This window comes from Drosophila ficusphila, unplaced genomic scaffold (genome assembly GCF_018152265.1).
Source record: "Drosophila ficusphila isolate 14025-0441.05 unplaced genomic scaffold, ASM1815226v1 contig_636, whole genome shotgun sequence".
NCBI classification, from domain to species: domain Eukaryota; kingdom Metazoa; phylum Arthropoda; class Insecta; order Diptera; family Drosophilidae; genus Drosophila; species Drosophila ficusphila.
Window position 1 is genome coordinate 1,531,564 of NW_025064569.1, and position 136,106 is coordinate 1,667,669.

A 136,106-nucleotide genomic window follows, 5' to 3' on the forward strand; every position below is an offset into this window, starting at 1 on the left:
TTTTGATCTTTCCTATGACAGCTATATAATAAAGTTATACGACTTTGATAAAATTTAATGCGAAATTCAGTAGTAGTTAGAACAAGTTAGAAAAAACAGTTTTAAAAAATGTAAATATTTTAAGAGCTTTAAAAGCTTTTAAAGCTGTGAGATTTAAGAATTGTTCTTTGTGTATGCACAAGATTATACGATAAAAAGGTGAATTCAATGCCACAAAAACCTACCACTTACCACACTTACCACTCATTCGTGAAGTTTTCGCCGACGCGATCGCAACGGAGAAAAGCTGCAGAAGGTTTCTAAAAATTGCTTTAACTAACATTTTAAAAGTGTCAAAGTGACTGTCGTCTTCTGATAAGTTTTAAAAATTGTGCGTGTGCAGACTAATTTTATTGAAGATCATTTTTCATGTACGTATAAACTCATATATACGTATGAACTTTTTCCTTAGTCTCTGAATGCAATCTGGTTTGATCCGGGCAATATCCCTTTTTTCCCCACTGCGCAATTGCACCAACAGCACCTTTGCGCCAGCGCACAATGGGACATTTGATAACTTTTTTGGCCGAAACCGTTTTTTAAAAGTTGTTCAATTTATTTTAATCGTCTTGGGTAGGATAACAATAATCTACAATAACCTACAAAGAGATTCAAGACCTCTTCATTTTAAAACTTGGTTTAATGTTGTGTAAAGTATTCAATTCTAATTATGCTCAGTAAATAAAAAAGTGCACTTTTGCACTAGGATAACAATTTTTTTTTTTACATATTTAGTTTTTCAATTCTTGTCAGAAAACCAAAGAACAATTTTTTTTATACATTTTTTAAATTAAAATTTAATTTTAAATCTTAAAAAAGGACAAAGACCCGCACATTTTACATAAAAAGTGTCCTTTTTTATTATTTACTGAAATTTAAAAACAGATTCCAAAATGCTGTTTAGTTTTGAAGTTATTATTCAATGCCACAAAAAGTGGTCGTTCGTCCCATTGTTCAGCGCCGTTGTGTTTTGTTTTGCCTTTGTGTCTCTTCTTGTTTCCCGTAACAATGCGTACATATGTGTGTGTGCATCGTGTGGTGGATATACTTACTCTCGCAAAAAGTACTCTGCTTTCCGTATCTGGATTGAAACTCAGAAAAAGGGCATTATCGAAGGGTTGATAGGGTCACACATGCAGCGATCCACTGCTTGTACAAATCGGCTAAGTATCTTCTTTGCAAAAATGTGATAGCAGTTTTTAACGCAGAATACATACATACATGCATATGCATATGAGCAAAAAAAAAACTAAAAACAAGAAAGGAAGCCCTTGCAGTCATCAAATATATCGATCAAAATGCATAAAGGCTAAACAACATCGAAGCTTTGACAATTTTTCTATAAATTTTCCATATTTTCGACTATTGTTCCTATGGCAGCTATATGAAATGTATATAAAATTAAAATCGTAATTCAAGAGTAGTTAGAAAACTCTATAATCCAAAAATTATGCTTGTCTGATGAAAAACAACCATGTTATAATTTTATTTCCGCTATTTCGATATAGATTTTTCTGTCTCTCCTATGGCAGCGATATGGTAACGTTGTCGGATTTTAATCGATTTTAATCTCGATTCAAGGGTTATTAAAAAACATCATATTTTGAAAATCATGTTCGTGGGATTAAAAGCAAGGCGTTATAATTTTTTTTCATTATTTATACACATATTTTTCGATCTTTTGTATGGTAGCTACATATATGATAGACATATCCACCACTTACAGTGGCTCACAGCTTAAAGTATGCAGTGCATACTTTTAACTTTAAACGCCCATAGCGGTAAAACTATAAGGAATATTGGAATAAACAAGGTGCCAAATGAAAGATTAACTTATTTAGAATAACGTTACAAAATCATTTATTTTCAAAAACGGCTTAAACACAAAAAAAAACTTTAAAAATGAAAAATACAGCTTATATTCAGCTCACAGCTTATTTTATGCAGTCTCAAAAATGTTCAAAAAATAAGGAAAAAACTCAAAAATATAACGTTTTTAATATTTGGTATGGTAACCATTGTTGTCAACGACATCTTTCAGCCTTTTCGGCATTGATTCAACCAATTTTTGGGTGACTTCTGACGAGATCTTTCCCCACTCCTTCATTAGGGCATCTTTTAAATCATTTTTGTTAAAAATATGGTAATTTCTAATATTATTATCCAAAATGGCCCATAAATTTTCAATAACGTTGAGGTCCGGTGACTGAGCCGGCGTATCCACAACGTGAGGGCAATTGTACAGCAACCACATCCGCACAATTCCAGCCTTGTGCTTTGGATCATTATCCTGATAAAAGCGGAAATTGTCTTTTATTCCAAGATCCTCGGCACTTTGGACCAAATTGTCCTTTAATATTTGAAGGTATGCTTTTTTATCCATTGTCGATTCAATAAAAGTCAGTTTTCCAGGGCCAGGAGCTGACATACAGGCCCAAACCATCACGCTGCCACCGCCGTGCTTTACCGTTGCCTTCAGGTTCTTTGGTTCAAGCTCTGTATTGGGCTTCCGCCATACATAAGCGTTACCGTCTGATCCAAATATATTCAATTTGGATTCGTCTGCAAATATCACTCTTTTCCAGAAGTCGGGGGTCGGCGGAAGCCCAATACAGAGCTTGAACCAAAGAACCTGAAGGCAACGGTAAAGCACGGCGGTGGCAGCGTGATGGTTTGGGCCTGTATGTCAGCTCCTGGCCCTGGAAAACTGACTTTTATTGAATCGACAATGGATAAAAAAGCATACCTTCAAATATTAAAGGACAATTTGGTCCAAAGTGCCGAGGATCTTGGAATAAAAGACAATTTCCGCTTTTATCAGGATAATGATCCAAAGCACAAGGCTGGAATTGTGCGGATGTGGTTGCTGTACAATTGCCCTCACGTTGTGGATACGCCGGCTCAGTCACCGGACCTCAACGTTATTGAAAATTTATGGGCCATTTTGGATAATAATATTAGAAATTACCATATTTTTAACAAAAATGATTTAAAAGATGCCCTAATGAAGGAGTGGGGAAAGATCTCGTCAGAAGTCACCCAAAAATTGGTTGAATCAATGCCGAAAAGGCTGAAAGATGTCGTTGACAACAATGGTTACCATACCAAATATTAAAAACGTTATATTTTTGAGTTTTTTCCTTATTTTTTGAACATTTTTGAGACTGCATAAAATAAGCTGTGAGCTGAATATAAGCTGTATTTTTCATTTTTAAAGTTTTTTTTTGTGTTTAAGCCGTTTTTGAAAATAAATGATTTTGTAACGTTATTCTAAATAAGTTAATCTTTCATTTGGCACCTTGTTTATTCCAATATTCCTTATAGTTTTACCGCTATGGGCGTTTAAAGTTAAAAGTATGCACTGCATACTTTAAGCTGTGAGCCACTGTATTTACAAATGCTTCACAATACATTTTGTATAAGGTTTTTTTTATTTTAACTGGTCAAAAATTTGCTTGAGTTCAATAAGCAATGGAAAGTACTTGTTTAGTTACCCTCCTTATTAACAATATACAACCAGTTACACCCTTTTGGTGTTTGTTGCACAATTTCGGTTATAACAGATACAAAACTTTGAATATTTTAACTAAAGAACATAATAAGAATTAGTCATCTGAAATGTTATAAAACTAGAAAGGAAGCTAGTTTTGGTGAGCTGAAGTTTAAATACTAATTAGTAATTACAAATCTATGGTAACAATAGTTGTACAGTCGAATCCCGATAATTCGTACCCCGCTAAATCGAAAATCGCGATAATTCGTAAAAAATTCTGTTCCCTTGAAAAAAAACTCGTTAATTCGTAAAAATTCCATACATTTTGGTCCCCTCGTTAATACGTAGTACTTATTTGACGCAACGCAAAGAATATTGAGCCTCTTATAAATCGTAATTTTGTTTCGTAACCTCTTATAAATCGTAATGCGATGCGAAATTTTTTGTAGTTAAAGCACAGTTAGATTTTGTAGACAGCTATGCCGCCTTTATGTCGCTATGCATTATGAATTTTGTGTTTCTCTCGCTGTTATAATTTTATGTTATTGTTTAATTTTCCTTTAATTTGAAAAACGTACATATGAATGTACATACTTATAATGTTTGTTTAATTTTAATAAAGTTAAATACATATGTAAACAGGATGTGAAATGTAAAAACCCCGTTTATTCGACTCTTTCATTTTTGAGCCCCGTTAAATAGAAATTTCGATAAATCGAATTCCCGTCTAATTCGTAAAAAAAGTGATCGCCTTGCCATTTCGAATTATCGGGACTCGACTGTACTTTAAGTAAGTCCGTACATACAACGTTAGTAATAGGGTATGCTGTATAGTAATTTTTGAGTAATATCGATTTTTTTTTTTTTTCATTGCTTTTGGTATTTTAGTGTTCCTATTATAGTCACAAATTGCTAAATTTCTAATTTAATGTATGAATGTGCAACAAGGTTTTCGTAAATTTATCCGTTTTATCAATAGCAAATATTTGATTTTTTCTTCAAATTTTAACCAAATTTAATCCTAATGAAAGAATACATAAAAATTCTGAAAATCATTTAGTTTTTTAAATATTTTTTTATTTACAGGGCTCTTGTGTTCGTTTAAATACTTATAAATTCTGTAACTGTTTTTACAATCACCCACAAAAAGGAAGTTAAAAATGGTGAACACTACTGTTAACAAAGAAGGTAAGTTTTTTTTCCAACTCCGATGTGTAACCTCTTGCAGAGGGTACTATGATTTCCATCATAAGTTTGCAACTCCGCGAAGGAGACCCCTCCGGCTCCATAAAGTATATAAGTTTTTGATCAACATCAAGAAAATATGTATAATTAAATGAATGAATAAAAGTTAAATATAGAGTTTCCAATTTTTGTTTATTAATTAAGCCCGGTAATCGTTAAAAGCATGTAACAGATAAAGGGAATTACTTGATAATGATAAACAGAGAGATCATTTATTCATTTCTATTTATGCATATTTGTCCCTTTGTATGAACGTCAAAGTCTTGGAAAATATATTTGTTTAAAAATATTTTGTATTTGTATTAAAATTAAATCCCTCACTAGAAATTAAAAAACCTTTTTGGGCTTTAATACAGTTTGTTTCATTTGGATTGATCGCTCGTAGCGAAGACAAAAATCGTTGAAAGCTAAAATTTTTTTTTAAGTTATAATCTCTGTTCTATTGGGATTCTAAAATGCAGTTACATTTTTTCATTATTGCTTTCCCCACTTTTTTATTTGAGTTTTTGCACTGCTGCATGGTTTTTTGCATGCTGAAAATCGAATGTTTAACTTTGTTTTTTGGAGCCCTTTATAATTTTTTTTATAGTTTTCATTATCTGCCAATAAATTGTGTACAACATTTCCCGATTTTTTTTTATTTTCGTGGCGATTTGGCTCACATTAAGGCCTGAGTCCAAATATGCATCAATTTTCCCCCATCCATTTTCCCATCTTTATCCTGGAGTGCCGATCCAAGGCCTATTTTAGTTTCATTTGATCAATAATAGCATCAGATTGAAATTAAAATTGAAATTGAAATATTACTTCGTTGTCTTTGATCATATCGACTTGATTTCTTCCATATGGTGCTTTTTAACTACTATCGAATTTCGAATTAAATTTTATCATAATTGGAAAACTATATCATATAGCTGCCATGGGAAAGATCGAAAAATCGATATAGAATTAACGGAAATTAACGGAAAAAATGATTAAATCATTGCTTTATATGAACAATCGTCGGAAAATATAGAAACTTCATAGAAAAAAAATCAATAGACAATCGGAGACACCTAACACCCTATAAAGGATATTTGTTCTTCATCAGCATCACGATCTGAACCGAAATACGTCTGTCCTCCTGTCTGTTTCTATGTAAACTATTCTCTCAGTTATAAAGTTTAACGCCGATTTGAGGTCTTTAAACCAGATTTAGATTGAAATTTTCAACGCCTACTTTTACTAGCCTCGACTCTGCTGCCTGTGTGGACTTTTTAAGATCTTAAAAAGTTATCGGGTAACGGTTATCTGATAGCAAAAACACTCATAAACACTTTATTCCGAATAGTCGTATAGCTGACATACACAAAACTAACAAAATGAGAAAATTCGAAAACTATAAATTACGTTGTGAGTCATGCTTAATCTTCAAGGGTATATGGACTTTAGTTCAAATTGTTCTTATGTGTACGCAGAAAAAGCATTTAATGTACACAAGTTCATGAACTAATTGCGTTACTGCACGAGTTTTGTTAAACGTTACAGCTAACTATGCCTGCACTCACAAACAAATACTGACAGGGAAGACCTACATATAAGCATTCAATAAAAGTCAGTTGTTGCCACGCTCACAACAGTGCAGTACTGGAAAATCGTTATCATTATATATAATTCTATATAGTGGAAGAGAAAGGCTAGAAAAGGAGGAGGCATAATACTATGTACGCGAATACTTTTCGCAAAAGTTTATTGAACCGGAAGTTGTGTGGTGGTTCCGCCTGTGAAATGCGGCAACAATGCGAGCTCCCAGGACAAGGAGAAATTCCGGCCCAACACTCTGGTCATGTGTCTCGTGAATCCGGCATGTCGTCATATTTCATTTATTTTTCAGAATTTCAGAAATGTTTAAAGCTTAAGCCCAAGTTAAAGACACTGCCTTAAGACAATGTTTTTCAATTCATGTGCCGAAGGAGTCTGTGCTTGCGTTTTTGGGGGTTGGAACGTTGTCGTTCGTCAGTAGAAAGCCTCGTTTATTGCTCTCTCCTGCACTTGAGAATACCCCTTGAGGGCATGTAATTGTTTTTTAAGTGATGCAAATCAGAGCTGTAAAAAGCAAGCTTGTAAAATGGAGTTTTCGCTCTTCGTTTAATGAAAGGTCTTTTAACCGTGGGCGGTTTGGTTTTGATTTAAAGGAAACAAGAATAGGTGTAGGCGTTGGAAAATATTTTAATTCAAAATTCTTAGTTCGCTATCGGTTTGTTAACAAACTTATTTGGTTAAGGAAAAAATGCATTGAAGATCCAACTTTTTCAGTCTGCGTGCAAATTGATAAATTGTTGAGAACCCAGGTAGAAAAAAAGGCTTGCCTCCCCATAAGGCGCGTATGTATACAACAATTGATTACCATTATCAGATCATTCGACCTCTATTTTTATGCCTGTCCGTCCTGAAAAATGTGGAGATCTCGGAAACAACGAAAGCTAGATATTGGTATCAAATGTGCAGATTGTGGTTTGCACGAAGCGCACAATAATAATATTATTATTTTATGATCACACATAACCGATATCTATGCGAATAGAAAAGCGAGCAGACAGGAAGACAAAATTGTTTCATACCTTTTTAAAATATAAACGTTTTTGTTATGTCTTCAAAAAATAGTTTCCTTTACACATTTTTCAACACCACAGATTCGAATATTGTGCTGAAATCGTATAGTATTATAAATCGATTTAATAAATATTTTATATTATTTTCTTATGCTGCAAAAGAAAATAATTGTTAGTGCAAGAGTGTTAAATGTTGTTCTTTATTTTTAGTTGGCTGGGAGCGCTGGTAACTATAGGGGGAAAACACTTATTCTAGATTTGGATTGCATATTTTTGGGGTTGTTTTAGCTGCAAGTGTGTTGTGTACCATCAAAAGAAGCTCCAAAAAAGACAGGCTCGAATATCGTAAACATCTACAGTGTTTATTTTGATTCTTTAAAAGTCTAGTTTTTGTTGCGTTGCTTTCAAATGTAAATGGACAGAAGGCGTACTTACGTCCATTCAGTTTAAAAAACTATAAAAATATAATTTCTAAACTTCTAAACTATAATTTCTAAACTTACTACATTCAAGCAAAAAAGGAAATAAAAGTCATACCCAGAAAATAAAATCATAATGTCAATGTCGAAAAAATTGACAACGTGAATTTATACCGCATTTATATGGTATTTAATTTAAAGTGTGAATAGGACCACCAGACGAGTCGATCTTGACATTTCTGTCTCTCAGTTGATATGGATAGAAATCAGTTTCAAAGATAATAAAGCGTTTTGGTTTAATGATTTTGATTTGAGTGATAAATACGGAGGAATATGTCCGTTCAAATATAGCTACGCCTATTGAACATACATAAACCCTGTTCTTCGCAAGGAGATTTTTCGATTATATGGTTATAGTCTTTCGTTTTTAATTGAATGGCTATTTAAAGCTTAAATAGGCAAACAAATCTTTTTCTTCATTTGATTGTTAAACTTGCAAAAAGGTTATGTTGTTTAAATTAAAAAATATGTCGCTTTTTAATACGATAAAAATTGTTAGTTTTAATTTTATTATTTTCCCGTGTGTTGTCAATTTTATTATAAAGAAAAAAATCAAATCTCAAATGTTTTTTTCTTTTCCTTATTGTACGAATAAAATATACTCCGTTACTGTACGATTAAAGAGAATAAAAAGTTTTAATAATTTATAGGATGTTTTAGGTTTAGGAAGTATAGTAAAACCCAACCACCAGTTTTCCATGTGATGTTTGTCGTATACAACCCTGTTCTATACACCATTTCTATGGGGCACGTGACGCATTACGCGCAAAATGTCCTCCACCGTGCATGGGGCTCACACATCATTATTAATACATAATACACACTTCAGTTTAAGAGCGGAGTAGGAAAGAAGAATGTGAGAGAAGTATGTTAAATTCAACTCCCAAATGGGAGTCGAACATAGTCACTCAGGGATAAGCTAAAAAATAAATAATGTAAGTACAAACTTTATTTACGACAACTTTTGAATCTCGACTGGACAATGTTAAAGTAGGCGTGTCACTTAGCTTGAAACTTCTGTCGCTGCGTATTCACTACAAGAATCTACATGATTTATTCTAATATTCTAGCTCATAGAGTTTTTTTTATTAAAATGATTGTAAGACAAAGTATTTGGACGGCACCACTTCGCTGTTTGTGAGCATAAAAATGGGCGTGACACAAATATTCTTGCTTACGAGTAATAAGAAGTTACATTTTTAATCTTTTATAATTTCCGAGAATTTGACGTTCATACGGACGGACAGACAGACATACATAGATCGACTCGTCCAATGAGTCTGATCAGAAATACAGACTAAAGAAGTTGGGTCCAAAAAAATTTTGTATTTGAAATCTAAAAATTGGAATGGTTAACTGTTAGAGCGGTTAGAAAATCTTTGCCCCCTTTAGGCAATTTGTAAAACAAGAAAGGAAGCTAGCTTCAGCAAGCCGAAGCTTATATACCCTTGGATTTATCAAATATGTCAAACAAAACACATAAAGGATAAAAAACATCGAAGCTATGACGATTTTTCTATTAATTTTCCATATTTTCGACTATTTTTCATATGACAGCTATATGATTTAATTGTCCGATTTTTATGAAATTTTTTTCTCGATTCAGGGTATTTGAAAAACTCGATGCTCAAAAAATAATGCTCATAGGATTAAAAACAACGACGTTATAATTTATTTTTCCAGTATTTATATACATATATATTTTTTGATCTTTCCTATGGCAGCTATATGATAGAGTTATCCGATTTTGATATTATTTAATCCGAAATTCATTAGTACTTAGAAAACGCCATCTGGACGAAATCAAGTCGATCTGATGAAAAACAACGGCATGAGAACGGCATTTTAAAGGCCAAAAAAAGGGCCATGTTTGATCTTTTTTTGCGGCGAAATGAGTAAGTTTATTTTATTGAGCTTAATTACATGTTAATGTTTAACTTTTGAAGAGTATTAGAATTATTATTAAAAATATTAAGAAATAAGCCTGTGGCGGTTAATCTTCCGAAGCGCCTTAAGAAAAAGTTGTTTTGCGGTGAACATCATATGGCGTTAACGGATCATCTTAAAAATAAAATGTGATATGCGTTGTAAAGATAATGAATTTCCCGAGGTAATCAGGAAGAGTTTTTTTTTAAATTTATTTTTTTGTCTATTTTTGGGAGCACTTGAAAGTGAAAAGTGCGATTTTAGCTTAAAAAATCGCTGTTAATTTATTTTTTAAAAATAGAAAAAAATTTAAAATTAAAAAAACTCTTCCTGATTACCTGCGTATTTATATTGAGAATTTGTGTTAAAAATTTGAAAAGGATCGGTTCAGTGGATTTTGAGTTCTAATGTTCACCGACTTTCAAAATAACGTCTTCGGCAAAATCGATTCAAAGTATTTTTATACCCTTGCAGAGAAAAAGGGTATTATAATTTCAGTCAGAAGTTTGCAACGCAGTGAAGGAGACACCTAAGACCCCATAAAGTATATATATTCTTGATCAGCATCACGAGCAGAATCGAAATATGTATGTACGTCTGTCCGTCTGTCCGTCTGTCCGTCTGTCCGTTTCCGCGCAAACTAGTCTCTCACTTTTAAAGCTATCGTGCTGAAACTTTCCCAAAAGTTGTGTAGTTGTTGCACGCAGTATATAAGTCGGAACGGGCCGGATCGGCCGACTATATCGGATAGCTCCAATACAAGAGAATGAAATAAAAAATTCTCACTCTATTGTTTTTCATCAGATCGACTTGAATTCTTCAAGATGGCGTTTTCTAACTGTTATTGAATTTCGGATTAAATTTGATCAAAATCGGATAACTCTATCATATAGCTGCCATAGAAGGGATCGAAAATTATATATAGAATTAATGGAAATAAATTGATAACATCGTTGTTTTTCATCAGACAAGTATGATTTTTGGAATATAGAGTGTTCTTACGACTCTTGAATTACGAGTTAAATTTGATCAAAATCGGACAACTATATCGTATAGCTCTCATATGATCTATAGTCAAAAATATGGAAAATGAATAAAAAAATCGTCTTAGCTTCGATGTTGTCTAGCCTTTATGCGTTTTGTTCGACATATTTGATGACTGCAAGGGTATATAAGCTTCGGCTTGCCGAAGCTAGCTTCCTTTCTTGTTATACGTGAAAATACGTCCAAATACGGTTGGTTAAAACGCTGTAACTCTGTTAGTTTGACTTTAATTGACTCAAAATTTTTACACAATGTTCTCGACATATTGATCATTCAGAAAAAAAAAAAAAAAAATTGTAAAAAAAAGTTTTTTAAAACCTTACCCCCCCTTAAAACATCTTACTGTGTCCATTGCACTGTATGTACAGTGACATAAATGAGCTTTTCTCTTTTTCTTGCGAAAAGAGGATCAATAATGCCGGAAATACATTAGAAGCCGTCGATTCCTTTTTCAAGATTAATGCTCTTGAAAAGTATATAGTCTGCAGTCATTTCTGTTTTTAAAGGGGTGCCTAGCGAAGCTTTCTTAAAAGTGGGCGCATGTCGCTTTTTTCTACGAAGGGTAAAATCAATAGCTAGCATATGCAGAAGAAAGTATACAATGGCTGCCACACCCAATATTGAATTAACGCTGGAAGAACAAGACCAAGAAGTCGCCTTAAAGCCACTCCAACTTTCGCCAGACACTTCATCTCTTTGATGGCTTTTATTGTTGGCCACCGCAGTGATGCCTTACGTTAAAGTACCAATCCCGAATATATGCTGCCCCGGAAAACAGCAACTTTGGCTTCCTTTAACGACTTTCTTGTTCTAAATCCTTGCCAAAAACCATGCATCCAAAAGTGAGTGCAGTTATATAATTCTGATACTAAGAATTGCCTATTAATGTGCTGAATGCACATTGGCAATATGTCTAGTAATGTAAATACCTCCAGAATATTGTTCTGTGTACTCAGTGCGGTCTTAAAATCAAATTGAAAATTCAATCAACAACTCGTAAAGAGCAAAATGTGCTAAATAAAAAAATTTTTTAAGCGTTTAATTGTACTTAATATTTTTACGCAATGTACTGCCGTGAAAAATTGTAAAGTTTTCAAAGCTCTCTTACTTAATTTGGTGGTGGTGATTTTAAAACTACAGAAGATAAAGTAATGAGGACCTGAGGGAACCTGAGAAGAATTCGGACTCAAAAACCTCCACGGGTTTAAGAAATACGGAGTAACGAAATATGTTGGTCCGAAAAGAGTAATAGACAGTGGCGGATTTACCATATAGGCAACATAGGCAGCTGCCTAGGGCGGCAAATTTTTAGGGGCGGCAAATTTTTAGGGGCGGCAAATTTTTAGGGGCGGCAAATTTCGACTGTTAACACTACATAAAATACTACTTTTTAATAGACACAAAAAATTTTTACTCTACGGTCTTCAACTTTAACATATTGTTCAATATATGTACTTCTTTTCGCTGCCGCGAACACGCGGAAATTCAAACGCACAATCATTATAACCGAAAATTACCGTGCGTTTGAATTTCCCGCGCGTTCGCGGCAGCCATCGAGTAGTTCGAGTAGTTCGACCTTTGCTGAAAAAAGCCAAATTTCAATGTGGAAATTCATGCAACCGTGTAACACAAGGTCAATAAAACAATGATATAAAGGTAAAAATTAGGCTGCAGTCTAGGGCGGCAAAATCAAAACTGCCTAGGGCGGCAAATTGTCTTAATCCGCCCCTGGTAATAGAGTTTGAAGTTCAATATAAAATTGCCAAATGGTACTATATGTATATGGTGGGTCTCTGGTTGGCTAAAGGACTTGGACCTGTAATGTGCCATAAACATGCAATTGAACCTTAACCGCTGCTCAGCTCAGCTGTTCATTTTGCAAGGCCTGTCGCCTGCAGGGGAGGGAAATCGATTGATGGAGGCTAGTTGCACGGCGCTGAGGGTTGTAGGTTTTATTTAGCAACGACAAGCAACGACGAGACTACAAATAGGACGAGGCTGGCGACGACGGCGACAGTTGTTATTACAAACATTTTAGTTTCGCCTTTTCGGGGAGGCTAGGAGAGCGGGGGTGGCCGGCACGAAGAGAAGGCCCTGTGAGTCATGCATTGAGGTAAAAGCAAAATAAGTCGACGACAGACACCGAATCCTGTAAAACTAAGCGATTTCTTAGAATGTTTTTTTCGGAAAACTGCAATTGCCATTTTCGAAATGCAAGTCAGTTTTTAAACGTTTGCTCTTAAAATGTTATAACTAGATTTAGGAGAAGTAATTTATATACTCTTGAAGAGGGTATTATATTACTATTTACCATATCTTTTATATTATTAATTAATTATAAAGTAAGTCAAGTCTTTCTGATTTACGCAAACTAGGTTCTAGATTTTAAATTATTTCTGTGAAAAGTTAGCAAAAGTCTTATAATTTTTGGAAATAATATAATATACCTACATATATTATTAGAATATAAAATTTTATATTAATTCCATAGAATATCAGAAAAATAATGGAAATCAATTATTATGTTGTTGTTTTTTATTTATTATTGTTTTTGTAGCGCCTCTTAAATTATAAGTTTAACATAATATACATATGTTTATAAATTACAACAAATTTATAAAAGTTTTGTCAAACTTACATATTGTTAAACATTCATGCGTTTAGCTTGACTTTTACCCTTTTTTTTTAATAATACTAAATCAATACGAAAATTAATAAAAAATTCGTCAAAATCGAGTGAAACTTCACAGTGTGCATGGTTTTTTATTTATTTCAGGTGAGTAATTTTTGCATTGGCGCAATTGTGGTGTCTCTGTTTTTGGGAAAATGTTTGTAAAATATAGCAGTGTCACCAATATTTGTAAGCAAAAATATTTTTTGATTTGGGACAAAACCGACATTCTTAATATTGGAATAATTTTTACTCGAATTTTTTAAATTCGGTAATCGTTAAATTTTTGTTGATATTATTTTATTGAAAAAAAAGTCAAATAAAACAAAAAATGTTAAAAAATAACTAAAATTAAGTTCTGCATGAGATTCAGTTATATTGATTAAAACCATTTTAGAATATATCAAATTGGCCTCATTAGGTTTAATCTTGATCAGCATCACCATCGAAGTCGATCTAGGTCAGTCTTTCTGGTTGTAAATAAGCAAACTAGTCTATACTTTTTGAAGCAATAAGAAAATGAATCGAAAAATGAAATAATTGAAGAGAAATCATACAGTAAACTTTATTGCTAATCTGAAAATATGACTAAAATCTAAATCCCCTTCTTGTTTAAATTCATTTTTTTGCACAAACTAGAGTAGGGGTTATTTTGGAGATAAATAAGAACATTTGTTAAGTAAAGTGTAGCTTTTCTTTAATGCTTTTTATTTTATTTTATTATGATATTTTCGCGTGTGAGTGCGAAGGCTAGACGCCCCAACACTTGACCTCTTGTTAGAAATGGTGATTCATCCGTCGCGATAGTTCCGCTGGCGCCGTTCTGCTGTTTGATTTGCCGCTCTATATTTTTGCCGGCCTCTTCGTGAACTGGCTGACCACCTAACCTAAGTAGTTTTTAATCAACGATGGGCTTATGCCGATAACTGTGATGGCAGTTTTACTCTTTCAACTGATACTTTAAGTAAAGAGGAGCAAGCGTTTAAGGTAGTTGATTAATGTGATGGAAGCTCATTTATAAAAACAAAGCCCTACATTTTCTAATCGAAATTCAAAAATTCCCCAATTTCGGGGAAACATTCACAAAAAAAAACTAAATATATACACAGGAAAATACCTGCCTAACCAAAGAAAAATGTAAATTTGTAAAAAAAAATAACATTTTTCAAAAAATAAGAATTTGAGTTTAAGAAAGTCTTTTCAAAAATCCGCTATTTTGCCTTTGTTTGTAATATTATATCTTAAGAATAAAGTCTACTCAGCAATATGCACCTTGATTTACTATTTCTGATGACTTCAGAATAATCTTCTGAAGCAGTACACTACTTTTGCGAAGACCCCATTTAGACATTAAAAATTATAAATAAATTAATACAAAATTTGTTTTTTTAAATTATTATGTATTGCATGTTAATAAGGTTTGCATTTTTGACAAATTTAAAAAAAACTTTTGCTGCCCATAGTGCAGACAGCGAACGGAAGCCGACTGGTTTTTGAGTCATCGGTTGATTTGGTTCTTCCTCGTATTCTCTGTTTCCTTCCTCCCAACAGCCCTGTACGATTTTTTTTCTTTCTCTTGCGCATTTTTCGACATTTCGATCGAATTTCGAACGCCTTGTCGTAATTCTTCGATGACATTGCCAGCGTCCTGCGTTCATCCGATCAAAAGTATGTTAGCACACCAAATTCACCACAACCGCATGATTGCAGTATTTTGATAATTTTTACCTCCTCTTCGGAAAGATAAAGTTTTTATTATTTGGAATTTAGCAGATTACTTCTGGTATTCTGGTTTGTTGTGTGACGTTCATGAGAACAAGGCGTCTAGAAAGACTAAACCAGCACCTCAAAAAAACTTTAAAGCCATATATCTAGCAAACCATTAGAGCTAATATAAAAATTCAAATAAAGGTTGGTAGTGTGACATAAAATTTTTTTTCCATTTTTTTTTTTTAGAATTTTTTAAATATTTAATAAGATTTGTTAGAAAACTATTAAAAAAAAATAAATAAAAAAAATTATATAAATTACGAATTCCGTTAATAAATGCAAGAGAACCTTATTTTTTTGCCTGCCATAGGACGCATCTTGAAAATGTTAAAACAAATTATTAACAACAGTGTTTCGACTATCAAATCATAAAATCACTTTCAATAGGCGTGGCAACCTTTTCAAATTTAATTTCGTAAAACGCCATTCGTGTAAAAGTGAGCGGGGTATAAAAATGATGTTTTCTTTTAGTTCTCGGGATCTTGACTTTCACATGGAAGGTTAAATACATTTTAACAAATATAGTTGTACGAAAAATAATCAGATACGCCGATTTATACGAGGTATTCAATATTTATGTTTGTATTTATTTGACACAATTATTATTTTTGGTTGCTCTTCGTCATGTTATGATGATAGATTTTGATGAAATACAAAGTGAACCGAATAGGTTTAATAAAAGTAAAGAGAAGAAATTTTTTTTTAAAGAAAATTATTATAGAAATTTGCTTTCCTGCTGTTGTGTCCAAAAATGAAATGTTATTGTTTAGCTTTTGGTTAAAAGTGGTATTCGACCGGAATACATTCTGTAACATGCCGGTTTTCCGAATGCACTTATGCGACTCATCGCGCCTGCTTCCGCTCTCCCAGTCGATTGCTCTCACCTCATCGCTTTCAACGCCTCGCGATTTCCCACTGCGCAGGCTTCGGATTTCGAAATTCGAAATTGATTCGGTCGATGTTTCGAAAGCTTAGAACGAGGCCCAATTCGATGATAAAATCAAGTTTTTCAGAAACAAAAAACGTATTAAGATTAAAAGTAAGGTCCGGCTAAACTGTAGAGTGGTTCTGCCAGAGTCAAGCACTGCAACCCCCACAACAACCACTCTCCACTCTCCAACAACCACTCTCTCCGACTCTCTTTGGTCTGTTTCGCGCTTCCGACTTGAGGGTGCTGCCACCGCCCCCGCCAGCCCCCAAAGGTTCCATGTCCTTTTGTATATGCATTTTCCTGGCCTTTCCACGACGCCGACGCCAACTCCGACTTCGCCGCCACACTGGCGCCAACGAAAACTGCTCGACAGTCGTTCGCCTGCTGCTGAAAAATTAACTTCGGCATAATTTAGTTAGTCTTTGTCTTTCGCTGCGCTCGCTACGGTTCGCCTCTACCTTGTCTCGCTTTCAAAGGATTCAATTTATCGGCGCAGCAACCGTAACAAAAACAACAGCCTACGCCGCGAAAATCAAATACGGGTTTCCTTGCACACTTTCCAGCAGAGCTGCTGAGTTGCTTTGCAGTTTCGTAGAGAATCGAGTTTAGAACAGCAGCAAGTGGTTCCGTTCCTGCCTCTTACAAAAATCGAAGTCGCCGTGCCGCAAATCGATTTCTCGGTCTGGCAACCAAACGCCCGAAAGCCCGAACCCAAATAAAGTACACCGGCAACAAGCAGTCCACACATATCCCAGCAATCCACTACCAGGTCTTCACTTGTCTCAAAGAAACCCGAAACGAACCCATCATGCTGATTGGATTAGTACGAGACTCGGTGATGCAGTGCTTCTGCCACACGTGCCGAGCACCCGGAATTCTGCCAGCGGGTAAGAGCCATGCTCACTTTAACTGTTCTGCTAATGAGCGGAACCCCACAAGCGTAACTTGGTAACTGTTTGACCCAACTGGCTGGCACAGCGTATGTCGGAGTTTGAGATTTGAGCACATACTCCCGTGATCCCTTCAAGGATGACGGTATCTGGGAAAATAAATATTTTCACCTATTTGGGTTACATATATTACACATGCCAATCGAATGATGAGAAATAGGCATATATAGTATATAGTTATGCGGAGATAAGCCTTAGGTTTGCAGAACAATTTACGAAAGTTGTAGTTCTAAGTACATGAGTACTGACGAGTGTTTTTCTTATCATCAATAGTTCCTTGTCCTTGCTTTTTGCTTTTGTTTGACCGCATATATCCTTTGCGCCCTTACCGAATTGAGTAAGGTACCATATAAGTCGGTAGAAAAGGACTGAGGAAAGGAATTAGCAGGCTAAAGGAAGTGAATACAGACGGCAAAACGCCAACGGCGCCAGTCAGCCGGCGAGCAGTGAGTCATCAGCCGATGGTCGAGCTGGAACTTAATTTCAGCAGTACATACTTTCTCAAAGGACTTGCCTGGTACATTTAGTTGCAGTTGAATGTCTATATTACGCGATTAGTTCAACAACGCGCTGATTTTTATATTTATTTTTATTCTATTGGGATATTAACACGCAGTAAATGCCGCAAACAACGGCAAACACTCTTACACAGCGAAGTGATTGCGCAATATGCACACGGACTACCGAGCACAAGGGAAACGACGACAAAGGACGGCACTTATTGATTTATTGACGGAGCCGGGTCTTCCATGAGAAAAAAAAAGTGGAAACGGCCATGTATGGAGGGACTGCTGACGACATGCGAAATTACCTATTGCTACGGGTGGGGAATGTTCACTGCCAATGAAAGCGATTAAGGTGCTTGGCACATAGCAATCCTTATGGTTGTCATTACGGATCTTCGTGTGGCCTGGGGTAAATCTAGTATAAACTTTCGTAAGAGGATGTGCGAGGTGTACGGTCCAATGCCGTAACTCATACCGGTATTTAACTATTAATACCAACGAATACGAACTGAATATATTTTAAAGGGGTTCACTTTTTTCTCAAATTAATAAAAGAACACAAGGACACATTGTACATATGTAACTAGTTCTAACTTGACAGCTTTGGGAGGCAACTCTGATTCATTTTTTGGCTTTTCTTTTCAGTTTATTTTGCAGCTAACTAACTAATATTTGCAACTAAGAGCCTAGATTATCAGATACCCACTACTAAGATGATGATTTCAATGGGATCAAGAATATATTTTGTATCTTTTATGTCTTTTAACATACCCTTGTGATTTAACATGATTTTACATGATTTAACCATTTTTAAATTATAAATAAACATAAACAAAAAAGGGCTTACTTCTTTTACCATCTTATTGTTCTTGTAGTTCTGCAAAATTTTAAAAAAGAGTCATTATTATTCTGAAATCTTAAAGCAACATTTTATCTTCGGTTGTGCTAATGGTTAGCTCTATCAGGAACCAGCCGCATTTTTCATTGTTATTCAGCTATGTAGTGGGCCTCTTAGCTTCGTTTGTTTGCATTCGGCTCACGTAACAGACGCCTATATTAAATTACTCAACTTTCATTTCATTATTTTGTTCCGAGATGTCCGCAGAATAACTTCGTCAAAAAATGCTTTCGTTCAGTCATTCCTCGAAAGCATTATAGAAACTGTCATTTAATTAGATTATAGCTCCATTAACAATTAGTATATTATATTATAGTATTATATATTATTTTATTATTATATTATTATTGTTTTTGTAAGATGATCCGTTAACGACCTATGATGTTCAACGCAAAACAACTTTTTCTTAAGGCGCTTCGAAAGATTAACAACCACAGGCTTATTTCAAAATATTTTTTAATAATTTTTTTTTAATACTCTTCAAAAGTTGAGCAATAACATGTAATTAAGCTCAATAAAATAAAGTTACTCATTTCGCCGCAAAAAAAGAAGAAATCAAACATAGCCCTTTTTTTGGCCTTTAAAACCAAAACATTTTCTCCATTTATTTCTTTAATTCTATATAGATCTTTCGATGATATAGTTGTCCAATTTTGATGACATTTTTTCGTGATTTAAATATGTTTGTCTGATGAAAAACAACGATGTTATCATCTTATTTTCGTTAATTCTATATAGATTTTTCGATCTTTCCTATGGCAGCTATATGATAAAGTTGTCCGATTTTTATGAAATTTTTTTTTCTCGGTTCAAGGGTAGTTAAAAAAGTTGATGTTGTAAAAATCATGCTTGTGGAACAAAAAGCAACGACGTTATAATTTTTTTTGCCATTATTTAAATATATATATTTTATCCTATATAGTCGCCCGATTCGGCTCGTTCCGACTTACATACTGCGTGCAATAACTTCACAACTTTTGGGAAAGTGTCAGCAAGATACATATGTAGCTTTAAAACTGAGAGACTAGTTTACAGAGAAACAGACAGACGAACAGACGTATTTCGTCAATATTATCTCCCAATATCGACGTTCTTATAGTTCCCGAGATATATTGAGATATATATTAAATAACACTGTGCGACAAAAAAATGTTTGAGTTGATTTTTTCTTATTTTTCACTTCTACTAGTCAAAATAAGAATACAAGTTTTTGGATTTGTTAATATCAATAGCCAATCAGCTTCTACGCACACTCAAAGGTCCCAAAAACGCGTGTTTTTGCATATTTCACAGCCTTATAATACCATATTGGGAAAATATTTTTTCACCGTTATAAGCGTTTTATGCAAGTTCAATGTCTATTAATTAAAATATATTAAGCAAATATACCGTTAGGCTTTTATAACAATGCTTTAAAAATTTTTTCTCCCAGCTCTATACTCTGGGCGACTACGTATGGAACTTGTTACGCGAGGATACCTCTGAAAAATCCAAAAAAAATCAGAAAAAAAATTCACTTTTAAAAAAAATAATAGTTTATTAAAAATAAAATAAAAAATAAAATTTTGTGTTAAATATTTTCATAATAATAATTTCATAAAATTTATCATAAAAAAAGAAATCCTATCACTTAGAAGGTGGCATAAATATTTTTGTGCATAACTTATGCCCCTTAACCGAAAACAATCAAAAAAGTAACTCAAACAAACATTTCGTTAAATTTTGTCGCACAGTGTAATAGGTCAAGTAAAAAGTAATCCATTATTTGAAGAATAGATTAGATAGGTTTTAGTTTTTTTGAAAATAGGGACGAAGGATTTTATGAGAGGGGTATTAAGAAATTACCATCAAAATGACAATCGACTGAAGAAAAAAATGGTGCCTATTTTAAATAAATCGGTTAATTCTAACCATGAAAAAAAGCTTTGAATTTCACGAACAAATAATGGATTATTTTTTTCTTGACCTATTTTATATATAGATATAACTATATACCTACTATTGAATATAAAATTGATATTACTGTATACTGAATGTTAAATTGATGCTGTAAGAAATATCAAATTAATATTATATTAATAGTAAACTGATATCAGATCAGTCTGATCTTACTTAAACATGAAACTGATAATATATTAAATACAAATTAAATTGAATTTTAAAGTGATTTTATACAAAAATACATTTTATAATATATATACATAAATTTAATATTACTCGAATAAGATCGAGAATATAATTTAAACATAAATTTGATTACTCTCATATTTAAATGATGTTACATTAAGAGTCATGCGCATATTACGTAAGAGGCTATGACAGAGGTTTCAATATGTGACTTATATATTATATTATAATATTTGGCACTAAATGTTTCAAATTTAATTCACCTAATTAAGTATTGATTCTGGCTTCTTAAATCTCCAAAAACTTAGGCCACCCCATTTACCTAAGCCAATAAACAAATTATTTACCTTATCCTTAGAAACTATATACTCCCCACTTGAATGGGGAAACAAATCGAAATAAAGCAACTAGAGAGTTGCCACCAAGCTGTCCGACACTCCAAAGCCATAGACTCAGAGTTATTAGATGATTAGGGCATAACAAGTCTTCTTTAAAAGCTTAATCTCTGATTTGATCCGAGTTATTTAGGGCGTCGCTCAAGAAAGTGATGTTGGGCCACTTCTCTTAACATTATTTATTAACTTATTCTACTCTGTATCTACCGTCCACTTCTCTTGACAAATTGTGTGTCCTCATGTATTCAGATGACGTTAAGTTATGAATGCAACATGGAGAAATTTCCGTCAATTCATACATACAATTGGATCTAATTGCTTTTTTCACAACAATAGTGTTGTGAAACTCTCCGTTCAATCCTGCATCATTGTTCAAAACTTTGGAGTCCCAACAGTGGCGTAGATAGGGGGGGGATCAGGGGGATAAATCCCCCCCTTGGGTCTGAGAATTATAAGATGATAAAATCGAATTTTTTCCAGGCATGTGTTTTAATGTAAGCATAACATTTTTGAAGCGCCAATATTTATTTTGCCTCAATGTGCAATACGGCAATTAATGGTAAAACTCTCAAAATTGAAAAAGAAACACACATTTTTACGCGATGACTGTGCATATCCCCCCCCCCCCCCGCCCCATATCAAAAAGCTATCTACGCCACTGAGTCCCAATAAGATGTACATATGTATACTAGACCGACTGAAACTGTGTAAGGAACCCCTTACTATTTGCTAAGCTATTATTACCATCTTATTCTAGTAGACTTATTTAACCATCTTTTAAAAAACCGTAGAATAATGCTTGGCACTTATTTTATTTTATTTAGTTACTATGATGTCTGCGACGTGCCTAATAGAAGTACGAGGGACTATATTTCTTTTATTTTAAATCATTGTAGAACTAAATCTGTATGATATTCATGAACCTTTTGGAACCCTTAATGTCATGAATTATTAAAAGATTTCTATTACCGAGTCTTAGTATTGTGTCGGGTATGAATATAGTTTTGATATGTCCGTTTGTTCCAATCCTTTTTTTAATTCTTCGCAATCTCTCCAAGGGAATAGGGCTTCGAGCGTAACAAACACTACAAGGGGCCACTAGTTTACAGTAACGAAGTGCATCACCAACCAAAAAAAGCACTTGGGGACTATAGGCTCTCATGTCTTATAAGCATAAATTTGGGGAGTGGCAAAAAAATAAAAACAAACAAATAATTCAAAAACATTAATGCTATGACGGATTTTGAATTTATTTACCCTTGTGGAAGACTTCATGACTAGCAGTACATATTTAAGAACAAACTCAGGAAAAAAATACTGAAACAACCGTCCACATTCTAGCTCTTATTACAAAATTTTTAACTTTAAATAATTAGTGTTCTATTTTTCCCCATGCCTAATATAGATATTAAAGAAATGTCGAAAACTATAAATGTGTCCTGTGATATCAAATTTATTTTAGAATCTAACGCAATTATTTGTTCATATTTGTATTTTAAACATCCTATATACCGTATCTTGTCCCATACCCACCATACCAGTCTGTACGTGATGGAGTCTTCCAAAAAATGAATATTTTTTTACAAGTACAAGGTCAAACAGTTACCAAGAGCGCTTAAATTAAGTTGAACATTGTTTTTAATATGCTGATATATTTTTTAAAATACACTATTAGTGTCAAGAAGATCAGCGCCAATCAAGAAAACTAATAAAATACGGTCGAAGCAGCCTCGCCTCAGCAAGAAAGTTAAATTTATAAGTAAGTATACTGTTTTAAAAGTTATAATTTACAGGAAGTAAGCCACAAATAAAAATTCCGAAAGCCGAAAGGAAAGTCTATCTTCTAATTGGGGCATTTTGAGACTACGAGTTTCTTCAGTTGTTTTTTGTGTATTTTAGGTTCAAGAAATTACTGATGTTGAAATGGTCAGTAATCATTTTAATATTTTAAAATACGTTTCTAATAATGCTTGAACATATTTTCTGTAAAAAATCTATTTAATTTCTTGCCAAAGACAAGAAAGGAAGCTAGCTTTGGTGAACCAAAGCTGATATACTCGTACACTTGCAGTCATCTCAAATAAAGAGTAAAAAGATTTTTTCATAAATTTTTTTGGTTTTAGTTTTTTTTCTTTCCAAGTTGTCGATAAAGTAGTCTTATTGTTCATCTCCAATTTTGCGAATTTATAGTAGCTCGATCTTTATAGAAAAACTTTTTACTAGTTTTTGTCGAAACTAGTTGCTTAAATTAAAGCAAAATGCATGGATGATTAACACCTAACAACTCGAAATTTCAAGAATAGTTTTAAAATGATGATGAAAACCAACGATGTTATAATGTTTACAAATTAATTTAAAATTTTTTTAACTTTTCTGCGGAAGGTTTTTGGTGTAACAATATAATATACATATTGTTACGAAATTTTTTCTTGAATTAATCGTAGTTAAAAAGCTCGATATTCCAAAAATCATGGTTGTGTGATAAAAACAACGACGTTATAAGCATTATGTCCGGTTTTCCTGAAATTTAATTCGAAACTGTCTTCGGAAAACTCCATCTAGATAAAAATTCTGCCTTTATGATAAAAAAATAACGTCGAGGTATTTTTTTCCGAATTTTTTGATATCTTCTATTCGAACTAAACGATATGGCCGTTAAAAACCTCTGGACCCAAAAAAAAAACTAAAAAAGGATGACAAACACTGGGATTATGCTTTAGAAAAAGCAACTTTATGAAAATGCCAAATTTTTAGTAAATTGAAAAGGGGGGGTAAGGTTATAAATTTTTTTTCTAAATGACCAATATGTCGAGAATATTGTGTAAAATCAAAGTCAATCAGAATCAAACTAACGGAGTTAAAGCGTTTTAAACGATACAATTTAGGCGTATTTTGACGTAAAAAAAACTTCAAATCGATTTTCCATAAAACGTTATTTTTGAAGTCGGTGAACATCAGAACCCAAAATCTACTGAACCGATCCTTTTTAAATTTTGACACAAATTCAGCAAATTAATTAACAGGTAATTAGGAACAGTTTTTTTTTTTTTTTTGTTTCTATTTTCTAATAAAAAACAAAGAGCGATTTTTTTTTTTAGCTAAAATTGCACTTCTCACTTCCAATTGCTGAAAAAATAGGTGAATGCTAAATAATAGTGAACTTCGAGCTGCGGCTATTTTCCCTAGCTGGATTCATGGCGCCAGTTTTAGTTACGACTGGCAATATACTCTACCCTTCCTCCTAAAACATGTGGTTCGGAGTACGAGGTTACCTGCATGTTGGAGACCAATAAAGTAAATGACTGCTGGCCATAAAACAATCTTGGGCACACAAAATCATCAACTTTCGTCCCGGGGGTTGATCCAGCACGAACAAACTAGCGAAGGCAAATAGCAAATACACCAAGCCTAAAATGTTCATAAAATTAGGCTTTGGGCAGCTTAGTGAAAGAAAACTTTTCTGGGAATACTAAAAAGATTTTTAGGTGTCTTTACATAATACATATCAACAAAGTTTTTTCTTAACATTTGCGTTTTTTCTCAATTTAAATTTATATGTAATATGAGTAGATACATTTTGCAATGGTTTCGATTTGTTTGGTCTTTATTATAGTTGTATACAATTTTAATCATAAAAATCGATTTTAATCGTAACAAAAATCCCCCTTAAGCTCCCTAAAAGAAAAAAGGTTTTACAAGTAGCGGGTATAACAAAGGTTATTAAGTGTGAACGATTTGATTTCAAAGCCTATTTGGAATCGAGAATAGACGTGTTCTGTAAATATAAATAACATTAAAAACAAGAAAGGAAGCTAGCTTTAGCAAGCCGAACCTTATATACCCTTGCAGCCATCAACTATGTCGACCAAATACATAAAGGCTAAACAACATCGACGCTGAGACGATTTTTCTATTAATTTTCCATATTTTCGACTATTGTTCATATATCATCCGATTTTGATGAAATTTAATTTGTAATTCAAGAGTCGTTACAAAACTCTATCTTCCAAAAATCATGCTTGTCTGAAAATAACGATGTTATAATTTTATTTCCGTTATTTCTATATAGATTTTTCGATATTTCCTATGGCAGCTATATGATAGAATTATCCGATTTTGATAAAATTTTATCCGAAATTCGATAGTAGTTAGAAAACGCTATCTGGAAGAAATCCAGTCGATCTGATCAAAAACAACGGTGTGAGAATTTTTAAATTCATTCATTCATTTCACCAAGATAGCTTAAAAACTGAGAGACTATGGTAGTTTAGTATTATAATATATACTTTATGGGGTCTGAGGTGTCTCCTTCACTGCGTCGCAAACTTCTGACTGAAATTATAAGACCCTTGGCTCTGCAAGGGTATTAATATCAGAGAATCGGACCTAGCTTTCGAAATTCGAAACATACGAACCAGAAGAAAAACTTTTGCGTCAAGGGGCACAAAGTAAATGTAGATAAAAGGAGGGCCAGAATAACTATCGAAAAATCAATAGTGCATTAGCCTTTTCTGTACGTGTTTCTACCTATATACAGGTTCATGTAGTAGTTGAACAGCCATTTAGCAACATTTCCAAGGTGATGCATTGCAGTGGCCAACAAAGTTCGAAGCTTGGGGATTTCTTTTCTCTTTCCTATTGACTTTTAATTTTTTTTATTTTCCTTATTCTTAGGGCACGTAAGGAAACTGACCCCATAAAAAGTTACATTCTTGATAGATAACCACGGTGGGCCTGGAAGTCTTCATGTTTTGACGCAAACGAGATTTAATTTAATTAATAACAAGAAAGGAAGCTAGCTTCGGCAAGCCGAAGCTTATATACCCTTGCAGTCATCAAATATTTCGAACAGAATACACAAAGGCTAAACAACATCGAAGCTACGACGACTTTTCTATTAATTTTCCATATTTTTGACTATTGTTCATATGGCATCTATATGACATAGTCGTCCGAATTTGATGCAATTTTATTTGTTATTCAAGAGTCGTTAGAAAACTCTATATTCCAAAAATCATGATTTTCTGATGGGAAATAACGATGTTATCATTTTATTTCCGTTGATTCTATATAGATTTTTCGATCTTTTCTATGGCAGCTATATGATATAGTTGTCCGATTTTTTGAGAATTTTTTTTTATAAATCAAGGCTAGGTAAAAAACTTGATACTCAAAAAATCATGCTCATGGGATAAAAAACAACGATGCTATCAATTTATTTCCATTAATTCTATATATATTTTTCGATCTCTCCTATGGCAGCTATATGATAGAGTTATCCGATTTTGTTCAAATTTAATCCGAAATTCAATAACAGTTAGAAAACGCCATCTAGAAGAATTCAAGTCGATCTGATCAAAAACAACGGCGTGGGAATTTTTTATTTCATTCTCTCGTATAGGAGCTATCCGATATAGTCGGCCGATCCGGCTCGTTCCGACTTATATACTGCGTGCAATAACTACACAACTTTTGGGAAAGTTTCAGCAAGATAGCTTCAAAACTGAGAGACTAGTTTACATAGAAACAGACAGACGGACAGACGGACCGACGGACAGACGTACAAACGGATTTCGATTCAGATCGTCATGCTGATCAAAAATATATATACTTTATAGGGTCTGAGGTGCCTCCTTCACTGCGTTGCAAACTTCTGACTGAATTTATAATACCCTTTGCTCTGCAAGGGTATAAAAACTTTAACAAAGACTTGTAGTTTATATGCCGGAACGGTCAGGATGAAACGGCTAAATTTTATAGCTGCCATAATATTTCATTTTTGAAACAACGTATATAAAATTGAGTAATTTTGAGTAAACTGAAGTCGAAAGATCTATCTTATAGCTGGCAAAGAAGCTTCCGAAATTCATGATCGTTGTTTTTCTATCGTACAAGCATGATTTTTGGAATATAGACTTTCCGAATGACTCTTGAATTTCGAATTCACTTTAATAAAAATCGGTCGAACAAATAATATAGCTGTTATAGGGACAATCCGATAAAAAAAATCGTGTTACAAAGGTATCTAATGAGTAATTTAAGTTCTAAAATATCAACTGGCTTTGGTTCTTATGTTAAATAGCACTTTTGCGTGAAGTACCAAAAATGTCAGCTTAGTATCTTTGCATCCTTCAGTTTTAACAGCAAAAAATGTTAAATTTGTACTTGAAAAGCCTCATATTTTTATTTTGACTCTCACATATTTGTCTTTTTAAGTGCAGAGTTTCGTTTCTGATTTTTTCGTCATAGAGCTTCCAAATAGCCAATCCCCAATATAATCCTTGCTGTTGCCTGATTCCAGCTTAGTTGTATTCGGCTGACTCATCAGCTGTTCGCGTTGGCGATATCGTCGTACTCAGCTGGCAACCAAAAGCAATTAAGCCCCTTAAAAAGACTGTTCCATCGGCATAAAACGCAGACGGTAAAGTGCCGTTTTTTGCCAGACGACTGTCGCCGGAAGCTAGCAACAAATATGTATAATGCATACATACATATATAAGTATAGCGACCGTTTGTTTTTTGGCTGCAGCACATACGAAAAAGTATGCTACACGACAAAAATTAAAACTACAACTTCTGCAGACCGGACGAAAAGGTTTCAGCGAGTGTGCGGCCAATATTTCTGTGTCGCTTGGCTGCGGCATCATCACCGCTTTAGTCACTCCGTTTGCCCGTCAGTTCAGTTCAGTTGGTTAGCGAGTATCTGCGCGACAACATCTTTCAGAGAAAAACCCAAAAAGTTTACAAGTCTTACAACGTTTATCGTCTCGTGTTCCTGTCTGCATTATAAAATGGTGGCTATCAATTTACATTTGGGCTGTAAGTAAATTTAGTTGCTTAATATGGAATAAGCAGATTTAGATCAACTAAATGGTGAAGGTGGTGCCTTAAAATACTCGTACTTAGAAACATCAATGAAACTGGTAGTTACACGCTCCTTGAGACTTCTCCTTCGACCGCAATAATGATTTCTCACAGGAACAAAAAAATACAAATTTTGAAAAAGTGTACAATTATAAAGAAAACTCCGAAATTTTTTTTTTTAATGAAAAAATTTTAATGAAAAAATCGATATTTTACAGACTATCGTTATAAACCAAATCAAACTTGTAACTTTAAACGCGATTATCTCGGAATCATTTGTATACCCCTGCAGAGCAGTGTTGCCAACTCTTCTGGTCATAAAGAAGCTAAAGTAACATATGAAAAAAGCTAGAAACCGCCAGAAAATTTGGATGATAGCTAAAATACATAAAAAGCTACGATAGTGAAACAATATTTTTATTAATTTGATTTATCAGTTAAAGTGCTCGAGGATGTGCAAAATTTCCGCCTTCTTCGGACATAATATTTTGTAAACGGAAAACAAATCCATTTGCTGAAATATATGAAAATTGTCTGGCAATCTAAAAAAGAATTTGGAACTTAACTGCGAACTACAATTACTCTAAAGAATACCTCTGCTTGAGCTCATTAACTAATGCTAATGTTAACGAATTAAAACGTTCGAGATGTGTTCATTATATTATTTAAGCTTTGTCTCGAATGTACATATATCTCAAATACCAATCATGCTTTACCAAATGTTCTAAATCGTTCTTAAAAATTTGTATCAATATTGACTATTATTTAACTTTTTAATGAATTTATTGCAAATATGATATCATTTAATAGTTTGCTTGAGTCTCCAGTGCTGAAATTGTGAAATACCCAGGGTAATGGTATAAAAATAGTAAAAATGTAAAGATCTTTTGACATATCGATGTTTCTTTACCATTCCAATGTAAAAATACTGCAAGTTATATGTAAATACAAGAAGGTACCAGCTGTTTTAAAAAGCTAAAATTCAAATTTTGCTTTGAAAATAGTTATAATTCGCGAAAGTTTTCAATTTATCCCGTATTTATTTTGCATTTTGATCAGATCGACTTGATTTCTTCCAGATGGCGTTTTCAAACTATGTACTATTGAATTTCGGATTAAATTTTATCAAAATCGGATAACTCAATCATATAGCTGCCATAAGAAAGATCGAAAGATATATATATAAATAATGAAAAAAAAATTATAACGTCGTTGTTTTTAATCCCGTGAGCATGGTTTTCAAAATATGGTTTTCGGCAAGCCGAAGCTTGTGTACTCTTGCAGTCATCAAATATGTCAAACAAAATGCATAAAGGCTAAACAACGTCAATGCTATGACGATTTTTCAATTCATTTTCATTCATATTTTCCTCATAATACTGCGTGCATTAACTACAAAACTTTTGGTAAGGTTTTAGCAAGAGAGCTTAAAAACTGAGAGACTAGTTTGAAGAGAAACGGACAGACGTAAAGACGTTTTTCGATTGAGATTGTGATGCTGATCAAGAAAATATATACTTCACGTGGTCTGAGGTGTCTCCTTCACCGCGTTGCAAACTTCTGACTAAGATTAGAATACCCTTTTGCTCTGCAAGGGTATAAAAATGATTACATCGTTGTTTTTCAGCATACAAGCATGACTCTTGGAATTTAAAGATTTCGAATTAAATTTTATAGAAATCGGACGACTATATCATATAGCTTCCATGTTCATTAGCCTTGATGTATTTTATTCGACATATTTGATGACTGCAAGGGAATATAAGCTATACTGAGGTGTCTCCTTCACTGCGTTGCAAACTTCTGACTGAAATTATAATACCCTTTTCTCTGCAAGGGTATAATTGAGCCAAACAAAAATAGATACTAGCCTCGGTGAGGCCTTGCTGTCTTCTAGATTTATAAGGTACTGAAATAAATATGTAGTAATGCAATTAAAATGTTTCCAGGACTGTAAAATATCAATAGTCTGCATACATACAGAATTGTGTCCTATAAATACGTAACGTTAGTTTAAAAGTCGGTCGGTACGACCCTCTGAATGATCTTAGCTGAATTTAAATTTCCCGACTGAATACATACACTTTAAATAAAAAAGGTTCCCCCACGCACCCTTCCGGTGCTCATAGCTATAACGAATGATGGGTCCCGTGATTATGACCTCTGCATGGGAGAACAAATTGATGACTAGGGTTACAATTTAAATGTGTGAAATGTCGACGGCTCTTTTTATTTTCCTTTTCAAAGGCTGCCCTGTGTACTACAGGAAAATTGAAATGAAAGTAAGCAATGTTTTCCTTTTAGCTTTCTCTTTCGAACAATTTTGTGAAATTTAATTGAGGCCAACTCTGTGTAGCATCGCATGTGTTAGTGGATGCATTTTACGCTGCTTTAGATTTGTATAATGGTGCTTGTTATTTTAATGAGAATTTTCATTTGGTCTTTTAAGCGAATTTCCAGAGGTTTTAAAATAGAAACCGTCCTAACAGTTTCCGAATCTTAATGACTTGCTTGTTATACAATTTATGAAAATTATCTTTAAATTTATTATATAACACCTTTCAGCGAAAATCAAAACTAACATCTTAACTTTCTGTAATATCATTTTTAGGATACCTAAACTTTTGCATTAGGACATATTAATGGGAAGAAATTTGAGACTCAGTAGTTGATAAATTTAAACTATAGCTTACAAGTCAGCTATGTATACAGGCTATAAAACTATATTTTTAGAAAATTCTTAAGTCTTCAGTTTTAAAAGATGTATTTTTTTTTTTTTATACAATTTTTAAAACACAATTTTTAGTGAAAATTTAACTACATAAGTTAGGGAGTTTCCTTTTTTGATAATTTTTTCTTAACATAAACATGAGTGATCGGTAATTTCATAAAAAAGCTTGGGAAAAAAATTATGTTACTTCCATTCTTTCCATTCGGCGTTCAATTTAAATTAATTAATTATTATCTTCCAACTGAAATTATAATACCCTATTGCAAGGGTATAAAAAAACTCACATATGTAAGAGGAAAATTGACTCTTCTACTCATCCCTAGAAATATAACAACAACAAAAGAAATGTCTAAGGAAGCTTACTCGATAAAATATTTTGTTCATTGTATAAATGCCGGGCAAAAATAAGCGTTATACAAAATATTATTACGCCTTATGATACAAATGTAAAATTATTTTATTGTATTTTTATCAATCTGTGTAATATTATTTATTTCTTAGTCCAACAGACAAACCCCAGCTTGCGCAGCACCTATGTACACACGTACTCATTATTGTGGGGTAAAATTCCTTAACCAACACTTAATTTAAATAATTTTATTTGCGACGTGCACCTCCTCCCTTTGCCGTTTTTTTGACGGGTTAAGCAAATAGAGTTGGCAGCACTGACAAATACGGTTGATGTTTAGCTTTCCTCTGTTTTGCAAAAATTCTCTAAAGCGAAGCTGTTAGAACTGTTTTTCCAACAATATCGAATTTTGTGGAGTTTGAGGCTTATTGCAAAACGAGTAAGTTTGTGCAAAGTGATTTAAACGAAGGGGCATGCGGACTTAGCTCGCTTTCTATATGTAAACAGGCGCCTCAAGTTTCTGAAACAACAAATAAACAAACTCTGCTGACCGCTTGTACTGCAATTCATTCGCCCACTAAGCGCTTTACAGGGAGCAGTGTCGCCAGTGCGCCAGTGACGATCACTTGACCAACACCTTTCCGCAAGTCCGATGGCCAATCGTCAGCCGCGCAGCAGCCAACCGCCGGAGCGACACGCCGGCTTCCAGTGCCGCAACTGCGCGCGTGCCGACTTCCCGGGGCGCCGCTACAGCTGCTGGATCTGCGCGGACTACCACGTGTGCGGCGCGTGCTTCGACGCCAGCCTGCTGCCCGAGGCTCCCAACCACCTGTACTACCACCCGCTAAAGGCGCACTACGCCCGCGCCGAGTACCAGTTGTACTTCGGCGGAGAGCCTTACCTGGGCGAGGACAACGTGGCCCAGAGCTACAAGTGCGCGCTGTGCGAGGAGCTCGGCCTCACCATCGCCGACTTGCACAAACACCTTCAGGAGACGCACCACGCCCACCAGGATCACGCCGCGTATCTGAACTTGGTGCAGCAACGCTCTGTCGGAGGCTCACGCACAATGGCAGAGGCTCTGGTAGCCTCGGTCGACAGCGCAGGAAGGGAGGATCAGCGGCGGCGGGCGTTCAGCGTGGAGGTCGTCGATCTGCCGCAACTTCTGGTGCGGCTCGAGATGTTGGATACGGCTGCCGCCGATTTCCCGGACCGCTGTCTGGAAATCCTGCACCGGGCCTACCTAATGCGCGCTCAGAACAGCTCCGAGGATGCGGAGAGGGTTGAGACCTACGTCGGCATAATCGAAGAGGAGGTGGCGGCCAGCATGGCCGAGCGCCAACGGCGTCTGGGCCGGACTCCCGGTTCTCATCGCCTGGTCCGAAGCGGAGTCGTGTTGCCTGGTCCCAATAGAACTGCGGCTGTCGGCAGGCGACCTGCCACGCCCTCGCTGGCGGCTCGCCCAGTGCTGATGGCACGCAGACCAATCATGGGCAGTGGTAATGCGCACCCCATAGGAGCGGCGGGGGCCCCACAACGCTCTGGGAGGACAGCGGTGCACACCCGCACCATCTTGTCGTCGTCGCGGACGCCGCATGTTGACCAGGAAAGGGCCTGCTGGAAGTTTCTTAGACCTGGCATGATGGGAACCAGATATCAACAAGTCCCCGTTCCGGTGAAGGCTCTGGGCTGTCAGCCCACCGAAAAGATTCAGCCGGTAGATTGCGCCAGTGCGTTCAGTGATACGCGTTTTTTGTGCTCAAAGCTGTTGAGGGGCGGCAAGTCGAGCGGCGACCAGGAACAGTGGCTTAAAGCTGGCTTCATTGAGGCCTTGTTCTGCTCTATGCTGGCAGACGAGGAGCTAATCCAGCTGCCACGAGGTCTGCTCTGGACCGTAAGGAACTTGACTGCCAAGGGAGGAAAGTGCTCTGCCATCGAATCGCCTGCGGAATCGCACGCAATTAACGAACAATCCCGGAAGCCTCAGCAGCCTGCTTCGAACGAGATGGAGCGCTTTTACAAGGGTCTCGATCAGTACAAAGCTTGGATGAGCAGCCGGAACACGCTAATGCAACAGCCAGTGAACAGACAGACAGTTCAAAACTGGGAGGAAGCATCCACCTCGACCGGCTTGCAGCCCAGTGCGCCTTGCTTTGCACACTTGAACCCAGGAGACATCCCCTACGCTGATTCGGACTCGGATGATGGGGAGAGTGGTGTGCATACCAGCGGCAACTCATCTCAGAATGAAAGGGCTCCTGGGTCTGCTGGCTTGGCTGAACAGAGGGACGAATCGCATCCCGTTAACAGAGAGCTTTTGGATGAAGCAGCTGGAGAAAACGGTGCCGAGGATTCTGTCGAATTGGAGGAGGACGGTGACGACATCGACGAGGAGGATGAGGCCTCGGAATCGGATTTCTCGGAGACAACCATTGCTCAAATCACGGACTACATAAATATGATCATGCAGGACGAATAATTAATCGCTGAACACCGAAATATTTTAGAAGTCATCAAAAAGGAAGTGTTCTTTGCCACTTTTATAAAAACGTAGTGTTTTGTATAAAAAGAAGTGCCAAAAATACGAGTAGTATCACCGATTCTTGTAACAGATTCCAGAAGTAGCTTTTTGACTTTGCTTCCTTAAACAATTAATATATTCAATTATTTACCAATATCCCGTTTCGTTATCGGGGAGGCACTGATTTTCCAGATAAGCCCTGTGAGAACTGAGCTTTTGTTTTTGTGTCTGCTAAAACCTGTTCTTCGATATCGGAGTATACAAAAAGGCAAAGCCGAACGTAAATAAAATTGAAGTTCCACACAATCGAGTACCAACGCATAATTGTATTTCAAGCACCCAATATCTGATTTTTCTTTAGAATGGGTTCCGGTTTCTCCGGCTGCACGGCTCAAGGTAACTTGGGGCGACTATACAAAAGCAGTGTGTGCGGGTCAGAGGTCATGTACTGTGGGAGCTGCTTTGACGAGGGCCACAACCGCTCCGCGGAGAGGCGAATGCGCTACCGCCCCATGAAGGTCATCTTCGGGGGGACCGCCTTTACCTTGTTCTTCCGCGGAGCGGAATTGCCAAATGGCGAGGCTCTGCAGGTCTTCAAGTGTCCTCTTTGTGAGGAGATCGGTTTCATTGCCCAAGAGCTACAGGCACACGTGACCAAACAACACGGTCAGCACTCTGACGGCCCCGCTTTGCTGGCCATTTTGGAGAAGATGATTTGTCAGGCTGCTGTTGACAAAATAACTGAAGAACTTGAGAACAGAAATGGTAAGTGGAGTGGCTATCGTCGGATGAAAGCCGAACTCTCAAATCAGCCTCTGCCAAGCTAGTAAGCACTATACATACATTAGCTCATAATAAAGAATAATAATTAAGAAAATAGTTACCCATTTTCAACTCAACCAAACGAACCTTTGACTAATATTATTAGCCACTGTAGTTTTTGAAATATATATAAAATATGCATTGTATATTTAGTTTATAAAAGTATGAACAAATGTATAATCTACAAAATTATATACATACACCTATAAGGTGTATATATTCACGATAAGGATAACCATATCAACACATAATTTAAGCATTACTAAATTTCAACTATATTATTTGTTTAACAAGTAAAGCACTTATATTCCAAATCATACACAGCTATAGGTTTAAGATTTCGTTTTATATTAAAAACAATTATTCAAAATAAATTTTTTAGCATTCCCATCTATTTCAGATGCTGAAGTAGGGTTTGATATTATTTTGTGTTCATACGAGTATATACTTCAGTGGACTTTTCACGAGCTTTAAAAAGTGTTACAATGTAGCGACTCTAAGTGGATAAAAAGTGTATTTATTGAGGATGGGTCTAAATATTTGCCTAATTAACGCCTTAAGTACTGGGAACTAAATAGTTTTATTTTGGATTTTCAACAGCTTACTTGAATATTGATTGCTTTGCAATTTATTTAACTGTGGACTTTGACTCGATAATTCCGTTCGTCTACCGGTAGCTTGGCTTCCTTTTTTCACCATTTTCTTGCATTGAAGCAAGGGGAGGAAACTTGAGAAATGACGTCATGTTGTTGTAATGGGGGAAAACAGAGTGGAGGGTGCCCAAAACCACCCTGAACCACAACCCACTGCACCCCAATGCACAAATATTGAATTTCTTTAACCGATACCATCCGCTCTCTCGCCCACAGCCACAGAGATTCGCTGCCAGGAGAAGTCCCGCGGAGGCCTGAGCTATGAGGTCATCCTGGCCGAACCGGCCCCCAACGTGGCTGTCCCCAAGCGACCGGTCACCCCCGGCAAAAACGTTAGCGTCGAGGAGATTGAGCAGAAACTAAAGGCGGCCGAGGAGCGTCGCGTTGTAAGTCGCATGCGATTTTATGCTGCACTTGAATAGTGCAACTGCAGATTTCAAACAAGTGATTTTTTTTGTTTTAAAAATCATGTTCCTTAACTTATTGCACACTTGCAGAGAGTCTTATACACTTACAAATCTTGATTAGCCTCTAGACGAGTCGAAATTATCTATCTATTCGTCAAATTTTTTATAAGACTCCGCAATATTGCAATACAATTACTGAAAATAATATTTGCATGATCGATCTTACACATACAGACAAAGCCAATGAGATCGACTTATGTTTGAACTAATTTTAATATAAAAAGTGAATATTAAAATACAAAATTCGCATTCTTTGCAGTCTCTTGAAGCCAAGAAAATGGCTGATATTTCGAACAAGTTGGCCAAGGTTGAAGAGGCCACTCGCAAAAAGGATGAGATCACCAATGAGTTCATCACTCAGACCAAGGAGCAGCTGGAGTCCAAAATGGAGCTGCATGTGGAGAAACGAGAGGCCATCATCAGTGACATGAAAGAGAAGCTAAAGGTTAAGCCCTGCAGTATTCTTCTCCACTACATTTTTAACCACCTGTTTCAATTGCTTTTCGAAAAAACAGATTCATGCGCAGGAGATTGAAAAGACCCGTGAAACTCTTGAGCAGCAGAAGGCCAACGAGCAGAAGGCAATCGAGGAAAAATTGAAGATTGCTCAGTCCTTGCGCGACGAAAATATTAAGAAAATGTTGGATCGTTTAAAGGAGCATGTGAGTGTGTGATTTATTATTCAAATATTCATTTTTGTTTTGTATTACGGGCCTTAAAAATGGCACACCAAATTTTTTATTTAAATCGATTGTTTAAATAGAAAAGGGTTTAATGCGTTATTACCATGAAAAATATTTAATCCTCCATATGTAAAATCGGTTTAAAACTGTAGAGAGGTTTATAAACTATAGAATGTCGATTAAAAACCATATACAATTTAAAAGCTAAAAATTAGAATTTATATTATTATTATATCGTCGTATCATGAATTTCAACTTTTTACTTAAAACCATTGTTTATTTGAATTGAGCTTTTTATTGGCTGTAAATATCATTTTAGATTTAGGGTTTTGATTAGCTTTTCCATGAAAAACATAAGTATTTTTGACATATCAATCACAGAAAATAAAAAAAAAAAGATATCTAATAAGATATATTTATAAATAAATTTAATTTTCGAAATTCCAAGTTTTTTTTAATAGGTAAGATAAAAAAACCTTTAAATTTTTAAACTCTATAGGATCCATGGCCGTCGGTTATTCTTTATTCTGCCCCCAGTTCTTGAACTATGTATCTGTATATAAGTGCTTTATCATGTGTACATATAATTTTTGGTTTTCATTTTTCTTTTATCCCCTCATTTAGAACACAATCAAAATTGCCGAAATCAAATCGCAGAACGATCAATTGGAATGTCAAAAGCTCGAGGAGAAGGCGCGCATTTATGAAAACAAATTGTTTGCCGCTGAGCAGAAGCGCGAAAAGGAATTGCAAAAGAAAATTGAAAAAGTTCAAAAACTAGTACGTTCTCGCAAAAAACAACGACAATTTGCGCTATTGTTTAATCATCACTTGGTTGCACCAGTTGCACCTCCACTGCACTAGAGCCCCGAGTAATCCTTTATCGTTTCCTCTACTTCCAGGAGCGCCGTGCCGAATTAGTGCGCCAGAACAAGGCCCATGCTCAGGACATAGATGGCCAGCAGAGCCCCATCGCTTCATCCGGCTAGATAGGCCGATTAGGCGTCGAGAGCTGTGCTTTCTCACTGCAAGCAAGGCGATTACAAAAAGAACAGCAACACTGCATAATACACCAACACATACTTAAGCAGAAAACTCTTTAAACTGAAACCAATTACTTCAAAATCTCCAAGTATTATGAAAACAAATGAAAAGGCAAGAGAAAATCTCAAGATACCGCTGAGCGAGTTGATTCGGATAGCAACAACACATTTACTCACAAAATCTAAAAAAATACTAACAAGAAAACAGCTAAGGAAAAGAAAACGAAATGAATGCTTACGGCAATTAACGCAAGAAAATAACTATAAAAGAAATTCTACGTTTAAACTTAAAAGCCCATGCAGTAAAGCCCATCTAAAATGAATGCCTTTAACGTAAAATTTAAAATTAATTTACCATTTCTCGTTTATCTAATTTTTTTTATATACTTTAAACTTATTGCTTTGAGTTGATCATTTTTCTAGTTTTGGCCTTGATTGTTCAGTTTTTAAATTTCTTTGGCACCCGACTGAGGTACACACAAAATAAATATTTGCATCAATGAACTGGATTTTGCGAGCAACACTTTTATTTGATGTATGCATTTATAAATTCTTTATCATTAACTTGCATTAATACAGTGGCGGATCCAGAGACGATTCTTGGGGGGGGAAAATGAACTTATTCTTCGATTTGGGGTTCAAACTTATTATTGCGAGAGAAATACAGTACAAATTATAAAACAAAAATTATCCATCCCAATTTTTTGGTAAACAAAGTGGTTATATTTGAAAAGTCAACCATAGCAAACAAGTAAAATTTTCAGGTTCTGTGGTTGCAAGGGGGGGAAATTTCCCTAATTTCCCCCCCGTGGATCCGCCACTGATTAATAATATATATATATGTACTTGCTGAATATTATAAGTTTCTTTTTTTATACATACATATTTAATAAATGTCAAACAGAAATCATGTTTAAGAAACGCTTATAAATCTCAATAAAAATCAAATACAATGTAAAACACACGAAAATCATTTTGGTTTTATTTACATACAACACAAACACTGACACATACATATATAGAATGAATATAAATGAAAAGAACATACAAGTAATCGCATATAAATATGTGTAATATTATATGGGATTCATATTTTGTCTAACGTCGAGTTATTTTAAGAAGTGGGTTGAACAACAGCATACGGGGGTTAAAAAGAAATATATAAGGCAAAACAAGTAAGGTATTTAGGCAAATTTTTCCAAAAGCTGCTATTTTTTGTATACTTAATTTTGCACAAATGGGCGCTTTAAAGGTTAGCTTAACTTTAAATCTTAAAATGTTATAAATGTATACTCGTGTAACACAAAGGCTTCTATAAATAAATATATACAATATAACGCTCTTCTAAAAAGGGTATTGGCATATTCACTACACGCACAGGCCCACAATTTACCCAGATACAAAAACTTTCAAAACATACTCAAGAAAATTGAACAAAAAAGCGTAAAGCATCAATGCAATTGCTACCAAATACTTTAATACTAACTCAATTTATGGTATATTTATGTCTATTCCAATGCAATAAACAGTCGAACGTATCTTTTGAGTAAGAGAGGATCTATATAGTCACATTCTACATTTTTGAATAAATGTTCTTAACGCAAGCAATAAATATTGACCGCTTATAACACTTTCTGAGTTCACGCATAAGTTAAGTTCATACAAGCCTAAAACTGACCATATGCGAGCATAAACGATTATAACAATTGTATAAAAAAGTGCATAAAACAAATAAATAAAATATTTATAATTGGTGGATGCTGTTTTTCTACAATTGTATGTTAAGCGCGCTTTATCGGGTATTCAAAAATAATTCATAACGAGGTACGCTGCAGTTTAATCAGAAAAAAAATTTAATTTTTCCAACAATATTAACTTGTTTATTATTACCTTTCAGCCAGAAGCCTAAAACGCAGTGGAGAAGACTCTTGGGTCAATGAGCTTTTTCATTAACTATTACCTTTGGTGGTGCCCAAATAAAATAAACCCGCAAAAATTTCACTTAAATATGCTCTTACATAATTATTTTAATGGCACCTAGGCCTTATAGAAAAGTAATTTGTTTTGTGTTTACTATTTTATTCATAGCATATTTATACCCTTGTAGAGCAAAGGGTATTATAATTTCAGTCAGAAGTTTGCAACGCAGTGAAGGAGACACCTCAGACCCCATAAAGCATTCGAGGGGACTAACAAAAGTTAGCTTAGTTGCTGTCATATTATAATTTTTTTTATAAATAAAAAAAATAGATAGTGTTTGTCATAATGTTACGATATATCACTCTAATTCAGAAGGATCGGTCAAAATGGAGACAAGAAAACGTAAAATTAGTAAAGCCGTCTCAGTGGATATCCCGCAGCAAGAAATTCGGTAACGGAAATTAAATTATAATTTCGTTGTTTTTCATTAGACAAGCATGATTGTTGCAATATAGAGCTTTCTTACGACTCTTGAATTACGAATTAAATTTGATCAAAATCGGACAATTCTCACATATAACCGCCATATGAACCATAGTCGAAAATATGAAATACAGTCGAATCCCGATAATTCGTACCCCGCTAAATCGAAAATCGCGATAATTCGTAAAAAATTCTATTCCCTTGAAACAAAATCCGTTGAAAAAAATCCCGATAAATCGAATTCCCGTCTAATTCGTAAAAAAAAGTGATCCCCTTGCTATTTCGAATTATCGGGACTCGACTGTATTAACAGAAAATCCGTCATAGCTTCAATGTTGTTGCTTTATGTATTTTGTTCGACATACTTGATGACTGCAAGGGTATAAAAGCTTCGACTTGCCGAAGCTAGCTTCCTTTCTTGATTTTCATAAAATTGGGAAGATTGGTTTTTAAAATTTTTAGGTAGTCCTCTTTTCGCATTATACCTTCTACCAAATGCAAAGGCCCATCATGCTACCATGTGAAGCATTCCCAAACCATTATGTTTCCGCCGTCATGTTTTACTTGATGCCTTAAAAAACAAAATAAACATAACAATTCAATGTATTAAATTAAAAAACAAAATAAACATAATTCAAACATTTTTGTAGCCATGAATTCAGTCCTCGTCCGCATTTTCTTCCAGGTCCAGAAGCTCGAATTCCGCGAGTTGTTCGGAATTCGGAGTATTGATCCTGATTGTATGGGTTATATAGCTCAGCAATGGCGCAACAAATTCCGTGAATTCGTGTTTTTCGAGAGTGATATGCTCTTTTAAAAATATATTCCGCCGAGTAGCCTTCGAAATGTTTTTCCACTCTTCCATACTTGGGGACAGCGCTTCGTACGTCTCGCCATGTGCGTTCGATATTTTGTGTGCTTTGGCCAGTATTTGGATCAACGAAATTTTTTAAGTGGTTGACCGTACTGTGCGTGTATTCAAAATTTTGGCAAGCACTGAGAGCGTTGTAAGCTGCCCAACAGTCACTGACGATATGTGTTTTTGGGGCAATTTTCTCTTTTATTATACTTATTTACGTTTCCGCCTTCCTATCAGGCACCGGAATCAAAAAAATATTTTTACTTCCCCTTTCGAAGCCACCAAAAATCCACTGTCCTTCAATAATTCTTCCTCGATTATACTTTCTTTTTCCGAATTTGGCTTCGTCAATCTCGACCACTTTTCCCTCACCACCAAGTTTGCCTTCATGATGGCTGTTCAGTGCCAAATCAAAAAACTGTTGCAGTTGGAGTCGATTCCAGGAGGACCCTATCGATACTTTAGAACAGTAGCGATGGTTAGAGCAGCGCCCCCTTTTGGGCCATGGGCAAGTTTTCTACTTACGTAAATATTATGTAGAATATTCCTGATAGGGATTTCTCTTAGATGGCCTTGGAGATGTCCATTGACCCATCTTCACTTGGAGAGTTTCTTGTGACCGATAGAAGTTTATTGACACGCACAAACAGATAACACTAGTACGAATATCCAAAATTTGGAGATGGCCCAAGCCTGACAACGGTCCAACCCTGACAACATTCTTCTACATATAAAATATATATAAAAATAAGATGCATCAGGTTTGCCCGATTTCTTTCTCGACTAAGATCGTAATAAAAAGTTTGCCCTGTTGTTAGACAAGACTCTTCCTATTCGAAGAAACAACAATCTGAATTCAAAAATATACTGGATAGTTTTAGGTAACAGTTTCAAAAGTTAAAAAATTGGATATCAAGAAAACATTATTATATAGGAGAATTTGGTGATGAATTATAAAAAAAAAAAATAATTTTCTGCACGAATCAAAAATGGAAAAATTATTTTAATATAGAAAAGGTGTAAAATTGAATTTTCTTCAAATACTTAATTAGTCAAATGCGTAATGTTACCGATAAAGTATTTACTAACGGAAAAGTGCATTTAAAAAGACGATATTTGCGTAGAAATACCAAATCTCAATAGCATTTCTTATTATTTTGTACACAATCAACCCTTGCAAAGCTTTCTACCATAGTTTTTGAGTGATTTACACGCACAATATGATTATATTTTAAACATAAAACTGAAAGATAATATAGTGTTTTGGCGATTTATACTTTATATTTTCGTTATTTCCCAATTTTTTAAGATAAAGTATTTATTAATACTTTCTTAGTAAATACTGAAATGGGAAAAAAACCAAAAAATATTACATTAGGCCGTCGGAAACGATAACATTATATATTTTTCTCGGAGTCGCGCAAGGTCACACTTTTTCCAACTGATAAACTCCGATGGTCTGTGAATCATAATAAATTAAGTAAAAAGTGCTGAAACTACACACACAGACTCTCAGACACAATGGCAGCCACCCTGAAGCCCTACCTGACCGCCGTGCGCCACTCGCTGACGGCGGCAATGTGCTTGCAGGACTTCCCCTCTCAGGTGGTGGAGCGGCACAACAAGCCTGAGGTGGAGATCTGCTCCAGCAAGGAGCTGGTTCTCACGCCCGTGGTAGTGTCACGAAACGAGCGCGAGAAGGTCCTCATCGAGCCATCAATCAACTCGGTGCGCGTCAGCATTGCCGTAAAGCAGGCTGACGAGATCGAACGCATCCTGTGCCACAAGTTCACCAGGTTCATGATGCGCCGCGCAGAGTCCTTTGTCATTCTGCGTCGCAAGCCTATCGAGGGGTACGACATTAGCTTCCTGATTACAAACTTTCATACGGAGCAGATGTACAAGCACAAGCTGGTAGACTTCGTTATCAGCTTTATGGAGGAGATCGACAAGGAAATCAGCGAGATGAAGCTGGCAGTTAATGCAAGGGCTCGAACCTGTGCCGAGGAGTTCCTGAAACGCTTCTAGGCTAATGCTGCGGTCAGCTTGCAGACAACCCATTGCAACTCCCTTTTAAGAGAACTCAACTTAGTCTCTGCTAGGACACTTCTTAAGTATTTCCAAATCGATTGAAAAATAAACCAGGTTTTTGTATTATTTACTTAAATACGTTTCTATTTAATGCGGTGAAATGCTGTCACTCCACCACATGATAACTGCGTTTTCGTAGACCACTTCCGTCTCCGGTGGATTGGTCTCGGGTGACACCTCTTCAGTCGCTACAGAGCCGTTCCAAGTAACATTGTCCCCATGAGCATTTGGGCCTGTGAAGTGGTACTGCCCCGAGCTGGTGGCCAGAACTGGCATTAGTGGGTTGAGGGCCACTCCGTTACAGCAATCGGAGTGTATCGGCAGCACGGAGGCCTCTCCTTCTCCATGCAGATCCCAAACGTTTAGGCTACCTCGAGTGTCGCCGCTTGTAAGCCAGCGACGGTCGCTGGTGATGTCGAACTGGATGCGCTGGTTGGTGTCTACATGGCGCTGAAACTCGGCTAGCGGCTTCTTATAATTTCGCATGTCCCACTGCAAGATCTTTCCGCATTTGCGGGCTCCACTGAACAAATGCCAGTTTCCGTGTCCTTCCCCGCCATATCGTAGCTGGGTAATGCCGCTCTTATGCCCGCCCAGCGTAAAAAGAAGGCCCTGCTTGGGGTTGCAGCGAAGGTCAAAGTGCTGGATGTAGCCGTGCCAGTTGCCGCAGGTCAAGGTATTGGGGTGCTCGCTGGTCTGGGCAATACAGGAGATGGCGAACTTCACTGGGTAATCGTCGCACAGTCGTCCGGGTCTGTTGAGTGCAGGGAGGCTTAACCAATGGACGATGTGAATTATCCGACTCACCTGCTGGTATCGAAGATCTTGATGCACCGCTTATATCCTGCGTATATCTTCTGGCCGTCGTGGGAGAAGGCCAACGATATTGCCGCCATAACTTCGTCCACGGCATCGTACCCGCTGTAACTGCATCGCAGTGTGCCGTCGAAGGCATCCCACATATGAATAGGCTCGTGCTGTCGCGTGGCCAGCCAGCTGGGGGAAATGGGACCGGTAAGAACGGGACAGTTCGCAGGCGAGCTACCTACTCACAAGCAGGAGTCCGGTTGCTGGCTGTTCATCTGCGGAAACCAGACGCAGTCGTAAACGGTTCCGCCCTCAGGCACATGCACCGCCGACTGAAGCTTGGTCAAAACACGCGACTTCTGCACCGTTGGCGCGGAGTAGAGATCGGTGGGCAGCTCTAAGACATGCATCCCGTCGAGGTGAACGGGCACCAAAAGGCAGGTCCCATCGGGAGACCAGTAGCAGCCTTTCGTGTAATGCTGAGCCTCCACCGAAGAGGTCCAGTAGCGTCGACCAAGCTCGACCAGTCCGTTCTGAAAGTAATCGAAGGAAGCAGCCTCCGACGGCTCCTGGGCGCTCGTCACATCCTGTGTGTTGTTCAATGTGTCCTCTATGTCGATGATGCGCCCGCTATCTTCTTCGACCTTATTGTCCTGCGTAGAACTTTCTTGTAGGCTAGACTCCATGGGCGCAGATACATCCAGGGAAACACAGCCTTCGCCCACTTGCTTTTGTAACTGCAGTTTCAGTATCTCCGCCTCTGAAAGAGTCACGCTCAATTTGGGGAGCGAAACGTCCGCAGAGGACATAACCATTGTGCTGTTGAAGCTCACGTTGTGGTTGAGCAGGGACGACTCCACGTCACACATGCTGGTGCTTAAATTGACGGCTAAGGAGTTTGATGGAGGAGATGTTTACCAATTCTATGTTTTGTGTTTAAAAATCCACTTACAATCTTCCATCCCGCTTATTTTTACCGCTTAAGCGCAGTGGGACCGTACGTTAAATTTGCCAAAACATCGGTTTTACAAACGATAGTATCGATATTTTAAATGCGTCACAGGGGTATTCTGTTACCTCTAACCTAGCTATGCACACTGACTTAGCTAGTAACTAGGGTTGTTGATAATACATATATCAAAATATCAATATATCCATATTTTTTTGACAAAAATAAATATTTATGGAAATTGTTTACAAGTGCGGTGCACGGTAAATACAGCTTCATAAAATAAAGTAAAATATGGAAACGATGTGTTTTTTTCTAAAACTTCGAAATCCGTTGGCGGAGAGTGAAAATTTTGCACCGTTTTTTTGTTATTAACAATTAAAGATGCGATTTGTAGTACAAATTCGGATCTGAGTGACCGTATTTGGATGTGATGTGCCGATTATTGCAGTCGTCTGGTGGCGGATTATTGCAAATACGGTCACTCAGATCCAATGAGATGAGCGCGCCAAAAATGTATTTTTCGTGGATTTGTGTGTATTTCCGCGAAATTTTGTGTTTGTACACGAATTCCGTGTAATTGGTTTGATTTGCTCTCTAGTTTTTTTCCGCTAATTTCGTATTAGTGATTTCATTTTTAATTTACAATAAATTACTTGTTATAGGAAAAAGGCAAACTAAAATCAGGATAATACATATATAAATGTATTTATTTAAAAAAAAATAAAGCATTAAAGCTTTAAAAAAGAAAGAATTTTTTGTTAAAATTTGGTAGATTAATAAAAATAAATATATAAATTAAATACACATCAAAAATACTTGATAAATCGATATTTTTGGGTGATAAATATTTTTATCAATTTTATAGATTTTTGAAAAACGATATATCACTGATACGATTTTTTTTTACATATCATCACAACCCTACTAGTAACCTTTCCTGAGATATCCGATTTATGCTCCTAAGTGAAGACTCATAGACTTTGGCAAGCAAAATTTTCGAAATCATATTGACATATAACAAACATATAATTTTTGAATATTGCCTTTAAAATTACATAGTATGTTAAGATAAACATTTTATAGATACGGTTTACCACAAAAATTCATAAAAAAAATGCCAGTAGGAAGTTTGATTAGCTTCACCATCTGATTCGATCTAGACGTGAAGGTCTGTCGGTCGGTCTGATTTTTTTTAAAAAAGGTAGTCTCTAAGTTTTAAAGTTATCTTGATGAAACGTTATTAAAAATGGTGTAGTTATGTATATTGTATACAAGCCGGAAGGCTCCGACTCGGCAGACTACATATGTATGTATGTATGTATATCGTATAGCTCAGATAAAAAATAAAAAATAATAAATAAACGGGGACAAAAATTATAACGGAGTTATTTTATTTGGTTATGGAGTTTTCTAAAGCCTCTTGAATTTTCAATAAAATTTAATGAAAATGCGACGACTATATCGTAAATCTGCCATAGGAACAATTGGAGCATATACAGTGGCTCCAAGCTTATTTCGTGCAAGAATAAAAAAAGTTTTAAAACGATACTGCTACTAAACTAGCAAAGATATCAAAAAAATGTAAACGCAGTAATTTTAGGAATCTCGTATATTATTAAAATAATAACAAAAGTTTTTCCTAATTTAAAAAACAAAACAATTTTTCATACAAAAACTAAAAAATAGGTCGATTCTGACGCACAAGCTTATTTCGTGCAAGCACTTTAATGTTATATAACTTAATTAATTCGTAAATTTATAACTTTTTTTAACTGACTTCTGTTTAAAGGGCTTTAAAATTTATTTCACATAGATTTGAACATTTTTCTAGGTGTCTTTACGCGAATTTCACCCCACTTCTCCATTAAAGCAATCTTAAGATACTTTTCGAAGGAAAATTCACTTTTCTGAATCGCCAAGTCCAAAAAATCCCGTTGAGGCAGTTTTAGTCAAAAAAGTGTGGCAGATAAGGTCCGAGTTGCACTAAACCAAATATTCAACGACTCCGAGGAGCGCTGTTTTGTCCGAAAAACTAAGGAACCCCTCAAGCTATCGGCTTCAAAATTTGTGTGGAGATTGAGAACGAAATGGTCAACAAATATTACCCAAATACAGTTTGGAAAATATTGCACCACCATGCTTTCAATGCACAAAATAAGCTTAGAGCCACTGTATGTACAGGAGATTATTTAAAAAAAAATCGTGCAAGGATCGATTTGATGTCGGTAATGTTGGCGATAATTTTGCTCGACATTCAATAATTACTTCAATGGATTAAAGAAGGTCCACTGATACAAAAATAAATAAAACTAAAACGACGCTAGTTCTTTATAGCCTCAAAATATACATTTTAAAGTAACCAACAATCAGAAATAGCTGAACTATAACCAACTCCTTTTTTGCTCAGGTTGCCTGCCTGGTGACGGTCGAATCAAACGCACATTTTTTAGATGAGCCAGTTAAGGACGCGGCCACTTAGCAGCTTAAAACTAAGTAAGGTTAAATGACCACGACACGACCGCATGTAAGGGGAAAATTTAAAAGGACTTTGTCAAAACTATTCTGTATATGTGTTTTATTTATCAAATCTTATCATCGAAGATGATGCACAAAGAATTGCGAGTAGCACTCCATGTCGAGCGTGCACCATTCCGGCTGTCCCACTTAGAGCCTTACTTTGCATTTGGTAGAACATGGCGGAGACACTTAGGGGAAGTGCCACCTCCGGCTCGCTAATGTCGAACTCCAGGTCATGCCGCTGTCCCAGGACCAGCCGGGTGTTCTGCAGGACCCACTGATGAGGCGCTCTCCCCTCCAGTAAGGTCACATCTGCCACGTGAAACTCGTAGCCAACGTTAAGGAAGATATTGCGACAGGTCAGACTTCGGCTTACAGTGTTGTAAGACGCCTGAACGGGCGGTGGCTTGCCATGGGCGTTCTCTGGGTAGCGCAACTGCATGGGCAGCCACTTGTCCGGCTGCGGTCTGCCCAGCTGCGAAACCAGAACCTTTTCGAGGTCATCCAGGTGACTACAATCGGAGGGCAACAGCTGGCTCCATATTCGGGCTTGCAGGCCCTGACAGTATTCGGTGTGGTTGGCATCTTCCTGGAGAACGGGCGCTGCTTGCTTCAACTGACATCGGGTAAGGACGTCGACTCCGAAGCGCAGGACTTGCCTGGGGTCCCGAGTGCGCTCGCAGATCCTTTCTTGAAATGAACGGGAGGGCAGTGGAAGCCAGTAAAACCCTTCCTGATTTCGCCTTGAACGGAAATAGCTTAACTGCTGTGCGTCCTCGCTGCTGTTCTGGGGCAGAATTCTGGAGAGTATAACGGGGGAGCCAGGCAAGTAACCGAGTGGGCCCGAAGTTGGCTTGGCCAGCGAATCGTTTGGCGCCATGAATCGGACCTCGAGATACAACCAAAATGGCTCGTCATCCCCTGCCGGACTTACCTCCTCTAAATAAATCTTCGCCTCCAGAATATTTGTGAAATTGTGGATCACGAGAAGTTCTACTTTATCCACTATAATGTCTAGTTGGGTTTCGTTTCCCCGCTCCAGGCAGTGTAAGGACTTATCGTCCTTTCTCTGACAAACTTGAATGATTAGTCCCTCTACATCCTGTTCTTCTAGATCGAGGGGCTTGGGCAGCAATTGATTCGTGGAGGTAAGATTGAGCAAAGCCCAAAGACTCTCTTGCAGCTGGGTGGAGTCCTTCATCCGACAGTGGCTCCTGCTCGGCTGCAGATGTCGAATCGGCTGCTTCAGCTGACAGTGGGAGCTCCCGTAGGCGGCGGGCAGCTCGAAAGTAGTAGACGCTCTTGTCTCTGGCTGCCACAGTTGCAGGGGCTGTCCGATCTTATAGTAATTTTGGGATTGAGGCGGTTCCGTGTCATGAGCTCCCAAGTAATTCGTCCATTTTGAACGCTGCAAAGTATCGTAATTAGTGTTCTGCGGATGTGTCTTCGTGGGCTTGGTGTTGCTGCGAAAGACGCACAACCACCCGTCGTTGTTCTGACAGGTTGGCAAGCCATGGGTGTACTGGAAGTCCTCCAGTCGGGATTGCAACTGCGGAAAAGACGTGCTGGACACGCAGTCAAACACCTGACGAGTTTCGGCGGGGCAGTCGCTATCACAGCAGCAGTTCAGGTCGCATATGTTCGATTGCACATCGCAGGGGCAGTAGTACAATCTATTATCCTTGGGTATAGGTAAGGAAGCTGGCACTGCAGTGACGTTCAAGGGCTGGGCTACCACTGGGGGGCCCAGCGTGGTTGGTGATGCTAATGTGGCCCTGGGCTTCTGTTGTACTCGTGGTGGAAACGTGTTTCCAACAGTACTGGCCAACTCTGGAAACGGGCCGATGGAGCTACTCGCTTCACTGCTTACAGAAGAAATAGTCGTGGCTGTGGATTCCGTGGTGGTGGATGTCGGGATCGTAGTCTCTGAGGTATTGTAGTTGTGCGAAATTCCAATTTTAATGGAATGCGTTTGGAATGTGGCCATGCACAGCATGGTTAGAAGTAAACACCAGTTCATGGCTACTTAAACTCCACGCCGTATTCTTCAAACTTTCGAAATACCAAGTTAAGTTCAACAATGACTTTTCCAGAACTCACGGTTTGCAGCTTGTATCTTGGGGAAGATATTGAAAAATACGATCAGTATCTACAGAGACGCTGGGTTATCTTCGAAGATTTGAACAATTAACAAAAAAAATTTGATACTAAATCCTGTTGGCGACATAAAGGCCTCAAGTTTCAGCGATATAATAAATTTAAAAAATTAAATACATATGTAATTTTAAAAAATTTAATAAACTATATATTGTAACACTTAAGTTATTAAGTATACTGTTCACTTTATTTACAACTGAAACCTTTACGCCCTAGGAAGCTAGCTTCGGCAAACCGAAGCTGATATACCTTTCCAGTCATCAATATGTAGAATCAAACACATAAAGGCTAAACAACATCGAAGCTCTGACGATTTTTCTATTAATTTTACATGTTTTCGACTAATGGCAGCTATTTATTTAGTTATTTTGAAAGTCGGTGAACATCAGAACTCAAATTATATAACCGATCCTTTCCAAATTTTTCACACAAAGGCTCCACATAAATACACAGGAAATCAGAAAGAATTTTTTTAATTTTATTTTTTACTATTTAAAAAAAAATAAATTAACAGCGATTTTTTGAGCTAAAATCGCACTTTTCACTTCCAAGTGCTATAATAATATAGCTGCCATAGGATAGATCGAAAAATATATATATAAATAATGGAAAAAAAAATTATAACGTCGTTGTTCTTAATCCCACGAGCATGATTTTCAAATTTTTCAGAGATTTTCAGATTTTTTTAATAACCCTTGAATTGAGAAAAATTTCATTAAAATCTGAAAACGTTGTTATATAGCTGCCAAGGGAAAGATTGAAAAATCTATATAGAAATTATGGAAACTAACTATAACATCGTCGTTTTTCATCAGAATGGTTTTGGAATATAGAGTTTTCTATCAACTCTTGAAATATGAATTAAACAATAGTCGAAAATTAGGAAAATTTATAGAAAAAACGTCATAGCTTCGATGATGTTTAGCCTTTATGCATTTTTATCGACATATTTGATGACTGCAAGGGTATATAAGCTTCGGCTTGCCGAATCTAGCTTCCTTCTTGTTATAATTATTTTGTTACATGAACATGAATTTTCAAAACATACAGTGCCCCTGTCTTACCGCTCAACTCCTGAGTACAGCAGATCAATCTTGCTTAGGGCTGCTCCTCCTCCCCCAAACCGCTCCCGAAGCGACTGCCACAGACCGTTTGGGGCGACCTTCCAGGTGCTGATCTCCAGGCGGTGGGATCCGGGACTGGAGGGGACGTGCACGAAGCCGTAGCCGACGGGCCAGGACTGCTGAAGAACGTTCACGGCGTACACCTCCACCAGCAGACGGGGCCAGCCTTGGACGGAGGCGGTGCTCAAGTGGATGTCCAGGGGCTGGGCAAAGTCCGAGCAGTCCTGCAGTCGGTGCGCCGTCACGTGGCTCTGGCCCTGCACCTCGCCCTGAACTAGGCGCCAAGCGTTTCCTTCGAAGAGCGGTGGAGTTATGACTGGATAAGTCCGTAAGTAAGGTAAAACTTACCGCTTTGCAGGCTCCACTTGCAGTAAAGGTGCGGCTCGGCAAAGTCAACTGCTTTTAATATCTGTCCAATTATGTGCACCTCCGCCATCAATGCCTATAGTCGCTTTTAAATCTCGGCCTTTTTATTTAAGCCTTATATTCCTGGTTATTTTAGATTCTGAAAACCAGCCTGCAATTTTCGGCTTGTTGTTTTGGCACTTTGGCCGTTGTCAAAGTAACTGAATTTCAGAGCGGGTGCTGCCAACTCAAGCGAAACAACAAAAGGAACTGGTTTGGATCGGTGAGGGTTGGTAGTAGTAGTTCACGTAGTGACGAAATTAATTTTAATAAAAACTGCCACATTATAAATGTAAAGTATTTTTTTTTTCAAGTTAATCTGCATGAATGTCTTTCAACTTTAATGTTATTACGATCAATCGCCGTTAAAAAGATCGACATTTAAAAAATCATGTTTGTATGATAAATCGCAACAACGTTATCATTTTTATACAGTTGCAGAGGGTATTATAATTTAAATCAAAAATGAAGTCGATATGATCAAAACCAACGGTGTTTTTTTTTATCTTTTGTGTGGAAGCTATCCGATATAGTCGCCCGATCCGGCCCGTTCCGATTTATATGCTGCGTGTAATAACTTCACAACTTTTAGTAAAGTTTCAGCAAGACTAAAGTTGCCTGAATGAGAGACTAGTTTATAGAAACAGGCAGACAGACAGACGTATTTCTATTCATATCGTGATGCTGATCAAAATATATATACTTTCATGAGATGTCTGCTTCACTGGGTTGCAAACTTCTGACTAAAATTATAATACCTTCTGCAAGGGTATAAAAAGTATAGCATCGTTGTTTTTTATCTTACAAGAATGGTTTTTAGTATGTTGATATTTCTAACGGCTCTTTGAGATCGAAAATCTCAAATTGAAAATCGCATTAAGCTGCCAAAGATTTCTTGAAAGTATAGACAGTTAGTAGAAATATAGACATAAGGTTAATGATGTTAGGGATTCATGCATTTAGCTTGACTTAAGCACTCTGTTTCGATAATATATATTATACAGTTATTTATATAAAGATCAAATTACAATGTCGTAGAGTTGCCATAGAAATAAAAAAATTAATGAAAAATTCGGAAATCTAGAGATTAACTCTATGGTACAGTTAGAAACTAGTACTAGTTAGAAACTTAAGTTATAAGCTTTCCTTTGTTGTTTTACCTTTTGGCATGCTGGATTTAAGAATAATTGAATAGATTTTGGGATACATACACATTTTCGTTGTATGTCATAATATATAAGATATCAGCTTTTTCAAAATTTCTCGTACAAATTTACCGCAGTATTTTAACAGCACACTGAAGACCTTGGTAACTCGCACTTGAGCCCACGTTTTTAATGGCGACCGCGCCAAGAAAAAGACCCGACCAGGGCGGAGGTAACCTTAGCTTCACTGCAGCAGAACATCTGAACCAAGGACACCTGAAACCCCATCCGCTTTCCCTTAGTTTATGGTGGCAGCTCGTCGCAGGACCTCGTTACCGACCAGAACTCGGGTCGTCGCCAGGAGCAAAAGGTCTACACCTTCAGCGACCGGCCGCCGCAGCCACAGCCGAAGCCACCGGGACAGCCAGGACTACCGGCGAAGCCTGATGACAAGAGCAAGCCGCAAAAGACCATTCTCGAGGAGCACGGCATTATTTTGGGCAAAGTGATTGGCACTGGCAACTATGCTAAGGTCAAGATCGGATTCTCGGAGGAGTATGGTAAGCGGGTTGCCGTCAAAATCATCTCCAAGGTGAAGGCTCCCTCCGAGTACACGCAGAAGTTCCTGCCTCGGGAGATCGAGGCGGTGAAGGGCCTACACCACGAAAACTTGATTACCTTCTATCAGAGCATCGAGACTAGTCATAGGTAAGATTTCCATAATATTTATCAACCAGTCGTTATGCCGTTTTTGTACCAACGAGAAATAGTTTTCCCTAAGATAAAAGTATGTTATTAAAATCATATTCAGTCAGAAACGATTTTTCTAGGTCGATCTTTACCTATAATTTTTGTTTTGGGAGAAGCGCATTAAAAAGTGACTTAAGAAGGGACTTTATGTGTTTTGACTAAATATATAATTTTTTCTTTCTGGCCCAACTGAAACCGGGTCAAACCGTCCCTGTTAACAAACCATTGCGTAGGGTTTACCTGATAATGCAGCTGGCTGAGAATGGGACTCTTTTAGACTACGTGCGTGAGCGAAAGTTTCTGGATGAGCCGCAGTCGAGGACGCTGTTCAAACAGCTTGTGAGTGCGGTGGAGTACATCCACAGCAAGGGAGTGGTTCACCGGGACATCAAGTGCGAGAACCTACTGCTGGATGAGAACTGGAACCTAAAGCTCATCGACTTCGGGTTCGCGCGCAAGGATACGCGGACCCCCGACAACCAAGTGATTCTATCAAAAACCTTTTGCGGCAGCTACGCCTACGCCAGTCCTGAGATCCTGAAGGGTAAGTCCCTGACCGCAGCCTCTCGTGCACTCACGTTGTATTCAACGCAGGCGTCGCCTACGATCCTTTCATGTCGGACATCTGGGCCTGCGGAGTCGTCTGCTACGCGATGGTCTTCGGTCGGCTTCCCTACGACGGTTCCAATGTGCACATTCTCCTGAAGCGCATCAACCAATCCCTGGTTTTCCCCAAATCCCCTTCTGCATCCAGCGAGTGCAAGCACATGATTATGCACATTTTGGCGCCCGTGAAGATCCGCTACAACATTCCTCAGGTCAAGGAGGACCCTTGGTATTCGCTTAAGTAAATGTGTATACATGGCACCTGAGGAGCGGTAACCATAAAAGGTACACATATCAAGAAGTTTAACAATAGAGAACAATTTGGATTTTTGTATTTAAAGTAAATAAACTGATTTCAACCTACATATGTAGCTCGAGAAGACCACAGGATCGCTGGGGCCTTGGATAAGCTCTGGAATACCAGTTAATATCAAATTTGCCTTACGAAAGAGAAAAACACAATTTTTGATCTATGAATTTTCTGTTATTGTAGCAATAGTTATATGATATAGTCATTAATTTGAGAATCTTTAAAAACAACTTTATGAAGAAAACTTTGTTTCCCTGCAAAAAAAAAAAGACGATCTTTTCAATAGCAGCTATATGATATGCTTCGTCGATCTATTAAGCTATCTGCAAAAGCAAAAAGTCTTTTACAATAATTCTATGGTTTTTTCTTATTTTAAAGGAGCAAGTTAAGGTTGAAGATGAGCTTAATTTCTTGTTTTTAAATATTTTTCCAGTTTATGGTACCTTTTGGGGCATGCATGTTAATGTCCAGCAATTTCGCTGATTTCACAATAACCTTGCACATTCTGTCCAAAGCACTGGTGGCAGTTCAACTCGGGGCCTGCTCCTCGCAATTCTGCACTGCAATGTCAAAATTGTTTGTGGCAGTTGCCACCGCAGTTGCGTTGCCTGCCAGCGGATATGCCGTTCCAATGGACACACAGATGGAGAGGACGGAGGCACCTCCTCCACCCATTTCCCACTCTCGAGTTGCCGGTTGTGTCACTCGCAAAACTGACAAAACAGCTAAAATGACAACTGAAATATGCGACGCTGGGCGAAATTTTTGGGAGTCGCAAGAAGCAAGCTCCAGGCGGGATATGCGCTGCTCCGAGAGCCGAAAGCCAACTTTAAGCTGAGAGCCTGGCGTTGTGGTTTGTGTCACATCAGGTCATCACAGGGATGCAATCGCCATTAGAGGTGTGCGCCCTCGGAGTTCTGTGGTACCGAAATGGCGCATCAGAAGTCACCGAGGCCAAATTCCTTTGAAAGATTCATGACCTATGCAACCCAGCCTGATTTCTTTAAATTACCATTATTTTTTTATAAGTAAAAGTTGAAAACTAAACAATCATTTCACAAAAGATAATATATTCTTATACCCTTGCAGAGTGTATTATAATTTCAGTCAGAAGTTTGCAACGCAGCGAAGGAGAGACCTCAGACCCCATAAAAATATAAATATAAACTTTGAATTACAAAACGGACACAGAAAACTGCGCGCATATATATAGACATTTGTTAGGGAAGTAGGTTTAGTTTATAACTCCACGTCACTTGGCGCAGACGTGTCAAAAAGTATGTAAATATTTAAATTGTAACAAAAAAGTGTATTTTTGATGTTGATTGTTTTTTGTCTTCGATTAGTTGCCCTGAAGACGGTTGCCGAGGAGCAACCGAAATATATTGGTCAACAAACATAAATTGTGTTTAAAATATCACCCAGACCTTGAGCCGGCAAAACACCAAATACTTATGGCCAATATTATAATACCCATGGCTCTGCAAGGGTATAACAACTGTGTTGTAATTTTACTTTCGTAATTTCTATATATGTAGATTTTTCGATTTTTCTATAGCTAGATGATATTACATAGGTGTCTGATGTCTTTTATGACATTTTTTATACCCCTTGCAGAGCAAAAGGATATTATAATTTCAGTCAGAAGTTTGCAACGCAGTGAAGGAGACACCTTAGACCCCATAAAGTATATATATTCTTGATCAGCATCACCATCTGAGTCGAACTATGTATGTACGTCTGTCCGTCTGTCCGTCGGTCCGTCGGTCCGTCGGTCCGTCTGTCCGTCTGTCTGTTTCTATGTAAACTAGTCTCTCAGTTTTAAAGCTATCTTGCTGAAACTTTCCCAAAAGTTGTGTAGCTATTCCACGCAGTATATATGTAAGTCGGATCGGGCCGGATCGGCCGACTATGTCGGATAGCTCCAATACAAGAGAATGAAATAAAAAAATCTTACGCCGTTGTTTTTTATCAGATCGACTTGATTTCTTCCATATGGCGTTTTCTAACTGTTATTGAATTTCGGATTAAATTTGATCAAAATCGGACAACTCTATCATATAGCTGCCATAGAAGAGATCGAAAAATATATATAGAATTAATGGAAATAAATTGATAACATCTTTTTTTTTTATCCCACCAGCATGATTTTCTAAATATCAAGTTTTTTAACGACCCTAATATTGAGAAAAAAGTTTCATAAAAATCGGACAGCTATATCTTATAGCTACCATAGAAAAGATCGAAAAATCTATATAGAAATAACGGACCCCTCCCGAAATCTTTGAATTCAAAAATTTTTTCTATTTAAGATTTTTCATTAAAAAGTCTTTAGTAGAAGAAACCTGACCTAACAGGAATAATAAAAGATCAAACGTCACGTACTGATTAAAGATTGATGTGTGATTTGCCTTTTTCTGATTTTATTCGAATAAGTCCACATTTTTTTATTGATTTTTGTCATTGAGCCCCCCCGAAACAAATTTCTGGATACGGGCCTGATGAGAGCTATCCGATAATATCACCCGGTCCCGTTCCGACTTACATATATACCTACTGCGTGAAATAACTACACAACTGTTGTTAAGTTTCAGATCAGAATATATATATATCTATACTAATCTAGAGTATACTAATATTATAAAGAGTTAAAATTTGTTTGTTTGTTTGTTTATAACGAATAGGCTCCGGAACTACTGGTCCGATTTAAAATTCTTTCACCGATAGAAAGCTACATTATCGGGGAGTAACATAGGCTATAATTTATTTTGAAAAAAATTAGGGATCCGTAAGAAAATTGCAATATTGTCGCATATAAAGTGAGTTGCTACCTCATCACACTGACAAACACGCTCCCATAGCATTTTAACTCAATTTTTGTGGATTTCTTTTATCATTTCCAAGTGAATTAAGTTTTTTTTTCACATATTATGCAAACCTTAGTGTTCTCTGCTCAATTAATTTCATGTGACAAACCGATATTTTGTTCACTGTGAAATTGTGAAAAAAGAATTTTTTTTTAATTTTAACAGCAGGTATTTGTCTTTAAGGTGGTAAGCTGAACTGTGTAAATTATGTGGATCGTGCATTTGAGGATAAATTCACCACTCTGTCCATAGTCCAAAATGCTTAGAGGAAGACGAGCAAACATTGGCCGCCGCACAAGACATCCAAGCCAGCAACAAGTGTATTCACAGAACTTAAGCGAAGAAAGACAAAATATAATAGGAGAATGAGCACATGAAGATCATTCGCATCATACAATTGATTGGCATTCCAATATGATCCCACTGACGACTATATACCGATATTGCAGTGCATTAAAGTTCAAAAGAGAAACGGCCGGATTGTCAAACTGAAAAAATGTTAAATCACCATCTTTCTATACTTCCATATATTTGAAAAATTTTGCAAAATAATAGTCAATGTTGTTAAATTGTGTTGACCAGCGAAGCGGTCACAGGACTCTAGTATAGAATATATAATAATAAAGATATCTTCTTCACTGAGTTGCAAACTTATTTCTGATATTATAATACCATCTGCAATGGCACTAATTAAAGTCACATAGATCCCCAAAATTTGTTTGAAATATTTATCGAGAAGGATTGTTCTTTGGGAAAATATGGTATGATCCCAAAAGCGATAGAGGCCAGAATCAAAAATATTATTTGAAATAAGAAGAACTTGAAAGTTCGGGACTTTTTAAAAATACTTCACAACAGTTTTTTGAAATTTTTTCAAAATCTTGAAAAAAAACCTTTAAGTGCTGGTAAATATATTGCTTTATTTCATTTATATTTTTCCCCCATCCTCCGAGTCTTCATTTGTTTTTTTGAAATGTAAAATTGCGTTTTTTTCACTGCGCTTATTTGCAATTGCATCATCGATTTAATTGCAAATTAATTGCTCCATCATTGGCATGCGCATGGCGGTCATTCGGAACAGACACTCCACTGGCGTGACCTCAATATGCCCCACCACAAACGCACCCGTCCATCAGAAGGCAATTCCCCACCACTCTCCGTATGACCTCCCTCCCACTCGATGGAATCCTGGGGCAAGTCATCAAGCAAATCGCGGCCAGCTGCCGTTTATTTTTACATTTCCCGCTCAGTGCTGCATTACTTTGTAATTAATGCGGCAAATGGTTTGTTTGCATATTGATTACAGCTGCAAAAAGCCAAGCGCAGGTCAGTCCTTTAAAAGCATTTAAGTTTCAGCTTCTTTCCCAGCTTCGTTAGTGAAGGTAATGCAGACCGAAGGCGAATATGTCGTAAGCCATCCTATAACATTAAAAGTACATCCAAAACCAATATCTAAGTTATGGATTTACCTTAAGTCAGTTCGTTTTTTCTGTACAAAAAGCTAAATTCATATTAAGATCACATTCAGTGTTAATTTTATTTAATTGAAAAGCATTTAAACAATGAGTTTGTACTGTGCATTAGGATGAGGTCTTAAAAGGCGCATAGTAATTACGCATTTTTTGTAAGTGTAGGAGCCGCTTGTATTTTTGGATGGCGCTCAAGTCTACCGAAAGCATTGTTAAAACACACACAATTGTACTCACAAAGTTCATTCCACTATATTACATTATACAGTGTCAACCGTAAGATTTTTGCACAAATGTCTCCATGTCCTGTCTGTGTCCTTTTGTCGCACGACCCAGTGCCTTTGTCGCCTGCTCAGTGAGTATGGTTACTCGACCCAAGACAATTGACGCTAGAAATTTCATTACACAATTTTTCCCACTACTCAGGCCAAGCAATTTCTTGTAACTTCATTTGAGTAGCAAGCCGAGTAAAAGGGCGACTGTCTGCGAAGTCAATCAGCCTGAACAAAATGCTCGAAAATGTTGTGGGGACCTGCACTCTATTATTTGCCCCGATCTTATTCTTGCTAAGGTTAAAAAAATTTGATAGTCGAAAAGTGGTTTAACTATTAGGGCTAACAAGAGTGTCTGACAAAAAAGAAAGAAATCAGTAACAGGAATTCTTGCTAAGAAATTTAAAACTCAACGAAGCCACTTCCTACAAGCACCATGTGCTCTCAGTTTAACCCTTATGTTAGTAACCGGGTACCCGGGTACCCCCCGCGGTATATCTGTGTGAAAAGCTTAAAGCAAGTTCAATATTTCATTTTAAGCTCTCAAATCGTCGTTTTTTAACTTAAAAGAAAGCTAGTTGCGAGTTCATTTAATTTATATTATTTTTTTTTATTATTTTTTTTTATGCTTAAACTTCAGCCATCGCCTCATTAGCAACCGGGTACCCGGGTACCCACAGTGGAAAGCATAGGAAATAAAGTGAATAAAATTTTTATAAATGCATGCAATATAATTAATTACATTGAACACACTGGACACGATTTACTGAATGTTCGTCTCATACAGGTTGGCGACAATTGGTACAAGACTTGCGTGTCTTTCGCCGTCTTCTTATTGGCAAAGCATTGCAGACATAGCAAGATCCTATAACCATTTTTCTTCCGGTTTTATCTTTTGGAATCTCTGGACCAGGATTTACCACGACTGTTTCTGTCAATGCATGGCCTAAAATACTTTGAATGGCAATCTTTGTTGAAAAGTGACGCATTATTTGTGGATTCGCGGTACGATTTTCAATCATCGGCAATTCTAATTCCTCACTTAGCTTACGCATAAATTGACGACGTTCTGTCGTTTTTTTTTTATCATTTTATTATTTTTATAATAAATTATATATGTCGCAAGTGAAGAAATGTCTAACATATTGAAAAACATTGCCATTGGCCATCTCGAGGATCGTCGTTGACTGGTGTATCTCCGCACCATTTGGTCCATTGTGTCGACTCCAGTTTTATATTTATTATAGAAATTTATTATTTCTGGTTTCTTTTTAGCGTCATCACTATTTTTTTTCCTTATATTGTCCCTTACTATTAATATTTTAAGAAAAAAATATTTTGGAAAAAATTTTTTTAATAAAATAAACAAAATTTTTGATATTCAGAATTATGGGTACCCGGGTACCCGGTTGCTAAAAGACGTCGGTAAAGTTGGTTACTAACATAAGGGTTAAAAGTTTTAAATACGTCTGGCCCCCTGTCTGTTTCTATGTAAACTAGTCTCTTAGTTTTAAATATATCTTAATGAAATGTAAGTCGAAACGGGCCGGATCGGGCGACTATATCGGATAGCTCCCATACAAGATATTGAAATAAAAAATTCTCACGTCGTTGTTTTTGATCAGATCGACTTGATTTATTCCAGATGGCGCTTTCTTACTACGATTGAATTTCTGATTAATTTTTACCAAAATCGGATAACTCCTTCATCTGGCTGCCATAGGAAAGATCGAAAAATATACATATATAAATATTGGAAAAAAAATTAAAACATCATTGTTTTTAATCCCACGAGCATGATTTTCAAAATATGGAATTTCTTAATAACCGCTGAATCGAGAAAGAAATTTTATTAAAATCCGACATCGATCGAAAGATCGAAAAATCTACATATATTGAAATAACCGAAATAAAATTGTAACATCGTTGTTTTTTATCAGAAAAGCATACTTTTTGGAATATAGAGTTTTCTAACCACTCTTGAACTACTAATTCAATTTCATCAAAATCGCACGACTATATCATATAGCTGTCATATGAACAATATGGAAAAACAAGAAAGGAAGCTAGCTTCGGCAACCCGAAGCTTATATAACCTTGCAGTCATCAAATATGTCGAACAAAATGCATAAAGGATAAGAAACATCGAAGCTTAGACGATTTTTCTATTCATTTTCCATATTTTCGACTATAGATCATATGGGAGCTTTATGATATAGTTGTTCGATTTTGATTAAATTTAAATCGTAATTCAAGAGTTGTGAGAAAACTTTATATTCCAAAAATCATGCTTATCTAATAAAAAACAACGATGTTATCATTATATTTCCTTTATTTCCATATAGATTTTTCGATCTTTCCTATGGTAGTGTTGGTGAATAGATCACGCTTTTATTTTATGTTGTCAGCTCGTGCACAAGAGGAAGAGAGCGAGATCAAAAACAGACCAGACCATCTCAAGAAAGAATATCTTACATGCTATAAAATATACCAAATTATTGTAATTAGTAGTGAGGTTCCTCAACATCCCGGCCCACCCTGAAACTAAGTTTCTGAATTAGGCAAGATGGCAATTTTAGAAATGGGTCTAACAAGTTCTCCTGATGAAGTTTGCAGCTTTACGGCCCGTACCAGCCCGTCCTTGCCTGGGTAGACTTCAATTATGCGCGCTAAAGTCCAAGCGGCGGGGGGTGTGTTTGAATCCTTAATGATCGCCATATCCCCAGTAGCAATGTTCTTCCTCTCCGTATTCCACTTAGGGCGCTGTTGAAGTGTAGTGAGGTACTCCTGATGCCATCTCTTCCAAAAGCCTTGTAGCATTGCCTGTACATTTTGCCAGTAATCCAGTCGGTTAACTGCTATGTGGCCAAGATCGCCCTCTGGAAGTGATGTATAAGGGCGTCCAATCAGCAGGTGTGCGGGTGATAAGTAGGAAACCTCGATGTCTGACGTAGCGGAGAGTGGGCGTGAATTGACGACGGATTCAATTTGAGCCAGAAGGGTGTGCATTTGCTCAAATGTGAGGATGGAGTTCCCGATGACACGACGCAGATGAAGCTTTACGGAGCGAACAGCTGATTCCCATTTTCCGCCCCAGTGGGGTGCGTGCGGTGGTATAAAACTCCATTTGATACCCTCGCTGGCCAACGCTTGGGTTACTTGAGTGTTATGCTGCTGTGATAGGATGAGCTTATACATTTCGTCTAACACCTTCTTTGCTCCCACAAAGTTGCGACCGTTGTCGCTGAAGATGTGGGTACACTTGCCGCGACGGGAGATGAAACGACGAAGTGCAGCAAGAAATGTATCCGTGGAGAGATCTGTAGCCAACTCTAAGTGAATTGCAGAGGTCACTAGGCAGACGAATAGACAAATGTATCCCTTTTCCTTTCGTGGATTCCGTCCCTTGTGCACCTTGAGTAGAAGCGGTCCGGCATAATCGCACCCAGTATTTTCAAATGGGTATGCTTGACGTACCCGAACAGCTGGCAAGTCCGCCATGTATTGATCAGTTGTTTTGTGGCGTTGGCGAAAACATTTGAGACAAGCATGTGTAAGCTTACGAATCATGTTGCGTGCGCCAACTATCCAATATTGTTGGCGAACGATGACGAAAAGTGCTGTCACACCTGGATGAAGATGTATCCTGTGCTCGTGTTCCAAAATAAGCAGAGAAATGCGATGATGTTTCGGCAGAATAATTGGATGCTTGACTTCCTCCGGTAGTAGCGAGTTTGAGAGGCGCCCACCTACGCGAAGCAGGCCATTCTTGCAAACCATGGGTGACAGTGTTCGAAGTGTTGACGAATTTGCCACAGCTTTTCCCCTTTGCAACAGGTGTAGATCTGATGAGAAGCTTCCTTGAGCCTGCCTTAGACAATAAATGCGGGCCTCGCTGATTTCCTCAAACGTGAGTGTGAGGCTTGACGGAATCCGTTTCTTCATTCCTCGATGCATAAACCGTAAAACATAAGCAGTGCAGCGAATCAGCTTGGTCCAGGAAGAAACTCGAAATGATAGACACTCAATCGGGGACGCTTCAGGTTCAGATTCAACACGGCTGGATAGTGAAGAGGATTTCAGCCCATCCGTTATGGGCGTGTCCAAAATTGTTGTGGGATTGTTGCCACTACGCAGCTTTGAAGCAAGCAGATCGTCGAGGTGTAGCCAATGTGGTCCCTTCCACCACAGCTCATAGCTCATGAGATTGGCTGCTAGCATTCCCCTCGATGCGCAATCGGCAGGGTTATCCTTTGAGCCAACGTTATGCCATGCGCTGCGTGGTATGACATCTAGGATCTCCGAAGTACGGTTGGCAATAAAGGTCTTCAGCTTCGATGGGGTGTGCGACAGCCACGAAAGGACAATCGTGGAATCGCACCAAGCATGCACAACTATATCCTTGTGATGCAAGCCTTCTTTAACAGCTCGGAGAAGGCGAGTGAGCAATAGCGCGCCACAGAGTTCCAGCCGAGGAAGACTTTGTTGCTTTAGTGGCGCAACGCGTGTTTTGGCTGCCATAAGTGACACCAAGCAGGTGCCGTCTGCGTTGCTTACACGGCTGTAAACAACAGCGGCGTATGCCTTTATGGATGCATCTGAAAATCCATGTAATTCGATTTTTCCCGGTTCGCTGTGTACATAACGTGGAATCCTTAGGTTGGTTATGTAGTTGATATCGTCGCGACAGGTTTGCCACCACTCAGCCAGTTTTGGTGGGAGTTTTGAATCCCAGTCCAGGTCAAGTAGCCAGAGTTCTTGGAAAAGGATCTTGAACTGTACTATCACAGGCGCCAGAATACCTAGAGGATCAAAAATTCGTGAGACATCTGACAATACTTGCCGTTTAGTAGCATCTGGCTCCGTAGAAAGCGAAGCTTTGTAGGACAGGACGTCGTCTTGGGGATTCCATAGCATTCCTAGAACTTTAACCGCACTGGTTAATTGGAGCTCGTCTTGCAGGGTGTGGCGGATGACGCTGCTGTTAGACACCCATTTGCCAAGCTCAAGCTTAGCCTTGGACATCAGCTGGATGAGTTCGTCGCGGCGGCTAAGTAATTCGTCTTCAGTTTCAGCGCCGGTGAGGACGTCGTCTACGTAAAAGTCCTCAAGCACAATTTTTGAGGCTGTGGGAAACTCATCCTGGTGGTCTCGCGCTAGTTGTTCCAGTACTCTGACAGCAAGAAACGGTGCACAGCTTGCTCCATAGGTGACTGTGCAGAGTTGAAAGTGTTGAAGAGGATCTTTCGGAGCCTCTCTCCATACGATCCGTTGAAAGTTGCGGTGCTTAGGGGCAACCCATATCTGGCGAAACATTTTAACTATGTCCGCCGAAAACACAAACTTGTGCATTCGAAAGCGAAGGCATACATGAAAAAGGTTGCGTTGTATGCTGGGTCCGATGTGTAAGGCGTCATTTAGAGCGTGCCCGTTTACGTCTTCATATGACCCGTCAAACACCACGCGCAGCTTCTTTCCTAGAACTGGATGGTGTGGCATATAAAACGTTTTTGCTGATGTGTTGCATTCTTCAGTGGGCAGCTTACGCATATGACCTAGGCTTAGATACTCGCTCATAAATTTTGAATATAGCTTGCGTAGCTCCATATCACGCTGCAGACGACGTTCCACAGCGTAGAAGCGTGAGACAGCGCCCTGTAGGCTGTCTCCGAACTCTTGGCATTCGTGTTTAAAAGGCAATTCAACGATGTATTTGCCGTCTGGGTCTCGGGAATGTGTGGTCAGAAAATGCTGCTCTACCTTTTCGTGCGCAGGGTCCCGTTGTGTATGCTCAGTGTTATCCTCGATCTCCCAAAAGCGTTGAAGAGAGGCGTTAATGTCAACAGTAGTCATGAGCGTGTTGGCGGTTAATGGTTGCGGCATTGCAACTGAAGTGATTATCCATCCAAAGATTGAGCTGATGGCAATAATATTTCCATCGGCGTCATATTTTCTATCACCTGACAAAACGGACCAAATTTGTTCATTTCCCAGTAAAATGTCTACGGGTGAAGATGTGTTAAACGAAGTATCGGCTAACTGGAGTCCATCGTAGATCCTTAAAGCTGTTTCGTCAATGTCGTCCCGTTGAAGTGATGATGTGATTTTGCCCAGCACATGAGCTGCGACAACAATTGTATGAAGTGACACCATTGACTTGATATGCAGCGTTGCCAATCCTCTAGTAGTTTCGGCCTTGACGGAAGATATTCCGGAAACTAGAATTCTTGAGGGTGAACGAGCGAGCCCAAGTGCGTTGACGCATCGTTCAGAAACGTAGGATAGCTCAGAGCCGCTATCCAAAAGCACACGACAAATTGTGTAAGTCCCTTTTGAGTTTTGGACATACACCAAAGCTGTGGGCAATGTGCTTCTTTTGAGTCCCGGTGACTGTGTTAATGAGGTGCTGTTTTGCGTCTGGGCGACCAAAGTTGAGCTACATCCAGAAGATTGAGGACTGGCCTGTGCAGTGTCCGCAGGAGCAACTGGCATGGAATCCATGTTTTCAGGATGTACAAGAGAATGATGACGGCCATTGCAGTGCTTGCACGAATGTTTCGATTGACATTGTGAAGATCGGTGGCCTGGGCGTAGGCAATTGAAGCGAAGCGACTTTCCTTTCACAAAGGAGCGCCGATGTTCGGTGTTCAGATTTTGAAATTGAGAGCATCTATACAGCTGATGGTCAGCAGAGCCACACTTACTACAATTGCCACGGTTCATTGCAATAAGTGCGCGCTTCGCTTTGGCAGGCTTGTCCGTGTGGCTGCCAGGATCGAGTTTGATTGCCGATGTAGCTTGGCTTAACTCAAAATCCTCGCAACGGTCATCAAGGAATCTAAACAAGTCTGCAACGGTTGGTGTCCTCTATCCACTTCCTTCTAGAGTCGGGATCAATTTTAGCCAGTACAAGATGAATCACCCAGCAATCACGGCTTGTCTCCCCAACTGCATCTAGCCCGCGAATGATTTCATTGGCGCCATCAGTAAGTTTGCGTAGATTAGACACCTCGCCGTTGGGGGCAGCAGCCAGTGCCATGAAAGTGTCCAGTAAGGAGTTCACGATATGTCTTGGGCGATCATAGCGATCATTGAGGCGTTCCCATGCTGAATCATAAGCTGATTCCGTAATGGACATGTGACTGAGAAGATTGGCCGCTTCACCAACTATGAAAGACTTAAGGTAGTGAAACTTCTGAATCTTTCCCAGGTGGGTCTTGTTGTGGACGGTGCTCTCGTAAATGTCCTTGAAGGCTGGCCATTCCTTGTAGTCTCCACCAAAGGGTTTGATGTGGATTTTCGGCAACGGGTTTTCATTTAAACAAACTGCAGCAGGCGGCGGCGTGGCCAAGGTAGATGCTCCGTTCTCAGCAAGTCGCTGCAAGAACTCACTTTGCTGTTGCAGCAGTGTGGCCATGTTGTGATCCGCTTGGGGTATGGCGCTTGGCTGAAGTTCGCTCTTTAACGACGCGAATAAGGTAAGCGCGCGCAGGTACTTCTCCTCATACGATTGGAAATCTTCGTTAGGATCCTCGAAACCTTCAACGTTATCGTACAGGTGCATTTCGTCAGTGATCTCCTCAAGGCTTCTGAAGGCTTGATTTAGCCGTGCCAGCATGGCATCGACTCCGGAGTAAGTGCTCTGTGGAGGTGGATTCTCAATGTAATTGACCAAGCGAGTTATGGTAGCCTTTAGCCGACCACGTGCTTGGGTAAGGCGTTTAAGCGTCTGTTGCTCCATGGTGTGTAGATATACTCAAAACAGTTTGTAGATGCGGAAGTATTCCGGCTCTCGAAGGACCAGACAATGTTGGTGAATAGATCACGCTTTTATTTTATGTTGTCAGCTCGTGCACAAGAGGAAGAGAGCGAGATCAAAAACAGACCAGACCATCTCAAGAAAGAATATCTTACATGCTATAAAATATACCAGATTATTGTAATTAGTAGTGAGGTTCCTTAACAGGTAGCTATAAGATATTGCTGTCCGATTTTTATGAAACTTTTTCTCAATATTAGGGTTGTTAAAAAACTTAATATTTAAAAAATCATGCTCGTGGGATAAAAAACAACGATGTTATCAATTTATTTCCATTAATTCTATATATATTTTTCGATCTTTCCTATGGAAGCTTTATGATAGAGTTGTCCGATTTTAATAAAATTTAAACCGAAATTCAATAGTTGTTAGAAAATGCCATATGGAAGAAATCAAGTCGATCGGATTAAAAACAACGGCGTAAGATTTTTTTTATTTCATTCTCTTGTATTGGAGCTATCCGATATAGTCGGCCGATCCGGCCCGATCCGACTTATATACTGCGTGCAATAACTACACAACTTTTGGGAAAGTTTCAGCAAGATAGCTTTAAAATTGAGAGACTAGTTTACATAGAAACAGACAGACGGACAGACGGACCGACGGACAGACGGACAGACGTACATACATTTTTCGATTCAGATGGTGATGCTGATCAAGAATATATATACTTTATGGGGTCTAAGGTGTCTCCTTCACTGCGTTGCAAACTTCTGACTGAAATTATAATACCCTTTTGCTCTGCAAGGGTATAAAAATAGAAAAATCGTCATAGCTTCGATCTTGTTTAGCCTTTATGTATTTTGTTCGACATATTTAATGACTGCAAGGATATATAAGCTTTGGCTTGCCGAAGCTAGGTTCCTTTCTTGTTCCTTTATGTAGATTTTTCGATCTTTCCTATGACACCTATATGATAATGTTGTCGGATTTTAATGAAATTGTTTTCTCGAATTAAGGGTTATTAAAAAACACCATATTTTGAAAATTATGCTCGTGGGATTTAAAACAACGATGTTATAAGTTTTTCTCCATTAATTATATCCTTGCAGAGCAAAGGGTATTATAATTTCAGTCAGAAGTTTGCAACGCAGTGAAGGAGACACCTCAGACCCCATAAAGTATATATATTCTTGATCAGCATCACCATCTGAATCGAAATCCGTCTGTACGTCTGTCCGTCTGTCCATCGGTTCGTCTGTCCGTCTGTCTGTTTCTATGTAAACTAGTCTCTCAGTTTTGAAGCTATCGTGCTGAAACTTTCCGAAAAGTTGTGTAGTTATTGCACGCAGTATATAAGTCGGAACGAGCCGGATCGGCCGACTATATCGGATAGCTCCCATACAAGAGGTCAAAAAAATAAAGGAACAAAAATTATTACGTCGTTGTTTTTCATCGAATTGACTTGATTTCTTCCAGATAGCGTTTTCTTATTACTATTGATTTTTGGATTAAATTTGATCAAAATCGGATAACTCTATCATATAGCTGCCATAGGAAAGATCAAAAAATATATATAGAAATAATGGCAAAATAATCATAACGTTGTTGTTTTTTATTCCACGAGCATGATTTTTACAACATCGACTTTATGAAATACCCTTAAACCGAGAAAAAAATTTCATAAAAATCGGACAACTATATCATATAGCTGCCTGTTCATATAGTCGAAAATATGGAATATGAATAGAAAAGTCATCATAGCTTCAATGTTGTTAGCCTTTATGTATTTTGTTCGACATGTTTGATGACTGCAAGGGTATATAAGCTTCGGCTTGCCGAAGCTAGCTTCCTTTCTTGTTTTTTATATACATTTTTTTATCTTTCCTATGGCAGCTATATGATAGAGTTATCCGATTTTGATATTATTTAATCCGAAATTCAATATTGGTTAGAAAACGCCATCTTGAAGAATTCAAGTCGATCTGATCAAAAACAACGGCGTGAGATTTTTTTGTTTCATTCTCTCGTATAGGAGCTATCCGATATAGTCGGCCGATCCGACCCGTTCCGATTTATATACTGCGTGCAATTACCAATCACCTTTTGGAAAAGTTTCAGCAAGATAGCTTTAAAACTAAGCGACTAGTTTGCCTAGAAACGGGCAGGAGGACAGACGGACAGACGTACAAAAGTATTTCGATTCAGATCGTGATGCTGATCAAGAATATATTATACTAGAAAACCCGGTGAACTTCGTACAGTACAGAACAATACAGTTCATTAACATAATGCTTTCTGATGGACACTATTTTTAGTTTTTTTTGTGGTGCGTTAATAATTAAATCTGTAGGTTTTCCGACACGCAATGTATAATTGTCCATGCGCAAAACAGGGAATCTCAAAGCTTATACCGCAAACTTGCAACGATTGTCCTTGCGATTTATTTATGGTCATAGCAAAAGACGTACGGGAAATTGCAACCGTTTAAAATCGAATGGCAAATCCGTTGAAATCATAGGTATACGCGGGAATAAGACATCTTCTCCTTTGTATTTTCCTTTAATTATTTTAGCTTTGATGATGTTACTCATAAGTTTCTTCATAGCCAATCTTGTTCCATTGCAAAGTCGAGGTTGATTAATATTACGCAGCACGATGACAACTAATCCTATTTTTAATTGTAAATTATGTGGTGGTAGTCCAGGTAACACCAATTAATTTAAAAATTCTGTAGGATAGTTCACTACGTCATCCTGGTTAGTAGATGTGAAAACTGATTTGTATGTAACCAACTCTCCTGGAAGTAAATTCTGAATGGTCGCATTGAGATCAACGACATCTTTATTTTTTGCCGCCAATATTGCTCTTTCATTTAGCCAATCGTGATTATTATATTGTTGTTTAATGTCAGGAAAAAACACGTTGTATCGGGTGTTTTTTAGAGGTATAGAACTTTAAGTTGCAATAAAACCACGATGGATTATTCGATTGACATGAATTTTTTTTATTCGAAAGATAATCTTGTGGCAATTCATTTTATATATGATTTCTGGCATATGACCGCCACGGCTGGCTCGGATGTCGATTGATTTATTGAAAGACACGTTTGGTGACCGCCTAATTTCACGTTTTGGACCTGCGAATTGGCCTCCGAGATCTTGTGATTTAACACCGCTAGACTACTTTCTGTGGGGCTATGTAAAGTCATTGGTCTATGCGGATAAGCCACAAACGCTTGACCATTTGGAAGACAACATTCGCCGTGTTATTGCCGATATACGGCCGCAAATGTTGGGAAAAGTCATCGATATTGGACGTCCAGATTGGACTACATCTGAGCCAGCCGTGGCGGTCATATGCCAGAAATCATATATAAAATGAATTGCCACAAGATTATCTTTCGAATAAAAAAAAATTCATGTCAATCGAATAATCCATCGTGGTTTTATTGCAACTTAAAGTTCTATACCTCTAAAAAAACACCCGATATAAGCTCCTCTTTCGATTCTGTGAAAAGACAGAAATCTGTGGGAAAAGTTATTAATCCGGTTGAGATGTCAACTGCGACCTTACCATGGCCAATATTTAGCAATTATTTTGAAAACACAGTCGCAGTTTGATCCTGTTGCAAAAACACTCGCATGTCAGTTGTTAAATGGAGTGTTTTTAAATCATTATATCATTATCAGAAAAAAGATTTTCTAACAGTTAAAAACAAATTGAATAAAGAAAAACTTTTGATTTTCGAAAGCTTTAGAATTTTTTCGAAATTTCATTTCTCTGATACGGGGTGGGCAAAAATAAATAAAAGTTGGATAAACATGTAATTAGGGGTCAAACGATTCAACTTTTAAATTTGTAAATTTCAGCTTGACAGTTTTGAAATTACGCAAAAACAGACAAACGGGCATTTGTTTCCTGCAAGGGGTTGGAGATATCTTTACCACCGCTTTACAAACTTGAGACTAAATTATAACAATCTCATGCGGATAAGAATTGATCGACGCTATTATTGATTCCGCTTTGCTTAGATAACTGATGATACCTTCAGTAAGGGTATACAAATGTCGTATCCAAATGCAGTTGACTGCTTTGAATACCAAAAGGGGAATATGATGCCCAAAGCGACTGGCATTTTCACGATGCTAGCCAACAAGGCGAAACTGTTTTTGTTTTCAGCTTTTAGGCCACCCAGATGATGAGTTGTGTGGATATCCTCTGTAGTGTGTGTGCATTCGCATGCAGTTGGACAAATCGTTTTTCCATCAACTTTGGCGGTTATTCAATTAAAAATTACTTCATTTGTAATTAAATCGTATCACCAGTTTTGTACCGCCATCTGCTCTCGCTGCTCACTCACTTTGACTCTACTCGGTTGGATGTGGGCGGTCTTATTCGCTTGAACCGTTTGCCATGATAGGCGGTGTTTTTCGGTGATGATTGTTAGAGAAACGTTGAATTTAAAATGCCAATCTCAAGCATGATTTCGTACATTCATTTTCCGTGGCCAGAGTTTGCATTCAAAATTCCAAGGGGAGGACTCAAATCACGGAAACTTATTTATGACACTATTTACAAGAAACGAGAAATGACAGCGGGAGCACCTTCAGACAGCAGCTGGCGACCGCCCCATAAATGCAGAGACAACAATATTGAAAGGAACCGTCTCTGGAAATTTAACCCCATGCCCTCCATCTGGGCTCCACGTGCACTCTACTTAAATAACAATTTCAATATATTGAAATTTACTTTGTCACATGGAAGCTAAACAGCTTGCACTCAGCGTCAGTTGCGAGAAAGAAGTCCCGGCTAGTATTGGCACGGGCCCCATCATGTCTCCCAATTTCCGACTCCTTGCCATCCTTTGTCGAGCCCCTTTTGGATAAAATCCTCTCCCCGTGCCCTAAAAAGTTGAAAAGGTGCTGGCGCTGCCGGTTTTTATTTTATGGTACTAACATTTTTATATTTATACTGTACGTCGCACCGCAAATCATTTGAATACCCTTGCGGAGGGCATTTTGGGCCAGAGGTTGTGAAGCACTGGAGAAGAGCTTCCCGCTCCGATATAACGTAAATGTTCTTAATCAGCATTATAAAAAGAAGATATGTCCATCTGTTTAAAGTTAAGAAACGGTTGAATTCGTTGCTAACTAAATCATGCTTTGGTTTTGTACATATTATGTTGGGTTATACTTTTAAACAACAAAATGACCTTTTAAATGCTCAAAAATATGGAATTTTAGAAAATTTTAGGAACATCTGCATATTACGTTTTTGGTTCTATCAAGTTCAACGCATTACTTTTTTAAGGATGTATTTTTTTTAAATTTACTTAAAAATTGCCTTTTTATAGTATTTTTGCTTAACATTTCAATTGTTCTTTTTAGTAGTCGCCTTTACGTCTATTCTCCATTTTGCTGTACATATTTGCGTTGGTTTTATTTTCCATAATTTCCACCACCTGCCACAAAATTTTTTTGTCCACATTGGTTTTGTGTAATACTAGAGATTCAGAGACATAGCCTTACAATTTAGAGATAGGTTTGCTTAAAAATATACACATATGGTAATGCTAATCAATGTTTTCGTATTAAAACCAAACATTTTGAAGCAGTGGTCAATGATACATTTTTTGTCCAAATTGATGTATAAGTTTTAACTCTTTACTGCTTGTTTTGGTTAAAGAAATAGGGCTTGCCATAATTAAGTAGATTAAACGTCTTACTGTAATTGTTAAAAAGTATGTATAAAGGTCGAAAGAATCACTTGCGGTGCCGTAACATCAGCCGATCTATTTCCCCTTACTGCCTGTCCATCGGAATCAACGTCAACATTTTAAAACTTTCGAGATCTAGAATATTTTCTAGCGTTAATATTATATGTTAAATTTGACGGAGAACCCGTTTTTAAATCATGGCACTATATAACATAGTATGTATGGCATAAAGCGACGCGACTGACCAAGAAAATAAATACTCATATTTTTAAGCCGATAACTGTATTTCTATTATTATTATTATTTGTTTTAGTATTTCTATTGTTTGCATGATAATGACAAAATTATTGAAAAAAAAAAAATGTTCTTTCCATCTTTTACAATTCAATACTCCTATGTAATAAATTTAGTCGTTTTGGGATTCCTATCAATGTTTTTTGGTTAATATATAAATATTTATATTTTTGAGCATGATTATTTTTGTGATGACGTCAAGGTTCAATGTTTTGTAAAAACCACAGTTTTAACGGCAAAAATATGTATCTGATATTTTGGCCGTAATACTCCACTTTTCCATTCGATTCTCGTCTATGTTGGTACGTTGGTGTTTCGGTTTGTTGTGCCCATTTAGTGGTTATGTGCAATTTTTAACGTTCAGCGGTCCAAGCTGGAATGACGAAGGGGGCTGGTTTCCAGGATGGTTTCGGCATCCTTTCAAAACGACATCAGGTGTTGCACGTTGTGCAGGAGCTTATCTCAAATGATTTATAAACTACCAACAGTACAGAGACCAAAGCCATTGTCATTGCATAAAATATGCTAGCAGTCGCAGACGTGGTTTCTCAAAAAAAGAAAAGAAAGGCAGTGACAACAAGTTTTTCTTTGACGTCAGAGGGACTCTCTGGAAGCCAAATTTTAAAAATGTATAAAAATTTAAATTTGCAAAAAGCTGGAATAGAGAGAAAGTCACTCAATGTATATTAGATATGTCAAATGGAATATTTTTAATTATTATAATAAATAACAGTTTAATTCGGCAGAAAAGAACAAAGTTATGTAGTGGTATTATATATACTCGTATACGGTATACGATATGCTCTTCTAGTAAAAAATTCCTTATTAGCCAATTCTTATTCTAGCCAAACAATATTTGGTGCCAGAAGTTGTTTCAGTTTTAGAACACTTTAACAGTTGAACTTTATTTGATGACTATAAGGGTATAATAGCTTCGGCTTGCCAAAGCTAGCTTCCTTTCTTGTTTTTATACCCTTGCAGAGCAGAGCAAAGGACCCCATAAAGTGTATATATTCCTGATAAGCATCACGATCTGTCCGCCTGTCCGTTTCTCTTCAAACTAGTCTCTCAGTTTTAAAGCTATCTTTCTGAAACTTTACCAAAAGTTGTGTAGATATTGCACGCAGTAAATAAGTCGGAATCGGATCGGCCGATATCGGATAGCTCCCACACGAGAGAATGAAATAAAAAATTCTCACACCGTTGTTTTTGATCAGAACGACTTGATTTCTTCCAGATTGCGTTTTCTAACTGCTATTGAATTTCGGATTAAATTTTATCAAAATCGGATACCTCTATCATATAGCTGACATAGGAAAGATCGAACTCGACTCGGACCAGAGGCCAGCGCTCTACCTGCTGGGCCACCGTCACCGTCAAAACAACGACGTTATAATTTGTTTTCCATTATATATATATATTTTTTTTGATCTCTCTTATGGGAGCTATGTGATAGAGTCATCTGATTTTGATAAAATTTAATCCGAAATTTAATAACAGTTAGAAAATGCCATCTGGAAGAAATCAAGTCGATCCGTTCAAAAACAGCTGCCTGAGAATTTTTTATTTCGTTCTCTCTTATTGGAGCTATCCGATATAGTCGGCCGATCCGGCTCGTTTCGACTTATATACTGCGTGCAATGACTACACACCTTTTGGTAAAGTTTCAGCAAGATAGCTTTAAAACTGAGAGACTAGTTTGAAGAGAAACGGACAGACGGACAGACGGGCAGACGTACAGACGTACAGACGTATTCTGATTCTACTCGTGATGCTGATCAAGAATATATATTTACTTAATGGGGTCTGAGGTGTCTCCTTCACTGCGTTGCAAACTTCTGACTGAAATCATAATACCCTTTGCTCTGCAAGGCAAAATCGGACGACTGGGTCACTGGGTTTTCAGAGTGTATTATTTGGAAATGTGTCTTCTAAAATCATATCGCTCTCAAATCGGATGCCACCCACTTTGAAATAACTTATGTTAGGCGGAAAAAGTGGTCCTATAGTGCTAAAGGCTCAAAAAATTAAGCTTTGAAAAATACAGCTGAAAATAAAATCCATTAATATTCAGTTAAAAATGCGCAAATATTTTACTTACGCATGCTGTTCCTTTTTTTCCACAACCATAGGGACTCGGAGGAGTGGAGCAGCGGAAATGTGTGGATATCACTCTTTCCGCGCTTTACGGTCAGTGGAACTTGTATATTTTTTCAGTCCCGATGTTTTTCTTTTCTTTTGGGGTAAATTTATGAATTATTTGCACGCTTGCCGTTAAATTTATTAAATGTAAATGACTCTTCGTCTGCAGCCCACCCATGTTTTTTCTGAAAATTCCACAGCATGCTTCTCTGAGGCAAGTGACTTATCTGCAGGCCACTATTTTACATGGAAGCAAGCTGAAAAGCGATGTGGGTTGTATGGCACAGGAAATATCGCCCGAGGTTATTTACATACATTTTTGGTATAAATTAATGCCCCTGCAGGTCATTAAAGTACCTAGAACATGGCAACTTACCCAAGAGTGTGACGTATGCATATTTTTCGCAAATTTAAAAAACATACTTGTATACATACATCAGTGTATGTGTGACTCCGTCAGGTAATTAAAAACTCATAGAATTTTTAAATAAATAAACTATTCCAAGTATAACACTCTTATAAGCTTTGTTAATGTAATGAACTTTATATATACTTGAATACATAAAATTAAAGTAGGACAAACAACCAACTTTCTTCATCGACCTTCTTTCATGTATTTCTTTACATTGAAAAATTGGTTACCATTTTTCTAGAAGCATTTTAAAGTGAAGTTCATCGCCGACAAGTCAGCTCTTTAAAATATAAAGGACATGGATTATTCTTCACGGCAACGAAATATCCATCTGTGTTAAGCAGTCACTTTCGGAAGACAAGGAGAAAAAACAAAATGACAATCTTTATGGACTTACATTTGCTTTTTAATTTCTATATAATAATATTATTATTATATTATTATACCCTTGCAGAGCAAAGGGTATTATAATTTCAGTCAGAAGTTTGCAACGCAGTGAAGGAGACACCTCAGACCCCATAATGTATATATATATTCTTGATCAGCATCACCATCTGAATCGAAATATGTATGTACGTCTGTCTGTCTGTCTGTCGTCTGTCTGTCTGTCTGTCTGTCTGTCTGTCCTCCTGTCGGTTTCTATGTAAACTAGTCTCTCAGTTTTAAAGCTAGCTCGCTGAAACTTTCCCAAAAGTTGTGTAGTTGTTGCACGCAGTATATATGTCGGAACGAGCCGGATCGGGCGACTATATCGGATAGCTCCCATACAAGAGAATGAAATAAAAAAACCGTTGTTTTTGATCAGATCGACTTGATTCCTTCCAGATGGCGTTTTCTAACTGCTATTGAATTTCGGATTAAATTTTATCAAAATCGGATAACTCTATCATATAGCTGCCATAGGAGAGATCAAAATATATATATATAAATAATGGAAAAAAAATTATAATGTCCTTGTTTTTAATGCCACGAGCATGATTTTTGGAACATAAAGTTTTTTAAATACTCTTAAGTTGAAAAAAAATTCATAAAAATCGGAGTACTATATCATAGAGCTGCCATAGGAAAGATCGAAAAATCTATATAGAAATAACGGAAATATAAATATAACCTCGTTGTTTTTCATCAGACAATAATGATTTTTGGAATATAGAGTTTTCTAATGAGTCTTGAGTTACAAGTTAAATTTCAGTAAAATCGGACGACTATATCACTATATCACTCATATAGCTGTCATATGAACAATATGGAAAATTAATAGAAAAATCGTCATAGCTTCGATGCTCTTTAGCTTTTATGTATTTGTTCGACATATTTAGTAACTGCAAGGGTATATAAGCTTCGGCTTGCCGAAGCTAGCTTCCTTTCTTGTTAATATAATATATTCTATAATAACAAAATGACGCTATTAAGCCTTTTCTATTAATTTTGCATAATAAGTCCGATTGTTTCTATGAAAGCTAGATAATACAGTCTTCCGCTTTAAGTGAAATTTAATTCGTAACTAAAAAGGAGTTTTATTTTAACAATTTCCGATTTCCAGTTTGCCCAGGACATCAAGTGAGTCAACTTATTCCTGTTTTGTTTGAGTCGGTAAGACGGTAATTAACGCGGAAATTTTCCAACAGAATTTTTGAAATCTTTAGGTATTCGTATTGATGATAGATATAAGTTTCGGTTTGCCGAAGCTAGCTTCCTTTCTTGTTTTAATTGTATTATTTATGGTAGGAGGTGCCTTCTCACTGGGGAGCGAACTTCAGACTGGTATATAAATCTGCATGGGCATAAGTAGTATTGGCATTGCAATTGAAATTCGTCGACCCAAAATAGTTAACAATAACCCGAGTTGTTAAACTTGTGCATACGCCCATCGACATCCCGTGTCCATCATCGTAAATTCTTTGGCTAATTTATGCATATATGTATGTACATATAATGGGGCCATTGAGTACTAATGCGTACATTGATGTAAATGTTTGTGTACGCATTTAATTTCACACACTTGTGGGTCTGCATGTGGACATAATTTAATTTGAACCAGAAATGAATCAATCGATGATTTGAGTGCTTACTGTACTTGAAGCTTACAATAATTGAATACAAAATTTACAAAACTTATTAAGTGCTGTTGTATATTAGCCAGGGACAAAACACTAATTGAATTAAGCGGATTTACAAATTTGTTGATAATTACTTGTTGAAATTGGAATTCGGTTGTGGAAGTGTATATATGTAATTATTTCTGAAGCCTACTGTTCCTTTTTTTTATCCCCTATTTTAAAATTCATAGAAAGGGTATTGTTATACCTTCTAAATGTGCAATATTACGACATCAGCTTTAAATAAATACAATACATACTTATACATGCAAACTATATGCTATGTCCTTATCAAATGGACAAACAATACAGCAGAAAAAAAATTAATTTATATGTTTTGTGGTGCTTTCGGAGATCTAAATTTCAGTGCAGACTAAGAACTTACGTTCTCTTATTAAATTGAAACGTGAAAATTAAAGAAGCCGTTCTCAAAAAGGCACACTATAACTATAAGTTTTTGATGTAGCTGTGCAGCCCAAGGGTTTTATTACAAACGCGGAGTGCATCCAGACAACCTGATGGTTGGAGTTAATTCAGGATTCGAGTAACATCAATAGCCGATTCAGCTCGTTTATTGAATGAAATTAGACGACCATCGGATAAAGTAGCAATTCAATGGGAATTCCATTGACTGGTCAGCCTGCCATAAGCCTAATGTAAATCCTCCCCAACGCCCTGCGCGAACCGATGTCGTCGCAGTCTACACTGAAAACGTCCATTAGCTAAGCAGATTAATTGCTAAAAGGTATTTAATTCGTGACGCTTTTATATTTCGCCGAGTTCACTTTACTCTCCACTCCGCCATCTATTAGGATTTGGGCTATCAACCCAGCCAGCCATTTCACCATCCAGACGAATATTTCGCATTGCTTTCTTTTCTTTAATTCTATTCGGTTTTTTTTTTTTTTTCATTTTTCCGACTCCCTCCGCTGCTGTGCTTTTTGAGCTCCTTGAAAATATGGCGTTAAGTATTTCGTGCTGGCTTCCTTTTCAGCTTTTTTCGCTTTTTAATGCTTCATTAGCTGCTAATGGAAATTGTGTAAGGCTGTGCAAGGATAACTAAAGAATCTGGCGTATACTGTGATTCGGCGTTACACAAAATTAACTTAAAAACTGTTCGATAGACGGAATGGCAGAACGAGCGACGTATTCGCAATGGAATCTAATATGGGCAGGTATGTAGAAGTATTGCCATTTGAGTGGATGACTTTCGCTAAAGACTTGTAAAAATACAGCGTACCGCGGTGCCGCGATTCTAACAAAGGAGACTTCTCGGGCAAAAACTTGTGTGATTTATGTGCAAATGTAGCACAAAAGCAATGCAAGTTTTATGTTGCAAAAAGGAGAGTTCGGCAGCCGGGAAGGGAAAAGGGCTATGCAATTGGCAACGGAGTAAGACGCCAGGTACAAAATTAAAATTACCGTTGCAGCTGTTACCTGGCCAAACAAACAGAATGACGGAAGGACAAACCGGAAAAAGGAATACAGGATGTGACGGAGGGAGTATGGGATTCTGAGTAAGCTGGAAGCAAAAAATGTCAGGTGCGCCAGTCGTAAAGCATCTGCAGAAAAGTATCTGATTTTACAAATTGGGGAAATGAAGGGGTACCCTTCCCTAGTTTAGGCAAGATAAATAATAACATCGGTTTTATAACTTCGTTTCCCCATATTTTTAAAGCTGTGAAATAATGTTTTGAATGTAGGTTTCAATATCCTGATTTTGTTTTATATAACTGTAGCCCAGAGCACTTGAACGAAAACAGTTTTCCGATGAAATAGATGACGCTCGTCCACCGATTTTGGGAATATGTTGAACTTAAAATTTAACCTTTTAAACCGAATGGAAGACGATACGATCCCAACCGCTACTCTAGATGACGTTCTCGTACATCTTTGGATTTCTCTGGATGTTTTCCTCCATTATCTTCTTGTGCATCATCTCCCAATTTTCCAGTCTGGCCAGGACATCTGGAAGGACCTCGCGCACCTTCAGGCGGTTGAACTCGGGGCCGTCGCGCAAGTCCACGTTGGTCCTGAAGTTGTAGTTGGGTGTGTAGCCGTTGATCTTGAGGAAGTGGTCGAAGTAGAAGGGCACGATCTGCTCCTGCATGTTGTCGACGGTTAGCAGGGAGGTATGGGTGATCTGGTCGCCGGTGTAGCCGTCCTCCCGGAAGGCGCGCACGAAGTTCTTCGTGTTCTCGGAGATCACGAGCACCTCCTTCTTCTCCGGAACGACCCTCTTCTTGAGGAAGAGCCTGGGAAGACGGCCCTCCCGCTTTGGCTTCTTGAAGGGCGGCTCCAGGTTGCGGCGCACCTTCTTCATCTCCATGTCGATGCGGCGCTCCACCTGGTAGGCCTGGGCGGAGAGCTTTTCTCGGTAGCGGCGACGCTTGCGCAACGTGGCCTCCACGGAGCGCACCTTCTCGATGTCCATGTGCTCGAACTTGGCCAGGATCTCCATGACGACGTCGCTGACGGCGGCCACCATGTCGGCCGTGCTGGGAAGCACGTCGCTGGTCCCTCGAACCGAGTCCGGCACTACGCGGCGCCACACCTCGGCCAGCACGGCGCGATGCTTGTTGAAGTCCTCGTCAGCGATCGTCTCCTCGATGGGCCGCCCGAGGTACTGGTGGACCCGGTGCTCCATCTCCAAGGCGCGGTCCTCCATGAAGAACTTCTTCGCCGACTTGCGGGCCACGTACTCCTGCTTCTCCCTGAGGTCCTTAGTGCACCAGTCGACGAAGGTCTCCAGGCGGCCCTGCAGCTCGGTGTGCACGGAAAGGGTGAAGTGCATCTCCAGGAGCAGCATGAACGTCTTGTTCTTCAGGTTGTCGATGCCCTGCAGGAAGGACTCTGCGTCGGGGAAGACCTGCAGGATCGGGTGGACCTTCTGCATGTAGACGTCGTAGTAGAAGGCGCGGATGGCCCAGGCGTCGTCCTTGTCGCGCACCCGGATGTTGACGATGCCTCGCCTCGCTATCGAAACGTCGTACGGCTCAAGCTCGGCCTCCAGCTGCTTCTCGTCCTTTTCCTTTTCCTCGTTCTCCGCCTGCTCCCCGCTCCCATCCTCCGGCGTATCCGCAGCCTGCTCCCCAGCGGCCTCGCCCTCGTAACTTTCGTGACGGCCGCCCTTGGGAACCAGGTGGATCCAGTCGTTCTCCGCCCGCCAGTCCTGGTCGCCCATGAGGTAATGGAAGTTCTGCAGCATGATGCAACGGATCCAGTGGCCCTCGATGAACACGATGTCCATGTTGAGCATCATCAGCTCCCGCTCCAGGTCGCGGAACTCCTGCTTGAGCTTGTCCGTGGTCTCGTAGTAGGACTTCACCTGGTAGACCATCATCATGGCCGCGTTGTACTCCTTCTTCTTCCATTTGGCAAAGAGGGCCTCGTATAGGTTCTTGGTGTTCTTCATGTCCACCCAGTGCCGCTCGTTCATGCGGTCGTAGATCTTGGTGCGCACCATCTGGCCCTGGATCAGCAGGGACTCGTACTTGAGCCGCATGGCGTCCTTTAGCAGCTGAATGCTGGTCTTAAACTTGAACGACTTGATGGTGGCGCGGCTCTTCAGCTCCTCAATGTAGTTCTCGTCGAGGTCGGTGATCACCGCCCCGTAGTACTTGCGGTTCCCCGGCCCGAGAAGCGTTTGGCGGACGTCCGGCACCGGGACCTCCAGCCGAAGCCGCAGGCTGTTCCGCAGCCGGGTGCTGAAGGTGAAGAAGGTGTCCTTGGGCCCCAGCATGTCGGCCTGCTCCTTGTGCTGCCCCGAAAAGGGCAGCATGCGGTAGGGGTCTTCGTCCTCGGCGTTCACGTCGATGACCGCCGCGTGAAAGCGCGCACGCCGCATCTCCTCGAATGGCACCAGCGGCTTGCGGATGTAGTCGAGCGGCAGCTTAGTCCGGTCCTCGATCACCATGTAGCTGCCGCTGTCGTTTGAGAGGTCCGTGCAGTTGGAGCTACTCAGCGAGCTGAGGCAGTTCTCGATGCTCTTGAGGTCCTCCTCGAGCTCAGCGACCACAGCGCGGCGGTCCACCAGCAGGCGCTCCTCGCCCGGCTCGATGTCCTTGGTCTCGTAGATGGCCTCGCGCGTCTCGCGCAGCAGCTCTAGGTATTGCTTCCGGCCCGGAAAGTCCAGCTTGGCCAGCTCCTCGGGGTCCCGCGAGTGAAAGACGAAGTCGTACGGCCGGCAGAGGTCCGGCACCCTCTCGCCGGCGGCCTCCTTGCTGTCCGTGCGGGTGGCGGCCAGGTGCTCGGCGATCATCGCTTCAAAGTCGTAGCTGGGCATCGTCAGGTCCTTGTCCACGTACTTGCTGCTGGGCGGGTTGGCCCGCTCGAACTTCGCCACCGGCTCGCGCACCTTCTTGGCCACCTTCGTGATCTCGGGCACCACGGTCTTGGGCTGGTACTGCACGTGCACGTCCTTCACCTGCGTCGGGGCCCAATGGTCGTGGTGGTGCCTGGCCTCGAAGATCTCGGTGTACGGGCGCTTTTTGGTCCTCACGTTGGCGAAGCGGAGCTTCTCCGGCTCAGGCTGTTCTAGCAGTGGCAGCGTCGAGTGCTGCAGCACCTCCTTGAAGATCGCCGACGGAATACGCTCCGCGGCGTAGTCGCGCCTCCTTCGCGGGTGGATCGTCAGGGTCTTCTCCCTCTCCTTGGGGGCTGGCATGTTTCCCCGCCACCGGGCGGGTTGCGTCCGCTCGATGCCCTCCTGGCCGGAAGTGGCGCGGCAAGGGGTCCCAGCCTGGGCGGGGCTTGGCTTCTTCGAGTGGGTGGAGGCTGGAGCTCCCAGTGCCGCACCCCGTTGTCGTCGGTCGCAGCCGCCCTCCTGGCGCTCGTGCTCTTCGGCCTCGCCCCCTCCGGCCTCGTTGTAGGGCGGCTCAGCTGTCGGCACCCAGTCGACGTCCAGCTCCTCCTCGACCTCCAGACACGGATCGGCCGCCCGCAGCTGCTGCTTCTCGATGCAGGGCAGGCCGAGCAGCTGCATGCGCGCCAGCTTCTTCTTCTGGCGCTTCGACTTGGCCAGCTGCTGCTTGAGGTTGAGGTACTCCAGGGTGGTGTTCACCTTGGTGGCGTCGAGCACCTCCATCTCCTCCACCGGCACGCGGTCGTCAGGGACGAGCACTTTCTCGGGGAACACGTAGCGGATGAGGTTGAACTTCTTCACGTTGTACGACGGCTTCGGCTTGACAATTTTCAGATTCTTGCGAAGGCGTCGGTGGTAGTGCAGTCCAAGCCGCTGATTTACGAACTCCTTCACTGCGCTCTGGCGCTCGCGTCTTCTCACGAGCAACGGCTCGGGGGGGAAGAGGTCCAAGTTCGGGTCATCCGGGTCTAGAACCTACAGTAAAGTGAGCGTAGATTTCACCAGAATTATTAGGAGTGTGCTGCACATTTATAAGCATATAAATTCGAGAGGTATAGTACGAGACTCTTAATAGCTCACAAGTAAGTGGGGGACAAAACAATAGTAACACATTTCGTTATGAAAGGCTTAATAGATTTAACATTTAACTGCAAAGCTAGTCGAAGTTATCTTCCTTTACACATATACACACTGTCTTCTGGCAAAAAACTTTTTTTAGGTTATATGTGTTCCAGATGAGTTAATCGATTACGTCGGGATTAAGCAAAGTTTTAATGCAAAATTTGTTATTTGTAATTGATTGCCGAGCCATGTTCTCGCACTTCAGGAATCTGACTCAAACCTTAGCAAACTTGAAAGCCCAAATCAGTTAGTTGCCAGGGATGGGCTGTCTGTATTGTAGGCTTCGGGCTTCGGACTTCCGAAGATTCTCACACTACCCACCTTGATGATGCCGCGCTCCACGTCCAGCTTGATGGGCTCCTTGTGCGGCACCAGCTGGTTGAGCCACTCCTCCCGCGTGAGGCATCCCTTCACTGTGCGCTGACCCTGCATGATCTGGTGGCGGTGCAGCTTGCCCCGCAGCCCGTCGCCGTGCTTGAAGTGGAAGCCCCTGAGCTGGAACTTGTCGCCGATCTTGCCCACCTGCAGGTAGTCCTCGTCGTCGCTGCTCTGCTCGCTGGGAGTGTCCCCCACGCTGCCCTGGATGCTCTCCTCACAGCGCAGCTGCTGCTCCGCGTCGGGGAGGTTCTTCAGCTTGCCGGTGCGCTCCAGGAAGAACTGTTGGGTGACGCGGGCCTGGTCCCGGCGGACGCAGTTCTCGCGGTGCATGACCGCCTTCAGCCTCTCCGTCTCGGTGAGCGTCTTGGGGAAGACCTTTCGCTTCCGGATGACGGGCTTGAGCTCCTCGTGCTTGCGGAAGCTGCGCTCGATGGCGTCGTCGATGACCGCGACGTCGGCGCGCAGGTCCTCCTCGGCCACGGTCCGTCCTTCGATCTCCTTGACGGCCGCCTCCTGCAGGCGGTCCTTCTGCAGCTGCTCCTCCTCGCGCTGCTTTTTCCGCAGGTAGATGTCCTTGTAGCGGGCGGCCCGCCGCCTCCGCTCCTCCTCGATCTTCAGCTTGTTGGCCGGCTTGTCCGGGCTGCGGTACAGATGGACCAGGCGCGGCGACCGCGGCGGCGACGGCTCCTCGACGGGCGTGTCCTTGATCGTGGTGTTGTAGCGCTGCGGCACCGCCAGCCGCTCCGCCTTAAGCTCGGCCTCCACGTTGACCTTGGTGTTCTTTTTGGTCTTGCGGCGCGCCATGTAGCGCTGGACGCGCCAGAAGGTGAGTGCGTTCTGCTGCTCGATCTCGTCCTGCTCGTAGGTGGTCTTGTAGTCCATGCCGTGGAAGTCCAGTCGCAGCGGGTTCTGCAGGTCGATCACCTCGCAGATGTGCGTCTCGGAGGTCTCCGACCCGGTGCTGGCACACAGATTGTCGCCGTGCTTGACCAGCCGGCTGATCAGGCTGAACTCCTGCTGCTTGGTGAGCGGTTTGTGGCGCAGGGCCACTGGGTTGACCAGGCAGTGCGACTTGCGCGGGTCCTGCGTGAGGAAGAACTTCTGCCGCGCGGGCGTCAGCTTGGCCAGCTGCTCGTAGTTCTTGGGGCAGCGCCCGATGCGCGGCCGCGGAGCCCCGGCAACGAAGCTGGCCGGGCACGGGCGCCGCCACTCCTCGCCCTGGAAGTTGGGCGGCCGCGTGGAGGGGGCGTGCATTGAGTCCACCAACTCCTCAGAGTCGGGCTCGCCGTTGGAGGAGTTCCAGGCCCGCTCGCTCTTCACTCCGTGCTCGACCTGCGGCTTCTGCGCGGTGGTGGTGGAGGAGCACGGGGACCGGCGGATCTTGACCGTCTGGACGCCATCCCTGAAATGGGAGTTGCTCGAGGTCGCGAAGTCGCGACCCCGGAGGCGTACCACGCTCCTGCCGCACTCGTCGCGCTTGTGGAGCTCGGTGCGCTTCACGTTGGCGTCCGGGAACTCCAGGTTCTGGATGGTCAGGATGTTGTTCGAGTCGCGCTGTCCGAAGAAGTCGATGTTGCGGAACTTCTCGATGGTCCGCTCCTCCCTCGACTTCCTTTCAGGATGCTTCCTTGGGGGGCATTGGCGCTTGCCCGAGGTATCGAGCTTCTGCCCTCTCAGGTTAGCAACCCCCACCGTTTCGGTGGAAGTGGAGAAGGCGGTTTTTCCCAAGACCATTTGGTTTTTGGCTTTAGCATGCATTTTCAAAGTCCTCTGTACAGACTGCAGCCTGTAGTTCTTGGCTTTCAAACCTGTGTTCGGCATCGACATGTTTCAGTTCAGATAAAATTAAAAATATATATAGCTCTATTTGTCGCAAGCGGGGTTTGGCAGGCGCAGCAATATGTCTAGGGCTCTGGACTGTTTGTTTGTCCGATTTCGATCTGCGCCCTGGGTAATGAAGTTTGAGTCCCCTTCTCCTTAGATAAAGCCTGATAGCCAGCCAGTTCACATGGCATGCTTCTGTCGTTTTTAAAACTATAAAAACTATAACCCAGATTGATACCTTTGGCGAGCCGATGATCCTTGTAGTCATCACAAAAGCTCTAGTAACAATACTTTTGTTTCCTATTTTTAGTTCGATCTTTACATCCGTGTATATAGCACTCCGAATAGCACTTTAGCCAAATTTTTCATTAATTCCCTTATTTCTATGGCAGCTATATGATATAGTAGTCCGATCTTTAAGAAATACTTTTTTAACAAATTGCCTAATGCCATGCAAAATGCATGAATGAACAACATCGCAGTTATGACGACTTTTTTATTCAATTCCGAATTCCTTCACCGATTGTTGCTATGCCAGCTTTATGATACAGCCGTATGATTTTTAATTTGTTTTTTAAAAACTCAGAAGTCATTGGAACTCTGTAAGTCCAAATAATCATGCTTGTATATAAAAACCAACCACGTTATAACTTTGTTCCATTAATTATACCCTTGTAGAGGGTACTACAATTTGCGTCAGAAGTTTGCAACGCAGCGAAGGAGACACCTCAGATCCTAAAAAGTCCTTCTGCTTTATGATATAGCTGTCCGATTTTTATGAAACTTCTTCCATAATTCGCGATTAGTTAAAAGAAAGTGTATACTCAGAAAGTCATGGACGTGCAATAAAAACGACGTGAACAATTTAATTTCATTAATTCTATACAGATTTTTCTATCTTTTCAATGGCAGCTATACGATAGAGTTATTCGAATTTGATTAAATGTAATTCGAAATTCGATAGTAGTTAAAGACAAAACAACAGAGTGATAAGTTTTTGTTCTCAATCTCTCGTATGGGAACTATTCCATATAGTAGCCCCACCCGCCCCGTTGGGGTATATGGGGTCTGAGGTATCTCCTTGTTGCAAACTTCTGACTGAAATTATAATACCCTTTTGCTCCGCAAGGGTATAAAAATTGAACAGAACCTGTTTAATTTGGCATGCACAGTTATTAAAATATTTAAGTTAATATTGTAGTCCTTGCGACTACCTTTGAAACATTGAAATCTGTTTAGAGAAGAAGAATAATAGAAGAATAATGATTTCATTAAATTATTTAGTCCTATCATGAACTTATGTGGCCCCATATCAAATGTTTTTATATGGGGAAGAGATGTCCATTGAAATGACACTTTACGTCTACATTACGAATTTTACTGGTACAATTTGAGAAATATCAGAAGAAATGATCGGGAACTTAAGATAGAAAATAATGTTGATATGAAAAGTTGTTCCTTTATTATTCAATTTTAATTGCCTTGGAGGCGTGTGCAGGCAGAGGATGAGTTCAAAAGTTTTCCCTTTTTTGTGGCATTTATTTTAAATTAATGAATTCACAGAACGTGGAAAGTGTAGGGTATTGTAATAATAAAAGTATATTTCACTACGGTTTTACATATTAAGCTTCGAACTGCAACAAAATAAACAACTTTTAATAACCAATCGACGGACGAAAAGGTAATGGTGTTTGATTTGGTCGAACTAAAAATGCTCTACGTTTACCTTATAACATTACCATTTATTTGCGCACCTTTTTTTATATCATAGGCATAAAATAAATATCTTATTTTATACAATATAAAATGTTACCTTCTTTAATTATTTTAATTTTGTTACATCTGGAAGTTCGGTTTCTTCACGTTATCTGGGAATACCAAATTGTTCATAACTTTCAGAAAAAAGTGTTGGAGCAGCCAGTCAAATAACCAACACACACGAGAGGAAAATTTTTAATTAAATTTTCACGGAAGTGCAAGCGTATTAAACGGAAATGTTGAACAGTTTAAATTCGCGCGACGCGACGAGCCACCAGCACTTCACCCCTCCCATTATCACCATTGGAAAGCCTTCACTCTCTTAACATCCGAGCCTTTGTTGTCCTTGCCAGCTTGTTTTTCAAGCGCTCGATAAATGTTCTGTTTAATTAAACTTAACGGAGTGTGAGGAGAACGCATTGAGCGCCGAAACAGGCCACAAAATTACCTTTCCCCCCGTTTCCGAAAATCGAGCCTTAGTTATTTTTATACCCTTGCAGAGCAAAAGGGTATTATAATTTCAGTCAGAAGTTTGCAACGCAGTGAAGGAGACACCTCAGACCCCATAAAGTATATATATTCTTGATCAGCATCACGAGCAGAATCGGAATCCGCCTGTACGTCTGTCCGTCTGTCCGTCTGTCCGTCTGTCCGTCTGTCCGTTTCCGCGCAAACTAGTCTCTCAGTTTTAAAGCTATCGTGCTGAAACTTTCCCAAAAGTTGTGTAGTTGTTGCACGCAGTATATAAGTCGGAACGAGCCGGATCGGCCGACTATATCGGATAGCTCCAATACAAGGGAATGAAATAAAAAATTCTCACTCTGTTGTTTTTGATCAGATCGACTTGATTTCTTCTAGATGGCGTTTTCAAACAGTTTTTGAATTTCGGATTAAATTTGATCAAAATCGGATAACTCTATCATATAGCTGCCATAGGAGAGATCGAAAAATATATAGAATTAATGGAAATAAATTGATTACATCGTTGTTTTTTATCCCACGAGCATGATTTTTTGAATATCAAGTTTTCTAACCACGTTTGTATTGAGAAAAAAGTTTCATAAAAATCGGACAACTATATCTTATAGGTACCATAGGAAAGATCGGAAGATCTATATAGAAATAACGGAAATAAAATTATAATATCGTTGTTTTTTATCAGATACCCATGATTTTTGGAATATAAAGTTTTCTAACGACTCTTGAATTACGAATTAAATTTGATCAAAATCGGAAAGCTATATCATATAGCTCACATAAGATCTATAGTCGAAAATATGGAAAATGAATAGAAAAATAGTCTTAGCTTCGATGTTGTTTAGCCTACATATCGACATATTTGATGACTGCAAGGGTATATAAGCTTCGGCTTGCCGAAGCTAGCTTCCTTTCTTGTTAATTCTTATATGGGAGCTACCTCAAACCTTATTAAGAATATATGTATGTACATATGTACATACTTCCTAGAAAAATCGACATAGCTTCGATGTTGTCTAGCCTCTATGTACATATTTGGTTCGACATATTTGATGACTGCAAGGGATATGAGCTTCGGCTTGCAAAAGCTAGCTTTTGTTCTTGTTTGTGTTATAAAAACTTGGATATTACATTTGGATTCTACTTGTGAACACGCAGTGAATTTGAATTAAACCTCTGCCTTTCTGTTTGAACGTCGATATTTTGAAAATGATTAGAGCTAGAATATTGGGATTCTACATGCAGATATTAGTGGTGAATACGCAGCAAAGAAGTTTTACGTCAACAAACCAAAACACAACATTTTGGTTTGAAGACTTAGATTTTGTTTATAAATACGCAGCGTATGGTGTTGTTACAAATTTGGCACGCCCACTTTTACACCCACCAGCTTATGGGGCGCCTCACCTCTGCTACATTTAGCGGGTATTCGAGTCGAGGCACCCAACAAAAGCGTTTTCTCTTTTCTTTACATTCAGCAGTTGGTTTTATTTTAAAATAAGAAAGGAAGCTAGTTTCGGGAACCCTTGCAGTCATCAAATATGTCGAACAAATTACTTAAAGGATAAACAACATCGAAGCTGTGACGATTTTTCTATTAATTTTCCATATTACTATATCCCATATTACTATATGACAGCTATTCATATTACTATATGACAGCTATATGATATAGTCGTCCGATTTTGATGAAATTTAATTTGAAATTTAAGAGTTATTAGAAAACTCTATATTCTAAAAATCATGATTGTCTGATGAAATCAACGATGTTATCATTTTATTTCCGTTATTTCTATACAGATTTTTCGATCTTTCCTATGGCAGCTATATGATATAGTAGTCCGATTTTTATGAAAACTTTTGGGAAAGTTTCAGCAAGATAGCTTTAAAACTGAGAGACTGGTTTTATGATCGTCATCGTGATGCTGATCAAGAATATATATACTTTCTGGGTTGATGTCTTCTTCACTGCGTTTCAAACTTCAGACTGAAATTGTAATAGCCTTGTGCTCTGCAAGAGTATTAAAATCATGCATGTCTGATAAAAAACTTTTAACTTATTTTTGGTAAAGTTTCATTCAGATAGCTTTAAAACTGAGAGACTTGTTTACATAGAAACAGATCTATTGGGTTTTGGTTTTTTGTCGAGCTTTATTGGCCACAGACCATAAAGATAGATTGTTGTCCTTCCGCGTACCTGCGGTGTTATCAGACATATAGTTACTGCTTAAGCAGAAGATGGTTTCAAAGTTCCCCGAAAAGTTAATTTTAAAAGAAAAGAATATTAACATTGTCCTCCACGAACCTAGTTCGCCTCTTTGAAACAATTTGTATAATTTTATGGTTGATTTTTTGTTCCCCTAATTTAAAAACTATTCAATTCTCGACACTGTTAGGCACATGTTAACAGCTATAGTTTGTTTGTGAGGTAATCCGTTAAAATTTGCAGTCTGATTTAAAAAAGAATAGTACATTTTTCTGGGTGTACATTTAACGTCGCATTTTATAATGCTTTGCTGTGTTGTGCATTTCCTAGTTTTTTCCTGAATCTCGTTGTCTATTTTATTAAAGTGAGAATGAATGAAATAAAATATTTGGCTCTTGATTTATTCACAAACGTCCACAGAGATTTTTATGATGGAAAAGGGGCCGGATTGGGTTGGTCGCTTGTAATATGCAGTGTGCGACTGACTGCGTGTGTGTGCGGACGTCCTGTGCGTTTGTTATTAAATAAATTGAGTGACATACACACACGCACACGAAGCCACAATAGTCCAGTCCAGTCAGTCAGTCAGTCACAGCTGAGAGGAAAGTCGAGCTGACTCCTGGCGCTGGATCTGCTCCTGGCCCTAGGTAGTTCATCATGTCATGAAAATTGTATGGAAATTTAATTGAAAACATAAGCCAAGGATAACAGGCCAAAAAGGACAGGCAACCACTCCCACTCACACATCCGAGCAAAATGGCGGCCACAGAGGGCGTGGGGCGGAAGGAGCTTAACAACTACGGACGCCATCTGCCTCTGCCCCACGCTCCCCCTGTCCTGCTCATTGTTTCCTGCCGTGCACAGAACGTGAACGAAATGATATAAATAAATAAACAAACTACAAGATAAAGCTATTTGCAATTTGATTGTCAATTTTCATGAGCCCCACAACGGTGGGGCGGGGCAGGGGGACTCTTTCGGCTTTGCGATAAGTTGAGTTGTGATTGTCAGACGTTTCCGCAGCAAAAACGAACTTTTTCCCTGTGAGTTTCGGCTCATCTGTCAGTGGTTAAAGTCACTTACTCATTGATGCAGTCAATCAAATTTCATGAGTGATTATTGTTATACCAAGAAAACTTTGTTGCCTTTCTGTCAATTTTCATTTACATTTTTTGGTTGATTGCCTCGAATGGCATTTTATGTCATTTCCATTTCGTTATTGCCTCACAACTTCCTTCAACCCAAAGTTTAATTGCATTTTGCCATTTTATGTTTCAGCCCCACATTTTCCGCACAGTTATAAAGTACTTGTGCTCCATCGAAGCCAATGCTATTTACAAAACACCTCCCCCACCACCTAGATCAAAAACCTACTTCAAAGGCCACCCGAAAGCCGTCGAAGCCCACCAAAAAAAAGAAAAGCCTTATTAAAAAGCGCTTAATACCGGAGGAACTCACTGAGCATGTGCTAATTTCATAATCCAAATAAAGTTTCAATTAATTCTCCCAGGGATAATTTGATTTTAATTTTTGTTTTGATCCGTTTTCATTCATTCAGCACAATGCTTTCGAACTGACCAATGAAATGAGAGAACACTTAAGAGGAGGTGTGGAGAAACTGAACTTCTCTATAAAAAAAGGAAATTTTACGCGCTTACTATTTCATTTTTTATACCTCGCAAAGGGTTTTTAATTTCAATAAATATGTTATTGATCAGCGTCACCATCTGAATAGAACTAGCTATGTATTTAAGTCTGTCAGTCTGACTGTTTGAGCTTGTAAACTTGTCTCTCAGATAACTTAATACTAGTAAGGCGAAACCAAGATCGGGATAAAATAATTGAAAATGCGTAAAACTATACATGAACGCTGACGTTGTAAGGAAACTAACAATAGGTAACAATAACAAGAAAGGAAGCTAACTTCAACAAGCCGAAGCTTATATACCCTTGCAGTCATCAGATATGCCGAACAAATTACATAAAGGCTAAACAACATCAAATCTATGACAATTTTTCTATTTAATTTCCAGCTACATGATATAGTTCGACAGCTATATGATTAAGTCGCCCGATTTTTATGAAATTAAATTTAAAATTCAAGAGTCGTTAAAAAAGTGTATATGTATTTCAAAAACCATGATTGCCTGATGAAAAACAACAATGTTATCATTTTATTTCCGTTAATTCTATATACATACATTTTTCGATCTTTTCTCGGTTCAAGGGTAGTTAAAAAAGTCGATGTTGTAAAAATCATGCTCGTGGAATAAAAATCAACAACGTTATAATTTTTATACCCTTGCAGAGCAAAAGGGTATTATAATTTCAGTCAGAAGTTTGCAACGCAGTGAAGGAGACACTTCAGACCCCATAAAGTATATATATTCTTGATCAGTATCACGAGCAGAATCGAAATATAGCTGTACGTCTGTCCGTCTGTCCATCTGTCCGTTTCCGCGCAAACTAGTCTCTCAGTTTTAAAGCTATCGTGCTGAAACTTTCCCAAAAGTTGTGTAGTTGTTGCACGCAGTATATAAGTCGGAACGGGCCGGATCGGCCGACTATATCGGATAGCTCCAATACAAGAGAATGAAATAAAAAATTCTCACTCTGTTGTTTTTGATCAGATCGACTTGAATTCTTCAAGATGGCGTTTTCTAACTGTTATTGAATTTCGGATTAAATTTGAACAAAATCGGATAACTCTATCATATAGCTTCCATAGGAGAGATCGAAAAATATATATAGAATTAATGGAAACAAATTGATAGCATCGTTGTTTTTTATCCCACGAGCATGATTTTTTGAATATCAAGTTTTTAAACAACCCTTATATTGAGAAAAAAGTTTCATAAAAATCGGACAACTATATCTTATAGCTGCCATAGGAAGGATCGAAAAATCTATATATAAATAACGGAAATAAAATTATAACATCGTTGGTTTTTATTTGATAGGCATGATTTTTATACCCTTGCAGAGCAAAGGGTATTATAATTTCAGTCAGAAGTTTGCAACGCACTGAAGGAGACACCTCAGACCCCATAAAGTATATATATTCTTGATCAGCATCACCATCTGAATCGAAATATGTATGTACGTCTGTCCGTCTGTCCGTCTGTCCGTCTGTCCGTCTGTCCGTCTGTCTGTCTGTCCGTCTGTCCTCCTGTCGGTTTCTATGTAAACTAGTCTCTCAGTTTTAAAGCTATTGTGTTGAAACTTTTCCAAAAGTTGTGTAGTTATTGCACGCAGTATATAAGTCGGAACGAGCCGGATCGGCCGACTATATCGGATAGCTCCCATACAAGAGGTCAAAAAAATAAAGGATAACAAATTATTACGCCGTTGTTTTTGATCAGATCGACTTGAATTCTTCAAGATGGCGTTTTCTAACTGTTATTAAATTTCGGATTAAATTTTATCAAAATCGGATAACCCTATCATATAGCTGCCATAGGAAAGATACAACAAGAAAGGAAGCTAGCTTCGGCAAGCCGAAGCTTATATACCCTTGCAGATCTCAAATATGTCGAACAAAATGCATAAGGCCTAACAACATCGAAGCTATGACGATTTTTCTATTCATTTTCCATATTTTCGACTATATGGGAACTATATGATATAGTTGTCCGATTTTGATCAAATTTAATTCGTAATTCAAGAATCGTAACAAAACTCTATATTCCAAAAACCATACTTGCCTGATGAAAAACAACGATGTTATAATTATATTTCCGTTATTTCAATATAGATTTTCCGATCTTTCCTATGGCAGCTATAAGATATAGTTGTCCGATTTTTATGAAATTTTTTTTTTATTAATCAAGGCTAGTTAAAAACTTGATATTCAAAAAATCATGCTCGTGGGATAAAAAACAACGATGTTATCAATTTATTTCCATTAATTCTATATATATTTTTCGATCTCTCCTATGGCAGCTATATGATAGAGTTATCCGATTTTGATCAAATTTAAACCGAAATTCAATAGTAGTTAGAAAACGGCATCTTGAAGAATTCAAGTCGATCTGATCAAAAACAACGGCGTGAGAATTTTTTATTTCATTCTCTCGTATGGGAGCTATCCGATATAGTCTGCCGATCCGGCCCGTTCCGACATATACACTGCGTGCAATAGCTACACAACTTTTGGGAAAGTTTCAGCAAGATAGCTTTAAAACTGAGAGACTAGTTTACATAGAAACAGACAGACGGACAGACGGACAGACGGACCGACGGACCGACGGACCGACGGACAGACGTACATACATATTTCGATTCAGATGGTGATGCTGATCAAGAATATATATACTTTATGGGGTCTGAGGTGTCTCCTTCACTGCGTTGCAAACTTCTGACTGAAATTATAATACCCTTTTGCTCTGCAAGGGTATAAAAATATATATAGAAATAATGGCAAAATAATCATAACGTTGTTGTTATTTATTCCACGAGCATGATTTTTACAACATCGACTTTATGAACTACCCTTGAACCGAGAAAAAAAAATCGGACAACTATATCATATAGCTGCCATATGAACAACAGTCGAAAATATGGAAAATTAATAGAAAAGTCGTCATAGCTTTGAGGTTGTTAGCCTTTATGTATTTTGTTCGATTTGTTTGATGACTGCAAGGGTATATAAGCTTCGGCTTGCCAAAGCTAGCTTCCTTTCTTGTTGAAATTTAAAGTTTTCTAACGACTCTTGAATTACGAATTAAATTTGATGAAAATCGGACAACTATATCATATAGCTCCCATATGATCTATAGTCGAAAATATGGAAAATGAATAGAAAAATCGTCTTAGCTTCGATGTTGTTTAGCCTTTATGTATTTTTTTTCGACATATTTGATGACTGCAAGGGTATATAAGCTTCGGCTTGCTAGCTTCCTTTCTTGTTTTTCCATTATTTATATATTTTTTTTTTCGATCTCTCTTATGGCAGCTATATGATAGAGTTGTCCGATTTTAATAAAATTAAATCCGAAGTAGTTAGAAAACGCCATCTGGAAGAAATTAAGTCGATCTGATGAAAAAAAACGTTCATTCTCTCGTATGAGAGCTATCCGATATAGTCAGCCGACCCGTCCCGTTCCCACTTATATACTGCGTGCAATAACTACACACCTTTCGGGAAAGTTTCAGCAAGATAGCTTTAAAACTGAGAGACTAGTTTGCGCGGAAACGGACAGAAGGACAGACGTACAGACGTACTTATTCTGATTCTACTCGTGATGCTGATCAAAAATATATATACTTTATGGGGTCTGAGGTATCTCCTTCACTGCGTTGCAAACTTCTGGCCAAAAGTATAATACCCTTTGCTCTGCAAGGGTATAATAAAGCAAAAAATTTTTTTTTAACCTAACCCCCTTTAATTGTAGAAGCTAAAAAACGTTTTGATGGGTTTAATTGCCTTTTACATAGAACTTCTAACTGCAAGGGTATAGTTTATTTTGGTTTTGCGCAGTAATAAAAGCATTTAAAGAGTAATAGTTTTAATAATCGCAATGGTCGAATTCTATGCAAGCTAGTCTATATAATTTTAATTCTATCGGCAGGATAAACTGTGATCTATGTCGCTAATACAATAAAAAAGTTTTCATTTCATAGGATATGTGTCGTTGAAAACAATATCTGAACAAGAAAGGGAGCTAGCTTCGGTAAGCCGAAGCTTATATACCCTTGCAGTTATCTAATATGTCGATCAAAATTCATAAAGTCTAAACAACATCGAAGCTATGACGACTTTTCTATTAATTTTCAACATTTTCGACTATTGTTCCTATGGCAGCTATATCATATACATATATAGAAAACACTATATTCCAAAAACATGCTTGACTGATAAAAAACAACGATGCTATAATTTTATTTCCATTATTTCTATATAGATTTTTCGATCTTTCCTAAGGCAGCTATATGATAAGTCAAGGGTTATTAAAAAACTACATATTTTGAAATTCATGAATATAAAGGGGGAGGAATGTTGTCACATTTACCAAAATAAAAAGTTCATTGCCAAACAAAATTTTTTTGTACGATTAGATAAAGATCTATTTAACTATTAAATCTATTGGAGAAGCCGAAAAGATAACCTTTGTTAAGGAAAATTATGATTTGTACAATTCAGCGAATATTAGGTTTGCTCATGATTATCATAATCAGGGCTAACAGAGTTATGTTCTTAAAAACGTAAAAATATGTATGGATTTATGGACGAAAAAATAGAGAAATATGGACGAAATATGGACGAAATATGGACGAAATATGGACGAAAAAGTTGGCAAATATGGAAAAAAGTGGATAAATATAGACGAAAAAAGGGATAAATATAGGTATAAAAATGGATAAACGTAGACGATTATATCGATCATATTAACTTTTTATGACAATGAACAATTAAAATTCGCTACAAACAAAAGTGCGCCGTTCGTCTCAAAGATCATTGCAGAACAATGTGACATGCTGTGTCAGATTAGTAAAAACAAAACTACGGCGTTTGGCACTCAATATGTGTTTATATGATGAAAATGAATTTAAGAGACATAAGAACTGAAAGCATGAAATATGGAATAAATACTGAATCTTGTTTTGTTTTGTTTCCATTATTTATTATCGAGTATAAGGCAAACGACAGAAATTTCATAATATTTGAGCCAAACATATCTTTCTATAGGTTTTCAGACACTTTAATGCTCAAAATATGGATTTATTCAAGTGATTGTGTAAAATATGGATTTATAGGAAAAAAGGCGAAAATATGGAAATAAATATTTTTTCATTTAAAAACATAACTCTGTTAGCCCTGATCATCATTATTGAACATTTCGGGCGACTTTGCTACGTTTCTGCCATGCAAACTTACTGAATTGTTTCAGAATAATAATTATACAAAAATTAGTTATACCTTAACACATTTTTTAAAATTTTAATAAGGAATATTTTTACGGTTTCAGAAAAACTAAGTTCATTTGGGAAATATATTATATTATACAGCCGTGTTTCTTTTGCTAAAAATCATCTGCCTGAGTTAGGCAACAGATGGATAACATACTTTTGATTCTTCAGTTCACAAGAAACTAATATCAAAATTGAAACGGAAGTAATTGGGGGTAAGTTGGCTTAGAGCTGACTCTAAATTCAATCAAACAAGCCTGAATTCAGTCATTTTGAGTTTTTCAACGGGAAAAACATTGCAGCTACATACATCAACATTTATGATTTATGTCACGATGCACTTAGGCCATATAAAAACTTATTTGTATTATGCTCTCACTCGCGAGCATTAAAATTTTTGCCGAGCACAAAGCAAATCCCTTTACAATATTCGAACCCAAATTGACTCTCGTCCTTAGGAACTGCTTACTCCTTTTTCTGTGGCTTAACGTTACGGAGAATATAAAAATACGTAGAACATAACTGCGGTAAAAAACGTGGCCATATGTGTGTGCTTGTGAAAAGGGAACTCTGAAATAAAAACACCTGAAATAGGTATGCTCACAAAACCGTGCACACGCCTTTACGATTGCTGAAGGAGTAAAATTGTAACGGCCGGGAACGTTGAGTGAATTTACACGCTAAACGCGGCCCAAAAGAGAGCAGCCAAAGCCATTAAATACTTGTCGGGCAGGTGAGGGAGGGGAGTCCCCAACCGCCTTCCGCCTTCCGCTTCTAAGACACACTCGCAGGCCCCAAAAAGGTTTTACATGTCACTGCGGCCCAGCACACGCAGCCATAGTGGAGAGTCAGAAATTGACATAAATACATAATGAGCCGCAATTTCGCCCCACATGTGGGCGAATGGGGGCCAGCCAGACCGTGGGAGTGGCCAAAGTGCGTAGGGCTGAAAATCATAAACTTTTACTTTAATTTCCCCTCGGAATTGGCTCCAGAAAGCGGGGCAATAAGAGAGTACACACTAAGCCGGGCCAAGAAAGCAAGCTGTCAACAATTTGCCGTCACAGCGCCTAGTTGCTTGCAATTAATGTGCTTGGCTTCGGCTTCGGGTTGCCGCAAGGAAACTGTTTTTCGGAGCGAAAAAGATAGAGGTTCACGGAATATATTGAAGACGGAAGGCCCTTCCAGAGTTGGTAGTGTAAGTCGAATGTAACTAGCAACTCGTTTCAGTCAACCAGATTCGTATTTTAGCTAATTGTTTACGTGAGTCAAAGAACTGTAACCTTATCTTATCGGATCCAATTCCCGTAATGACCTGTACATTTTCGTATCTGAATTGATGTTGTTAACAGGTTTTTCCAGAGACGCCTTGGATTCCCAAAAAATGCAGAAATTCGGATCGTGATTACCACATTAGCCTCTAACTAAATGGACCCTTATTTTGTAGGGTGCGCGTTGCTTAGTAGTTGGCTGGCAAAGTTCACACGAAGGCAATGGAACGGGATTCCCGTGAGACATTTTCAATTATTTATTATTTATGTCAGGCGGGGGAAGCCAGCTTTGGAGCTTTGGAGCTGGCCATATGTGTCGTGTCTTGTTCTGTCAGTTGACAAATTTGCAGCCAGCGCCTGACGAGCTTTAATGTGGACCAGGACACAAGGACTCTCGCCCGGAAACAGACAGACTGCAGAAACGTGGAAATTTCGTTATGAAAATTATTTACATTTGCAAATTTTATGAGCTTTGTTCCCTGCGAGGTGGAGCGAGCGTTGGCGGGGTCGGGGTCGGGATGGCTCTCACATGTCTGCATGTTTAATGTAATGCAGTGTGGGCGCCACCCAAGCCCACACCGCCACCCACCGAATTTCCATCCACCTCAGGACTCGCTCTCGGCTCCTCTTAGCCTACACGTGTTGTGCTTTTTAACCGTATTAAATTACATCCCTGTTGGCGTTTATTAATGGCGCAAACTTTTAATGAGAATGTGCATATTTAATTGCAAAGTCAAGAGGGAAAGACAGCTGGGTGGGGGATGGCAAGAGAATGTGAGGCTGGCCTAGCAACCGCTAAGATTCTTTTTGTTTGGCGGGGTCACCAATTTCCACATCCTCCCGAGTCGGGGTACTGGCTTACCTGATGAGCTGGGAAACTGGCATGGGACTGCAAATGAGAATGAAATGGGTTCTGGGAATGCTACTTAGCGGCAACATCTCATCAGCATTAATGTGCCCTGGTCGTCGTCATAATCAGCGCTGAGGTCGCAAACGCAAATTGCCTCAGCGTTTTCCCGTTTTTTATATTTTTTAGGCACTTTTAAATGGTTGCTGGCTTAAACGGGTTGTTAAACCCTGAGAATATCCTCTAGTATGTCACAAACAAAATAGCTAAGAACGTACATTGACGAAAGATTGCAAGCAATAGAGGTAATACAAAGGACACGTTTTAGACATATGTTCGTTTACAATTCTACATCAAATTCAAGAAAGTAAAATGCTCAATTTTATTTTGAAATGATTGTGATTTGCTTGAGCTGATATTGAACTTTTTTTTCATAAAAAAAAATATAGTTTTAGGAATTCAAGCGGAATTAGGATCTGTACATTGTGAGTTTCTCAAGGGTCAAAAAAGTTTTTCCCAGAAATCTTTTATATCTTTCCTAGAAAAGGCAATAAACTTTATTTTTTTGCAATACCTTCTCAAAAGGTGGAACTTTTAAACAAGCAACAAATTCAATATAAATTATTGTAACATGATTTTTTTTGTTTTTCATTCAAAAAAAAAACATATGACAAATTCAAATCAATGTATAAACTTAAAGGTTTATTTAAAAACTTCACGAATCTCGTCTATAGGATTCCCTAGAGACCATTGTCGATGACACTGTGAAAAAAAGGGCGTGAAATGAACCCTAATGTTCAATACCAATATTTCAGCACCTTTAAGCAGATTCTAAGATCTTGACTTTCGTACTGACGGACAGTCATCCAGTCATGGCTGCGAACATTGTTCCACCTGATGATCCTTTTTTTTATTTTATGGGTTCGTAAGTTCATTCTTCTCTGTTACATTTTTTTTCTCAAGTACAGCATTCCCTTTACTCCATCAGAATTTAATTCCGTTTAAGGCGGGTTCTCACCTTGTGGACCCGAAAAAGTGTACTTTTTGTAAAACTTTTTTTGAGAAGGATGTGAACAAACATTTATTTTGAGAAAAAAATTTTGAAATTGAAAAAAATAATTAGGGGACGTTCCTCAGAGACTGCATGTCGGCGAGGAGGTGTCCCGCTACCGGAAGTGATTCAGCCAAAATGCGTAATCTAAATCATAAAAAGATTCTTAATGTGTGCAGTATAATGTATAAAATAAATTTCGATCAAATTGCAAAAGTTAAGTGCTTTTAAAAAAATTGACGATTTTCTCGATTTTCACTTATTATTAAAAAAAAAAAACAATTTTCAATATTTTTGTCTGATTGTACTTCATTTATTATAAACAACTAAGGTCAACGTAAGGTCAAACAAGAAAGGAAGCTAGCTTCGGCAAGCCGAAGCTGATATACCCTTGCAGATCTCAATTACGTCGAACAAATTGCATAAAGCCTAACAACATCGAAGCTATGACGATTTTTCTATTCATTTTCCATATTTTCGACTACAGATCATATGGGAGCTATATGATATAGTTGTCCGATTTTGATCAAATTTAATTCTTAATTTAAGAGTCTTAAGAAAACTCTATATTTTAAAAATCATACTTGTCTGATGAAAAACCACGATGTTATAATTTTACTTCCGTTATTTCTATATAGATTTTTCGATCTTTCCTATGGCAGCTACAAGATATAGTTGTCCGATTTTTATGAAATTTTTTCTCAATATAAGAGTTGTTTAAAAACTTGATATTCTAAAAATCATGCTCGTACGATAAAAAACAACGATGTTATCAATTTATTTTCATTAATTCTATATATATTTTTCGATCTCTCCTATGGCAGCTATATGATAGAGTTATCCGATTTTGATCAAATTTAAACCGAAATTTAGTAGTAGTTAGAAAACGCCATCTTGAAGAATTCAAGTCGATCTGATGAAAAACAACGGAGTGAGATTTTTTTTTTTCAATCTCTCGTATGGGAGCTATCCGATATAGTCGGCCGATCCGGCTCGTTCCGACTTATATACTGCGTGCAATAACTACACAACTTTTGGGAAAGTTTCAGCAAGATAGCTTCAAAACTGAGAGACTAGTTTGGGCAGAAACTGACAGACGGACAGACGGACAGACGTACAGACGTATTCCGACTCTGCTCGTGATGCTGATCAAGAATATATATACTTTATGGGGTCTGAGGTGTCTCCTTCACTGCGTTGCAAACTTCTGGCCAAAATTATAATACCCTTTGCTCTGCAAGGGTATAAAAAACGTGGTTTTGAGAAAAAGTTTTTTTCGCGTAAGGTTAAATTACAAGTTTGAGTGTTTTTGGCGAGAATATTTAAATATTTTAAGAATGATTTTATAAACATTTTAATATGTTAGAGTAAGCTTAAGTATGCAATGTTACACTCTTGTGTGGTTCACAAAAGAAAATAAATAAATTAAGTCTATTTAATTTAACCAAATGTTAGTAAAAAAGACAATGCCGGTTTTTTGTATACACACAGTCTTGGGGTGCTGTATAAAATAAACCCTATTTTTAGATAGATGAAGTATTTTTTGGTTTTTGAGTTTTTTTTTAATTTGGACAAAAAATAAAACTTATTACGGATTCATTCACATTATGGATAATGTAAAATTAGTTATAAAAAATTCATTCTTTAATACATATGTACTTGTTTATGACTGATTAACCAATAAATGGCAAAAAATTGTTTAATTTGCAAACAAGAAAAAATGTCGAACAAATTACATAAAGGCTAAACAACATCGAATTGATGACGATTTTTTTATAAAACTCATTTCGAAATTTAAAAGTCGTTAGAGAACTTTGTATTCCTAAAAACATGCTTCTCTGATGAAAAGCAACGACGCTATAATTTTATTTCGTTTATTTTATATAAATTTAACGATCTTTCATATGGCAGCTATATGATATATTCAACGCTAAATTGCAAGAATGTATATTTTGAATGTTAGCATTCTATCTCTTATACTTCTTGAAGTGAATCTTGAGATTCATTTGGACGGACAGGCTGACATAGCTAGATCGACACGTCTGTTGATTCTTCATTTCCGCCTGTAATCGAAAGAAACCTATTGTAAAAGTTGTAAGTGGTAAATCAAAAAGGCCTTATCGTCTGACAATGGTCATCTGAGCCATCGCAAATTATTTTTATCTTTTTTCAGCTCATATTATTTGCACCTATTAATCACAAATCTTAAAATTTTTCTGATTAATAACAGTTGAAAATGTACAGGGTGCACAAGTCGACAATGCCTTTCCGTCGTTACTGGTAGTTTCAAATTTAAATCTATTGCTTCAAAATTGCATGTTATGGGTTATAACAATTATCTAGACAAAAAAGGAAATGGAAATCGTGTCGTCTTGTTCCCAGTTCCGCTTTGTGAGCACAATTAAAGAAATTAAAACGTTTGCGGCCGTATTCCAACGAACGGCCGTATCCAAGCGATAACGGATGCCATTAAATTAGCATCCCTTTCGAGTAACCATCAAAAATCACGGTTACCGCCGAAGACGCAGTAGTATCTACCCTATCAATTTATCGAAATAAAGATAAGGGGGAAGACATAGCTTTTTTCACAAATGGCTTCATATAAAAGCAAGCACACTTGCGAAACAGTCAGTCAAGCCTATCGGTCTGTACACGACCTACTATTGTTCAAGCTTGGTAGTGAAAAGGATCCCCGAAAAGGAATAGCTGCCGACAATAATGAAATTTGCGATAGGTATAAAGTCAAGAGGATTGCAATACCCAGAAATAACCCCTCCTGATCTTTCAGTAATTGCCTGTGCCGCCGTTTTGGTGGCCAGCATGGATGCAGCCAGCGTGCAGATCAACAATCAACTCTATCAGCGTTATGTGTGCGTTAACAAGCCCGATGGATTCCGCGCCTTGGTCCCCGGCACTTGCTCCCAGTACTATGAGTGTCAGTCGGGAGTTGCCCTCGTAAACACTTGCTCGCGATTTTTTGATGCCAAGGTCCAGGGATGCGTCAACTACAACACCGGCTGCATTCAGGCTCAGCCTTCTTCCACAGGCGAGGCACCTGCTGGAGGCTCTCTTGTCAATGAGCCTTGTGCTGAGGAAACGACAACTGCGTGTGCCCCAACAACTACAACACCCTGTGTTTCCGAAACCACCACAACACCCTGTGTTTCCGAAACCACCACAACACCCTGTGTTTCCGAAACCACCACAAGTACACCCTGTACCGTAAAGAGCACCACAACAACACCCTGCTCTACCGAGAGCACGACAACACCCTGTGCCACGGATTCAACTACTACTACAACTCCATGCACCACAAAAAGCACTACAACGACGCCCTGTTCAACCGAAAGCACAACGACGACAACCTGTGTAACTGATTCAATAACTACTACAACACCCTGTGCAACTGAATCAACGACAGCCAGTACCACAAAAAGTACTACCACAACACCTTGTACCACAAAAAGCACTACGACGACACCCTGTGCAACTGATTCAACTACTACAACAACACCCTGTGTAACTGAATCAACTGCTACCACATCAACAGCCAGTACCACAAAGAGTACCACAACGACACCCTGTTCAACCGAAAGCACATCGACGACAACCTGTGTAACTGATTCAACTACTTCTACAACACCCTGCGTAACTGAATCAACTGCTACCATAACGACGGCCAGTACCACAAAAAGCACTACCACAACACCCTGTACCACAAAAAGCACTACGACTACACCCTGTGCAACTGATTCAACTACTACAACAACACCCTGTGTAACTGAATCAACTGCTACCACATCAACAGCCAGTACCACAAAGAGTACCACAACGACACCCTGTTCAACCGAAAGCACATCGACGACAACCTGTGTAACTGATTCAACTACTTCTACAACACCCTGCGTAACTGAATCAACTGCTACCATAACGACGGCCAGTACCACAAAAAGCACTACCACAACACCCTGTACCACAAAAAGCACTACGACGACACCCTGTGCAACTGATTCAACTACTTCAACAACACCCTGTGTAACTGAATCAACTGCTACCACATCAACAGCCAGTACCACAAAGAGTACAACAACGACACCCTGTTCAACCGAAAGCACAACGACGACAGCTTGTGTAACTGAATCAACTACTTCTACAACACCCTGTGTAACTGAATCTGCTACTACAACGACAGCCACTACTACAAAAAGCACTACCACAACACCCTGTACCACAAAGAGCACTACTACGACAGCCTGTTCCACAGAAACCACAACGACGACTCCCTGTTTAACTGATTCAAGTACTACAACTACAACACCTTGTACCACAAAGAGCACAACTACGACAACCTGTTCCACAGAAAGCACAACGACGACTCCCTGTGTAACTATTACTACAACAACACCCTGTCCCGAAAAGAGCACTACTACAACACCTTGCTCCACAAAAAGCACTACGACAACATCTTGTGTAACTACAACAACAGCATGCAGTGAAGTTAGCACTACGACGACGGCGTGTGCCGTAGAGACCACAACAGCCTGTGGGCCAGAGACCACAAAGGCTAAGCCCGCCTCTGTGAAAGTTCGCCCAGCGAGACCTGTGCGTCCTGCAGTACGTCCCTTATTGGAAACAGATCAGCTTTCGACTTCCCAAGCCCATGAACTGAGCATTTCTACATACACGAAATACGTGTGCCGGAACAAGCCCGACGGCTTCATGCTGGCCTCGCTGAAGAGCTGCTCCGACTACTACATCTGTCGATATGGAAGACCTCTGTTGGTGAGCTGCGGCGACAAATACTTCAATGGCCTTAAGGGCATATGCGATCTGCCCGAGAATACGCGATGCGTGCAGCCCCAAGCCTAAGGACGCAAGATGGTCTCTCTAATCAAGATTATCCTGAAATGTTAACTGATAAAAGCACATCCTGACCCCACCTTGATATTTGTGTCCGATACATCCTACAAGATTTTAATGTTAAATAACGTCCCAATACATGCAAAAGCTAATACAAGCTAAAAATAAAATTAATTGGATTTTTTCTTATGTCATATATACCAGATCGATGGCAGCACTTGCGACCCTTTAAAGAATCATATAGAGTATTCTTGATCAGGAACATACGTCGGGTCGATTCAGACATGTCTGTCTGAACGTCGAGAACGCTGGAATTGAAAATTTAGATTGGAGTTTAGTGAAATGAATAATCATTCATTTCTGCACAGCGTCCCTTATTAAGCCCACGGTTTTGAAGTTACAATAATTTGGATAATAAAATAAATTAAAATAAACAGTGAACGACGTTCTTCAGGTCAACTTTTACGCCCACCAGCCTTAGGGCGTGCCAACTTTTCTGTTTGTTTTAACGCTTAGATTTTGGGAACTTTAGAGTTGGAGTCTTGTGACTTACCAAAGGCACAGAAACTCTGTGCATATGAAATGGTTTCCTATTAACAACTTAAAATTTTAATTATCTCTGATCTTAATCACTGATGTTAACCATTGTTCTTGAAACATATAAAAAGCTACGCTTCAAAAATTTGCCACGCCCATTTTCCCAAATCCCCGGTCTACTCAGGGAAGACCGAGAACCACTATAAAGTGAGACATTTTTAATACCGGGAATACCTACCCGATGCCTTTTGAAGACCACAGGTTGGATAAGGTTCACGGTTATGCCAAATTATCCCAAGTAATAAAACACATTTATACGGTATTTTGAATGCGCCAATTTTAATGAGTACAACAACCATGTTATTTTTTGCTGTAGTCCATCTAAGGTTTTGTCATAGACCGACCTAAAAAGAAAGATTTAGTATTAGTTTCCATACAAGCTGTGCACATTTAAGTTTCGTGTGACGCCTACGCTCGCTAGCTACATGGGGTTTCGAAATTGAAAGGCGAGGCTGGCACTGTCGGCGGCCAAGCATCAGTTCCAATAAACACAGTCAAAAGCACGAACAATTTTGTAATAAAGGCAACTCACTCCCTCTTTCTTTGCCGTCCGTTTGGCGGCACAATCTATTCCAGGACTCCCTAAAACAAAATCCGCTCTACCCTTTACCAACGGCCGCGACTCTACTTTCCAGCTAAAGAATTCAAATTACAGTTCTCTGTACAATCGAACGGCATCGCCACCCCTACCTCGCGCCAAGATTTATTGAATTGCGGCACCCATGCCCCCCGCGTCCTTCAAATGTCGGTGAAATTTTTATTGCCAGCGCTCGTTACTTTGTTTAGGTTCTCAGGGAAATTTCAATTTGTACAGCCCCCAGGGAAAAAGCATCTTACCTGCAGTACGTTTCTCGGGGGACAGACCAACGCGTTCCTGAAATCCTTCTGAAGCTCAGCAGGTGTACAGGCCGTAAGGCCAACAGGCGGGTCCGCACGGTCCACAGCCCTTGGGTCCTCCGCAGCAGGAGTAGCTGCAGGGTCCCAGGGATAAGGCGCAAGGACCGCACCAAGGTCCGCACCAGGGTCCGCAGGGCCCAGAAGGCCCGTAGCCATAGGGTCCGCAACCAAAGCCACACATGGTTCCCCTTTGCAGATGCTGTAGAAGGGGTTACCCCGTCACAGAAGGACAAGATTGTGTTCACACTCACCTAAACTTCACGGATAAAGAAACTCGGGATTTTATGTGCCAACTGTGAATTTTGATTGAGAATTTTCACTTAGATATCCAGTTTATCGGCCCGACCCGAGAGCTCTAGATGAGAACTACGACTGACCTGTTCTACGTGGATATGCTCGCCTTATTGTTTTTATCAGTTTGAAATTCCCTTCAAAGCTTACTATGGACTTTTGATTTGTCTTTGGTTGTTTACCAAACTACGTAGAGTTGAACACTGTGGGCGAATTTGGTAGATAGCTAAATATGTGAATATATATGAAAGTTAACGAACACCAATCGAGCATGTCTGCAACTACCTTATTACATTCACGGCAAACTCAGTCGAAACCAGGAGCGATTTACAGTAATAATGCGCTCTTCTAGTCACAATCTTTAAATTCAACTTCCAATTAAGGGGAGAATAACATCTCGTGCCATTAGCATCTAAACATAAAGTTTCAGTAATGAGCAGTCGCGGCTGCTTCTGATGACGCCGAAAAGGTTCCCGCAAGGAAAGAGTTGCAAGAACAATTACAAAAGAAAATCCGGCAGATCCCATAAAAATCAACGAGCCGAGAGTGTTAAATTGAAAAATACAATAACGAAATTGGCTCAGGAATCTTTAATTTAAGGACGACCGAGAAGGCGGCAAGGCTCCAATCAAAGCCGACCCCAGCACGGTGGTGGGTTCGACGAGCTCGGATAAGGGCAACAGCTGCCAGGACCTCCTCCCCCTCCCCTCTGGGATAAATTAGTGGTTTTGGTCTCTAATACAGTCGTCTGCTTGACTGCCCCTGCCATTTGTCATTTGTCACCCTCAGCGCCATTCAGAGCCATTCAGCGCCACACTGATTTAATATTTATTTTATTAATTCAAAATTAACATAAAAAAATTTCGGAAATATTTTGACACTTGGCATTTGTGTGCACCACGCCTCGGCTCCGAGGTTGCTACTGTGCGAAGGCTCGCCGGGGTGGCTGTTATTATTTTGACACTTGCCAAACAATTGGCATGCGAAGTGAAGGCCCAGCTGCCTTGAAGGAGCCACCGAAAGAACAGAAGGATGCCGGGCCGAGGCAAAATTTTATTATGGAATTTCGTAAATTAAATATTTGCACGACAGCTGTGCGAAGGACTTAAGCTTTCCCGAGCGCAACTTGGAAGGGTATACATATACGTAGCTTTCCCTCCCTTAACCTGACACCGTTGGTTTTTCTTGGGCAATAATTAAATTCAATAGATGGCTGGGAAGTTTCGCAACTTTATTTTTAGAAATGAGGTTGAGAAGAAGCGACTCGAGTGCACCTTATGTACATTATATTTCTTTAGGGCATATGGTTGTTTAGAACATATTATGTTGATCAAGACATCATATTCTAAATTTAAATCTAATCGCTTTTAAAATAAATGATCCTCTTACTTTGCTGAGGACCTCTCAGTTTTGATTAGCTCTTTTACGGCTTTAATTAAATTACCATAAGCAGTCACCTAACCAAAGTCAACAGCTAAATTGGGTGGCGCAAAATAAAAACAAAAGCAAATAAGTCAAAGGCAAAAAGCGCGGAGGGAAGGTAGAACGATTCGCTGAACGTTGTGTCACTAATTCAGGTAATTTGTCACTTTATTTACATTTTAAATGAATGTAGTAGTTGTTGTTGCTGGCGGTTGTGGCGCTGCTTCTGGAAAGGACAGTAAGTAACCGAGAGAAAACCAATTTCCATTTTCATTTCGAGGGCTACGCAGCAAACGGCGAAGACAAAAACAAATGAGTAACTGACGTGCCGTCCAAAGGACGAAACACAGGACAGAAACGGAAAAACCCTTTCCCTGCGACGCCGTCCCTTTCCCCCCACCACACACACACACACACACACACAAGTGCCGAAGCTGAAAGACCGGCAAGTGAAAAGGACTCAGCCACGACCAAGAAATGCGATTAAAATTTGAAAATTGAGGCGAAAGGCAAAAGACGTTTTTGTGGTAACAGTGACGGCAGTCGAGGGGTCCGGCCTTAAGTTGAATGAAGTGGCAACATCTGCCGGGAAGACCTCTACCTCCCCGCCCAGCGGAGGTGCTTTTTTTAATGATGTTGTTTACTTTTTCATTTTATGTGAACAGGCTTCTGGCAAAGGAGTAAGTACATATAACTAGACTTCAACAACCATTTTCTGGGAAACAATGATTAAAAAGTACAGAACGGATATTTAATATGATCAATATTAATCAACTATGGTAAGCCGAGGAAACAGTTATTCGACGATTCGACGCATTTCCGCGAAAGTATCGTATGTCGCTTTTTTTTTGAAATTGAGATTTTAATGCAAAATTTTTAGGCACTTAATGTCTCAAGATTCTGTGAAATATTATAACTGAAAACCCTATAGTTCCGATAAAAATTAAGTTTCAATTTTATCGTATGTTACAGTGCTCCTATAAGATTAAAAAAAAATTGGTAAAAAAACTTTTTAAGTTAAACCGTTTAATGTAAAATATACATTGCAATGTTTAAGATAAATGTACTAAAAACTATCTATTTTGTTTACTTATAATAAACATATGCATAGACTAGACTAAAATAAAACCGTGGGGCACGTCAATTGTCTACAATCGTTGATTAAAATAATCCGGGATTGATAAAACCTAAGTTATCCGCCATTTTGTAGAGGCCGCCATCTTGGATTTTAATTTTATATAGTACATTTTATTCTACTGGTTGAGCACTTTCATTTGATACCCATATTGATGGGATTGATAAAACCTACGTTATCCGCCATTTTGCGGCCGCCATCTTGGATTTAAAATGTTATTGATATTACTATATTGTATTGTCATCAGAACTGAAGGTGTGTACCAGATTTCAGATCAATCTGACAACAGGAAGGTACTTAAATTTCAATTTCTAATTTTGACCCAAGAAACAAATGGGGTGAGCTAAATAAAACAGTTTAAACAAGAAAGGAAGCTAGCTTCGGCAAGCCGAAGCTTATATACCCTTGCAGTCATCAAACATGTTGAACAAAATACATAAATGCTAACAACATCGAAGCTATGACGACTTTTTATATAGCTTTCATATGAACAATCGTCGAAAAACCAGAAACTTCATAGAAAAATCGACATAGCTTCGATGTTGTTCAGCCTCTACGTATTTTGTTCGATATCTTTGATTACTGCAAGGGTATATAAGCTTCGGTTTGCCGAAACCAGCTTCCATTTTTGTTACGGATTGAAAAGAGAGACAGACTTAAAAAAAGCATATACAGTCAAATCCCGATAATTCGTACCCCGCTAAATCGAAAATCGCGATAATTCGTAAAAAATTCTGTTCCCTTGAAAAAAAATCCCTTGAAAAAATCTCGATAAATCGAATTCCCGTCTAATTCGTAAAAAAAGTGATCCCCTTGCCATTTCGAATTATCAGGACTCGACTGTATATTTTATCCTGATAAATACTTTTCAACAAATACAGTATACCCTTTTAATGTATATATAACATGTAACAAATAAGAAAGCGAGCAACCCTTGAAGAAAACTAAAATCCATGGAAGCAGTATAGTACATTCGTTTAATTGTGTAGTAAGTTAATGGCTAATTAATTTAGTCTCCAGTAATTTCGCGCCAACTATATACAGATATGTTTTAGATGGAGTATTAAAAAAAAATTTTTTTTCGTATATAAGAAAAAAAATGGACTAGTTTTTATCTGTATGTTGCCTAGCCCGGTAATGCTTAAAAATATATATCATTGGGTCAAAAACGACATAACAATTTTTCGCGTTGGGGCTTGCAAAACCGTGAGCTTCCAACAGGTTTAGTCAGCTGAATAACCCCCGCTAACCTGTATTATGCCCATCAGCATCCAAAGACACGTTTTGGTAATATGCACGACAAAGCTACGCGTGTGTTTTATTATTTGTGGGTTCATAAAAGGTATAAGCAAGGAAAATGGTTGCAAAGTGGCAAGAGCACTCCGATGTGTTTTCCCTGCCAAAGTTATGAGACGGCCTGAATCATAAAGAACATGATGAGTTGTTGTGGCTGATAGGATTCGTTGAGCGTTTGCTTTGCTGATTAACTTTTTTTGTGTATTCTTTGTGGGAAAACTAATTGAAAACCTCGAGAATGAAAAATGTATTTCCGAAAAGCAATGTATTTTCAATATTTGGCTTAGGTAATTTCAAAATGTTCCGATTACATTTTTGTCAAATTTCTGTGTAATTGATTTTATTTTCTGTAAAATGTATTTTTTGAAGACTTTTAATATTATTTTATGCCTGATACTAAAAGTAAAAGAATATTATGAATTTGGAAATACTCATTTAAAAGCGTAGGACTCCTAAAGTATATATATACCATATTCTTGATCAAGATCATCAGATGATAAAAACGCAGTGAATGTGGTTTTAAAGAATTTATGCCAGCCAGTTTTGGAGGCATGCCACGCCTACTTTTAAGTACGCCAGCCCGGCTTTCTCTATAGAAGTCAAGTTTTTCAAAAAGTTGTCACGACTGTCAAAATTATTCATCAGTGTAACGGGTATCAGATACTTAGGGTACTCGACTCTAGCGTTCTGTCTGGTATTCGCCCATTCGCCTCTTACCATCGTAAGAAAACAAGAAAGAAATTCGACTATACTAACAAGTATATATATATATATAAAATAAAATAATATTTATAACTGATTTGCAACCAGACTTTGATACAATGCGGAATATGTTGTTATTACGTATTCTTTAAGTGTACACTTAAGAAAATATTGTCAGCCAGTCTTATAACGATCGGGGCATAACACCCGAAGTTTTAGCTTTTTATTTAATTAAATTACATTTGCATTGGAAACAACCACTTAAAATGGCACCAGACATTAATGATATACTTTTTTTATGTTTTGATTTTTGAAGAACCGTTCTCGATGTATAACGTGTCCACCCCAAGTTACCTAAAAGCAAAGGGTCTCCTAAATATTAAATATAAGATTTAATTTTATGTAACATTTTTGAACAAAGCAATAAGTAGGGGAGAGTGGTCCCATACCGACCGGTCGTACCATACCGACCCCCCCCATGTTTCTCAGAGATGGCGATGCTAGCCGAATTTTCGGTAACTTCAGTGAAAAGCTGTTATAACACAGACATTTTGGAGATAGAAAGCCAATTTGACTTCTTTTGTTTCACTGCAATTTTTCCGTTTGTTTTGTTTCAACGCCTGTGACATTCAGTTTTTTTTCGTTACTGAACTTGAGCTTAAATATTTTTAAAGTTTTTTTTCTTCGCATAAAAATCGGAGGGTAAGGTTTTCTGATAGTTGATAGTCCTAGCTGTCATTCACGCTATTAGAATTACATCGCTCTTTGCGTCATTAGATAATGGCGAGCAGTTAATTAGAAAAGGTTGTGGTGGTCCGAAACCGACCGCGAAGTGATGGTCCGAAACCGACCCCCATTTATTGGCAGCTTAATATGTCATAGCGTATTTTTGAGGGAAAATATGAAAAAGTAAACAAGATTCAGTAAAGAAAAGTAACAGAAACAGCAAAAACACCAGAAGAAAGCGAAGAGACAGTCATCAACGAGCGGCTTTCGAAAAACAACGCGAAAACTTACTATGAGAAAGAGGACAACTCAGACTTCATCAATTGACTACAGTGCCCTTTATTTCATACATTAATTTTTATTTTCTGGAAAGAACCTTCAATATATTTCTTAATAAACGTCAAAATCATTAAATTCTATTTTATGTTATTAAATTTTTCTGTTAAGAAAAAAGGGGGTCGGTTTCGGACCACTACTTTTGAGTACGACCAAAAAGTGGAGTTTTATATTTGCCTGAATATCTAACGCTTCAAAGCACCTACGCACTTACTAATCATTTAAATGTATAGTAAACTGATCCCTCTACATAGTAAATTTTTGAACTGAACTGAAAAATTGATTTTTCTCACCTTTATCGCCTTTGCCTTTTAGGGGGTCGGTATGGGACCACCCTCCCCTACTTATTTACATGTGCCAAACAACGATAGAAATATTTTCAATAATCAGTTTTACGGGTTTTAAAGAAATCGAGAAAATTTCTTGATCTATTAGTCCGACGTCCATATCGTTCGGAACTGAAGGTTTTTTGTTTCGGTCACAATCAGGACTTTGATCCAAAACGGATTTCCGTTTTTTGCTAGTTTTATTTTTAAAATAAACTTAACAATGTGCTTTTCAACAGTCTGAAAGTGCTAACAAGCAATTCGAAATTGTTCTGACATTGCTTTAAGAAACAACTTAGGAGATATCATTGTTTGATAGTTAGATAAATTGTGATTTTTAATTTCAAAAGCGTTTAAAGCATTAAAGCGCTCTTAAATTTAACCAAAACAAGATCAGATTTGCAAGGGAAACGTTAGAAACGTGTTAAATAATTAATGAGCCGTATAGGAATACGTTTACTTCCTGGTGTACTTCCTCTGATCTAAGATCTGCTTTGCCCTAAGGCTTTCACATGTCTGCCGTTCATTGTTTGTATGGTATTAATTAATTTAATTTAGGTTTTTTGTCTTTGCCACAGACTCTGTGGAAAGATTCGCATAAGTATTTTGTGCTCGCGTATGCTGAATTTATATGGACCCCTTGCACTCGAGAACCGCAACTCTTGAGCCGAGTATTCACCGCAAGCCAAGTTGTGTGCTCTGTTAAGTGGTGAACGCTTCCCGAATCGGCATCCCGGTTCCACTCCGGCTTCAGGCAGCCCTCCTCCCCACCGACCCCCTCCTCCAAGGACTGTCGATTCCTATAGGCCTTCAGAATAGGCGGTGCCCGCCTGACTGCCTTTCGGTCCTTCACTATGTTTGTGCAATGAAGCGTTGGGCTTTTATAACGCCAACAGTCAGCTGGGGGACTCCAGGATAAGGATGAGCGTAGTCAGTCATTGAAAAGCTGTAAAAAGCTGAAGGAAAATTCTTAATTTACAGAAAGAAAAAAGGAGCGCTCCGGCGAAATAAATGAAACGTAAGGGAAAACGAAAAACGAAACTTCACAACTCGCCGGGAGACGGGAGACGGGGCTTCTTTGCAGGGCAGTGCCTCAGGCTCCCAACAGTTTTGGTTCGTGCATCTCCCACTCACCTACACCCACCTTACCCCCACTCTTCCCATCCCTCCATCCCCCCTTCCGTCCAGTGTCCACGCACTGAAAGCTTTCCGCACCACTTGTCCGTTCCTTTGATTCTCACGGTTTTTTGATTTGAATGCCCATCCCAGGCAGCGGCTAAGAGACGCCTTACCTTACCTCGCCTGTTCGAGAAGGGCAGAGCTGTACCTTCGAGATACTTAGAAACGTATATATTTTAATATGCGCTTTATTAACAGCTCTAGATAGCTGACTACCCGGGCGGAAGTCCCGCTCAGCCATTCGGCCTCGAACGGTGGGTCTTCGGTCTGGATTGGCGGCCAGGTGGTCAGGAGGGAAGAGCCTTGGTCTCCGTGGACGACGAGCCCAAGGTGATTCCTAGCTGTCGTCGTAGAATCAATTTATTTCGATCGAGTTTTCTGCAGTTGGCAGAGCACTTTGTCGACCTCAAACCGTTGCCAGCTATCTTTTTCTAGTGCATCGACTAACACCAAATATCCGAATAAGTGATTACCAAATTAATATAGTGAATAAATGAATCTAAGAGCCGCTCACTTTGAATATTTATATATTCGATATACGGTAGTATGTGAAAATACATACTTTTTAAAGTCGGTAAACAAACAACGAAATATTTTTATCTCCTAATTTTGTCTGCCTAAATCCAAATTTAAAGGCGTTAATCTAGCAGCACATGAGACCGAGCTTCGCTGCTACGCCGCCTGTCAGAGCCGACACAAAAATTACATTTTGCTGGCTAATTACAAATTCAAATTAAATCACAAGTAATTAGCTGAAAGTCAAAGACAAACACGGCAGCGAAAAGGGGCGGGATTGGAATTTTGACAGCATTTTATGATTTACAAACGCAATGAAAATTTCTTGCCTAATGGTCTGTTGTTCCGGCTTGACAGGTGGGTGGTGGGCTGTGGGTGGTTGGGTGGTTGGGGGGCGGCTCTTAGGGCTCGGGGGTCACACGCACCCACACACTCCTGTGTGTATTTGCCTGCCAAATGAAAGACATTAAGAGCGACAACAAGCAGTCGAAGCGGGGGAGTCAGCCGTCAGCAAATGGGCAAAACAGGCGACACATTAAAATACATTTTTAATGTTGATGTGAGCGCGCCCGCCCTTTTCCTTCTGCGAAATCATTTTCTTCTTTTTGTGCCATTTCCCGCCGTGTTTATTATTTATACATGTATCTGTCTGTTTTGTCCTCTTTGACTTTTGACTGTTCCGATCCCCCATCTAACCCCCACAGCCCCCGCGAAATTCGCATTCCCATCATCAGCCTGACAGGACGTCCGCTAGAAAAGTAATCTAAATAATTACCTTTATTGCGATTTGGCCGTATGGTAATCAACGGGATGCCTGTCAAGTATTTTGAGTTACTTTTATGGCTTTCATATTAATGACTTTTAATTTTAAAACTTGACCAAAAACATTTGTCTTACCTGATAACCGGCCACGATATCATATGATCATACTGTTTAAGTAGCGAAGCGCGTCATGTGAAAATCGGAGTCAGAAATTACGTGAGTAGGTGTATCGGGGGAAATGTCAGTCAGAAAATGTTGTGATTCTGCCTAGAGCAGTCGAAAATTCCACAGTTGAATATCTTCGAGAGCTTTTCAAGGGTAATATAATATAATCGTGATTCCAATGGACTGTCCTCTTTTCAAGGTTTCCCGTCAGCGGGAGCGCTTCCCCAGACTGGCAGACTTGGGGAGCAGCCTGGGCAGCGCGGAGATCGCGGACGTGGGCTCCTGTTTCAAGTGGAGTCGCCCGATCATCCACGAGGCGGAGAGGAGGGTGGCCAGGGCGGCAGTTGACGCCAATGTGCCTCCGGCCAGGCTGTATCTCCGCTCCACATCTCGGGGAGTCCGCCGTGCCGTCGACATATTCATGCCTCGCTTTCAGCCCGACGAGGATTGGGAGGAGCAGTTGCCGGAGGACCGCTCGGAGTCCTCGGGTGGGTCTCTAGGCACACCGCCTCTTCCATCAAATGGAGCTGTTCGAAGAGATGATGCACCCAGTGCGATCCCCACCGAACCTTTCCCGGTTTCTCCGACGACGAGCGCTGACTGCAGCGCCTTGAGCATCTGGGAAAAGACGGCGATGAAAACAAGAAAACAACGCCCCTAACATCTGCTTCCAATTACACTAGCTCGGGGATGGGGTCTTTCGGAGGGGCTTCCCTCACAAATCAACGCGGGCAATTATTTTCTTGTTATGGATCTCGGAGGCGTCTCGCAGCCGTCAAAAGAGGAGGCGACAAGGGAAAAGCTTTTTCATTTGAGGAATGCAATGAAGAGCCCGGGAGAAGAATGCGAATTTGGCACATCGAAATTCATATGTATCGAAAGTGTAAGAACGATGGTTTTATAGCAGCCATTAAAAGATTTTCCACTTTTTAAGGCCCTTATCTTTCAAATTTATTCCAAATCAACACAATCGGTCTGTTCGTAAGATAATCTGAGCAAACATGACTTTATTGATCTTTAATAGTTGTTCAGAGCTTATAACAGCACTAAATTATGGAAGACATTCTTTTAGTCCTTAAATTTACAGTTCAAAAGGAAACTAGCTTCGGCGAGCCGAAGCTTATATACCCCTGCTGTCATTAAATATGTCAAATAAAATACATAAAGAATAAACAACATCCAAGTTATTTTCGACGATTGTTCATACGACAGCTATTTGTATTTATCATACAGCAGCCACATGAACAATAATCCAAAATATGGAACAGTTATAGAAAAATCGTTAAAGCTTCGATGTTGTTTTGCCTTTATGTATTTTGTTCGACATATTTGGAGACTGCAAGGGTATATAAGCTTCGGCTCGCCGAAGCTAGTTTCCTTTCTTGTTTTTCTGTTTTTTCTGTTTTCTTTCGTATCGAAGCTATCCGATATAGTCGCCCGATCCGTCCCGTTCCAACTTATATACTGCGTGCAAAACCTACACAACTTTTGGGAAAGTTTCAGCAAGAAAGCTTTAAAACTGAGAGACTAGTTTACATAAAAAACAGATAGACAGACAGACGTATTTCGATTCAGATCGAGATGCTGATCAAGAATATACAGTGGTGGCCATAAGTATTTTGACAAAATAAAAGTGAAATATACTCGAAACCTGAACTTGCTTCTTTTAACTTTTGGTATCAATGGAAAGGTAACTCAAATGCCGTTTGAATGATACCATACTTTTCTCAACTCATTCGATATTTATTGAAAAGGGCAAATAAAAAAAAAGTAAAAAAAAAACTTTTTTCTTCGGCTTCAAAACTAAAATTTTTGGATACAAAAAGTTTCTTTAAACAAAAATAATAGTAACTGCAAAAAGAATTTTTCAAAAATAAATTTTCTTCTATTTTTTATGATTTTTCAAATGTGACAATGTCGGAAAAAATTTGTATGGAAAAGAGAAAAATATGGCTTAAATGCGTATTTCTAAGCATTTTCAAAAAATCATAAAAAATAGAAGAAAAATTTTTTTTGAAAAATTCTTTTTGCAGTTACTATTATTTTTGTTGTGAAGCAAGTTCAAGTTTCGAGAATATTTCACTTTTATTTTGTCAAAATACTTATGGCCACCACTGTATATACTTTATGTGGTCTGAGGTGTCTCCTTCACTGCGTTGCAAACTTCTGACTGAAATTATAATACCCTTTGCTCTGCAAGGGTATAAAAAGAGGCATTAGGGCATTTTTAAATGGCTAATAACAAATTTATTCTTAATTTCAGGGAGCTGGATTTGGGTCTTAACCATTATTTGATATTTTAGTTCGATAAAAACTTGTCACTTTGACAATAGAACACGACGATAGAACGGTATTTTCAGCTCTGATTTTTTTTAAGTTAGAACAACGGCAAATAGATTCTACTTTAAAGCCAACTTACAATTTTCCAATTTTTTTTTTGGCAAATAGCGTTAAGTGTATATACCCTAAAAAACAAACTTTTTTCCTTAAGCGGCTAGAATGAAATTGAAATTGTTAATACGGAATTACATTAATTCTTTGAGTAAAACTTTGCTTTCTAGTTTGGTTTTTCTTGTTCAAGGAGTTTTCGAAAATGAATCTTGAAACTTTTCCCTGGGTCTGTATTTTATACCAAAAGGGGTTTTATCTATTTTTAAGCACTGAAGAGTCAACTCACATTTTTTGATTGCCACTATCCCTCCAGCTAGGTTGATTTTGGCAATGGTTCGAAATCAATATAATTGAAAGAAATATATAAAGTCCTTGCATTTTGATTGTAGTAGAATATTTTTACAATTTGTGTTACCTTTCCTTTTAGCCTTCGTGCTTATTTTACCGCCCTGCCTCCCAGCTGGCCTCCCGCTCCAGCAAACCCCTCCCCCACGTCCCAAACACGCTCATCCACATCCGCATCCTGCTCTCCGTGCCACCGCTCCTGCTCACTTTGCCATATGCTTTGCATAACTTAAGGCGCAACAGGAAACAAATGAACATTCCCCAGCGACGGAAGCATAACGAAAAGTGGGAAAAACAACATCGCAGCAGCAGCAATAACAAATAGAGCAGTGTTTTCCTTGTACTTTCGCCGTTTTCCCCACCAGTCGGGCAATAACAAATAATTCTGTAATATCATTTTAAAGCCGCGCACAAAAAATGACGCTTTAATACCAGCAGTTTACTTTGTTGCCCTGATTTTTATTTACCCAACGTGGAGATGTAACGCGTATGCAAAACATAAAGACGCAAAAATTTTTGGGCTCCCAAAAATCAAAACGGAATGCAAAATATACGAAACGTTAAGTTTATCCCCACTCATGCTCCAAAAGCGTTTTTTATTAACTGAAAAAAGAAAAGTAAAAGCCGCAAAAAACTTTTTATTTTGCTGACATAACTTTCTTATTTTGTTTTACTTTTCATCTTCTGCGATAACACCCTCCCTTTCCTTTTCCTGTGCCAAGTTTTCTTTGAACTTTTTCTCAGTTGTTTGCCTTTTGTTATTGTTGCAATATTCGGATAAATTTGTGGCCTTATAAATATTGCATATATCTTGGCGGAAACAAATATTTTCAACTTTTGTCGCTCAACTTTGTGCCAACAGTTTCGAGTGTACACCGATTCTCTTTCTTCATTTGAAAACGACAGGAGTGCTTATATTATGTTACCTTTAAACAAATTGTTATTTTAAAGAAAGAATTGTAAGCTCATACTGCAAGATACAGTGAACCCCATTTCGAAGAGAATATTTTAAATCGGAATTCGGACAAGAAACCAAAAGTTGTTCTCAAAGGTTCTTTGGGCCTAAAACGATTGCGACTCTTTTGTGTTTTCGGAAAGTTTTTGTTAAACAAAACTTTTCCTACGTTCAAGCTTGAAAAGGAAGCTTTTGCCGTATTTGAGTTCAGTTATACTCGTATATTCAAGGCTTGGCCTTCTTAATAAGTTGTACAAATATTTTAAATATTTCGGGAAACCTGTAAGCAGGACTCTTGGTTTATGGTGCGCTTTGATCTCCCACTTATTGATGTTTCGTGTGGAGCCTCCCCTCAGTTATCTTTTGGTCCTCGGGGTTTTCGTGCTTGACCGACTTTTCCGAACCCCTGAGTTTTTGGGAGTACGCTCGACAAGCCAAACTTGTGTGCTCTGTAATTATTAAAAATGTATTCCCATTAATTTAAATTAGCACACGCTGGGCAAGCCGAGAACAGCATCTGCAGCGCCAGAGTGGGAAATCCGAGTGGCTACCTTCGTCCTTTCGGATTAAAACTACAATTAAATTCGAATAAAACCAAATATCCTGCGGTGCTCTTTATGTGTGCGCTTGTAATATAAATCCTTTGGCTAATGGGGGCTACGCACACACTCGAGCACCAGCAGCATTCGGAGAGCTCCAACTGCTCGCAGCAGGCGGTCCACTGCCGGCCCGAAAAACGGGGGAAAAGAGCAATGAACTGAAAACACTGCTCGCAGGGCGGTGGGTCTGGGGGCTGGAGCAGCCAACAGTGGTCCTGGTCCTGGCCCACACTGGAGTTGGCCAGCGCACTCGTGTGGAGCCACTAATGAACAAAACCCAGCGCCCGCTCTGCCACCAGGTGCGGCGGTGGCACGAATGCTCCTCCTCTGGCGAGCTGCAGTTTGAGTGGCCACAGCGCTTCCCCGAAAAACATAATTTCTTTAAAGTTGTGTTGCTCGTGGAGAAACATTTTTTCGGCCTATGTATTCTAAGCCCACATAAAAATCGATATGGCTAACCTGAAGGTGGCTTACTTACATAGTATTTGAACAAACGCCGAATTGGGCTTTACTAAAATAGAGCGCTCGCCTTGTTTGCCAGTAAAAGTTTATTGGAAGACCGCTGGGCACCCAGCAAAAATTCATGTTCCTCGTAGAGTAAAAGGGTGTACTGTACTTGTTGAAAAGCACGAAGCAGGCAGGAGGAAGGTAGCTAGTTTCAAGTTTAAAAGATGTGCAACGCCCTCGATCGCGAAACTCTGTGTTCGTGGATTGAAGATTTAAATACTTTTGATGGGTATGTAGAGAAAGGGGTTACTACTACTTATATAGTAGTTTATTATTGAGTAGTGAACAAACTGAAAAGATTATTATTACTGAACAGTGTACAAGCACATGCTCTGATTTGAATTACAAAATCAAAGTGGGGAACGCCGTTTACATTATCAGCAACTTCCGCGGCACTCAGACATGGATGGGATGGCATTGCAGTTTAATGCGAATTTAAGTAGTTAATTGAAATTTGTTGCAATCGGCTCATGTTCCCCTCTTCGTGCCGCCAATGAAAGCGAAAAGAGCAGCTGAATAAAATGGTTGTGACGTCGTTTACTGGTTGTACAAGTTGCTGCTTCTTGGGGGCGCATTATCCCAAGTTCCCCTCCGATTTTGCTGAAAGCACAAAACCATAATTGTAGGCCATTAGGCTTAAAGCAGCGGCTTCTTGCCATTTCAAGTGCGCAGAGCTAAGCCGCAAGGCGGTAAAAAACGGCTGGGGTCAAACAAAAGGTTTTCCATCTGAAGCACATGACTGTGGCTTTTTTTGGCAGCTCTTATTAATGTCACGTGGCCGGGATTTAGTATGCAGGCCTCCCTGCTGTGCGACGATGCATGCGTCGGGAAAATGTTTTCGCATCAAATGCAGAGTGCGTGTCTGCCCAAAAGAATCAGAAGGCACGGAGGTCAGCGCACAGACGACAGAGGCCCCTCCCCCTCCCCTCCCGGCAATTATCATGCGCCCAAATTAGCAGGCCCCCCCTGTCACAGAGCCCATCAAAGTAAACTTTTCCCATGCGAAAAAATATCGAAACTTAGCAGAGGCAAATTACGCACACGAATTGCCCTGGACAATAAAAAGGCACAAAAAACCAGAAGAATAGCGAATAAATTATGAACAAGCGGGTGGCAGGAGCTCGGGGTGGCTTAACATCTACTTGCGCGCCTAATTTGTTGGAAAATTAGTTTTGTGTGTTTTGTGCGTGTAATTTTCATGCAAGCCGAGCTCGGCTCTGATGGAGATCTGCACTTGATTTTGATTGAAATACGCTAAGGAAAGAGCAGCAAGGCATCCTGGGCTGGGTGCGTGACCATTCAGTTACCTTCGGAAAAATATAAGACTCACTTTAATCGTATATATTGTATATAATTTCAATGTGATTTCGTACCGCTAAAATATGTTTCTGGGCAGTGTTTATATTAGCTCATCCCTTGAATTAATTGCAGCGGGTATTTACACGAGTCAGTCAGAAGAATGCACTCGCGACCACATAGAGTATATAATATATACTATATATTTACTCGTATAAATATGCCATCTGCCCTCTTTTTTGTTCAATTTTTATTAAGAGCTCGCTGGCAGATTTACTCTTTGTTTGTCGCCTGCTCTGCTTTTCAGTAAACATTCGCACGTTTTTCACTAAATTATTTTCTTTTTAGTAGTGTTGTCTTTTTGCCGCTCGTCTCTTTGTTCATTTCAATTTCCAGTTGCTTCTTGTGAGGCTTGGTGGGTGGAGGAGATCCCCTTTGATTATAAAGGCGTCACTGTTTTGCACTCATCAGTACCAGGGGCATTGTTATTTCCTCGGGCTGAAATCAAATTAAGAACGAAGGAAGCAGCATTTCGAACACACTCACTAGCGACATCACAAATTTTGAATACGTTTTAATAGAAATTTGTATTAGGGTATTTAACACAAAACACCATTATTAAAATTTAACTTGGTGCAGTTGAAGTTTTGACAAAACTTTGAGAAAGCTCCACACTATATATAAATATATGTCTGGAAACAGCTTTAATTGGTGATCCCTTCTTATAACGAATTTTGCTTACGCACTGGCTACCACACTGTATGAGCTGAGAATCTTAAGTGGTCAAATTGAAACAAACCTTTCAAAGATTGCACGTTAAAAATGATAGTGTTAGAATATTAAAGTACAACTAAATAACGACGTTATCATTTTGTTCCCATCAATACTAGTAACAATTTTCAATCCTTGCTATGACAGCTACATTAATATCAACAAAATTTCAATAAAATTTTATTCAAAATTAGTGCATAGTGTAATTATAGTAGTGATAGTTTTTTTCAATTTTCTTATTTCGTGCAATAACTACACAACTTTTTGTATAGTTTCAGTAAGGTATCTTTAAAACATAGGAACAGTATATGTCTAAGTAGATTTCTGAGGTGTCTCCTTAACTGCGTTGTAAACTTCTAACTGAAATTATAATTCTCTCTAAAGGTATAAAAAGTACTACTACAATTTTGGTGGAAGTATTTTTTTATACTTAAACAGCTAAATAACTTGCGCATTGAGTCCCCATCTCCGCAATACTCGCAATCTCCTGCGCAACTCGAAGAATTAGCAACGAATCGAACTGGGAACGAACGTTAAGTTTAATTCAATTAGCAGCATATTTTGCTGGTGAGATACAAAGGCATTGCGATACAGATACAATGCACGCAGATAGGGGCAATTTATGGGGCTCATGCCATTGTCAGCATGTGGCTTCGGAGCCCCTTTCCGTCCCCACATGGTTCTGTGTGTTTTGACTCTGCAGGTCAAGACGAGGGCGAGGAGTCGCAGGAAGGGAAGTCCCTGCTGTTCGCACTCGATGGCATGCGATCTTCGGATGCTTTAAATGGATCTTGGGAGGAGGCTCTGCATTTTTTATGGGATTCTGTAAGAAGAACTGAGGCATTCACAGGGTGCTTTGCGCCGAAATGATTTAAAGTTTGCGTGTGGGAATATTCTTGTTTGACAAGCAGCAAAATGATTATTTCAAATGCAAACTATAATTTAAAAATCTTTCCCAAACTCTCTTATACTTCGATCTACTCCAAACATAAAGTAGAATGGTGATCTGTGTTTGTTGAAACGTTTGTAAGGCTCTTAGAATATACGATGCAAATTTGTCCCGCCTGTGAATGTTATGCTCGCTTATCGTTTCTATATGTGTTGTATTAAAATCGCAATCGTACAATTAATATATTTAGAAATAATTTCTTTAGGGCTTGGTGATTTTGTACTAGCCTAATCAATAATTACTTTTAGAAGACGAATGGGCCATATTTCCTTAGCAGTTTCATTCGCACACGCTGACTCTCTCCACAGAGTCAACTCAATGAGCCATTAAGACGGAGCTTGCCAGCGTATTTGATGGAAAGCAGCCAGGGGCGGGGCTGACGGGTTGTGTTAAATGACAAATTACAAGTATTTACATGGGAAACACAAGATGCCGCGATGCCACGACGCCAAGATGCCAAGAAGACGACGAGGTGGCAGTCTGCGTAATCGATGCGGGGCGCGCGTGTCTCGAGAGCCGCTGGCTGAGGAGCTCTTGAAACCACCAAGGTGGTGCAGGAAAACCACACGGCGGCAGAATACCACGCGAATGACAATCGAGCTGATGGCGGCAGTGCAGCCACGACGGCTAATTGAGCTAAAAAGTCAGGACAAGGAATGCATTCCTGGCGCCACCTGTCGGCCGACTTCTCGTGCAGTCTGGCGCTTGTACATATAGGCGCCTCGAGCTGATTGCGTTAGCGATATCTTGTAATGCATCCGATGCAGTGAAAGCTCTAAATGGGCCTAATGTTGGTGGGCGACTCACGAAAGTTGATTAAAATTCTCATTTGTGACGGAGTGGCAGGCTGAGTTCAGAAAATCGCTCAAAATGACGGGTACATTTGGGTGGCAACTCAAAAACTCCGCATAAAAATTGCATAACAATGAAATGTAAAAGTACACTACTCCACAACATAACAGTTTATTCAAATAATAGGTTAGTATAAAATCGGCATTATATTGGGACTATTGTACATTAATTTTCATGAAACAAATTATATAAAAACAGTTATGTGTTATGAATGAATTTTAAGTTACATTCCGAAATTATTATTTGTATATTTATTATTTCAAATTAAAGTTTATATTAATAACAAACAGTTGGGTTCTTCAAATTAGTAGTAGATTGTTGTTAATTCTACTTTTTTGGCCCTTTTGAAAACTCATTATTTTAATGTAATATTCAATAGAAATGATTGAAAGAAATCAATAATTTATTGAAAGCATACAGTTTAAGAAACCCATTTTACCCGTTTCCACTTTCAATTAACTATTTGAATATAAAGATCAACGACCCTTAGGATGTCAGTTTTGAGGCAAATAATCCGATTTTTCTTTAATTTTTTTTACAGTTTTACAAACATAGCAAGTCAAGCGTAATTTTCCGTTGAACTTAGACAAACTTTTTTCTTCGAGGTTATCGGGTTATGTTGATCTGCGAGGAATGTTTTAAAATGATTAATTCAAGTTTAATAATGCCATTTTTACGAATGTACGTATTTTTGGACAATCTCTGGCGAGGCCTGGGCCCTTCAATGCATTGGTTTCCTCTGCCATCTATGGGCACTCATAACGACACATTTTGCTATCGCCTTTGGGAATCGCGACACAACTGACCCACTGGACGCACAAGCCTTGGAATTTCTCGGCAATTTAATTTGTTCAATGAGGCGCAACGGGCAAGATATCGGAGGAACTTAACATTGCGGGGAAGTCTTTAAGACAAGTTAACTTACTTACAGAAGAGCTGAGGTGAGATTAGTCGATGCTACTTTAGCAGACACTTGCATGCGGAACCAGCATCAAACACTGTGCCATCCGCATGGACGACGAGGAGATCTTGGGCCGACCTGCCCAGCGGTGGCACTTGGTCGTCTGTTTATTTTCATAGGCGCAGTTTTTAATTAAACTGACTCCGATGCACTTCAAAGTGCCAACTGCTATTTATAGGAGATCAAAGCGAGTCCAATTACTCAACGCCAGCTTGCCATGCACTTTTCCGAAGTTGGCAATGAGCTAGAGAGCCGCACCGGGACGTGTCCCCCTGTCTTAAATTAATTGCAGAAGCACTCGCCCCGGTGGGCGTGGCAGGAAATCAAAGAGCAGATCGTGCAAATGGAGCCCGTCGCTGCCCGACGAGCGGAACAGTGAGGCAAGGTGTCAGAAAATTCCAGGGCCTCCGCTCCAGAGTGTTTGGGGGTTTGGGGTGCCGTCCTAATTACGCGGAAAACCTGCCACACAGCGAGCGCACCATTTGAGGCAGTCACACGACTTTCAAAATCAATTTCGTTCAACAATAAATAATTTTTAATAAATTGCAGGCAAAATGCAACTTCCTGCAATTAAAGGCCAGGCAAACCGGCCCGTTCTGCTTGCCATTCTGCTGGTCCGCTCTCCTCCGCACTCGAGTGCAATAAAAAATAATTGAAAATTCAGTCACGTAAACTTTTCCAGCCGTCTTTCTCTCAGATCGCGGATCGCGAGTCTCGACTCATTAATCCATGGACGCTGGCGAATTGTAGAGTCGAAGGTGATGGGAAAGCGGAAAGATCATGTTGCTAAAACGAAATTTGTAAGTGATTCAATAAAATATAGTGAAAAAGCCAGAGAAAATTTTAATAAAATGGTTCCTAGCGGTTGTTGAATTTATTGGACTTTGTTTTGGGATATTCATTTTCTCTATAAATATCGTATTCTCTCTATTCATGAAAGGCAGCGAAATATGAAACTAAGTATACAGACGTTTAAAGCGTCATGAATGGCATTTGCTGAGACTTGAACTCCTTTCTCCTAGCTTCTCCCGATAGTCACGAACTAGTCACGCTTCCATCTCTACGCGGGCAGCTGGCTCACAGAAAAGCACGCGACTTGGCTTATCAGACAGCGACAATCGGCGAAATGGTCTGAAAAGTGGCAGTGGGAGGGGGGAGTACGAGTATTTGGGTTAAAAAGGCGTGCACGCAATTTACTCCGCAAGGCGAGGACCGAAGAAGGGATTCGTCGTTAAGATCGCTTGGAGGGGGACTCTCGGTCTCGACCCGTTGATGATGCGTTTTATTAGGAAGGAGTTCGGCTGCACAAGTAACATATGTATGTAAGTTGAGGCTGCGGTTAATTGACTGCGCTCGCTGGGCCTTCGATTGCCGGTGGGCGGAGACGAGGTGCAGGTGCAGGTGTCGCAATCCAAAGACAATCTAATCCCAGCTTCGGGTCCCCGCAGCTCCCTCAGCTCCCGCAGCTCTTTCGCGAGCTCTGCCCCTCCGCCAACAGAAGAGGGGATGCCATCGGGGCTCCTTTCTGACAGCAGTCCCTCGAAATAGAGGAAAGTGTTTGCCACATTTTTTGCTTGGCAGACGCAGAGTGTCAGCCCACTGCGACGAGGGGATGTTGCAGCCGAAACGATTTCCAGAGCCACCGGTCCCGACCCTTTGTCTCTCGGTTTCTTTCCCGAACCCCCGGCTGTTACTCACAGTTGCGACGAAATTGAAAATAAATTTTTAATGATTTGCTTCTGAACTCGGTGCTTTGAGCTGGCTGAAAATATTCGCTCCGTATCCTGAGCACCGAACGAGGGTGGAGGCGGTTCAGTGAACTGCCCAAAGACGAAAATTGCATCCAGTGAGTCACCTCGTGATCAAGTTTGGCAAAAATGGCATTGATTTCACGAAATGTATCCCTCGTTTGCCAGGACCAAATCGAGGCACAGAAAACCAACAATCAGCTGAAATAATCGACGTGTTGGGAAGAGGAGAATCGTTCTTGTTTTAATGCAGATTTATGGGCGATTGAATTCGCCCGAGAAGCCCACGGGTTCACTGACTTTCCCGAAAAGCAGGCACACACTAATGAATAATGTGCAGGCTCCAAAGTATCCGACAGATACTTAACTTCATGCGGCTTGTGCGCAAATTCAATATGCCAATATACGGCCAGGACACTCGAGGCTGTCAGGAGCACGACATGTCCAGCTCTCATGTGCGGGTGTGGATAATGAAGTGCTGCAGCTGCAGATAAAGATACATTTGACAGAAGAAAACTTGAAAACAAATAAGCCGAGACAAAAGACATTAGAAATCTAATAGCTCCTGTCGACTCCGTGTGTGCTCGAATGAACTCTGAAGGATATCGTAAATGTGACAACAAGCCGTCGTTGTCGTTGTCGGTGTGTGCGAGCTTGCACACAATGAGATACAAATGTATCTGGATGTCACATCAAGTGGGCCGTGCCTGAGATGCTTCGGCGACGCCTGCAGACGCCTGCAGACTCTTGCGGCCCTGTGTGTTTTGGTGTGGTCAATGGAATTTGCTTAAGAGGATTTCAAAATTTTAAATTAAGTAGCCGGCTTTGAGTCAAAGCTCTCCTGCATCCTGCGGTTTGCTTGCATAATCGGCCTCGTCAAGGGAAATGCAATTTTAATGCCCGATGAAAGTGGCAGCCCGGAGCGAGTGCGGATCTCCAATTTGCTGTGGCTCATTGTTTAATGCTCGGTTACTCCCCAAATGTCCGTGCTAATTGAACACGGACTTTCTGCGCCGCCACCGAAAAGTATCTATAGGATGCTGCCGCTCCCTGCTCAGCAGTTGACCCTATCCCAAAGTCAATTTGTCGTTGTACTTAGCCGCACACATAAATTCCCCAGGTCCAAGCCGAAGTCCGGGTCCTGGCCCAAACCCAAGCCCCGTGTTCACGTTGCACATTACAACTTTGAATGCCAACTCGCAAATGAACTATAAATAAATAATTTCACTCGCAAGAAAGACGAACGAACACCGACAGTGCTCAGGGGTCATTGTGAAGAACGAGAGCGAGGGTCGGCACCACAGATCTAGCTTACATCTTTGGCTACTCCAACCAGTGTTCCTGGTTGTTGTCCCAGAACTAACATTGGCGCACTAAACGAATTTCATGCGCTTTTCAGCACCAATCCACTCTAGATAACACATTTTATCAAGCAAGAATGGTTTGCAGTAGACAATATCTCTCTTTTTGCAACCGCGAGAGATTCTCTATTCTATTGGCAGCATGGAAATACCTTTCCGCGAGCCAAAGAAGTTTGCAATCTGCCCTCTGTCCCCACACGCTGCCAAAAAGTATTCGTATTTTTTGGGCTGTCAGAAAAACGGAAGTGAAGAAGGTGGGGGAATGAAAAAGGAAACTATCGGACGAAGCGGAGCGGTACGTAACGTTCGCCGGCAACAAATCGCCGGAAACGAAAGAAAACAAAGGGACCCTCCGGCATGTCTGCAGCAGACACAAAGATACACATCCGAGCGGGCAGGTATCTGCCGAATAAGCCGAGTGTACCATACAATGCTCGGCAGCACCGGCGGCGGCAGCAGAAGTCATGGCGAGCCCCAGCTACAAGTTCATTAAATAAATTATTCATACGCAACGTGTGCCGAACCAAAATGGCAACTGACGCTTCGCCGCATTTTTTCGCTTTCCACATACACACACACTCACAGATACACACACACACTAACAGACACTCACACAACTGCCCGTAAGGACATTCGCTGGCGAATATTCATTGGCAGTTTGTTTTATTTGTCGACGACTGTGGAATAAAAACGCATTGGGCTTAAATATTTATGCGCAAACGTCTGCTTTTGTGTGGGTATCCGCCGCTCGTGTGTGCGTGGGCCAAGGTGATGTGGCGCCGCGAACAGAGGGCCGCTTTCACACCCCACCAGTCACCAGTCACCTGGCGACCAACATTATGGGGCTGACCCTCGGGGTGAACAGTTTAAACACGTCTTTTGCCACTTTCCATACTCTTCCCGAACGCCAAAGACGAAAAGAACGAAGCCATTTTAATTAAAGCTGCTCCAATCGCAGGGAAAAGAAAGAAGAGTTGCTGTTCCGAGGGTCGCATTTGCATATGGTTATAAAATTGTCAATTGGTAAATGGAATGCATAAATAAAGTTACTGAGCTGGCGATTCGCTTTCTACCTCAGGTACACCAGCGAAAATTCGGAGAGAAGAATGTAAATACTATTTACATAAATAGAAGAATGCAAATTCCCCCGAACAACAAGTGAGTGAGTACATCAATGCACTCCGAGGTCCAACTTGTATTTCTGACAACTCCTGTTCGTCCTTTTGTGTGCCGTATTTTAAAGTTTGGCTGACAAGTCTGATGATTTGTGGTTAGATGCACTTTCTATACCCTTTCAGAAGGGTCAACGCATTAAGTTTGAAGTTGGCAACGGTCTGCCAAATCAACATTCTTATATTTGATCCTTACATCTATGCTATAACACTAGACCGATTCGTTTTTTGCAGCTTCGAGTGGGAAGGTGACACTGTTTATATTGTGAAAACTTGTGCTTAAATTATACGGATTAATATATATAAACGGATTACCATTTAAGTGCAAGGGTATCAACACTTCGTCCAGAAGAAGTTCATTTTCGTTACAGTTTTGGTCCTGTATTCCTTTTTGCCAATGCTGTTCATGTAAAAACCACGAGATTGAATTTTAAAAAGTTTGCGGCCAAATAAAAGTTTGAAAAAATGTCACAGGTCCATGGCAAAAACCTGTGTACGGGCGTGCTCCGCTCTCCACTTTTGCGTATTCAGCAGAACAATTCATTTTTATTTCTAGGTGCTCCGGTACTCAAAAATTAAGTAAATTTACGGCAAGCTGTTAGCTATTTTTTCACCTATCTGAAGCGTATTGTATCAACAGCTGGTAGAATCCAATCACAATTTTTCGCTGCCAAACCTTACAGTTGTAAAACAGTAATTCACGTAGGCCCCAATAAGATATAATGTGTGAATTTAATTGAATGTTTTGGAAGTAAGGAATCCTTTATATTTATAAAATATTATATAGTTTAAATATGTTATAAATTGATCATCCAATGATGATGATATAATAAGAGAACCTTCTTGTAATAAGACTTAATTTAACAAATACGTTTTTCATATTGTAAAAACTGGAAGACAATAGGTCTTAACATAATTCGAAAAGTAAAGTAAAAGTTTCAAAACAAAGAGGAAGGTAACTGGCTTAAACTCCAGTCCACGAAGAATGTTTTCCTTTTGTTAATCTATGTCAGCTGTATAGTAATTTGTTAAATGTGTCAAGTTTTCTATTACTTTTAATGTTTTCCTATGGCAGCTTTATGATATTGTAGTCCGACCATTATATTGAAGTTATAATGATTTTTTTATAAATTTGATTTAAATTCTCAGATTGCTCCTATGGGAGAAAAACATTTTAAAGCATTGTTATAAAAGCCTAACGGTATATTTGCTTAATATATTTTAATTTATAGATATTGAACTTGCATAAAACGCTTATAACGGTGAAAAAATATTTTCCCAATATGGTATTATTAGGCTGTGAAATATGCAAAAACACGCGTTTTTGGGACCTTTGAGTGTGCGTAGAAGCTGATTGGCTATTGATATTAACAAATCCAAAAACTTATATTCTTATTTTGACTATTAGAAGTGAAAAATAAGAAAAAAATCAACTTAAACATTTTTTTGTCGCACAGTGTTATTTGTTGCTTTATTTTAACTAGACTTTTTATCTAGATGGCTAATTAAACTCAACTTGTGTTTTGATCATATCCTACTTTCGGTTTACTATACGGTACATCTTAAAGCTTACATTGTAAGTGTTTGTTTTGAATCTAGTCGCTTTTATTTTTCATAACATTTAACAAAAATACGCATTTGCACATTCGACTAGCAGCAGGGGATCAAATGTACGTATGAGAACGATGAACAAACTGCAACCGCAAAACATGTATGTACTATGTAAAAGCGGGGTGGGCCAGTTTTCTATGTAAAATAAACAAATTACAGACTAATTTTCAACTGGTAAAGACTTCAATAATGCTGTTTGTTGGACACAATGAGAATCGGCCCTGTAGGCGGGAAATCTGATTCCGGAAAGCGACCGCGTCAGCACGCCATCAACCAGAAACACAACAAAAAAGTTGGGGGTCCACCCCCAACGGTCCTTTTTACAGTATACAGTATACCTTTGGCACTACATCATTTATTACATTTCATTTTTGCAATTGCACCAAAATCCATGTTTGCGGTTAATGGAAAATTCATTTATTAAATAAAATGTATTCAACACGCCACCGAAAGTGGCTCACTGTGGAAATAGTTTGCCAAAGACCCAATACCAAAACATGGGTGAAACAGGGTCGGTTTTGCTTCTCCACTGACCCCACTCCTTCTCCCTCGATCGCTCGTGTATGCAATACCTTTATGGCGTGATTTTGATACGGTCTTAGTGTAAACAACAACAACAGATACCCCTCAATCAATGGGAGTGATTTATCCCTTCGCAGCTGTGTGGCGCCACAGAATTTTCCTTCGGAGCTGTGATCCTTAATTACCAGAATAATCAATAACCAATAATCACTCTCAACACTCTAGCACTTACAGTTTCCCGGATCTCGACGTTTATACGACCGGACAGACATGCAGATTATGAATATTTGAGTACTTAAGCCTATTATACACTTATTTTTAAACAAATACAATATAAAACCTTGCTCTGCGAGTAAAGGATGTAAAAAGGAACAACAATAAAATTAGTAAAATGCATTAGCAACAGGGAAGAAGATTTATATTTTAGTATCCACATTTGCAGGAAAAAGACTAAGATATATAAAAAATTTGGTAAAATAAGCTTATCCGTCAAAATCTGACAAAATTGAACTATTGTTTCTGAAACCGTAATTAAATTATATTTCTTAATTTTTACTTGGGATCCCATGAAGTTCTTGAGTCGACCCTCGATCTGACTGCTTATCGGTCTGTATGAAAGTAAAAATCTCGGGAACCGCAAGGACGTGTAAATTGGAGACAAAAAGTCAGTGAAATATGTATTGGGGGGTATTTTGGTAAAGAATATAAATTTTAGGTTTTTTTTTTTTGTATTGCTTAATTAAATAATTAATCCGTTAAAGAGAAGTCTGGTAAAATGTTTATTCAGTTTAGAATTTTGTTTCCCAAAGTAAAATTAAATGTAATGTAATGTAAATGGCACTATAAGGTTATTTAATATTGTAACGAAACTTAGTTGCCCGTCGAGGTTTCCAAGTTCGCCACTGTCAGCCGAGCGGATACTTTTTAATAGGTGGGGGTCAGCCCACGTTATGGCAACGCCATTCAAACAACCAAACAAGAGTTCTTAAGATTTATATTAGGTTTTTATTACCCGCTTAATTACACAAGAAGAGAGAGAGAGAAGATCGATCAATGTGATCGCAACTTTCCTAAACTTTTTGACAGGCTTTTTACAGGTCCTAGAGAGACGATCGTTGGCCTGTCCTAGGGTTGCCAGATGTCAGCTTTGGTACTGGTCACCTGGTCAAGTCATTTGAAACCAACTTTCGTTACAATATAATATATTCAAGGGTACATGCAAGCCTGACTATGTTAAAAGTGCTTAGTCAGATTGTGACGGACAGACTGGAGGTCTGACAGATGTGATGCTTCTACTGTATGGGAGAGAACAATTCGTATTGCTTTAGATTCTGTATAAGTTAAAACTAATGGCGAAATCCATATACCCTCACTATCGGAGCAACCAGAGAATCACATTTTGATATTAAAAGAGGATAACATACATAGATGTTTTAAAGGTTGTTAAATTTAAGTTACAGTTGAAATGGTAAATCGTGTCTTTACAGTAATTTTACAACATATTGGATATGGTACATGTATTTACTTGTTGACTCCCCACAAACGGTAAAATGTAACTGACTTTTGTTAAACGCCGCTAGATAATGATTTTAACCGCTGTACTTCCTGTTAATTTCACCATCAAAGTTTAATGAAAACGTGCACTGACAATTTATACAAGCAATTTATGGATCATTGTGAAATATTTTAATAATTTTATTTGGCTTTTACTGCGTCACGTCCAAAAGCATTTTCTGAGGCGGCTCCGATGCTTTTTATTCCGTTGCTGCTCGTCAGTTCTTTTTATGAATTCCTAATTAGACACTTTTGAACGCACATTTCTGACACCTTTTGAAGGGGTTACCAGCACGAAAAGGTCGTAAAGACTCAAAACAGTTTTACGACATTTTTATTTAATTGCAAAAGTAAGCATTAATGCTATTGAGTGATGGCTTGGCCGGCTCTACCCGGGATCCACGGCGTTTTATGACAGCTGTCTACCGTTCGGACGGCAGACGTTGCTGCGTTAAGTGTCAGCCAGGTCGTTTCATTACAAGCTGTACTGCAATAAATTACTAATAACGCTGCCAGTTTAAAAAATACACCTCAATCCGAATCATGACTTCCGCGAAGGAGGGGAAGCTGAAATTGCTCCTTCTTGGCCGCTTAAAATCGGGTTTTATCATATACTCGTACAAGGTTGCTAATTTTATGGACTGCTCGGTCCTTCGCCCACTTGCCCCACTGTCCTGCTGCTCATCATGCTGCTCATGCATTCCAAGTTTTGACAGTTGACTGTCATTACCCCAGCCCGGGCCAAAATCCAAATCCTTGTCCACCGTCCTCCCATCCGGCAATCCAGCAATCCAGCAATCCAGTGAATTTTTGCAGTGCGTTTGCGTTTTACGTTAACGTTTCGCTGCCTTGCATACTAAACAAACCCTCCAATCCCGGCAAGACCGCTCCAGTTGTTGCCACTGTTGCAGCAACCGCAAAATGGACAAAATGTGTTCAATTTCAGGCCCGTGATTTTTCAATAGACAACTGGGCGGAGGCGGAGGGCTTGGTGCGGGTCAGCTGCTTTGTCGAATTAACATTGATGCCGTGCCTGCCGAGCCTCCATTTTGTTTGTTGCTTACCTGAGCGGCTGACGTGATGGCGATGGCGTTCATTAGCACGCACGTCGGCGCCATTTTGCAAACGCATTTCCGGTGCAGCGTACGTGCGGTTGGAATCCCTTCGAATCTGTTCGGGAGATGTGATTGGGCCTGAGCCAGCCGGAGATCTTAGAGCGACAACGCTGGGTGAGGTGCATACAGTACTTGGCACCGGTTTTCCTGTCCCAAACTAATCAGTTTTGTGAAGACATCAACTCGTTCTCAAACAGCAATTGGGAAGAACCCCACGTGAGTCACGAGGCCATCCCCAGCGCCACAACGGTTCGGTTGGAGCCGGGTAAATGTTACAAGTGGTCTATTTTTGCTGCTGCCATCACTCGCCATCGCCCATTCAAAGGCATTTTTAATTGGAGATGTATTCGGCAGCTTAACGCAACGGATGCCAGGCGCATCCACAGTGCAGATCGAATCCTGGCCAGCAAAAGAGCAAAAATAACCAGAGCGGCCGGCCAGAGGTAGTCGATAATTGGCAACGCGTCACGTGTAATGCTCTCAAAAGCCAAAAATGGAATTTCTAATTAAGTTTTGCAGGGATTTAATATCGACTATCGGCAGATCCCATTACAGCTCTCCCTTCTGCCCGGCAGCTGGTGTGTACGAACTTTTGGTCAATTAACACATCAACGGGCTGAGAGTCCAGTCAAAACACAAACTGGCCAACGGAGGGGAGTTCGTTCCCCCTGCTCGTCAGAGCATTTTCTGCCGATGTTGTTGCAGTTGCAGTTGCTGCTGCTGCTGCTGATGCGCTTGAGGGATTAGAAAGTATTCGAAGGGGCAAGGATGCGCATCCAGTGGATGGGTGGTGGGTCGCCCTCCTCTCGAAGGAGCGGCTGATAAAATCTTTTGGTGTCCGTTGCACGTTTGATTCCCTGAAAAGTACAAAAACGAAACCAATACCATCAATAATATTTTTAAAATATCAAACAAATTATTTTAAATATTCCTGTAAGTCTAGTATCTTCATTTCTTGTTTTATGTAAAATTCGTTGAGTGTACGAGATAAAAGTTTTACATTTTGCGACAGATGTAATGTAATATTAACATTTAAATTGTGTTCTCACCGCGGAATATATTTATATTTTGTTCAAGTGTACGAAGTGCATTCCTTCATTCATTCTGCGCGAAGTTGATGTTTAAATTTGCAATGGCCTTAGCTACGTTTTCAGCGTTGTCTTATTAAAGCTGTTTTCGTGTACCAGCCCGTCAATATGCATATTGAGTCTGCGAGGGGCAAGGGGGTTATGGCTGTGGCAGGCAACCCGTCAGTCAGCCACCCATTCACTCATTCCCGGCCCATCATTTGCCGGAGCCTCGAAGCAGTAAAAATTGATATGCGTGTACGTGAGCTGAATGCCGAGTGCTCGGCGGAGGGGCAATTGATTCGATGTAACAGAAGGCGGGAGGCGGAATGGCAGTTGCCTGCGGGGAGTGGGGAACGGGTCGAGTGGGCGAGATTAAGCAAACTTGCAGGCCAAATGGAAACTTTCGAAGTTGCCAAGCTCGAGATGTGCGCCTAAAACTGTATCAGGCGGAAGCGAAACTTCTGGCAATGGCACTTTGGGGAAGGTCGCTGGGCAGGGCTGCTCCTTCCTGCAGGAAACGGCAAATGTGCCGCCCATGTCTATTCTTATCAATTAGCCATTCGCCGCTTCCGAGTGTGCAAACAAACGGCCGACAGCCGGGGCATGGCCAACTTCCATCCATAACTCAGCCCGCTCAAAGCCGTTGGGCATGCGCTGTCTGTCAACCGGCTTGTTCGCCTGCCCGGCAGTCAAACAAATCATTCTGTGCAAATGGTTGAGCCAAGAATTTGCACAGAAAAGCCATCGGCAAGCCGATGTATTCACAAACTTCTGTCTGACAAAGGGAGTAGAATGCTGAGGAGCAGCGCGGTAGTATCTACTAAGCCCGTATGGGGAATAAGCCCTCCCATATGTCATTGCACATTATGCTCCTGAGGTGACACACTCTGATAAATAATTTTTAGTGGGAGTGGCAAATGTCTAAACACTGTCTGTTGCGTACTGTACAATCAAAGCTACGAGTCTCTCAGAGTTATAAAAATTATTATAAATAAAATTGTACGTGTAAACAGAACACACGTACTTTTTACTCCGCCGGATCCAGCGATTTAGTCTTATATGTACATATATAAATATTCACCAATATGAACTATAAAATTGATTTTTAAAATGTGGTAGTTTTTAAATTCTTCAGAACTTCGGCGACGATATCACATAACTGTCATAGGATTGTTAAGTAATAATCAATGTACTCTGTGGTGAATACGTACAAATATATGCATTCTTCATCTTTCGCTACTTAATTATTTAATTTAAATTGAATAGGTATGAAGTAGATAGGGTTACAGTTACTGTGCACAGATATACATAAAGCATAAAGCAGGATTTAAAGAATAGGTAAAAAATCTATAATACCAGGTGCCTCCACAAAAACAAATGAACTTTATTATTAACTTTATTTATTGACTAAATGGAGTGAAATGTGACCTATGCCTAGAATTACGAACCTCCATTTTATGGCTGTCCACAGTATTTGTTATCTGTTCGCCTTGGCAATGTGAGGAGAAAAAACCTTTTTAAATCCCAGCTGTATTTTTCCGATGTCGTAATACTCGACCAGAGAAGAAAACCTAGGCCAACAGCTCTCGATGGAAAGTAAACAATCGCAGAAGCGGATATTGTGGCTCTATCTCGCAATCAGTCAGACAAATAATTGTATCCTCGTACGCGCAAAGTAAATGTTTTCCGTGATAACGCACCAGTTGTGGACGACTGTCCGTTTTCCCCCTGCCCCACTCCCCCCACCCCTCCTGCTTTCCAAAAGAAAATTGTCAGTTTATCTGGTGAGCTGATTGCGTTTTTCTGTAAGTTCTTGGTCACAACCATTTGGCTCCGCACATCCGATGATTTGTTTGCCAGCAAACTGTTCGACAGACAGCGCATGCGCAACATTCTGGATCGCAGTTGGCAATGTCCGGCTGTCGTCCCTTTGTTTGCATACTCGGAAGTGACAAACGACTGTTGATAAGAATAGACGCAGGCGACGCACTTGCGTTTTCCTCTGAGGAAAAGTCACAGTTTCGCAGCTCTGGTTAGTTCTAGACAAAACGGGGAACAATAACTTCTTATCTTATGTTTTGATACCAATTCTTTGATAAAATACGACACACATTTGTAATGTGTAAATAATTATGCATTTTTGTAATTGAATAGCATTGAATAATAAAAATATGTAACACTAAATACATTTTTTTTTTGCTATATTTATTATTTGTTTATTCTGAGAATTTGTAATTAATAAATTCTTTGGATTAAGTACAATTTTAAAATTTCTTAATTGCAAATCTGTGGATTACATTTTTAATAATTTAAATAAAATTTTACCAAATTTTAATTTAATTCGTCCCAAATATGTTAACTCTGAAATTATTCAATTAAAATGTTGTAAATTAAATGCCGAAGTTATTCAAATAAAAGTCGTATTTTAGTTCAATAGGAAGTTATTGATAACATGTCGTTTTAATTTCACCAATTTTGTTAGATATATGTAAATGTACGAAAATACATAAAATTTAAAAAAAACGTGTAAATTGAATAAGAAATTTAAGTATGA

General features: G+C 39.2%; 12 protein-coding genes and 2 long non-coding RNA genes across 20 annotated transcripts; 7 read left to right on the top strand and 7 right to left on the bottom strand.

Moving 5' to 3' along the window:
* Nucleotides 1-247: 247 nt before the first annotated feature.
* Nucleotides 248-38,954, top strand: LOC108093411 (stathmin). 6 transcript variants are annotated; one of them, XM_017193451.2, is made up of 8 exons: nt 248-410; nt 4,619-4,720; nt 22,741-22,824; nt 35,222-35,391; nt 35,732-35,917; nt 35,988-36,134; nt 36,780-36,935; nt 37,058-38,954. In XM_017193451.2, the coding sequence occupies exons 2-8, from the start codon at nt 4,693-4,695 to the stop codon at nt 37,142-37,144; spliced, it is 858 nt and encodes a 285-aa protein (XP_017048940.1). In that variant the 5' UTR covers nt 248-410; nt 4,619-4,692; the 3' UTR covers nt 37,145-38,954. The 6 variants fall into 6 exon arrangements, with proteins under 6 accessions (XP_017048940.1, XP_017048941.1, XP_017048942.1 ...); XM_017193452.2 differs by lacking the exon at nt 22,741-22,824 and having other exon boundaries at nt 249-410; XM_017193450.2 differs by lacking the exons at nt 248-410; nt 4,619-4,720 and adding an exon at nt 16,585-17,076.
* LOC108093412 lies at nt 15,816-16,761 on the bottom strand. Its single transcript, XR_001771491.1, has 2 exons — nt 16,648-16,761; nt 15,816-16,588 (listed from the first exon to the last, which is right to left on the bottom strand). It is a non-coding gene; the product is annotated as an uncharacterized LOC108093412 (long non-coding RNA).
* On the top strand, nt 29,777-33,591 carry LOC108093410. Its single transcript, XM_017193447.2, has 2 exons — nt 29,777-31,448; nt 31,517-33,591. The coding sequence occupies exon 2, from the start codon at nt 31,662-31,664 to the stop codon at nt 33,486-33,488; it is 1,827 nt and encodes a 608-aa protein (XP_017048936.2). The 5' UTR covers nt 29,777-31,448; nt 31,517-31,661; the 3' UTR covers nt 33,489-33,591.
* A 2,917-nt stretch (nt 38,955-41,871) lies between the features above and the next one.
* On the top strand, nt 41,872-42,627 carry LOC108093438 (actin-related protein 2/3 complex subunit 4). The gene has a single exon (XM_017193502.2). It carries the CDS (start codon nt 41,982-41,984, stop codon nt 42,486-42,488), a length of 507 nt encoding a protein of 168 aa, XP_017048991.1. The 5' UTR covers nt 41,872-41,981; the 3' UTR covers nt 42,489-42,627.
* LOC108093437 (telomerase Cajal body protein 1 homolog) lies at nt 42,622-44,369 on the bottom strand. The gene is made up of 4 exons (XM_017193501.2): nt 44,311-44,369; nt 43,605-44,247; nt 43,359-43,547; nt 42,622-43,305 (listed from the first exon to the last, which is right to left on the bottom strand). Exons 1-4 carry the CDS (start codon nt 44,318-44,320, stop codon nt 42,639-42,641), a joined length of 1,509 nt encoding a protein of 502 aa, XP_017048990.1. The 5' UTR covers nt 44,321-44,369; the 3' UTR covers nt 42,622-42,638.
* Nucleotides 44,370-46,870: 2,501 nt separating this feature from the next.
* Nucleotides 46,871-48,847, bottom strand: LOC108093445 (tectonic). The gene has a single exon (XM_017193511.2). It carries the CDS (start codon nt 48,845-48,847, stop codon nt 46,886-46,888), a length of 1,962 nt encoding a protein of 653 aa, XP_017049000.1. The 3' UTR covers nt 46,871-46,885.
* Nucleotides 48,840-50,741, bottom strand: LOC108093446 (B9 domain-containing protein 2). Its single transcript, XM_017193512.2, has 3 exons — nt 50,457-50,741; nt 50,049-50,400; nt 48,840-48,943 (listed from the first exon to the last, which is right to left on the bottom strand). The coding sequence occupies exons 1-3, from the start codon at nt 50,542-50,544 to the stop codon at nt 48,850-48,852; spliced, it is 534 nt and encodes a 177-aa protein (XP_017049001.1). The 5' UTR covers nt 50,545-50,741; the 3' UTR covers nt 48,840-48,849.
* A 980-nt stretch (nt 50,742-51,721) lies between these two features.
* LOC108093388 (testis-specific serine/threonine-protein kinase 3) lies at nt 51,722-53,542 on the top strand. Of its 2 annotated transcripts, XM_017193407.2 has the most exons (5): nt 51,722-51,890; nt 51,961-52,366; nt 52,642-52,952; nt 53,003-53,299; nt 53,387-53,542. In XM_017193407.2, the coding sequence occupies exons 1-4, from the start codon at nt 51,851-51,853 to the stop codon at nt 53,257-53,259; spliced, it is 1,014 nt and encodes a 337-aa protein (XP_017048896.1). In that variant the 5' UTR covers nt 51,722-51,850; the 3' UTR covers nt 53,260-53,299; nt 53,387-53,542. The 2 variants fall into 2 exon arrangements, with proteins under 2 accessions (XP_017048896.1, XP_017048895.1); XM_017193406.2 differs by lacking the exon at nt 53,387-53,542 and having other exon boundaries at nt 53,003-53,377.
* Nucleotides 53,543-60,476: 6,934 nt separating this feature from the next.
* On the bottom strand, nt 60,477-64,433 carry LOC122320569. The gene has a single exon (XM_043208760.1). The coding sequence runs from the start codon at nt 64,431-64,433 to the stop codon at nt 60,477-60,479; it is 3,957 nt and encodes a 1,318-aa protein (XP_043064695.1).
* Nucleotides 64,434-64,770: 337 nt separating this feature from the next.
* Nucleotides 64,771-65,673, bottom strand: LOC122320570. The gene has a single exon (XM_043208761.1). It carries the CDS (start codon nt 65,671-65,673, stop codon nt 64,771-64,773), a length of 903 nt encoding a protein of 300 aa, XP_043064696.1.
* Nucleotides 65,674-78,008: 12,335 nt separating this feature from the next.
* LOC108093432 lies at nt 78,009-84,190 on the bottom strand. The gene is made up of 2 exons (XM_017193492.2): nt 82,164-84,190; nt 78,009-81,695 (listed from the first exon to the last, which is right to left on the bottom strand). Exons 1-2 carry the CDS (start codon nt 84,045-84,047, stop codon nt 78,228-78,230), a joined length of 5,352 nt encoding a protein of 1,783 aa, XP_017048981.1. The 5' UTR covers nt 84,048-84,190; the 3' UTR covers nt 78,009-78,227.
* Nucleotides 84,191-101,209: 17,019 nt separating this feature from the next.
* On the top strand, nt 101,210-103,593 carry LOC108093452 (mucin-2). The gene is made up of 2 exons (XM_017193528.2): nt 101,210-101,297; nt 101,352-103,593. The coding sequence occupies exons 1-2, from the start codon at nt 101,282-101,284 to the stop codon at nt 103,430-103,432; spliced, it is 2,097 nt and encodes a 698-aa protein (XP_017049017.2). The 5' UTR covers nt 101,210-101,281; the 3' UTR covers nt 103,433-103,593.
* A 10,276-nt stretch (nt 103,594-113,869) lies between these two features.
* LOC108093383 lies at nt 113,870-114,706 on the top strand (the record flags this gene model as incomplete). Its single annotated transcript, XM_017193400.1, has 2 exons — nt 113,870-113,926; nt 113,985-114,706. Coding segments are annotated over 2 exons (507 nt in total), but the record flags the coding sequence as incomplete, so codon positions are not given.
* Nucleotides 114,707-124,416: 9,710 nt separating this feature from the next.
* On the top strand, nt 124,417-125,143 carry LOC108093394. The gene is made up of 2 exons (XR_001771490.1): nt 124,417-124,721; nt 124,848-125,143. It is a non-coding gene; the product is annotated as an uncharacterized LOC108093394 (long non-coding RNA).
* Nucleotides 125,144-136,106: the final 10,963 nt, after the last annotated feature.

Coding starts and splice junctions, on each gene's coding strand:
- LOC108093410 (XM_017193447.2), top strand. CDS start 31,662: ATGGCCAATCGTCAGCCGCGCAGCAGCCAACCGCCGGAGCGACACGCC.
- LOC108093411 (XM_043208725.1), top strand. CDS start 33,893: ATGGGTTCCGGTTTCTCCGGCTGCACGGCTCAAGGTAACTTGGGGCGA. Junction 35,392..35,731: donor CGGCCGAGGAGCGTCGCGTT/GTAAGTCGCATG, acceptor CATTCTTTGCAG/TCTCTTGAAGCCAAGAAAAT. Junction 36,135..36,779: donor TGGATCGTTTAAAGGAGCAT/GTGAGTGTGTGA, acceptor CCCCTCATTTAG/AACACAATCAAAATTGCCGA.
- LOC108093438 (XM_017193502.2), top strand. CDS start 41,982: ATGGCAGCCACCCTGAAGCCCTACCTGACCGCCGTGCGCCACTCGCTG.
- LOC108093437 (XM_017193501.2), bottom strand. Junction 43,548..43,604: donor CAGCAACCGGACTCCTGCTT/GTGAGTAGGTAG, acceptor CATTTCCCCCAG/CTGGCTGGCCACGCGACAGC. Junction 43,306..43,358: donor AAGATCTTCGATACCAGCAG/GTGAGTCGGATA, acceptor TGCACTCAACAG/ACCCGGACGACTGTGCGACG.
- LOC108093445 (XM_017193511.2), bottom strand. CDS start 48,847: ATGAACTGGTGTTTACTTCTAACCATGCTGTGCATGGCCACATTCCAA.
- LOC108093446 (XM_017193512.2), bottom strand. CDS start 50,544: ATGGCGGAGGTGCACATAATTGGACAGATATTAAAAGCAGTTGACTTT. Junction 50,401..50,456: donor CAAGTGGAGCCTGCAAAGCG/GTAAGTTTTACC, acceptor CGCTCTTCGAAG/GAAACGCTTGGCGCCTAGTT. Junction 48,944..50,048: donor CTGTACTCAGGAGTTGAGCG/GTAAGACAGGGG, acceptor ATCTTCCCCAAG/ATACAAGCTGCAAACCGTGA.
- LOC108093388 (XM_017193407.2), top strand. CDS start 51,851: ATGGCGACCGCGCCAAGAAAAAGACCCGACCAGGGCGGAG. Junction 51,891..51,960: donor AAGACCCGACCAGGGCGGAG/GTAACCTTAGCT, acceptor GCTTTCCCTTAG/TTTATGGTGGCAGCTCGTCG. Junction 52,367..52,641: donor AGCATCGAGACTAGTCATAG/GTAAGATTTCCA, acceptor ACCATTGCGTAG/GGTTTACCTGATAATGCAGC.
- LOC122320569 (XM_043208760.1), bottom strand. CDS start 64,433: ATGGATTCCATGCCAGTTGCTCCTGCGGACACTGCACAGGCCAGTCCT.
- LOC122320570 (XM_043208761.1), bottom strand. CDS start 65,673: ATGGAGCAACAGACGCTTAAACGCCTTACCCAAGCACGTGGTCGGCTA.
- LOC108093432 (XM_017193492.2), bottom strand. CDS start 84,047: ATGTCGATGCCGAACACAGGTTTGAAAGCCAAGAACTACAGGCTGCAG. Junction 81,696..82,163: donor TGGAGCGCGGCATCATCAAG/GTGGGTAGTGTG, acceptor ACTTTACTGTAG/GTTCTAGACCCGGATGACCC.